This window comes from Podarcis gaigeae (assembly GCF_964106915.1).
Source record: "Podarcis gaigeae genome assembly, chromosome: 3".
NCBI classification, from domain to species: domain Eukaryota; kingdom Metazoa; phylum Chordata; class Lepidosauria; order Squamata; family Lacertidae; genus Podarcis; species Podarcis gaigeae.
The window spans coordinates 24833057-24977235 of NC_139680.1; the positions used below are offsets into that span (position 1 = coordinate 24833057).

General features: G+C 42.5%; 2 protein-coding genes and 2 long non-coding RNA genes across 7 annotated transcripts; 1 reads left to right on the forward strand and 3 right to left on the reverse strand.

Moving 5' to 3' along the window:
• The first annotated feature begins 1269 nt into the window (after positions 1 to 1269).
• Positions 1270 to 34814, forward strand: TDRP (testis development related protein). The gene is made up of 4 exons (XM_083730897.1): positions 1270 to 1461; positions 2148 to 2357; positions 29535 to 29638; positions 30425 to 34814. Exons 2-4 carry the CDS (start codon positions 2250 to 2252, stop codon positions 30768 to 30770), a joined length of 558 nt encoding a protein of 185 aa, XP_083587023.1. The 5' UTR covers positions 1270 to 1461; positions 2148 to 2249; the 3' UTR covers positions 30771 to 34814.
• Positions 33108 to 38610, reverse strand: LOC310840866. The gene is made up of 2 exons (XR_014562222.1): positions 37223 to 38610; positions 33108 to 34993 (listed from the first exon to the last, which is right to left on the reverse strand). It is a non-coding gene; the product is annotated as an uncharacterized lncRNA (long non-coding RNA).
• Positions 38611 to 42263: 3653 nt separating this feature from the next.
• On the reverse strand, positions 42264 to 65034 carry FBXO25 (F-box protein 25). Of its 4 annotated transcripts, none has more exons than XM_083730727.1 (11): positions 64902 to 65034; positions 62086 to 62228; positions 57419 to 57519; positions 56270 to 56319; positions 55652 to 55744; positions 49872 to 49965; positions 49244 to 49428; positions 47794 to 47976; positions 47133 to 47276; positions 45172 to 45198; positions 42264 to 43375 (listed from the first exon to the last, which is right to left on the reverse strand). In XM_083730727.1, the coding sequence occupies exons 2-11, from the start codon at positions 62220 to 62222 to the stop codon at positions 43286 to 43288; spliced, it is 1104 nt and encodes a 367-aa protein (XP_083586853.1). In that variant the 5' UTR covers positions 62223 to 62228; positions 64902 to 65034; the 3' UTR covers positions 42264 to 43285. The 4 variants fall into 4 exon arrangements, with proteins under 4 accessions (XP_083586853.1, XP_083586852.1, XP_083586855.1 ...); XM_083730726.1 differs by lacking the exon at positions 64902 to 65034 and adding an exon at positions 63667 to 63962; XM_083730729.1 differs by lacking the exon at positions 45172 to 45198.
• A 25252-nt stretch (positions 65035 to 90286) lies between these two features.
• On the reverse strand, positions 90287 to 110500 carry LOC310840709. Its single transcript, XR_014562025.1, has 4 exons — positions 110446 to 110500; positions 92981 to 93395; positions 92022 to 92140; positions 90287 to 91045 (listed from the first exon to the last, which is right to left on the reverse strand). It is a non-coding gene; the product is annotated as an uncharacterized lncRNA (long non-coding RNA).
• Between the last annotated feature and the right edge of the window lie 33679 nt (positions 110501 to 144179).

Below are 144179 nucleotides of genomic sequence, written 5' to 3' on the forward strand. Positions count from 1 at the left end.
CACATGCCATGGGACACCTTGTCCGTGTGCAATGTGCAGGGCCGGATTTAGGTTTCATGAGGCCCTAAGCTGCTGAAAGTAATGGGGCCCAGCTGTCCTTTGTCAACAACAAATTGCTGCTGTTTTTGGTGTTGGATATATGCTACATGGTAATTTATGGACCTAATAGGTATCTAAAGCCATTTGCCACTGTTGCTGTATGTAGGTTTTATTTTATTTGTATTTTATCTTATATTTTGGAAATGTACACACAGGCTTTTTTTTTCTTTAATTTTTTTTGGGGGACCCCAAGAAAGTGGGGTCCTAAGCTATAGCTTGTTTAGCTTATACATCAATCCGGCACTGTTCATGAACAGTGTCTACAAAATCGCAGCCTGACTCCTGCCACACCAAGTGAGTGACACCCTTTTCACATGCCACGGGACTTCTTGTTCGTGTGCAGTGTGTGTGTTACGTGCGCACGCCCCCCTTTCTCTTCGCCTAAACAGACTTGTGTCAAACCAAGTGATGTGTCCCTGCTCACACATTCGAGACACGCATCGAGCTCCACTGGAGGAGCTGGATGGAGCGGTGGGGGGAGCGTTGTGTGAACCTGTAGGTGGGAGTGTGTATCTATATATGCACAATGTTTGGGGGGGGGAGAGTGGAGAAAGAAAGGAGTGTAATTGGGAGGTGCTGCTGAATGAGCTAAGTGAGCTCTGTGCTCCTGGTTATGAGTCAGAAGGGGAGGGGGGCTCTTGCCAGAGAAACTGGTGTGTGTGTGCATAAGAGGCAACTCCTAGGGACTGAAGGGGCTAATAAAATATTTGAGGGGGCTGGTTCCCACCTCCCCCCCCCAATTTTTCTTTTGATGGGCATTCCATTGCGTGTGTGCCCTGTCATGTGATTGATTAGGGAAGGCGGCGCTGACCTGCCTACCCCCCCCCATTCCATTCAAGTTGGCACCCCTGTGTGTGTATGAGGGAGGAAAGGGGGAGGGGGTGCAGGGGTGCCAACTTGAGTAAAATATGGGGGGGCAAGGTCAACGCCACCCTACATAATGGATCACAATTACGCGCACCATTTGAACGGCAATGGCTATCAACTTTGACGAGGCCAAAAGGGACCTCGGGCCCTAGGAGTTGGCGCCTATGCCAGGGTGTGTGGGAAAAAAGATGATGCGTCGACTTTAAATATATATTTAAACACACGGGCAGGAGGAGGACCAGCTCCGGTTATCAGGCAGGCTTCACCTCCTTCCACAAGGCCCAGCGGTTGCCATGGCGACCAGGCAAGCCCGCTCGAGCGCCCTCCCTCCTTCCCCTCGCGCGCCCGCCACCCCAACGGCTCTCGCTCCCCTCGCGCCGCCCAGTCAGCCGCAGACATGGCAGCGGCCGCTCGGAGGCTCAGCGCTGCTGCTGCTGCTGCAGCTGCGGTGCTGCTGGCGGCTGGGCCGGCCACGGCCGCGAAGGAAGGTCACAGGTGAGGCGAGCGGGGCGGGGAATTGAGGTGGCAAGGCAGCCCCGGCCAGGCCTTCTCCTCCCTTCTTCTTCCTTCCCTTCCATCCTCTCCCCTCAACTCTCAAACAGCGGCGCCCTCTCAGGCTGAGGAGCTCCTACCGCCTCTCCTCCCCACCGGAGAGGAGGAAGGGGAGGCGTGGCCGTGGGGGGGGGGGTCAGGACTCAGCCCCACACTTGGTGCCTCCTCCAAACCCCTCATTCCGGCATCGGTTATCCTTCCGGACCTCACCACGTAAAACGCGTTTTGTTTCGGCTCCCCCTGAGTATGTACAGAGTGCACACTCCCCCCTGCCCACATCACAGCCACATTGGGGTGGTTGCTGCACTTCTTGCTTGAGGGGATCAAACTTGGGCCCCCAGTATTTTTAAGGTGGGGGCCGTGAACTGTGAGGCAGGGGAGGTCTGATGGTGTGGGGTTTTTTTTAGTGGGGTGCATTGCCTGCACAGGGAAGGGGTTGTTTTCCACCACTTCCTTGCACCTTGCAAGCCCGTTTGTTGCGCCTGCCCATATCTATCTCGCATTGGGATCCCCTTCACTGGGCCATGTGTCTCTGTGAAAGCTCATTTTCTCTCAAGAAGGGCTTGTTGAGCTGAAGAGCAAAGTCATCTCCTTTTTTTAAAACCCTCTTTCTTTTCTTCTACTCTCAGGAATAAATAAGACCAGAGTCGCCTGTCCGCTACACCTCTTCCTCCTCCCCTCCCCTCCCCCTCCCCACATCCCTCTCTTCTCCTCCTCGCCACCCTCTAATAATGTGGAAACTCAACAAGAGCGGCAAAGTTCTCCTGGATGATTCTCCGGAGGAAGAAGAGAGCCAGTCTCCACCTCCAGCGACACCAGCAGCTACCTTCTCAGCACAGGTAAAAGGCACCAGACTGCTGACTCTGTGCATCTTTGTATTTTTAGTACCTTTGCAGCCCTGGCGTCTGTCACCTTTCCTTCAGTTTTGTAGGAGTCTCTTTCTGTCCTCCTTCCCCCACCCCTTTTTACCCATGCCAGAATCTTGGCATTTTTATCTCTGATCTGGCATTATGAGTAATCACTTTCCATTCCCCTTGGATGCCTTAATAATGAGTCTTGTGGCAAGGAGGAACTGGTATGAACCAATGCTGTTTTGTACATACCCTCTGGGAAGCTGGTGTCAGTCTTTCCCTAAAACTTCATGCTCAGCGGTGTTAGGACTCCTGTAGTCCAATGACTTCATACTTCAGGCCACTCTCTTTTGTCCCTGTCTTCATCCTTAGGCATAGTCAGCGAAGGCACAAGCTCAGTTAAACACAGCAAAAAGAGTAGTGCGTTCTGGCATAGCTGTCAACGTTTCCCCTTTTTTAAAGGGAAATTCCCTTATTCTGAATAGGATTCCGCGCAAGAAAAGGGAAAAGTTGACAGCTATGCATTCTGGTCTGTTGAAAATTTTTATGATTCTGTTGAAAATCCTTATGATTATGATTAAAGCAAAAAGGCTTAAGATTTGAGATGGAATCTCTTTGCATTTTATGTTTTATGTTGTTTATGTTTGAAATATGTAAGTAGTTTTGTCTCAAGTTTCCTTTACGTTTAAAGTCTCTTCTTTTACCTTTTTGTACAAATGCAAGTTCCATATCAGCACTATAGTCTACTGAAAGCATTACAATTTATTGTTACAGTTTACTTTTTAAACAGGAGGGTGTGAAAGACGAATTATATCATAAATGGATGGATGGATGACTTATGTCCTGATCCAAAACATTGATTTCAAAACTTATTTAACTTAGTGAAACGTAAGTGGCGTACCTGGAGTATAAGTTTAGATCCATTAATTATAAATAGTTCATGTATTAAGATGCTACTAATTTAATTGGGGTGTATGGGTTTTTTTTAATGTAAAGTTTAAAGAATTCTGAACGGTACAAAATGTTTAAGGTAACTTGGGCAGTATCCAATGCTCCTGTTTTTCTAGCACAATGGATGTGTACTAGCAGAACTTTTCCATGCTCTTCTCTCCACCGCAGCCCTTTGTGTGCCCCTAAAATCAGATCCAGAGGGTTGGGGACCCCTTTAATGATTGTTAGTTGGAGACAACCCCTTGTATTTAAAACTTATAAAGGTTGGATTTAGGTTAATGTTTGAAAATATGAAGATTATTAAGAATTAAGAAACATTTATCCGACTCTGAATCCAACCATTTAGGTCTCAGTTCCAGCACTTCATATTTTGACCTGCTTTAAAACCAAAATCCTTGTAAAATACTCATAATCAGGAAATATCAGCACTGAAAAACAGAATAAAGACAAGTGAACAATTTGGAGACTGAATTGGTGGCCTTCACATTCTCACCCCAATTCAGATAAGAAGAGTCATCATGTGTAGGCTTCTACTACATATCACTTGTTAGATCAGGAACTGTGGGTGCAGATAGGATGTGAATCTAAATGCACATCCAAATTTAGATATTCTCTATCCAAGCTTCCACAATGCTTTACTTTTCCTCATACAGTATCTACAACTCCACCCACATTCTACATAGGACTAGAGGTGTGTCAGAATGCTTATTTGTTGCTGAGCAAATTCCTTTTACTAGAACTGCAGCCCTATGCACATTTACTTAGGAATTAGACTCACTGAACTCAGTGAGACTTATTTCTGAATAAACATGCAGAGGATCAACCTGCAGATACATTGCAAAGAGAACTGCTGTCCTGGCTCTACAAGCCTGAGATGCCACAGAAGTTGTGAAATCAAGTACGTGAGGCATCCTAATGCAGACTTAGTTCACTAACAGCTAGTACTCACTCCTTGTAATTCCAAGCTTCTTGTCTTAGATAGTTCTGACCACAATAATAATTACCTGAACGTATGTTGTATGTAATTGTTCATGAGGAATATGATTTGGATTTGTTGATAAAATATAATGAAGCAGCTTGCCTGTTTTTCTGGCTAATCCACAACTTGGTTACAGTAAAGTGCTTGGATTTAGGTTGATCAGAAGTTTATCTTAAATTGGGCTGTAGATAAACAGTAGCTTGCCTGCAGTGCGGAGGAGGTAGAAATGGGAGAGTGCATGTTGCTCCCCTTCTCTTTGGATTCAGAGATGGGCAGAGTTGAGTGGGATTGGATTCTATTACAGTTGTACTTTCAAAATTGTTTGCTTTGGTCTGCTTCGGCATTTTTGTTAAAAAGGTTTTCCATTGCTAGGTTCTATAATAAATACATTTTTGAATAGCAGATTAATGTTCAAAACATTCAGTAACTAAGCCAGTAATAAACTGCTATAATAATGCCAATAACACGGAGAGCTGTCTGCTTGGTTTTCAAAGACCAATAGAGAGCTACTACTGTGAACAGTAACAAGGACTCAACCTGCCAACCTTAATCTCCTCATTGGATAGCAGGTACAAAAGAAATGTGGCTTGAGACTCATTTGCTTCTAGAATCAATGGTTAACTGGCTACTAGATATGGTTGACTACTAATCCCAGCCAAAATATGTGGACCTTTCCGCTCTACTCAATCAGGAGATTTGTTCCTAATAGCAAACTAGCAACTAGTGAACTCAGCTTTTTCATTTTTTGATGTGTAGCAATCTTACTCCTCCAGTCCATGACATGTTTGCCGTCTTCCATCACATGACACATCCTCAAGGCTGTGTGAGACAAAGGAATGTAGTGAAACCTACTGTGCATAGTAGCTCCATAGGTCATCCTCTTTGCTGGTTGTGCATTAATGAGCTATTTCTGAAAAAACTGGGGAAATGAAACTTTACACAGTATTACTAACTTCTGTTTAATCAACTAATATTATACTCTGCTTCCCCTCGCAGATGCTTGATGTGAAATCATACATGTTGCCAAATAATTTGAGGAAACACATTTCATAAACCTATCTAATATCTGGGATCTTGGGGTAGCAAGAAGCTTTTTAATGGTCTATATCATGTTTGCACAATTTTTAATGGTCTATATCATGTTTGCACAATTTCTCCTTTATGTAGTCAGCATCTGCATGTTACTCCACAATTTTCACCTGAAGTCGTTGCCAAATCTTCTGTTACATAGAATCATAATCACTGGGGGATTTTGCCATATCATTTTAATATAACACCAACAATGAATGTTGTAGAAAAGCATTCTGATGGAATGAAAGCAACTATTTACCGTGCCAAAATGGACACATGAGGACTAGGGGCCAAACTAGTCAAGTTTCTGTCTCTTTAAATATGGTTAAGTGTGTGTGTTGTGGAGAGAAAAGTGTAGTTAAAAGGCATAGTTGATAAATTGGTGTGGATTGTATTTTGGATTTGCAGTAGATCTCCTAATGCATCATTTTATTATAAGCTGTTTCATTATAAGCTGTTTTGATTGGTATAATAAAAGAAAAAAGTGAAGGGTATACTACTGCTGGCCCTGGATGCACAAACGGTCATATGGAGACACCCCATAGAAGCTTTTAAATAGCCTTCCTGGGTTATTGCCAGGTTGATTTAACATTTCTGTTTCATTTAGCATTGTAGCCACATTGTAATCCCAAGTGAAGGTCTTTATCGCTTCTTCTGGGGCATTTTGAACTTCTTTGCTGTCCAGGCTACTCCTGGAAAAATGGGAACAGAGCCATATCTAGAGTCATGAAGAACAAGATACTGCATATTCCCAAGGGAGGTGCATGAGACTTTGTCCTGGAGTGTAGGGACTGGATGCTATATTGCATGCCCCATTATTATGGCAGCTACTGGCTTCTATGGGGAAGCTCAGCACATTCTTCTATGCATTCAGGGTCACAGGACTGCACCCTTCATCTTTTCAGCTGTTCACTTAATCAAAAAGGTTAATGTTACAGACACAGCAATAAGAGAGCCAGCAGGATTTCAGTCACTATTATGCTCAGTCTGAAATAAAACATCCCAGCTCCTTCATATTCAATCATATTAATGGAGTTCCTGTATAGATAGTGTGTGTGTGGGGTGTCTTCTAAAGCTGCTTATATATTATAGAGTGGGAGGCTGTGATTGTCCCTGCTAGTGTACTGCAGCCTGTGAAAGTTGTCAGTGATGTGTCAAACTCTAATACTTGTATTGACAGGGTGTGTTTTTTAATTTAGTTAATGTAATAAGATAAGTATTGAAAGCAGACTTTCATTTTGAACTTTGAGAATGAGCTGCCAGCTTGATTCTCCTACCCTGAAATTAAAGAAAGTGAAAAGGATAGAAAAAGAGCTGAAATTTATTGATGTTTCCCTTTGACCTGTTTTCCTTTGATCTTGTATTATGTTTTACTTAAGCAGCAGAAGTGCAGAGACATGTTTCATATTAATTGCAGCTTATGACTGCTCAGTGAATGTTTCATAAGTTGGCCATGCAATTTTATCTGTATATTAATTAATGTCTTTAAAAGTCTTTTTTATACAATTTTGACACTAGCTTTTATGTTAACTGAAGGAACTTCAAGCGAGTCCCTGAGGGTATAGGAGGAGATCAGTACCTTCCAGATGTACTTTAGAAAGATACATCAAATGAGAGTAATGAAGTCAGATTTTTATACAGTACGCAACAAAGAAATTGTTTGAATTGGGAAAGTAACATTTTGGGAAAAATCCAGATGAAATTAGCAGTAAATAAATTCTCTTGAAATCGGAGAATTCCAAATGTGAACTACATGCATTGATAAGATGTGCCTAATATTCCCTAGATTGCACAATTTGTCTTTTTACCTTCAGAAGTAGCATGTGATAGGCAACAAAAATTCCTTTGCAATGTATTTTCACTCCCCTGTAAGAATTCAGAGCTCCTGTTCCAGCCAATCAGCCACACCTTCCTCCAGGACACTAAAGATTGCCAATTCACTCTCCCTATCCCCCACATTTCTCTATTTTTCTTTTCAAAGTGACAGTCAACGTTCCTAAAGTCTGAACATGCTTAGTCCCCCCTAGACTGATTTGGGGTGATGGTAACTCAGCCCTTTTTGGTGGTTTCAAAAATCCCCCCAACATTATTATTTATTAAATTTATATGTTGTCTAACTTCCAACTAAAACAAGAGTGACACAAATACATTTAAAAAAATCAATACAATAACATTGATGCTACAATGTTGTTAATTCCTTGCTCTTGTTTCTCACTTCCTTTTTTTTTTTTACTGCAAACCTGCTAGCACAAGACTTTGTGTTTACTATTAGAAGTGATATTCTGCCAGCAGGTACTTCTAACACTTGTAAGGTGAGGGAAAGGGAGTTGAAGGAGTGCCTGCAAGCACAAGTGTAGAAGTGGGGTGCTTGCCTGGGTAGGGGGGGATGTTTTTTTGTTTGAAATCTCCCACCACCACCACCACCTTACAAGTGCTTGGTGATTATCCCTATCTCAAGGCTGTCATGTTTATCATAATCCTGAGGCTATGTTTTCTTAGGATCCAAAATTCTAACTCTTAAGTACATATCCCAAATTCTCTATCAGAATTAACTATGCAAATAAAATTCTTGACTTATGTACTGATCTTTTTGCTTCATTTAATTCCTGTCAATCAGGCATGTAACCTGAGAGTTGTTTTCATCTCTCAGACCTACACTTTTTTGTAACTCATTTTTGCTGACCTTGTTGTTTCGTGTAGCTGTGAGAGTGAGATATTGCGCCCAAGATCAAATATTTCTGAGCACTGTGCTCTAGTAGTGGCCCACTGCTAAGATCTTAGGGAAGCCTACATCTGGGAAGGAGATGCTTTATTGAGATGGATTAATTACTATCCGTCTTAACCACCCTTTTGTGAGTGGTAAAACTGCTTGTAAGAAGTGTGTGGTCTAAGGCAGAGGCTTGGCCCTTAATATAGGCAATAAAAGATTCTGTGGTCACATTTACTGACCAATGTGACCACAGATCACTTTTCAAGTTAGGGATGGTTGCTCCAAGATGCCTTTTGTTTTAAGTACTTCCAGGCTGGGCAAAGCTTTCATTGGAGACAGGAGCTCCAAAGTGTCATAAGCAAAAACTGATGCTGTATTCTTTCAGGAAATATACTTTATTCCTATATGTTTGCATGGCATAATATAAGGGCTGGAATTGCTTTACTCTTTTCCTTACAGATTCATAGAGTGACAGTACATGTTACTTCAGCAAATACATTTGCTAGTACTAGGGCTGGGGTATCCAAAAGGAAGAATCAATGGTGGGAAAGGAGTATTTGAGTCTTCATTTGCATGCATTCCCCCCCCCCCATGCAACTTCTATCTCACAGGCTTTTTCTCTCACTTATTTCCACAGACTTTCCCTCACTCTTAGAACTGGGGGGCAGGCGGGGGGGGGGGGGAATGGTCCACTGGAAGGATTGCGGGTGAGAATTGTCAGGCGGGAACATGTTAAGTAATACTCTCTTGTCCACTGATTCTCCCCCTGCTAATAGTGATGCCCCTCCCCCTTCACTGTGCATAAGCATTATGGGACAGACATGGAATTGCGAATTTTCTAAACCAAATAAAAAAAGCTATAAAATGCTTAACCAGGTTTCCATTTATGATTATCCAGACAAGGAATTCTTTATTTTTACAACCAATAAATTTGTGCAAGAGAGAAGGTGCAGGAGAGAAACATATTGGAAAGGATAAACTTTATTTAGGATGCCCCCCAATTTTCTAAATCAGCTATATCTTGATTAATGGTGCACTTTTGAATTTTAACATCCAGACTTTGTTGTATGAGGGTCCACAATTTGTTTTTCAGTGCAGACCCAACTATTAAAGTGAATGATCAAACAAGACTGGTTTATTATTTAACCACAAAAGAAGCAGAGGAAAAGTAGATCTAGAGTGTAATCTGTATACAAAAGAGATCTGTGTGCTTGTTGAATTAATCCCTCGAGCACCTTATGGTTTGCTGAATATTCAAGAAAAGAGCATTTGCACATTCCTCTGGAAGCACGCTGAATGTACTTCCACTGCCAGAAGTGGAAGGTTGTTGCCAAGGCGTTAAATCAGGATTTCTTTACTGCATAGAAAGCAGCCATTAGTTACCTGTTCATTAACAAAAGAATGTTAAAATGTTCAGTAGTAAAAACACTGTTCAAAATAAAAGTAAGAGGCAATTTGAAGCTCTCGTCATAAAAACATACTTGCATAAGGGAAACTAAATCTTAGATACACAGATAAAAAACTAATATCCTCATAATATTTGGGGAAAGAAATACAACCTGTTAAGAGATATGTGTTAACATTAGGGCACTAGCTTAAAATAGGCCATTGAAAACATAGCTGCATATCCTGAGTGTTGCCCATCACATCCATTGGTGTATGGGAGCTTTGTTGCATACTTGGGCCTTCCCTGCCTGCAATAATTTATAATGGAGGAATATACCATTTCTTTGGAAACACTGATCTGCTTCTTATGTTGGAATGATTAGAATGGCTTCCGAGCAAGAGGCCCAAAAGTGTATTTGAGAATACATGAATCTCTTGAATCGATGTACGGTAATTTGCAGAACGTTCCTGCAGGAAACATTCCATATTTAGCTGTGCTTGAAATTTCTTCATAGCCATTGCATTTGCTACAGAATCATCACCCTGGTTTTCCTTCAAGGAAAGTAATATAGATTACTACTGCTTATAGGGAAGAACTCTGAATGAGAACTTGGCTTGAATGCTGTGGACAGGATTGCTAATCGGTGGTAAGACTGTTCCCTAAACATAATGCCCCTGCCATTTTATTGTTGTCATATTCTGTGGCTTACCTCAGACAGAGATAAAGAATGCCACATATTGAATTGTTATTACTACTTCCTGCAGGGCTTTGTTTTTATTGGAAATATGCATTTAGTCTTAGAAGCAGGCACAGCCTGTTGAGCAGGCTTGACCCAGGCAACTAAATTTATGAGAGCTACATGGATTTTGCTTGAGGAAATATACCCATCAGTGTGAAAAGGCAATCTGCAAAATATGGTGCTCAAAATAGTTCCCTGTCCCCCGCCCCTGAGGTAATTTATAACTACAGTACATCTATTGTAATTTTTTGAAAATCTGTTACTGTGTTTTACTTCTCAGATAGGAGCAGGAGTGTATGTGTGTAGTCCTTCACCTTTTCCTTACCTGGTAATTTTACACTCAAAATCCCCAAGCTCCTCTTTCTACCATCCAGGGGAAAGATACCCATGACCCCAAGGAAAAGCCAGTAGCTTTGAGAGGGATTTTTGTTGAGAGGGATTGTTGTTTGCAGAAAAATAGTATTTGGGAGAAAAGGTTTAGGCAGCCTTTCTTCCCATAAAAGTGCAGTAGAGCAGTATAGGAAACTTAATATAAAAGTAAAGGTAAAGGACCCCTGACAGTTAAGTACAGTTGCAGACAACTCTGGGGTTGCGGTGCTCAATTCGCTTTACTGGCTGAGGGAGCTGACGTTTGCCCACAGACAGCTTCCGGGTCATGACTAAGCTGCTTCTGGCGAACCAGGGCAGCATATGGAAACGCCATTTACCTTCCCGCCGGAGCAGTACCTATTTATCTGTTTGCACTTGATGTGCTTTTGAACTGCTAGGTTGGCAGTTAATATAGGGATGCTTAAATATATTCTCCTAAGCGCTGTGGTCTAAACCACTGAGCCCTTGGGCTTGCCAATCAGAAGGTCAGCGGTTCTGATCCCCGCGACGGTGTGAGCTCCCATTGCTCGGTCCCAGCTGATGCCAACCTAGCAGTTTGAAAGCACACCAAAAAGTGCAAGTAGATTAAAAGGTACCGCTCCGGCGGCAAGCTAAATGGCGTTTCCGTGTGCTGCTCTGATGTTGGTGTTCCGCTGTGCCAGAAGCAGCTTAGTCATGCTGGCCACATGACCCGGAAAAACTGTCTGCGGAGTGGACAAATGCTGGCTCCTTCGGCCTGTAAAGCGAGATGAGTGCCCCAACCCCAGAGTCGTTGGCAACTGGACTTAACTGTCAGGGATCCCTTCACCTTTACCTTTAAGCAATTAAAACATGCAAGTCTCTATAGCTGCTTTACATTAAAAACAAAAACTGCCGGAAGACATGTCTCCTGTACAGCATTTAATTTTTTACCTGTGTGTATCCCAAAGTGAGGCTATAGAAAGGCACTGTAGATCAGAAGTATCCCTGAGATGTTTCTGCAAGGTTGGGAGAGTTTATCTGGATCAGTGGTAGCAATTTGCTTTGTTTATTTTTTCTTAGGCATAATGTTGCTCTTTAGTAGTTCAACTGGGTGTGTACAGTGACCTTTTTTTGTTAAATAGCAGTCCTTCCAATGTTATTCAGAGCATAAAGTTTACTGAGTGACTTTCAGCCTGTCATTTTCTCTCAGCCTAACCTGCCTTCCAGGATTGTTGTGAGCGCGAGGTAGGAAAGGGAGATATTATTAAGCTCTGTAGTGAGTATATGTTTAGCAGTATGAGGTAAGCATGAGTGAAGGTTAGCGCCTGAGATACCATCTACAACAACTGTAATTGGAGAGGAAAAGTTTGATTTAGGAAATTTCCAAATTGCAAAAGAAAATGGATTGTTATCTGATCTGAACTGGATAAAAACATTTGAGCAAGCTGCAGAAAAGTTAGCGAAATCTACCCTTTTCAGTTTTTACAAATAACCTCTTATCTAAATGAGATCAGGAAAAATTACCAGCTAGATAGAGAAAATACTTACACTGACACTATGTAATAAAAATCTATCAAATGCTCATAAAAATATCATTGGAGAACATTACAAAACATTTATCAGAAAAACCAATAAAGTGAAGTGGAAAGTGTTTTATTTTATATTCTATAACTGTCACTATATCTAAAGACTGTAGGATTATCCAGCTTGTTTTGAAGGTTCATTTAGCTGCTCATATTTAGCTAATCAGGAAAATATCAAGGTATATTTTTATAGTGATATGAAGATAGTTTTAAAAGGACTTGAAGTGCATTTCATGTTGTGCCAAGCCAGGAAAAGAATGGAAAAGTTGGTTTTATAGTGCAGTACAATTCTGAGCCTCTGGCTACATTTTCTGTGAATTACACACTTTGGTACCTGCATTAATTATAATAATGGGTTTAGCCAGAAAGGTGTGCTGTTTCATCTTTGATACTGGATATGGTAGCATAAAGTTCATATACAAGGGAGTGTCTGCATTTTGTTTAAATCAGAATACTACTCACTTTTCCAAAGCTTGGTTCGTTAGTCTATAGATGTAGGGAGAAGGTGTTAGCTGAATGCAGCCCGTTTATTACATACACACAAATTTAAAACATGGATGAGATAACGAACAAGGAACAAATAGTACTACTTAAATGCTTACCAAAGGAGGTTGTGATCTGAAGCATATATGTTTGGAAGCAACTTCCATCAATTATAATGCAATTCAAAACAGAAATGGTTAGAACTGGAATGCCAATGTGTAATATATAGTGGTGCTTTAATTTAGCAGATTAAATTTAGCAGACTCCCTTAGGTGATTCTAAGCACATTTCAGAAAAGCTATGACAGCATCTATTGCTTGCATACAAACTGTACTGACAGTAGACCTTTGTAAAACTGCTACCTGGGCATAGATCCACATATTTAGAAAACATTTTTCTTTGGCTCCTGTTCATATGCCAAATTTGGAAGAACAATTTTACAGTCGCCGTTTGCCTTGTACTCCTCAGTCACCATCTGGAGAGTATGCTGCTGTTTGAGCCTCCATCTGTGCGACTATTAAGAGGTTGTCAATGAAAGGGGAAAATTGTTACTGATAACTGCTCTTTTAATGAGAGATACTCTGTATACCATTTCAGAACCTTCTAAGTTAAAGGTTGCTCAGTTTAAGACTGAGTTGAGATATGAAAGAACTGAGATACTGTATAAGCACCCAACTCTTCCCTATATTTATTTGCTCTTACACATGTTTGAAGGTGAAGGGAATGTTTTCTAATGGATATTCTGAATTGACTGTGGTTTCAAGCCGCAGAAGAGTAGTTACATGTTAGAAATTGTGATGGCTATAAAATCATTTTTGAAGACCAAGCATCATGTGGTTAGCACAATTGCTGCATAAGCATCCAGAACTACTTATGGCTACTGGTCATTACTTCACTGACCCTTCCCCATATTCCTTAGTGACCCACCCACCCACCCATTTAAAGTGATACATCCTGGCTGTATGGATTCTTGAATCTTAAGAGGAACTTCTGCTGGGAAATCTTTTTAGCATATTAAGTGAAGGGGAATACTCATTCATCACTTAACTATGGGACACTGGTGAACACAGACTTTTGCTAGAAGCTGGTGCCCCAGATGCTAGTGAGAAAGCTTTTGAGTTCCCCACAACACTTTTAAAGTTGGATATTAAGCAAAACAGCAATAGTGGGGGGAGGAGAGAACAGCTGGACATGATGTAAATGATCCTGAGTCTGCAGTCTGTAACAGTCTTAGGACAAAATGCCGGAGATGCTACAGAGACATAATAAGACCTAGGGGCAAAACAGATTTCAGGTTGCACCAAGGACAATTTTGATGAAGAAGCAACAATGGCTGTTCTACTATCTATGTGTAAAGACGAGCAGTTAGTTGGATCTACTTCCAGCACTCAACTAGTTCTACAGTTTTTGTGTGTATTGGAGAATGCCGAAAATAGGTGACCAAAGCTACTACTGAAATATAGAATTTAGTTTTTGAGCATTTAATGGCCTCTAAAAATTAGATGGCACTACCCAATTTGGCTTGTAATGATTCTTTAGAACAGGGGTCAGCAAACTTTTTCAGCAGGGGGCCAGTCCACTGCCCCTCAGACCTTGTGGGGGGCCAGACTGTATTTTGAAAAAAACAACAACCCAGAGTGAATTCCTGTGCCCCACAAATAACCCAGAGATGCATTGTAAATAAAAGCACACATTCTGTTCATGTAAAAACACCAGGCAGGTCCCACAAATAACCCAGAGATGCATTTTAAATAAAAGGACACATTATTCTCATGTAAAAAATACGCTGATTCCCAGACCATCCGTGGGCCGGATTTAGAAGGGGATTGGGCCGGATCCGGCCCCCAGGCCTTAGTTTGCCTACCCATGCTTTAGAAAGTACACCACCTAAAATTATTATGCACTTCTGCTGCTGCTTCGGAGAATCTCTGTATGCAGAAAAGGTGCCCAGCACAGTGAAGTGTATACTTGATTTAAATTGAAGAACGGGAGTTTCTATGGAAGAAAGTAAACTATGGACATTTAATCTATGCATTTATAGAAATTCTGTGGTTCTAATTAGTGCTTAATCATTATAAAAGTTTCATGAACTCTCTGAAACTGAAAACTGATTACAGTTTCTAATTTTTCTTTTTCTTTTAAGAATAAAGATCCATGTTTTCTTAACAAAGTTACATCCTCTGTTTCACAAATTGCAACAAAGGTATAAGCTTAAAATTGAGATATGAATTCAAACTTGTTTCACGCAGTATTTCCTTTTCCTGGATATTTTACAGTGCACCAACTTTTTCTGGGTAGGCTGACAAACAACATTCCTCTATTACGTCTTCAGTGACTCGACTTAATTGTTTTGGTATTAGAGTCACAAGCATTTTGGTCTTTGGTATTTCATATGTTCATCACATGGTTTAACATTTGAAAAAAATATGAATAAATAAAGAATCCTAATAGGAGTTCATTAAAACAGTTGCAGCACTGATTTATTTTGCCCTTTGAATCTTAATTTTAATGCTTTGATTTTTAACCTTTGTACTGAAAGAGCTAAGATTGCTGTGAATAAGATTACATATGGATATGTAGTTAACAGACTGATCTTAAACTTCGTATTTCAACTTCTAGCAGATTCGCATTTAGGAAGAAACACAACAGTAGCTATGATTTTACAAAACATTCTATTATGGCAGTAATAGAGAAATATTTTGTTGGCACGACAAGCCGACCTGCAAGATTGCAGGTACAAATATTTCGAGTCCATGTGTCAGTATAATTAAATAATACACAGTGAAAGGTCAAATTACTGTATTTTTCGCTCTATAACACGCACCCAACCATAACACGCACATAGTTTTTAGAGGAGGAAAACAAGAAAAAAAATATTCTAAACGAAACAGTTGATGTATGATTTTTGTGGTTCATGCTGTGGCCACAGACATGTGATCTGACAGTGAATTTGGAGTAGCCCAATGCAAAAATCCTGAGGAGCCATGTGGATCCGTGCTTTGTAACCACATTTTAAGTGGGGAGGAAAGAAAAAGCACTCAAGGGACAAGGAGCATGCATGGGGTGTGTGGAGAAGGATGCTGCTAATAATGCAGAAGAGGGGTTTAAGGGGAGAAGGAACATGCGTGGGGTGGGTGGAGAAGGATGCTGCTAATAATGAAGAAGAGGGGTATAAGGGGAGAAGGCTCCTCTCCTCCCACTTTGCTCCTTTAAAGCAAGCAGGCTCTGCTTTTCTTCCTCCTCCCCACTCATCCCCGGCTTAGCGAGCTGAAAAACTTTGCTGCTATGTAGCGAGCTGAGTGGGGAGGAGAGAGAGAGGGACAGAGAGCCTGCTTGCTTTAAAGGAGCCAACCGGACAGGAGCCGCTTACACTCGTGTAAGCGGCTCCTCTCCTCTCCCGCTTTGCTCCTTTAAAGAAGCAGGCTCTCTGTCTCTCTCTCCTCCCCACTCAGCGGCTCTTCTCCCGCTTTGCTGTTTCAAAGCGAGCCAAGGAAGGGGAACCATGGATCCTCTGCTCACGACTGCAGCAGATCCCCCCGCCACCCGTAGGCATTCCCTCCATAACATGCACAGACATTTCCCCTTACTTTCTAGAAGGAAAAAAGTGAGTGTTATGGTGCAAAAAATACGGTAAGCGTGTGCAAGTAAAAATTTGTCGTTTTCTGACTTTCAAATGATTAATCTTACAGAATATTTATTATTATTATTTTAAGTATAATTTTTCTTCTTTTCAAAATTAGAAATGATAGAATTGCAATGCTTTCTTTCCTCTCCACTCATGAGATTCATGAATCACCAGCTGGTGTCTTTTTTACAGTCTTAATTATAACATTTACTGCCTGAAAGTACTGAAATAATTAACACTCGAGACTGGAATTACACAACAAGATTCTTATAATAATGTAACTTTTACATAATGTGGTATTATATGAGCATGGCTGCTGCCTTCCATTTCTGATTCTTCAAAGTGCTCTGGCACATCACCTGAACACCTGAATGCCCACTTTAGGCTGCAGATCATTTGCATGCCCAACAAAGTCAGACTGAGAGTGTATCTTTCCACAATACTTCCCACTTCTGAAACCTTTACTTTTAAGCTTACTCTTTTTTAAAAAAAAGTCGTTTAGCAATTCACAATAAAAGCCACAAAAGGATATGGAATGTCTCCCATTCTTCCCTACTTCCTGTCTTCCATACGCATTCCTTTGAAATGTGTTATTCTTAGGTGTTCTCAAAGTAGTACTTTTCCTTTTGTTCTGAAGTTTGCATGAGGCCTCTAGGTGTTTGTATTCTGTTATTATTCTGAAATGCTGCCATTTTCCCCTTAGATTAAAACAAGACTCAGATTTTTACCAATTCATTATTCACAGGAATGTCTTGATGACACATATTGTCATTTCCAGAGACCTTAAACCTAGCGAATTGTCAAGTCTTCTCCTTGAAGCAGTTTTCTTAGGTGCCAGACCTATGGACATGATTTTGTGAGAAGCATGATAGTTAGTGTGGAAACTGCAGTGTCACAAATAGTGGCCAAGGACCTTTAAAAAGAAAATGTAAGTTCACGTTCTGTATAAGAGGATATGGGGCACAGCTGCTATATCAGAGTTTCATTCTTACTCAGTGAAACATGGTTTGTTTCTTTAGCACATGTTATTTGCCTTTTGTAGGTAGAAGAAGCCTATTCATTGTAAGAAGTGGCACTTGTGTGACTGGGATCTGACTAGAACATTTCTTAAGAAGAAACTTTCTCAGAATCTCAAGGCAGACTTCATGAGCTAATCACTGTAAATCAAGCGTGACAATATGTTCAAACCCTGTCAAATGGTTTAATATTAATGAAGAGCTTAGGCCAATCAGTCTGATCTCGATGTCTGACACATAGGTGTTAGACCTCAGGATGCAGTCAGTGATCTAGAGTTTCCTCCTGAAGGACACCTCACTGTAAGGTGGAGTTCAAGTTGAGGTCTGAGATTCAGGCTGCGAGAATGAGTGAACAGGATATATATGGCCACATGTGACCCATTGGCTGTCTGGTGCAGATGAATTAAGGTAGGCTAGCAATGGTTTTCAGTTGGTGGGTTGGGATTCACTCACAGCCTAATCTAAGGTGGGTCACAACAGCAGTACTGCCACCATACAAATAGACGGTAAATAATAATAACAATAATAATAAAAATTACCCTTCCTATCTGACTGGGTTGCCCCAGCCACTTTGGGTGGCTTCCAACATATATGAAAACATAATAAAGCATTACATATTAAAAGTCCACAAATACATTTGGGGTCAGAAATTTGGGTCTATAAATATATATTTAGGTTAGAGGTGGGTCCCAGGTCAGGAAAGCTTGAAAGGCGTATCCTAGTAACAGCCCTTTCCTCAGCCAGGAAGGCAATACTTTCTCACCAGCAACATGTATGCAAGTCTGCCCATCCCCTTGTTTTGTATTACTTCTTTTTCCCTGTTGTTTTCTACAGAATGTTTTTGCTGGCATTTCAACATCAAATTATACTAGCTTTCTTCTTGTTTTGCAGCTTGTAACTTATGACACTGAAAAAATATGACACCTTGTTGTGGCCCAGGACTTGTAAACATTTCCTCAGACATGATCTAGATTTTAGTCTGGCATGCTCCCAGGAAACAAGATAATCCACATACCTGCTCAATAGAAGAGGGATTTTTTTGGGGGGGGGTCACAGCAGGGATTGCTATACAAGATATGCTAGACTAAAGGTAAAGAGTGTTGTAATTGAGGGGAGGAGTTTGTTAGTAACAGGTAAAAGTACCTACAATAGAAGAGTTTTGTATTCAGGAGAGAAATGAGCAGCATTGCAGTACTTAGGCGTCGGTGAATGCTGAATCCTAAGTATGCTGGTAAGAATTGATTTATTTAGGAATAGAACTTCAGTTGGAGACTAAGTATGAGTCTCTGTCTGTCTGTCTGTCTGTCTGTCTGTCTGTCTCTTTCTCTTTTTCTTACTGGAATTCTACCAAAATAATGTATGTTTTGAAGGATCCTTGGGCTACAGTTTGATACTCACTTACCTGGAGTGAGCTCCATTGAACTCAGTGAGACTTACTTCTCTCTATGTGTGATTGCATTGTTAATCTGAGGTGAAATAGTTGAAATATCTGTTTCCTTTTGTGGCACAGAAAAAACGAATTCTGTATTTATCCAGTGATGAAAGGAGGAAGGACAACTTCACTACCCAAGAGAATGGGAATCAGTTGAAAAGTAGAAGTTGCTTTTTCCATTCAGCTATTGCTAGGCTGGTCCAGGTGCATGGTTGTGTTGAAAAGAAGGATTTGATGCCAAAGCATTTTATGTTTGAGTATATCACTACTAGAATATATCTGGAAGAGCTACAACCCTAGGCAAAAAAAGGCACCCATTCTATTAAGTGATAAATCTGTGTGTTCCAGAGTCATACGAGTAACATCTAAAACAGCAGAAGCACATCACAATTATAACACTTCAGAGCCTGTCCATATTGCATTTGTAGAGTTGACAGTCTTTAACTTTACTGTTACTAAGTCTTTGTTATCTTAGTTTGGTATCAAGGGAAAGAAATGCCTCTAGTTCCAGCTCTGCATTGTTATAGCCAAACTAAGCCTTGATAAAACAGGCCTAGTTCAATAATAACAGAGTGTCTTGTCAGTTGTGGTTTTTCTTTTCTCCATAGAACAAGATTCTTACTAGTATTTCCATAATTATTTATTTAATATTTGTTTTTCAAGTCCCAGGAACAATACTGAAAACTTATGCTCGAGTTACATAAAAGAATGGAGGCACGCTCCGGTACATGCCAAATGTCTGTTGCTGAGGCAGTTCAGGATCCGTCCATTGTTTCCATTGGAGTTCTGCTAAGCTAACCAAACATTAAACATTAGGCACTCCAACATGGCTCTAGTGAGGGAGAAATTACTCTTTTTGCACCCCTGGATAACACTAGCTTTTGTGGTCTTTTTATTCATGTGGCTTCAGTGAAGCTCCAATGTGTTGGGATACTGCCAGGGAGACAAAGGCCATCATGGTACCCACGTCGATTCCGGACAATCCATTGATCTCCTGTAGACACGCAGTATCATTCAATTAGTGACACGAGCTCCAGAAATAGCTTGCCACATTCCAGAGCTGGTGCACGCTCTGTCAGCAGATAATGCACAGCGAAAGATGCACGCAGGAGAGCATTATTTACAATTTTATTCAGCATTGGTCAGAACAAAGAAAACATGACTGCCTGCTTCGGTGTCTCAGGCACAGAGAGAGAAACGAAAGCAAAGACACAACAGAAACATCCTGTGAACAGGAAATACGCAGGCTGTGACACAAACATCCTGCTCCCTTTTAAGGTGGAACGGAAATATCCTAACACAATGGACATTGCTCGGGCTTAGAGGATAATATTTTTTAGAAATAGAGAGAGAATTGATCTAGGTTTCGTATGAACAAGAACTGTGCTCAGCAGGGGCTCAAAACTGTTAAGGATTGTGAGGCCCATTGATTTCGATAGCAGTGACATAAGCATGCTTTAATTTTCTCATTAGCACCAGAGCAACTTAAAACACTTTGGTTGAATCACGCCATAGAAGTTTTTGTAATAATAAACAACAATTTCATAACATTATACTCACATTCATTAATCTGGAATAACTACCATATTATCTCTCCATGGCAGAGAGTGCCTATCAGCACTCTCTGCCTATCAGCAGCTTCAGCTAGTACATAAACTGCACCCTTTCATAGACAGGGATACCCAAGCCACTATGATACCTGCACTATTAACCTCATGTTTAGACTACTATAACATGCTCTATGTAGGGCTTCCCTAAAAGTTAGTTTGGAGGTTGCAGCTGGTTCAGAATGCCACAACCTGAGTGGTGGGTGGTATCCCTTTTGGGGAGCAGATCATACTCATAGGAAGGGATCTTCACAGGCTAATTTTAAGGTCTTGCTGCTTACATATAAATCCTTAAACAACTCTGGACTAGGTTACCTGAAAAACTAGTTCCCCTCCATTGCGCTATAGGAACATTAAGATAATCAAACAGAACCCCTTTTGTCTTGCTATGACCTGATGATAACTGACTTGTGGTGATGTGGAGGCAACCTATTCGCTGGTGGTGCCAGTGTTATGGAATGCCGTCCCCACTGAAATATAGGAGGCCCCAAATGTATTTACATTCCGCCAACTGTTAAAGATTCACCTGTTTAGACAGACCTTCCCTTGATCTCCCAACTTGAGTCTTCTGTTTTAATGACTATGTTCTTTTAATTGGATTTTTATTGTGCATTTTAATTATGAATAGTTATATTTTAATGCTTGTGTAATTAGTTTTTAAACAACTTTGAAGCCTATTTTGGCCCATGATGTACAAAATTCATCTGTAAATACTTCCAAATACTGGTTATAAAGATGTTCATTCTTAACATACAGAATCTGAAAGTGCTAGCTGGTGCATTAAGCTATACCGTCCATCTTTATAAGATAATAATTGCAGCGTCACTGGCTGCATTGTTGCCCCTGTGTTTCACAAGGTGACATCTCCCATTCTTGAAGAAAGGCGAGGCTTGGAACAGCTCTGTACTAGTTCACCTTGAAGTAAGGTAATTGTGCTAGCCTTTCGTGGCTGTCTTATTGTATGGCTGCCACAAACAAATACCGTGCATTAGCTGTGTCAAGGGCAGAAGGGTGGGGGGAGGAGCAGGATTTTCAAATCAACACAGTTAAAACTTCTCTCCTTTTGCAAACTGAGGAGGGTAGGACAGGAGCAGGTGGCTCTTCCTTAAGCTGCTTCAACGCCTAGTTCAACAGTGGCCACCAAGCTCAGAGTAGCTCTGCAAGAGATTATGAGCCCCCTGCTAGACAACCTTTGAAAGAATGTCAGTGTGAAGCAATATTCTGGGAAGGCAGTCATCTAACAGGTTCAGCCTATTGCCTGCTTTGTTTGTTTCTACCCTCTCCTGGAAGCTGTAACCCTGGAAACTAGTAATTGTGAACTGGACTAAGTATTTTTGTCATCCCTCCCCAGAGGCTATGCTCAGCCCAAGGACTGAGCAAAAACTTAATACCGCCCCTTTAAGGCGGGGCTTTGTAAAATCTAGTTGCATGAGACTTTCTAGCTCATTTAAAATTGTAGTCAAGATTTTACATAGGCCTACAACAATAATAGGGACGCAGGTGGCGCTGTGGGTTAAAGCCTCAGCGCCTAGGACTTGCTGATCGAAAGGTCGGCGGTTCGAATCCCTGCGGCGGGGTGCGCTCCCGCTGCTCGGTCCCAGCGCCTGCCAACCTAGCAGTTCGAAAGCACCTCCGGGTGCAAGTAGATAAATAGGGACCGCTTACCAGCGGGAAGGTAAACGGCGTTTCCGTGTGCAGCTCTGGCTCGCCAGAGCAGCGATGTCACGCTGGCCACGTGACCCGGAAGTGTCTCCGGACAGCGCTGGCCCCTGGCCTTTTAAGTGAGATGGGCGCACAACCCCAGAGTCTGTCAAGACTGGCCCGTATGGGCAGGGGTACCTTTACCTTTACCTTTTACAACAATAATAAATTACGTAGCTGAAATCACTGGCAGTATATAATAAATCCTTCAGAATTGTTACTTTTGTGTTGTCTGTGATTTTACTATATTTACAAAGTCAGACCTATTAATAGTATTTATAAACCATATTTCTCCCAAAGGTCCCAGGGAAGCATACACACACACATATTTATAGCCAAATAGTATGTCAGCTGAAATCAAAATAAACAAATCGCTATACAATTTCAGAGAGAGAGAGAGAGAATTAGTTGGCAGTGGGAACTAGAAACAATGTATTTACAGGGATAACCATACTTCACCTTTCATAAAGGCTGGGCAAAGAGATGTATCTTCATCTGATGCTGGAAGGAGAATACTTTTGAAGCATGACGCACCTCAGAGTGGCACATCTTAATATATGATGAGGACAATAGGGGAAAAGGTGTGAATACAGCTATTTGTGGCTTAAGATTTTAGGATATCATTAGTGCTTTGAATTGGGCCTGGATGATAATTGGCAACTTACGCACACTAGCCATTATCAAGAGATACATGCGGTGTAAGATGCAATGGAGATCTCATTGGATAATTTGCCTCTAGCCATAGGAGCTAACTCCAGTGGGCTGTGAGTGCTTGGGCACACCCACAATAATATAATTGTAGGGGTCAGGCACCCCCAAGGTCAATCAGAGAGGCAGGCAGCCAGCCTCTGCTGCACTCCCTTCGAGAGAGCAGTTCAGCGCTGCCCTCGACAGCCAGCCAGTGAGTTACCCTTTTTTGGGGGAAGGCTCAGATGTGGGGGCAGAGTCTCTCTGCCTCTGAGTCTGAGCCCTCTCCAGAGAAAAGGGTGTCTCGCTGGTTGTGGAGAGAAGGAAGAAGAGATGCCACCGGCAGCTGCAACACAGGTGTGTGACATCACATGCACAGGCCTACACGTAGCCCCCCCTCCAAAAACGCAATGCAGTGTCATGTGTCGTGCGTGTGATATCACATGCACTAGTGTGTGTGACATCAAATGTCTGTGATACAGCGGCGGGCACCCACAATCCTGAAGGTGAGATGGTGCCCCTGCCTCTAACTGCCCATTGTAGTGCAGATTTATGTTCGCTCTGTACATGCACAGTTCCATTCAAAAGAAACCTGTTTTGGTATGTGGATCTCTTTTCAGGAGCAATTTTTAGTCAAATTTCCATTCCATTGTATCTAATCAGCTAAAATGAGTATCTGTTTTCAAAAAGGCTTTGAGTCTCTAAACCATCATAAATAATTTAAAGATAGAATTCTGAGCACGTGATGTAAATGGAGATAAATGATTCTTAACAGAACTGATTTATATTTACAGTATTTTTTTAAGAAAACATATCTTAAAAAAGCTTTCTACTTTTGGAAACACATATGGCAACCTTACGAAAAATAGACTAGGATTCTATTACAGTGGTACCTTGGGTTACAAACTTGATTCGTTCAGGAGGTCCATTCTTAACCCGAAACTGTTCTTAACCTGAGGTGCACGTTCACTAATGGAGCCTGCCACTGCTGCCGCACCACCGCTGTGCAATTTTTGTAATCATCCTGGGGCAAAGTTTGCAACTCAGGGTACTACTTCCGGGCTAGCAGAGTTTGTAGCCTGAAGTGTTTGTATGCCCGAAGCGTTTGTAACCTGATGTACCACTGTATCTCTGTTTGAAACTCATAGGCTGTTATGGAGGGAGTACAGTTTTTTGTTCCATTACGATCTTCAGTTCCTTTCCCCAGTTTTTAATTAATTACTAAATAAGAAGTTTCTTAAGTCTAGGAAGCACCTTTAGATGCTTGCAGGTTGAAAATCTGTTTATTTTTCATTGTTGCTTCACATCATGAATTCAGACTGTTCTTCCTAGGATTTTCTTATGCATTTGGTGTTCAGAACATCTATAAATTATTCTGAGCTAATGATCTTGTATCAAAACAACAAAAATTGCATTCAAAGATGTCTTACCCATTAGGGTTAATGGCACCCTGCACCATGGTGCCTGCCCATCAGGGGTACCCAGCAGCGGGAGTCCAAGACTGACCGGGAACAGCTGTGAGGGCATGCTGGGCAGCGGCAGCGGCTCTTCCTACAGCCTGCTGCTCTCTCTCGCTTCCTGCCTGGGAGAGGAGGCAGCGGTGGCGCAAAGCTACCTGGTGCCCTTCTCCCTCCTCCCCCCCCCTCCGGTAGCGAGACTGCTGAGGACGCCCGCATGGCAAGCGAGCCTTTTGCTGCCCATCGCAGGGGGCAGGGAGGGGGCATGCCGAGAACGTCACCCCCACCCCTTCCGTCGAGGAAAAAGGTGGAGGAGGGATACATTCAGATTTGGGGTGGTGGGAGGGGAAACCTGAGGGGGGCACACTACCATTAGGACTCAGTTCGGAGGTAAGGATGGACTTGAGAGCGTGTTCTCCATGCAGTTAGTGATTAAAAACAAACACCAACAAAAAGTGGGCTTTAAGGTCCTATTAGATTCAGCAGGTAAGTGCAGTTAGGGCTGCAGCCTTTGTGACCCAAGTTTTGGGTCCTTTTTAGGTTCAGGATGTCACTGCTTTACACCCACTCCCACAATATTTGAAAAGGTCAGCTTTGTACTTAAACACAAATTGGCCGAGAACTTCATTCTCTGTGTCTTTATCAATTTATTTAAAGAACAAACTGGTGATTGCTTTAACTTTTTGATATGTGGTGATCTGAATCATGAGGATGAATTAGAAGAACTTATGAGTCTTGAATGAGTCTTGCTTTGGAATTGAGGACTTCATTAGATTTTCTTCTGCCTTTTCATTTTATTTTGTTCTAAGGGCTTGTTGTTAGAGATAATGTGTAAGTGTGGTGTCAGTTCCCTTAAAAAAAGGTAAACAGCTCTGGGGAACCTTTCCTTTAAAAGTCAACAACTTTGGGGTCCCCCCCTTAAAAAAGGTTGACAACTCTGGCAAACGGGGGCGGGGGGGCCACTGGAGGGATCTTTGCACCACGGCGCCGGATATCCCTGATCGCACTGCAACCCTATTTCTTTGGAGATACAACAGTTCTATTCTGAAATGTTCTTCTGTAACATTCCTAATATTAATGACCTGTATTTGATATTCTTCATTTCACAATATTCCCCAATCTTACTATTTGATTTACTGCATTGTTTGTGTGGGATCTTTTCCTTCCAAATGACAGTCACCTCTGTTTCCCTCTCCTATCTCGAACAAAATGCTTTCAGGGAAGGTTTGTCATGCACATGTTATAACTTGAGCAGCGCATTTGGATTTTTATTTTATTTTTTAGCTGATGTACCTTATGATTCAGGGCCTCTTGATTTCACTGCTGATATAAGTAGAATCAAAATTGTCATCCTCATCTGTTTTCCTTTAACAGTGACACATAGCTGTTCATATTTCTTGTTTCACAAGCTGTGCTCATTAAATTACAATTACTTGATGGCAGAAGATTATTTTGGGGAGCTGGGAAGTTGGCTACTGAAAGTGTAGAAACCTGCTCCAAGAAGCTGTGTGAAGTTGAAAAATAAGAAGACAAAATGGCCTCTCAAGAATCTTCAGTTAGACTTTCACTACACAATCAGTTCAAGCACACTTGTGAAAGATCAGTCATGAAAACAATATAATGTATTATACTTGCTCATCTACTACTTCTACTACTTCTGCTACTACTAGTAATAGTAATGATGATATTGATTCATAAGGCTGAAATTATATAGTGTAGCATTGAATTATTTGAACATTCAAGGGAAATAAGTCAATTTAAATTAAGTTTTACATTTGGATGTTAAAAGGCTCCCATAGTGTACTGTAGGGGGCACCAGAATAGCACCCGTGAGAGTGCGTGTTAATTCCTTAAATAGCACCCACATATTATTTAAGTATTCCTTTAGAAATCTACAATGCATGGGATATTATTTGCTCTTCCTACTCAGTTCCCATTTACACTGGTTTAGTAATCTCCTACACTGCATCCCTATTCCTGAAACATAGCCACATTTCATTGAATTCCAGGATTGGATGTGCACCTTTCCTTCCCCATTCTGGACAGAGGGGAGGTGCAAATAGCTTCTCGCTGTGAGCAAATGCAGTTGTTCCTTTCTCCCATTGATGGTGGTAGGGCATACAAGTAGCATTTTTGTGGCCCTGTCTCTTTCTCTGCTCTTTTAGATGTGCAGCTATTATGTGTTATGCCACAATCCCATGGCAGCAATTATGCAACTGGCATTGGCACCACTCTCAGGAAATTTCAAATGTGTCCACTAGCCCTCCAAAGGTTGGTGAACAGTGTTTGAATGGGCCATGAGCAGCAGTCTGAAGAGACTCAGAAGCTGAGAACCAGGAGCCAGAACCAAAGGGTAATCAGGATCTTAAGGCAACTAGGAGGAAGGGCTGGAGAACAAGCTTAGAGCCAGGATGAAGGAGCAAGAACAGAAATGCAAGACCAGATAGAGTTCATGAAAGCCTTGTTGCTCTAAGCAAAACCCAGCTTGGGGGGCGGCTAGCTCTTTATAAACCTTCCTAGCCTGCAGGAGACAATGGCCAACCTGAGCAGGTAGAGCCAGACCAGAACTGGAAAGTTCCTACTTGAGAGGCTGCAGTTACATGGCTCATTTCATGGGACAGTGCTCAGCAGTTCCTAAAAGTGGCCATGGATGTTGACCCTTTGGCAAGGACAGGTGTCAGGAGAGTGGAATGGGAGTATGGACGGCTGACTTGGAACAGTAGAAGGAGCACTCCACATGGCAACATGTTTAAAACAGCATAACCTATATGCTAGAGTAAGGTATCAGCAAGCATGGGAGAACCTTGAGGTTTGCGGATGTACAAAATATCTTTAGAACACGCCCCACCCCCCAGCTAAGCAGACCAATAAAGACTAAGTGTACTTAATGGACAAAGAATGCTGATAGAATGGAGCTACTTAAATCCTGCACAGCAGCATACCACACACACGGTTTGGTTGCACACCCAATTGGTTGCTTCCTGTTAATAGTTCACAGCAGAAGAACCTCTTGGTATACCCCATTTGCCTCAGTGTAGAAGGCAACCAAGCTTGAGGTGAATTTCTGTGTGCATTCAGTAACCTTAGCCGTAAAGGCAACAAATTTGATGTTTTACGTCATCAGCCAAATAGGGGTGAACAGAACCAAGTGGTTCCCCTCCAAAAAATTCATGCCACTGCATGAAATGGATTGCAGAATAGCTAGAATGGATTCTGTATTTAATTTAAGGCACGCATCAAGAGCTCTAGCTGGCCTTGTTTTATATGAAATACTCTAAGAGGCTGTGTTGCAAGGTAAGCCATGTACGGTGAAAAGATGCTTTCCTACTCCAGCCATAATCAGGGCAAGCAGGGTCTCAGTGCTCCATACAGGGTAGTAGCATTTTTGAAATGTGCTGCAATATTTCTCCAAATATCAGTGATTGCTGTGACTATTTATTGGCTATAAAGACTGAAATGTGGGAGCCAGCTGATTTCTCTCAAAACTCAACAACAGGTTAGGCCCATTTTGCTTTGCACCTTGGGTTCTACAAGGGCTAGAAACTTCCTTAAAAAAAAAGAAAGAAAGCTGGGAATCTGGAATGGCTATTCTCTCAGGCTCCTCTGTCATACTGTCTTCTAGACCAGGGGTCTGCAACCTTTAAGACAAAAAGAGCCACTTGGACCCGTTTCTGAAGAAAAAAAAACTGGGAGCCACAAAACTCGTCATTATAAAAATAACTTTTTTGTCACTTTTTATTATTTCTTTGTTTGACCCCTCAGAATTACTCCTCCTCATAGAAATAAACGTTAAATTAACAAGTAACCTTTGTGTGTGTGTGTGTTCTTCACTCCCCTTCAAAACAGTGACCAGCATACATGCCCCTTACAATGTACCGGGCGGGCGGGAAGGTGACATTGGGACGGTGCGTGACTAACGCACGCACTGCCCCCATGCGACGTCACAGCCAGTACAGCACCCGCCACAGTGGGGAGTGTCGGGGCGCACAATGCGCCTCCTCCCCTCGCTAGTATCTGCCCCAGAGCCGTGGCAAAGGTGTAAAAGAGCCACATGCGGCTCCGGAGCCGTGGGTTGCAGACCCCTGTTCTAGACCAAACAAAAAAGGAACCTATCCCACTGTAAAAGCTTTCTTATTGTAAAATAATCTGGTAATTTCCACTACCTCAAGCAAGTACTCTTATCAGCAAAGGTGATCAGCTCTAAAGACAATTGAGAATTCCTTGGTTTCATTACAGTAGACAGCAGTTTATAGCCTTCTTTTATAACAACACTTTCAACCTGATAATATCAGTGAACAGATTAGCAAATGAGTGGCAATAGGCTTTAACTCAGTAAGAAACTTTTAAACATTTGGTTAACAGGTGGGTTTTTATTTTTTTTACTTTAAAAAATGGAGGAGCAGCTGATGTAATTTCTTCATTCCAGCAGTCATAGGTGCAACCTGAAACCTACATACCAACTAGGAGAGCCTAATTTAAATGTCTCCTACCTCCCACCTTCCATTTTAAGATTGCAACTAAATGCAGCCTCCATGCTTTCAACACCAGAGGTTTTCTCCCTCCTCTTCCCTGCTTTATTTTGCCAGCTATCCCGATAAAGAGTTATCAAGAACTCACAAACTTCTATATTATTCTGTGACATTTTGGTTGGTCTGATACATGTATTAACCTAATGTGGATTTTGGAACTATGCATTTAAATATCCACTTTATGCATCAAAATGAAGGCATAATTCTTTAAGGCAAAGAAATGAATCAAAATTATTCATAGCTAACTCCTGATTAGTGTTGGAGACTTAAACACGCATATTTAACATTTCAAAGTCCCATCATTTGAGCTAGTAGCCAAGGCTCTCTTGCATTCTCCCTGGGTCACAATTGGTGGAGCAGAGAAAATAGACAAAAATCCCCTTTGAGAGCAGGAATCCTAATGATGGTTCATGTTTGGCAGTTGTTCAATGTTAATGCAAAGTTACTTTAGAGATCTAACATGCTGACATTACTGTTCTGCCAGGATTGTGGGAGGAACGAAGCAAAAACTTTTCAGCAGCACGTACTAGCATACTGTACGTATGCATTAAACCATAATTTATTTTTAACTATGGTTTAATGTGCCATTTTCTACAGCGGTGTTGTATTCTGTGCACTCTGGCTTCTGTCACGGTGTTCCACTGTGACAGAAGCAGTTTAGTCATGTTGGCCACATAACCCAGAAAGCTTTTCTGCAGACAAATGCTGGCTCCCTCAGCCTGAAGCGAGATGAGCACTGCACCCCATAGTTGTCTTTGACTGGACTTAACTGTCCTGGGGTCCTTTACCTACCACATATTTTGCATACATTAAATTTTACCTTTACCTACCTTATATTTTGCATACATGAAATTAATTTGTAAAACTATCATTTTTAGGTTCAAGGAGCAGGTTTTCGAGGTTGGAAGGAAGTAACATCCATATTTAATAAGGATGATGAAGAACAATTACTAACAGGATGTAAATCTCCAAAATCTAAAGGGTATGTATATAGGGGAGTGGGAAGTGATATAAACATGGAGTAAATAATGCAAGTACCAAGGCTGCTACAGGTGTTAAGGCTAGAATCAAGATAATCAGGTAAAAAAACAATTTTAAGTTTAGAAGGCAAGACAGTTCTTACGTCACATTTATATTATTTTTCAGCTTGCAAGATTCTGTTTTAAGTTAAGGATCCACATGGGGCAGAAAAAGCAGTTATTGTAGACAATCTACTGAAGTGCAGTGGGATTTTTTAAAGACAGTTGGGTGGAAGCAAAGTACATAATCTTCTTTGAGGGCCATCAGCACAAGTCAGTCTTTGTCTTTCAACCATCTGATGCAAATTCTGTAAGTTTCAATTGAAACAATATGCTCATTATGGTATCAAATAGAGGAGCAGATAAACCCAAAATGACAGACACATGTGCATTGCCTACCTTACCTTTCACACACAGATCATCAACACTATTCCTTGTGAGACTTATGCTGGTTGCACATAGGAATCTACAGCTTCTCTTATTAGGGGAAAAGGGTAGGATACAAGTTTAATACATAATAATGTATTCCGTTCTGATAAATTCTGTATTATTTTATTCTCTGTTTAGCCATTTTTCTAGAGTAGAAATGTAAAACGTTTAAATAGAAATACATTTCTAGTGAGACTTGATCAGTTATACAAGGATAACGACAAAATTGTTCTGGTCTTCCTCTGTCTTAAAAGTAAATATGTCAAACTTTCTTCCCTCAAAATGTGTTCCAATAAGAACAAATTTTTATTGTTCCCTAGAACAAGCTTAAAATTAAAAGAGGATGTGAAATCCGAAAAGAAAGGTGGATTTTGGGACAGTTTGGTGATAAAACAGAACATCCAGTCCAGGAAGCCAGACGAAATTGAAGGATGGGAGCCACCACAGATCCCTGCCAGTGATAACCTCAGCGACGCTGGAAGTACTCTGAGTGACTATCCATCTTGGTCAGGTTGGGAAGACGAAACCAAAGGCTCCACAAAATACACCAACCTGGCAAGCTCAGGAAATAGCTCAAGATGGAGCATCAGATCAGCTGGAAGGTTGGTTAGCATAAGGCGACAAAGCAAAGGCAACCTTACTGATAACTGGGAAGAACTAGAATGACATACAAAATGTGAAATGTTCTATAAGTGATGATAAGCGACATGGTTATGTAAATCTTCAAACCAAAATCAAAACTGCTTAATATGCACCTTTACAGAAGAGTATTCAGATTGTCCAACCATCTGCTCACCTTATCCTAAGTTTCTTAGTTCTTCCGTTTTCCATATTGAATGAAGTCGAGCACCTACTTTGTGCCTATATTTCACACATATTCTATAGCACCTTGGCTCGCTTTTTTAAAAAACTAAACAAAACCCCCACAATTTAATGAATGTATACACTGGTTGAATATTTGACTGCCTTACATAAGAACTTCTCTAGTTTGAAGTTCTCTCTTTCCTAGTTTTCAGACATCAAAGATCTATATTTTGAATGCTGACCCTGTTGTGTAAAAGTGCTGATTTCCCGTTTGACACTGCATTGTTTCAGCTTGATACATTGCTTTCATTGTCCTGAACATGAACACATGATTCTCAGGCTGGAACGTCGAAGATCCTGCATTTCCCCTAAAGTCCTGAATTGCACATGACTTGTAAGAACCCCACACGTACGTGTTTCTTCTTCCGTTACAAAATATTCGCTGATGAATTTCAGGCTTCCATGTATTATGTTGATTAATCAATAATACGGCTAAAACAGGTTTGCAATCATCCCAAACCACATAACCACAGATGAATGAGGTGACCGCTAAGATCTGATTTATGTATTCCCTAAGTGCTGTAGCAGGCAACAAAAGTAGCTTTTATATGCTTGGGCTTCACATTGCAGTAACAACATACAAAAGGGCCCATCGCCTCAATAACCTAGGTCACACAGGTACTTTCTATACTAGTACAGTCTGAAATGGGTCTCTGTGTGCATTACCAATGCAGTAGGGAGCCTACCCTTATGACTATGAGTGTTGTCAGCATCTACTATATCATTTAGGAAATGTAGGAATCAGGCCCAAATTCAGAAAACTATCTGTTTGAAGGGTTATTATTGCTTTTTTCCTTCTGTCCCCATTCCCTCAAACTATGACTCCATGTTGCTCTTTTGCAGGACGTGTTTGATGTTCTCTTGGCATTTACAGAATGACAGTAGTTAATGCTCTGTCTCTGCTATGTACAAGGGTTATTTAAGTATGTGTATTTGCTGTTGTGAGGTTTAGTCTTACTGGTTGCTGCTACTTTTTTATTAATAACAAAGAGCTATGCATTATAGTGCACATGGAAAGTTGGAAATGTACTGTAGGTAAAGTTTAGGGTATCTCACCCCCCCCCCCCGAGTACTTTTACCTATCCATTTTATTTAAAATTGTCCAATTTATAAGATTGGAGTGACATAAAGACACTATAATTCAGTGTACTCGCACCACTGTGACAGAAGAAGTCCAATACATCAATTTAACGTCTCCTTTCAATCATAACATAAGATATACACATATGTGTTACATGTGTGCCATTTTTGCATCTGTGATAGCCAAATTCTAACATTTAGCTATATGATACAAGATAATCTTTGCTACATTGAAGACAAATTGTTAATGGTGAGAATAACCGAGCACCACAACTTTCATTTCTTATGACTTGGCTCTGCGTACAACTTTTTTCAATGGCTGGAGATCTAACTGGCTCAGAATGATTTTGCCCAATTCTTCAGTTCTTGCAAAAGGAAGTCTTAACCTTGATACTACTTGGATGAAAGTAGCAAATTGTCAGTAAAAGAGGAAAAATAGTAGACAGAAGTCACCAGAGAGCCATCTGTTTGTCTAGCTGCCACTATTACTGATCTGAATATGAAAAAAACATGTTAAAAGTGCCTTGTTCTATAATACTGCACCATAAATGCTCAAACCTTTTAATTACTTCCTTGTTCCTTGTGGACACTTGTTTAATACTCTGTAAAATGAATATCAATCCAAGATGCTAGACTTAACTATTTGTCCCAAATTATGAATCTTTACTTGATACTGATGCTGAGCCTATGTACCTCAGCTTGTACCTTATTCAGCAATATGGACACCTTTAAAAAATTCAAGACTTGCTTCCAGTGAGATCAGCAATTTTTAAACAAAATGAAATGTTTTATAACTATGCAGACTATCCATTTTATGTTTTCATAATTTAATAGCCCATTCCACATAAAAAGTTGTCACCCAGTGACAACAGCTGATGGTAAAGTTTCTGTCACTGGTGGATACAACCCAAAGATTTTACAGTACTCTTGTGCAGGTTGCAGGATTCTGTGGACTCGTCTGTCACAGCTAGAGAGTGCTTGTGGAACAAGAACTGTCCTCCTGTTCTGTTCAAGTAGCCTGCAGCTTGGAATTGCACTATTAGTCCAACTCTTCTTGCTCCCCCCCCCCCCCGAAATGTATTTGAAGCCAATAGCATTTGTGCTATTTTGGCAGGAGGCCACAAAAAGCTTGTATCCTTTCCAACACCAAACTGTACCCGCTTGCTATGGCAATACAATATTGTGCTTTGTAGGGTTGGGATTTTCAGCTGTCACACAACTGAACCTGTATTGAAAAATGCAGATTTGTTTAGGCAAGTTAAAAGCAGAGGATGCAAACCAGTCAAAGCTGACGCTTGTAAGTCTCATTCGGTTGAATGGAAAAGTGAAATGCATGTTTAACTTTCACACATAGAAATAAGTAAGACTTAACACTGGTTAACTTTGGCTAGACCATGTTCTGAATTTTATGTCTTAGATATAATTGCAGAATATAGCCATTTTCTTTATGCAAAGATTTCTATAGTTTACAGTCCTTTGGAGGGCCTTCATACAGCAGGAGCTGAATTGTGGGACGTTGGCACTGAGCTCTATCTTGGGGAAAAACCCAGGAACGATGGGGCAAAGGTGGTTAGAAGCTCAGTGTTCACCACCTGTGGAAGCTTCCTTAAACTGTGATAGGTAGGGGTTATGCCTTGCACATTATACTGTCAAGTGCCTGTACTTTACCTTGATGACATGCTTGTGATGCTACGGCTTGATTCCACGTGAAAGAAATGTTCACACATTTGTGCTGCATTTAGATACCAATGAAGACAAAGAAACATCCATCACTCCAGATCCTGTGTGTTGGCTTAAGCTGTTAAATAGTCTCATTTGTGCTGACGCAGTGCGAGCTTATGCACAGATTCTGACCCACTTCTCAGAAAACAGTTCCCGTTGCTCCTCTCAGTCACATGACAGGCAAGCCTTTGCTTTAGCTTCTACAAGGCCAGCACACTACAAGGTGTGCCTAGCCCTGCTTTTCTACCTTCCCACCACAACCGATGCTGCCATGAACAGCAGGAGCTCTGAAGGAAGCACTAGCAGCCTGCTGCTGAGCTTGATCCTGTCCCAAGCACTGATGTGAGGGGAGATGTTTCCTTCTTGGTCTGTGTGCTCTGGAGTGGGTGGCAGGCCCACAGGATTAAGCTAGGGGAGATATTTGTAAAAATGGGACACAATCCAACAAAAGTTCTGCACTTTCATACCTCATTGATTTCCATGCTATTTAATGTGTTTTTCTCTCATTGAAATCAGTGAGATGCAAGTGTCCTTCAGTTTGGCTGGATCATGCTCATATTTTCCTAAAGCATCATTCTTTAATTTTAAGGGCAGTGGTTAAATTTTAATGTAATTTATGGTTGTGCTTTTGTAGGATTATTTGTTTGAAATGAGATTACTCTTTTGTGGTATTTTATGTGTTGGGCAAATTTTTATTCTTTCAATTCTTTTAAAATATCCACGATGTAGATGTTTGTGGACATTCCCTTTTTTAAAAAAGGCATATATCCTTCTTTGCTTTGTAAACATTTGATTTTATGTCCACTGGTTTTAAAGACACCATTACGATTGTATTCCAAGATTGCACATATGTAATGATTTAACTGTTTATATTGCCTTTTCGCTGCACATAAGCATAAATCTTGGCTTGAACTCCATGAAGGTGAAAATGCTTTATGTGGCTGTAACAAGTCACAATGCTCACAGTTTCTCTGGTATTTTATTAGTTTCACTTCAAATATAGTATTTTCACAGATGAATTAAAAAAAAAATAGTTGAAACCAAGCCGTTGAATTATTTCAATTAAATCTATTTCTCTTAAGACAGGAAAACCTGTCTGTATTAGTCACTGAGATCCTGCCCGCCCATCTGACTGCCATACTTCTCAAAGTGCCATTGGTCAATTTGTTTGATTTCACAATAGAGCTATAGAAGTCAGTTTCATGGTCCTAGAGTTTCCACATCTGCAAAAAGAACAAAGGTCCAGGGTATTACTTCCCCTGTGGTTACCATAGGTTTAGGTACTCCAATGTCAAATACTCAGCTGCAACAATGCATAAGTGTTTGAGCAAGCAATGGACTTTTAAATCACCTCTGGCAAATGTGGATTAGTTTAACAGAGCATTTTGGAAGAAAACTACAGATCACTTGCTACTTATTTTCTATGTTTATTCTTTGCCTTCAGCCTTTCACTTACATGAAAAAAATGATACACATAACAAACACAATAAACCACACTAATTTGAAAATAGCTGTAAGACATGGTAGATAAAGGCACAATACAAGATTAAAAAGATTGGGGGGAAAGGTATTTGTCCGATGTTGAAATCACATCAAGAAAAGCACCGAACATCAAGAAAAGTCTCCCTAGCAAAAGCACTGCAGAAGGTGCCACCCTGAAAAATACTCTCTCCCCATTCACATTGGCACAAATAAGAGAATAGCCTCTGATGATGTGAACAGGAAGAGGTTCAGTACAAGAAGTCCAACAGATACTGAGGTCCATAGCTGTACACTGCTTACAGCGCAGGGTACTTAAAAAAGTCACATAGCTCACAGCTTTAAAAAACATGATTAAAAGCATTTATCATTTCTGAAAGATCACCTGCATAACTTTCTGTGGTATCTGTCTCTGTTCAAGAAGGGCGGAAAACCTTGCTGGTGGTATTTATTTCTTGTTTGGCTTTGATGGGAATCTTTATGTAAATACTGGTCAAGGCGCAGTGTGGTTATGCCTCCCCTTTGCACATAGCAGCAAGTGGCCATTTATCTCAGCCAGCCGTATTGTGAAGAGTTTTGCTTCCGTTAGCATTATAAGTCAGAAATCCCCCACCAGGGAGCTGCAATGTTATCCCTGGCTACTTGGTTCTTTTGTACAATGCAATAGCTACTGGGCAGCTTGTCTGAAACCTGTTCTGGAGTCACCACTATGGGGGTTTGCATAAATATCGAAAATAAACCAGAGACTGATGGTTGCTTCATGACTATGTATGCAAATAGAGATCTGTGGCACCTTAAAGGCTGACAGATCCATTATGTCAAGGCAAGCATCTCCCAAACTTCCAGAGCAAATGTTTGGGGTGCACGTGGGATTGCAGATGAAGGAGAGAAAGGAAAAGTCCCATTGCCTCGAACTCAAACATGGGCAGCACTGAAATCCACCCAAAATGTTGACTCCCTGCCCATTCCAATATTTAATTAAAAGCTTAATGTTGCAGTTCCTGCCTGTTTTACTGCTTCCTTTTTGAGAAAGAGAGATTTTCCACAACAGACAAGCTGGTGCTACAATTGTTTGCAAAAGTATAATGTCCCACCCGCCAAAAGAGTCAACATGAACAGGCCTGGCCTGGAAAAAAACCTAGGATGACAAATAAAAACACAGGACTGCAACAATTTGACAATTTCTTCATCGCCTGGACTCTATAAAAAATAAGAAAATCAAAGATAGAGAGCACTTACTAATAATGAAATTATTTGCCTTAAAATAAGCAATGCTGGCTACTGTACCCATGTGCACAAAACTACAAACCAGAGCTGCATACACAAATTCAAAGTACATTCTTTCCCTCAAAGAGTTCTGGGCACTGTAGTTAACCCCTCAGAATTCCAATTCCAAGCAACCCTTAACAACCTACAATACACAGATAATTATTTGAGGTGGGAAATGTCCTCTAGCATACTTTAAAGGTATATCATGCACACAGCCTTTTGCCACCGGGTTTCTTTGCAGGAACATTTCCTTGGCACTGCAGGAAGATGCCAATCACAAAGGTGCTACACTTGTTTCTGCTTGGGGTGTTGCTAAACCGAACTGCTCTTTGACCAACCGTTATGGATTAAACTGCAGCCCTCGGCTATTTGGTGTATTTCAAAAGACACCAGAATGCCCTAAAATGCTTCTTGAGAAAGAAACCCTCTTTAAATGATCTCCAGAAAGATTTCACAATGGTATTTTGTACTGTGTATTTTATAACCAACCCTATTTTCCCCTCCTTTGCATGCAAACTCCCTTTTGAAACATGTTTAAACAATCGGACCAGCACTTTTTAGAGCTGTCTGATTTCCCCCCACAAAAAACCACAGCAGAATATAGCTTGGTGAGATGTGGGGGAATTCACTACATGATCGTGTACCCAGGGGCAGTTTGCAGAGGGAAGGGAAATGACCATACAAACCCAGAGAGAAAACATTACCTTGTGACCCATTTTCTGTGAACAACAACAAGAAAAGTTAAACAAAGGCCTTCTACTGATCTCAGATTTTCTTTATCCGCCCCCTGCTGCTCAAGGACCTCGACCCTCCTCACTTTCGCCTGCTGTACACTCTGTTTAAGGTAAACAACAGACTCATGATAATGACTTGGCAGTACAGCATATGGCAGCTGTAAACAAGAAGGAAAACAAATCAGTCTTCACTTCCCATTAGGAAGCAAGCTATTGTTTGATAAAGATCTATGGGTTGATTCCCTTCAGCTCGAAACAGCCCTATGGAAGATTTATTTTTTTCCATTTCCCCACCTCAACAGCAGAGTAATTAACATTCCTAATGTAAATAGATTTCATATAAAATAAATCAGCTGCCACTCCTAAGAAATGTAAAAACTATTCAGATCCGCGGGACAAGGTTGTGGCATTGTCAAACATGCCTTGTTACTATTTTATTCTTACTGTTCCCAGCTGTGTATTGGGACTTGAGCCAGGGTCAATTCTAGGTGAGCATAAAAGCCTTTCCATTTGCTGGTGGGGTTTTTTTATGAGTTTGTCCTTGAGAACTTTGATTGGCTTCACAGAGGAGAGAGAAGAAATGCCAGGCTAGAGGGGGGCGGCAGTCAACTGAGCTCAGCCTTCTGTTTCAGACTGAAGTCACCTCATTCAGATGCCCACATTTCACCCAACTAAGGCCATCCTGTTTAACTAACCCCAGTCGTTTGACTCCTGCAGCACGGGGGTTTTCAGGAAAAGACTCTGAAGCCTAGTTCCCAGGACCAAAATGAGACAGTGGGTTGGCTCCAAGGAAGTCATTGTGTTAGTGGAACGACTTCTGTTTGTGCAGTGGGACTTCCTCTCCTATGCCACCACACATATGTGCCTACACACAGAGAGAGCAAATATGCTCCAGAGTTTCCTTCACCGCCAAGAGCAAATTTGGGGGGGCAGAATGTTCGGGAGAAGTCATTCCACTCACATAATGACTTAAAGAGTCAACCCTGTTAACTGAACTTAAGTCCAATTGATGTGAATGGCTCCCACTGATTTCAAATATATGATATATTGGGACCCACTGAAATCAGTGGAACACATTTCAGCTAGGTTAATCTGGAGCCATTGGCTCATACATCAGAATCTGGTCTGCCAGAGAATATAAAGGAGATGGCGTAGGCTTGGACTGCTATTTAAAGAGTGTTAGGCGCTGATAGGAAGGTGCTCAAATCTCCCTCCTCACCCAAACTGCTATTTTAAAGTAGTTTACACCACCTTGTACACCATGTATGCCATCTTGAGATCCTTGGACTATAAAGGTAGTATACAAATGTAGTAAAAAATAAATGTATTAATTAATAAAAAATGATGTAATAAATATTGTCTCCTGTGGGTGGTCCCAAGACTGGAATTAATCCCCATGTGAATAAGAGGGGCTTTAAAAGAAAAGAAAAACAGGCTGGAAGAGAGGTTTCAGCATCTTCCCTTCTCAGTGTAGGGAAATCCCATTGGAAATGATGGAAATTCTCCAACATTAACTGACTGTGATCTGAGCAACTACAACATCCTACCAGAGCAGTTCAAGCCCAACTTTTAAGTGTTAATTACCCCCACACAGTCCTCTGGTTATTCCAAGGCCACTGGAAGAGCATCTCTTTGCTTCTTTCTCTTCTTACCAAACATGGTAGGAAATGGACATTATTGCTGCAGGAACTTTGGCACAATTGCTGGAAGTCATGTGCACATGAGTCATTCAACTCTGTTCACTCATGCCTTCATTGTACCAGGTCCAGAGGGCACACCTCTGAAGACCTTTAAAAGAAGAAAAAAACAACCTAAGAAGGGTGCATTAATATCTTTACTGTGGAAAAAAATTGCTCCAGTTTCTACCCTTCTCCACCCCAGTCTTTCAACCGCTGCTTCTACAGATGGTACAGACTAGCTGACTTCATTTGCTAGAAAAATGAGTATCATCCCTGCTATTGGAAGGCCCACAGCTTTGTGATAGACCTAGCAGAGTTTGCATGCATATTATGTATACTGTAAGGTTCAAAACCGTCTGCCATATAGAAACCACAGCCAGTCTCAAGAAACAATACTGCACCAGATGCACCAGAGGTTAGATTTATATAGACTCAGAGACACAACATGACCACATTCATACATCATGATAAACCATAGTTCTTAGCTTGCACATTACTTTTTGAGTGATACATGCTACCTGATCACTCCTACTATGCTCCTGCCCTGGAACAATCAAGAGAAACAAACCAGGAAGGCGCAGTTAAGCTTTGCTTCTGGTTACAACCAAACTAGGGATCATGGTTCCTTGCTTCCCAATAAGCCATACTCCATAAGCCAACCATGGTTTAAAAAGGTGGCTAGCATTTGTGGCTCATTTCAGAGGAAAACCTATGATCCCAGGTCCGGATGTAACAGGAAGCCAGGCTTCTGATTGTGACTTGTAAATGTGGCCAGCAACTCAACAGCAGAAACACAGATGCAATGATGTAGGCTTTTGTTCCCATGTCTTCAACATTCCACATAAAGGAGGGAATGTGCCATAAATAAATGAGTATCAAGAGGCTGCAAACAGTCAAGTGTACACTTTGTTGTCCAGGCTTGCCTTCTCTCCAGTCATCTCAAGCCATGCCAAAACTTTGCCCCAGTGTCCTTTTATTTTGTAAAGAGTACCTACACTCTAGGCTACCAAAGTAGTTTCTCCTAGACATATGAGAAACTATTGGTCCTCAGAGCCATTATTAGACACATCTCAACTTGGAGTTGATCAAAATCCATTTTACAGGACCTTGCCAAAACAAACAAGACTTTGCTGTGATTAAGAGCATGCTAAAGCTTGCTTCTTCACTTGAGCATTCTCCAGATCTTGTTGGACAACCATTCCCACCACCCATAGATACTGATTATGGAGATGCTGTCAAACCATGCTGGGGGTCGTGTGCACAGGCTTCCTATCCTAGCTCTATCTCAGGAGTAGCAAGCCTGTTGGCTTCTGGATGTTGTTGGGACTCCAGCTCCCATCATCCCTCACCATGGACAGTGCTGGCTAGGACAGATGAGAGTTGGAGTTCAACAAAATCTAGACAGCACCACATAGACTACCTTTGATTTAACTTCCACCTCCTTCCACTGCCCTTGACTGCTCCAGTTTGCAATCAGTTTGCACCTTGGATTATTCATATTTTAAGCCTGAAAACAAGACCTGCATTTTATGCTTTAAGGTATATAGCACCTTGTTGATCTGAGGCAGGGGTAGGCAACCTAAGGCCCATGGGCCGGATGCAGCCCAATCACCTTCTCAATCTGGTCCGCAGACGGTCCAGGAATCAGCGTGTTTTTACATGAGTAGAATGTGTCCTTTTATTTAAAATGCATCTCTGGGTTATTTGTGGGGCATAGGAATTCGTTCATCCCCCCGCCAACTTAGTCCGGCCCCTCACATGGTCTGAGAGATGGTGGCCTGGCCCACAGCTGAAAAAGGTTGCTGGCCCCTGATCTAAGGGCAATGTGGGTTGTGGGGAAACATATTTTATTTCTGATCAGGCTGCAACGTAAGACACTTCTTATAAGGGAAAGTTAAATCCACACATGGTAAAATTGCTTAGGCAATTGCTGTCATCACTTTTCTGTCACACGGGAAACTCAAGCTGTGCTTCGTTTCTTTATTGTCTCTGCTTCAAGCACTTCCCAGCATTCCCTACAGGCTTTCGTTTGCAGTTCACAAGATGGAGACATACATATAACTGTGGCCAGAACATTAGAAACTGATTGCTCCAAAATACAATCTAATTGAACTCAAACACAATCCAAGTCAGCAGCACCCTTTGTGGCCTCCAGGGATAAGAAGACCATTAGCACGGAGGACAGATGACAACATTTCAGAAGATAAGCCCTAACACCACCTTCCAGGCATAACTGAAGGTTGCTATTTTTACTCTCAGCAGAACCTCAACTTTGGTATGTTTTCCCTCCTGAGGGCAAACAAAGCCTGAATCCAGGTATCTTGCAGGAATAATAAAATAACTCATAAATCAGGCAAGCAGCATTTATGTTGGAGATAAGCAACAGGTTCACAGTATAAGTAGTTCCCTCTCATCTTTAGACACTGGTAGGTCACACAACAGAATGCTAGATGCCCAAAAGCCTGGGTTAATATATACTTGTTTCCACCATCTTTTCCCTCAACCATACAGTCCTGCTTCCACGTTGCTATAGCCAAGTATGACTGTATTTGCTGGGAAACGGGAGTGAGCCAGTCAGAGGGGGCTAATGGGCACTCAGTCCCCTTCTTTCGTCCTTTGAGAGATTGTCAGCATTCATCAAGAAAAATTGTTGTATTAGCTATATTTTTGAGCTCTGGAGCTTTTAAAGACATTTTTGGCATGATTTAACCCCTGTTGTCAGTTTTCCAGGACATTTGCCCCACTTCTGAAAAATAATCCAGGACGCCATTTTCAGAGGCAAATTCCAGGACATGTCCTGGGAAATCAAGACGTATGTCAGCCCTAGTTGTACGCTAGTATTAGTGAGAAGAGGGGGCACTCATAGGGTCTAACTACACAAATGCATATAGCAAGCATCCAAATATTTTAAGAAAAGACTGTTGTGAAAAAATGGGGAATCTAACTAGAGAATCAGCCAGGATTTTGGTATTGGAGAAATAGGTTAAATCTTCCCCTGCCTGCTGCTTCTCCATTCTAAAACCACTTCTCTTTTGGCTATTAAAAAGCCAAAGACTTGTTTGAGCTCTTAGGGAAGCCCCTCTCCTTCCACTCCTCATATGGGGATAATAGCGACATCTCACAAGTGAATGTGACATGCAATTATCAAGATGCAGAGGATTGTTATCGCATGGCCAACTCAGCCACTTTCCTGTGGATCCAATAGCCACAATAAGCCAATATGATGATATGAGCATTTTAAAGCATTCATGCTTGAAGGGAATCACATTGATCTCAATCAAATCAAATCTCAAGAAGCACTGGGTGCCAAGACAAGGAATTCCAGACAAGAATTAATAGGCAAAAAACATGATTTATTTGCGTACAAAACTAGATTCAAAACACACTGTGGTATGCAATGTAAGGCCTGTACTCACATGTATACTACATTAAATTGGAATGATTGTTTCAAGATTTTCAGAACACGCTGCAAGTTGTTTTTAAATTTGCCCTTTCTGAACTACACTATTACATATCGAGGTGGGGTGGGGGAGTAGCATCCAAGAGAGTGCTAGCCATTATTAGGCTATTTTCAGTTCCTCTGGAGTTAGCCAAGTTTCCACAGCAGTACCATGTAGCATTGCTGTACTTGTTACGAGAAACCACCACCATATAAAAGGATGGGACTACCATCAGAAAACTTCATCGCACTGCAGGAGCCAGCAATCAGCAGCTCCCATTATTTAGGACACAATTAGGTTTGACATAATTAATAAAATATATTTTAAGAAAAATAAATATTCTGCATAATGTATTTACAAAATGGAGTTGGCTTCTTTCACAAGAGGATGCACAAGAGCTACACAAAACTATGTTTTTTACTGGTGTGCAGAACTCAATAGCTGACATGGTATGTACAAAGAAGCCTGCAGAGAATCTTCTAACATTTATAGGATGTGCAAATTGTGCACAACTGAAATAGGATGTGAAGGGGATGAAGACAAAGATCAAATAAGCAGGTTGTTTTTGGTCACCAAAAAGGAAACTGCCTACAGTTATCAACTAAAAATCACTATAGCCCTAACAAAAATGTTGTAAATCATCAATGTATTAACAGTTCCAAAATTTGCCTAAAACTCCAATGATTCCACGGTACATCTTCCCTTGCAAAATGAAATATTCCTTCGGTTTGCCTGCTGCAAACTGAACATCTTACATGAGGCTCTGGTCAGTATTCTCTCCTTTTGACCCTATGACATCCCTTTATAACTACAAAGCACATTCTGGGAAATATTGCACAAAAAGCATTATACATATACTGCATGAATGTACAAAAATATGTATGAAGAAATCACCAAGAATTAATGGATTGCAGTTAAAATTTGAAGAGGTCTATGAAGTGCTGAGGAGAAACTGGCATGAAGCAACTGTTGGGATCATTGGCTGTGCAGGGATGTCCTGTATCCTAAAAAAAATGAAGGGCACTGTTATTCTCTCTTTGCATAGGCAGGCAGACTATTACTGGTTGCGAAGCAGTATCCAAAGCCAACAGTTTATACATAGTAGTAGCTGCTACTATTTATAGATATCAAAATATTGCAACAGCAGTGCTGTTTTGAGAGAAAGACGCGTATCTTGTCCAAGGTCTCCTGCTTCTATCTTTAAATCACGTAAATCACGCCTCTTGGGAGCTCCAGTTGTACCCAGTGACCAATCCCATAGTTGCTCATGAAGGAAGTGCATTTGTGACTGTAAGAACATAGTAAGCTGCCTCTTACAGAGTCAGACCCTTTAGGTCTGTCTAGTTTTGTATTGACTACATTGACCAGCAGATCTGCAGGGTCTTGAACCTTTGGGACATTTACATGCAAAGCACGAGCTCTTCCACTGAACTGTGGGCATCCTAAAGTGTACTTGTGCATGGTCTTCCTAAAGTGCACTTGTGCATTATACAGTACACATTTTTCTTTAGGTAGGCAGTATAAAGAATCATGCATCCTTACTTACTGACGTATCATGATGAGGAAAAGGGTGCAAGTATAGGCAATGTATTTGCTCTACAGCTTGCTTGCTGGAATGCAATACACCCTGTTCTTCATCTGAAACACACAGTGGCTTTGACAGTGTAGGGTGAGGTGCAGGAGACCTGTGGTGGCGATGGTGGTCATCAAGATTAGCCCTTTTGTGCAGCAATCTGTTTTAAGACAGATGCAGAGCAAATGAAAGGGATTCCAGTAAAAGTTTGATAAGGTGTTACAGTGTAATGCTTATACGTCCTTTTACTACTTATGCCAAACATTTCTTCTTCATGTACTGTTTGCACATTCCCTTTCTATTATATAGTACAGTGGTACCTCTACTTACGTTCACCTCCGGTTATGTATCCTTCAGGATACATGGCACGGCAAACCTGGAAGTATTCTTCCAGGTTTTGCTGTGCGTGCATGCGCAAAAGTGCTCTATGCGCCGCACACATGTGCAGAAGTGGCACCTCTGGATACGCACACCTTGGAATCTGACCAGAGCTCCGGAACAGATCCCGTGCGAAACCGGAGGTACCATTGTAAATGCGCATGGATATAAACCTTGTAAATAAAAATGAAACCATGCAAATTTTTCCATGCCTACTTCAATGTAAGCCAGAATGAGTTCAATGGGACTTTCTTTCTCCTGGATAAGTGAAATATATAGGATTGCAGCCTAAATAAATGAAGTTACAGATAGGTAGCCGTGTTGGTCTGCCATAGTCAAAACAAAAAAAATTCCTTCCAGTAGCACCTTAAAGACCAACTAAGTTAGTTCTTGGTATGAGCTTTTGTGTGCATGCACACTCTGTGTATCAGAAGAAGTGTGCATGCACACGAAAGCTCATACCAAGAACTAACTTAGTTGGTCTTTAAGGTGCTACTGGAAGGAATTTTTTTGTTTTAAATAAATGAAAGCATTCCTAGTCATTAGCAACCTAAAAAACACAGCCTTTAAACATAATACAACTTCTCAGGAGAATTAGCTACATTCCTGTGACAAAGTTTAAGAGAGGAGTTCATTGGAAACTTCATTTGATTACATCAGACACTGAATCTTTTTTATGTAAGGTTTAAAAAGCAGCATTTTATAGCCAAGAAAAGAATTCTAGAATTCTCAATTAAGTGAGAGAACAACATGTTCAGGGCTGTGACATTACATTAACAAGAATCTTATTTGCTTCAGCTATGTAACATGGATACAGAAGAAAGGCAGGATGAAATGCACATAAAGTACCTTGAGTAACAAAGCAAGGTGGTAGTCCTTTTGAGGAAGTCATGAAGGAAGAAACAGGTAGAGGGGCAGAGACGCAAAAGAGAGGAAGATTTTATTGGATAGAATGACAAGCAGCAGAGTTCAGTACATGATATACAACAGCTTTCTGCAGGGCATTCCTATCTAGATAATTTTACTGGTTAGAAAAGTTATCCTGCTTATAAGAAATGAAAAATGAAAAAAATAAAAGGTCAGGAATTGGAATCAATCATGTGAAAGAATTTTTTTGCACTATGTCTGTGTCCTTGATCAGGAAACAAAAAGGGAAAATTTACTTTGCCACTCTGACCCCAGCAGATATTTAAAGAATTCGGCCACCTTCATGATCTCAAACACCAAAGATTTTCTCATAAGATGCCCATAGGCGGACATCATATCCTCAAAGCAGTACCTGGAAGCATGTTCTGCTAAAGCAACAGAGCTTGAGTCCAAGAAAGCAGACATGAGATCTCATTGCAAGTACCTTAGAACAGTGTTTCCCAACCTTGTGCCTCCAGATGTTTTTGGCCTACAACTCCCATCATCCCTGACCACTGGTCTTGCTAGCTAGGGATGATGGGAGTTGTAGGCCAAAAACATCTGGAGGCACAAGGTTGGGAAACACTGCCTTAGAACACTATGAGAGTTAAACATCAGCCACTGCGAATGAATTATATTGAATACTTCGCCTCTCATATCTTTACCCTTTTCAGAGTTTCTTTATTACCACATTTCCACATGAGGTTCTTCAACTACCTCTGAGCTTGTATTGTATTATTTGTGTTAAAAGTCCAATAAGTGTCCATGCAGATAGACATAAGATTCTAGCACATGCTCTTACTGCAAACATGATTCAAGCAAGAGCTGCTATATGCCACATGTAAATACATTCTTTGGAGCAACTTCAGTTGCTGCTAGATGTGCTAGTAAGTGGGATACTGGAGTACCTTGAACATACAGCTTTTGTGAGTTTCTAATGTAATGATTAAAGGGAAACTCACACTGGAGAAACCTACATGGTCCTGAAGCTTGTACAACTAAGAGTTTGTAAAATTGCTATTTTGCTATTTGATACCTCTGAATAAGGAAAGGCAAATGTCATTTTTTGTTTCTCGTTTTTCCAGTCTTACGTTCTTCATATCAGGTTGTGATTTTTCTCTTTAAAAACTTCTCTTGACAATCCACCTGCATTTTAGTGCTATTTTCTCCTAATATACATTTTTTTTGCAAAGAAATTTTCCCTGTTCTACTGTATTTTTTGTCTGTTATCTTCACTAATATATGCATTTCTATGCACTTTTTGTATGAATTACTTGGCTGGAGAACTGCATTGCAAAATTCAGAAAAGTATGAATTTGGAAAATAGCTACATTTTTGTTTGCGTATTGTTTCATAACATTAAATAGATTTCCCTTCAAACTGAATTAAAATCTCTCCCCCCATCTCTATATCTGACAAGAAAGAATCACAACCAGGCAACTTGGAAAGGAACCTTTTTGCAGATGCCCATTTGTCTTTTTAGACCACAAATCATTAAAAAGGAAAACACAGGAGCAGGCAGCATAACAAGAGCTAAGGAATGACTAACTTTTTCAGACCTATCTATAAGTCAAGTTCCCCCACTGTAATCCTCCTCTTGGCTATTACGCACAGGCTCAGGAAGTGGAAGCTTCCATTTGCAAATATTTAAGTTGCTTTCAGTGTTGTGTTTGGCAAGCCCCCGATGTGCTCTAAAAATAAATTCCCCAAATATTTAATTGTTAAACATAGTACAAAGCTGAACTTTTACATTCTGAATTTGTTTTGAAAGCTATTCATATTTCAGACCAGCAGACTATTCTAGTTTGTGAAACGGAAACTCTATATATAAGACTACTCCTCCCTCTGTTTCCTCAGTTACTGAACAGTTTCCAACCTAATATTCTAGGTATTTCATTTCTTACCTTCCAGAAGAGAATACTGCAATGGCGACAGAAATGCAAGGTATCTCCATATTGTTCCTTTATAGGGTAACATTTCTGAAGTGCAAAGAACATCAGCTTCCAGTCAATATGACCTTTTTCTGACAGAATAGGGTGCCTATAGAACTGAACAGAAAGGTAAAATTTGAAGGCTATTGTGCTGTTTTAACCAGCATCTGACTCAGATTTTTTTAAAAAACTATTTAGGTATGAAAAGTAATGGAAAGTCAGATGTGAAATATTTTAAGAGACTGTGCAGATGTTGACCCCTATTTCCCATCATTTTTGACCATTGCCCATTCTGGAGGGCTGGAGGGTATAGTCCCTGTCTTAAAAAAAAATTAGGTTATTATTTACAAATGGTTATACTCTACATACTTGATGTGATCAAAGCTAGTTGTAGGACTATGCATGCTTATTACAGAGCAGGTCCAAATTCAGGAAGATTTACTGAGCAGTAAACATCAGACTGTGCCATGCATTTACACTCATATGCACTCTTAATTGGAAGCAGTTCCACTGAAACCAATGGCATTGATTTCCAAATACATTTATTTATAATGAACACATGAGAACACTCCCATGTGTTTTCTGTTGGTATACACAGCCTCTCTCAATCCTAAAATAACAAAGTTCCTCTAACCTGTTTTTCAGCGAAATGGTACAGGCAAAGCTTTTTCCATAACTGCCTGTCTTCACTGAGCATATACAATGTGGGAGACACTTGGCCCAAAGTGATAATGTCCCAGCAGTCTGAGAATCTATACAAGATGTTGTTCAGCATATGTAAAGGGAGATCGCAGAGTGTAAGTCCATTGGTGACTTGCTGAAAAAACAAGTTAACAACAGTTAGTTATAAGTTCAAAAGTAAACTCACTATTTCAGTTTGAGCAGCCTTAGTTGTGTTTGTTTTCTCCCCCCAAACACTCAAATCTAAACAGCTAAATTCATCTGAAGGTTGCAATCCTAATGCCACATAAAGGTAAGGTAAGGTAAACGACCCCTGGATGGTTAAGTCCAGTCAAAGGCAACTATGGTGTCCAGCGCTCATCTCGCTTTCAGGCCAAGGGAGCAGGCGCTTGCCCACAGCTTTCCAGGTCATGTGGCCAGCATGACTAAACCACTTCTGGTGCAATGGGACACCGTGACGAGTGCCAGAGTGCACGGAAACGTCATTTGTCTTCCCGTCTCAGGAAATACCTATTTATCTACTTGCACTGGTATGCTTTCAAACTGCTAGGCTGGCAGAAGCTGGAACAGAGCAACAGGTGCTCACCGTGTCATGCGGATTCAAACTGCTGACCTTCTGATCAGCAAGCCCAAGAGGCTCTGCACCACCCGAGACCCCTAATGCCACATACCTGGAAACAAGCCCCATCAAACTCAATGGGACTTGCTTCTCAATAGATATGGCTAGGATTGCACTGTAATTCATCATAAAACTTGAGTATACGCTTTATTGTGAAAAGAAAAAGGCAACAGTTGTTAAAGTGGTCCCCAATTTTGGACCCATTTGCCTGGATCCAAAGTGGTGTGGCTTGTCCTGCAACATCTGCTGCATCCAGATGTTGTGGAGGATGCAGTCCTGTCTCTGTCTGCCAGTCTGTATGCAGAATGGGGAAGGGGCACCATCTTGCGCTTTGCTTCAGGTAGTTAAGTGTCTTTGGGGCTGGTCCTAAATGTCAACTATTAATGCATTTTTAATAGTTCTGACTAAACCTATAAAATATACCGTTAGAGGACCAAATAAATATTTTCATACAGCCACAGTACATTTTTGAAGGCTTAAATAGCAGATACCCAGTACTTTTTGGGAAGCAACTTGGTACAGGATGTTGTCTTGAAATCAAGCACTGAAAACAAAACATTGCCTATTTCACCATCACAGTTTAATTATCTTGGTGTCCGCTCTACTCAACAAATGTTGATTATTTTTTTAAAAAAACCTGCTTTATGCCTGTTTATAATTCTGTATCAGAGAGGAGGGGGAGGACAGAGAGAGGCAGACAGATGACACCCTGGTAACACCCACAGATAAAAGGATTTCACAGCTCAAACGTCACATTTAACAGAGCCATAAAAGCTGGGTATACCTTGGGTATTTGAAGATTATTGAGCTGCTGCTGCCACAGAAGGATGGTTTCCAACCGGCAAATCCAAATATTGATGTTTCCTACTAGCACCGATTTCCCCACGCCCCGTATTAATATGCACAGCGCAGAACTCAGCTCCTGAAGAAGGTCTTTGATCAGACGTGGGTTGTACTGGTCCTCCAGAACTTCAAGTGGGAATTTAGAAACACACGTGAGAATTCTTGCTTTCCTACTACACTTTACATTTATTTTAAACAGCTGAAAAGCTGATCCATTGTCGTTTTATAATCTTAAAGGTAACAGCCAAGAATTGCTGCCCGAGCAAATAAATGCATATGGCAGGACAAGGATCTGGGGTTTCCAGCATGATGGCCTTGTTCACACAACATGGCAAGCTGAACTATAGCTTAGCTGGACCAACTAGATGTGGGAGCTCTTGGAGAGGAGCATGCAAATGTGGTGATCTGCCGCTAAGCCAGTGCATTCCTCCTCCAATAACCCCACTCACTGACCTGCATGCAGTTTCTTGTTATCCATGGCTACTAGGCAAGTGCTTTCTTAAAACCTAAACAGCAATTGATCAAAATGCCAAAGTGTCATTTGCAGCTATGGAAATTTGTGTCCTTACCTTTGCGAACAATTTTGTCCAAGATATTGAAATAGTTCTTTTGAGCTGCACCGCTCAATGAAGTTAACTGGGATTTTGCTATTAATTGCAAAAGCTAAAAGATAATAATTGTGTATTAGAAGATGTGTAACAAATAAGCCACAATTAGTTATGTTCTTTAGATTCCTCAACATACAGCATAGGTGGGGGAGGAAGGGGTAGAGTCCCTTCCCTTACTCCATTTCTCCCATGTCAAGTTTTAGTTTGTTAGCTCCTTGGGGCAGGGAAATAGCAATCAGGTGGGCAGGCAGATGAGCTGCCCTCATGATATTTGTGTCACTGTGGCTTACCTGCATGGGGCAGGGTGGCAGCAAGATCAGTGCTGTGCAGATGTGACAGCATGTTTACTCATAAGTGAAGTATCACTGTGTTCAGTGGGGCTTTTTATTACTCTTTCTTGGCTTCTCATAGTATATGTTTAAGATAAACACACATAAACACACTTTCTCAGGCAACGTTCACATTTAAGCATGAAGTTCAGAGTTGTCGTGCCAATGTCTTCTTAGCCCTAACTGTGATTACTGCCGCCGCCAATATAATAGTTGGCTTGTGGTCAAGCTCTAGAAGGGAGCTGGTTGAGTGGAGGAATGTACAACCTCTCTATTTGGCTTAGCTATGGTTGAGCAAATTATTATTATTAAATTTGTATACCACCCTTCATTCCAGGATCAGAGGGTGGTTCACAATATAGTATAGTTGAGCCTTAGCAGCAGTATGTCTGCATTAGCCTACAAATGTGAGCTACATTCAAAACAAAACTGCTCCCAGGAGTCACCTTTGACAGAGAAATCTGACCACCACCATCCCCGTGTCTTTGGGAACATGAATAGACACTAAACAAAAAAATAAGATCACATTTGGTCAATTGATCAAATTCTGCCATTTTGTTTGTTGGCAGAAAGTGGCAGATAAATTATAGTAAAACAGCATGAACTAAAATGCAGACTCCTAACCAAAGCTGTTTAATACATCAGTTTACAGAATGGAAATGAGTAAACTAAAGTCCAGTATCCAAAGAGATGCTTTAGGTAAAGGTAAAGGTACCCCTGCCCGTACGGGCCAGTCTTGCCAGACTCTGGGGTTGTGCGCCCATCTCACTTAAGAGGCCAGGGGCCAGCGCTGTCCGGAGACATTTCCGGGTCACGTGGCCAGCGTGACATCGCTGCTCTGGTGAGCCAGAGCTGCACACGGAAACGCCATTTACCTTCCCGCTAGTAAGCGGTCCCTATTTCTCTACTTGTACCCGGGGGTGCTTTCGAACTGCTAGGTTGGCAGGCACTGGGACCGAGCAACGGGAGCGCACCCCGCCGCGGGGATTCGAACCGCCGACCTTTCGATCGGGAAGCCCTAGGCGCTGGATCCATTCCAGTCCGGCTTCCGCGCTGGTCATGGGACCGAGACGGCTCTGGTCGCCCTAACAGATGATCTCCGCAGGCAGCTGGATCGAGGCGGGTCGGGGCTGCTGATTCTTCTAGACCTGTCAGCAGCCTTCGACATGGTCGATCACGAACTCTTGGACCACCGCCTTGCCGACGTGGGGATCCAGGGCACAGTCCTTCAATGGCTGCGCTCGTTTCTCTCTGGTCGGGGACAGAGGGTGGCGCTTGGGGGGGAATTGTCATCCCGCCACTCCTTGGTGTGTGGAGTGCCCCAGGGTGCAATACTCTCCCCGATGCTTTTTAACATCTTTATGCGCCCCCTCGCCCAGCTTGTCCGGAGTTTTGGGCTGGGCTGCCATCAGTATGCTGATGACACCCAACTCTATCTGTTGATGGACGGCCACCCTGACTCGGCCCCAGACACCCTGATCAGATGCTTGGAGGCTGTGGCTGGATGGTTACGTGGGAGCCGGTTGAAGTTAAATCCTTCGAAGACAGAGGTCCTCTGGCTGGGACGGGACGACATGGGACTGAGGGGGCAACTCCCATCTCTTGCGGGGGTGCAATTAGTGCCAGCACCGTCCGTTAAGAGTTTGGGTGTAATCTTCGATACCTCCCTCTCCATGGAGGCGCAGATTGCAGCTATAACAAAGGCGGCATTTTTTCATCTCCGCAAAGCTAAGCAGTTGGCTCCTTACCTCTCTCGCCCTGACCTAGCCACTGTGATCCACGCGACGGTCACCTCCAGACTGGATTATTGTAACTCGCTCTACGTGGGGCTGCCCTTGCGACTGACCCAGAAACTCCAGCGGGTGCAGAATGCCGCAGCGAGACTCCTTACGGGGTCTTCGCTTAGAGATCACATTCATCCGGTGCTATACCAGCTGCACTGGCTCCCGGTGGAGTACAGGATCAGGTTTAAGGTGCTGGTTTTAACCTTCAAAGCCCTATACAGCCTAGGACCCTCGTACCTACGGGACCGCCTCTCCTGGTATGCCCCACAGAGGAACTTACGGTCTTCAAATAAAAACACCTTGAAGGTCCCAGGCCACAGAGAGGTTAGGCTGGCCTCAACTAGAGCCAGGGCTTTTTCGGCTGCGACTCCAACCTGGTGGAACGCTCTGTCACAAGAGACAAGGGCCCTGCAGGACTTGACATCTTTCCGCAGGGCCTGCAAGACAGAGCTGTTCCACCTGGCCTTTGGTCAGGGCGCAGCCTGACTCCCTCCTTTGGCAATCTTTACAAAACTTTAGTTTATGGTTGCCATCAATTTTGATTTTAATTACTTTTTATAATGTTTTTATAATGTTGCACTGTTTTAGTGTTGTTAGCCGCCCTGAGCCCGGCTTCGGCTGGGGAGGGCGGGATATAAATAAATTTTATTATTATTATTATTATTATTATTATTATTATTATTATGAGGCTTTTACCCACAGCGCCACCCGCGTCCCTTAAGAGATGCTTTAGGCAGGTTCAAAGGTTTGTGTACAACCGATTCTGACAAATTTTCATTTTCTAGATGTAGCTTGCCAGGTGACACATGGGGGATGCCACTAGAGAAACAAGTCTAAAGCCCTTTGGTACTGGTCTATAATAGTTCAGAACCACAAAAAGCATCATGGTTAGACTGAGAGTTATCACACAAAGCACCCCCGGAGAACTCTTTTCTGATTGCCTGAGACATTGTCACTTTACAATAAAGCCCAATGTCAATTTTTAATCTGAGAAATGGAGGCAATTCCTTGGCTCTAGTTTAAGGTGAACTCTTTTAACGTTAGCAACCTTCTGAATATACAGATTATATATATATATATGTGTGTATATATATATATATGTATGTGTATATATATATATATATATATATATGATGCTTTCGTAGATTTTCACGGGTACAGGAATGCAGGTTTTGGTGTCCTCGGGTGTCTTCCCGTGTAAAAGTTGGGGTGTCTAGGCGACGTTTCGACGAGGTCTCACTCGTCATCTTCAGGCTGGTGCTTTCGGCTTCTTGTTACTGGAACAGAGCGGGATCTCAATGTTTGAGTTCCTATAAATACTGTAGAGGGGGTGTGGTGTCTAGCCTCCAATGTTCTGGGCAGAGAGGAAGTTCCCAGGCTAGTGTGCCTTTTCTTCTTTTGTTCCTTAATTACTTGAGAGATACCTTGAGTGATTTCTTGAGTGATATCCTGAGTACCACTTAGGTGGGTCATTAGGTGTGGATTAGTTGCTAAAGTCTTTGTGTCTTGACCTCTTGAACTTTGTGAAGAGTTTTCCTGAGAAGATGGCTGTATTGCACTTAGTTGTGCTTTGGCTTGGCTTCGTGTATAGGGGCGAGCTGTGGTTTTGTGGCTTGTGTCAGCCAGATCTGTGTAGGGATTGCAGGGGGGTGCAGCATCCGGAGGTGCCACCATGGATTGGCTACTGGATGGTGTCAGTAATTCATCTGTGGAGAGGGTCTGGGTTTGGGTCTGGTGTGGTTGATTGGTGTTGGCGTTCTGTGTGCCTCTGGATCTGGTGTCAGTTTTTGTGGGGAGGGCTAATTTCCAGATGTCTGGCAAGCGGGATGTGTCGTCACGCTTGTTCATGTTGTGAGGGTGTTTCTCTATCTCGATGGCTTCCATGATTATTCTCTTGTGGTGATGTTCCGTGTTAAAGAGCAATTTGGAATCTGCAAAATTAATTTCGTGTCCTGTTTCTTTCATGTGTTGGAAAAGAGAGGAAGTTTTTTCTTCTTTTTTGACGGCATTCTTGTGTTCTGCGATACGTGCATTTATTCGTCTGTTTGTTTGTCCAATGTACGTGGCTGGGCAGACTTTGCAGGGTATTTCATAGATCCCTTGGTTTTCCAACTGGATTTTATCCTTGGGGTTTCTGAGGATATTGGCTATTTTTTGGTTGGTGCAAAAGGCTGTTTTGATATTGTGTTTATGGAGGATTTTGCTAATTTTATCTGTAGTGCCCTTGATATAAGGAAGGAGGGCCATGCCATTGTTTTCTTCTGTGTCTTGGTTTTTGGGGGGTGTTTACACCCCCCAAAAACCAAGACACAGAAGAAAACAATGGCATGGCCCTCCTTCCTTATATCAAGGGCACTACAGATAAAATTAGCAAAATCCTCCATAAACACAATATCAAAACAGCCTTTTGCACCAACCAAAAAATAGCCAATATCCTCAGAAACCCCAAGGATAAAATCCAGTTGGAAAACCAAGGGATCTATGAAATACCCTGCAAAGTCTGCCCAGCCACGTACATTGGACAAACAAACAGACGAATAAATGCACGTATCGCAGAACACATGATATATATATATGCAGGTTTTGGTGTCCTCGGGTGTCTTCCCGTGTAAAAGTTGGGGTGTCTAGGCGACGTTTCGACGAGGTCTCACTCGTCATCTTCAGGCTGGTGCTTTCGGCTTCTTGTTACTGGAACAGAGCGGGATCTCAATGTTTGAGTTCCTATAAATACTGTAGAGGGGGTGTGGTGTCTAGCCTCCAATGTTCTGGGCAGAGAGGAAGTTCCCAGGCTAGTGTGCCTTTTCTTCTTTTGTTCCTTAATTACTTGAGAGATACCTTGAGTGATTTCTTGAGTGATATCGTTTCTGATTAGGGATAGTTCAGTTCCTTTCGGTGGCTGGGGTTTTAGAATGGAATTTAAGTTGGAAGCATGTGGGAATTAATTTGTTGTCTCGGCAGTTGCGTAGGAACAAGAGATCACATAAGATGGTGGCTCTTCGGACTTCTAGTTTCTCGTAGGTTCTTGTCAGCTGGAAGGTTTCCTCCCCGTAGAGGTAAGATATTTGCTTTCGTAGATTTTCACGGGTACAGGAATGCAGGTTTTGGTGTCCTCGGGTGTCTTCCCGTGTAAAAGTTGGGGTGTCTAGGCGACGTTTCGACGAGGTCTCACTCGTCATCTTCAGGCTGGTGCTTTCGGCTTCTTGTTACTGGAACAGAGCGGGATCTCAATGTTTGAGTTCCTATAAATACTGTAGAGGGGGTGTGGTGTCTAGCCTCCAATGTTCTGGGCAGAGAGGAAGTTCCCAGGCTAGTGTGCCTTTTCTTCTTTTGTTCCTTAATTACTTGAGCACCAGCCTGAAGATGACGAGTGAGACCTCGTCGAAACGTCGCCTAGACACCCCAACTTTTACACGGGAAGACACCCGAGGACACCAAAACCTGCATTCCTGTACCCGTGAAAATCTACGAAAGCAGATATATATATATATATATATATATTTATATATATATATATATATATATATATATATATATATATGATATATATATATATATATATATATGTATGTTAAATATATATAGTACGTTAAATTCAATCACAAAACTACATAGTACAAAAGCATCTTACTTTTACCACGTAATTGAACCTTCTGATGTCCTGAATTGCACTTGAAAAATCTAAGCGATTAAAAGCTTCTCCCAGCGTGCAATAGCCATGTCTCTTGGAAAGAAAAATGGGGGAGGGGGAGAAACATGTTAGAGTCACAAAAGAAGCCTTCCTGGAGAGGATAAATGTGCAAGCCTGGAATGTACCACCCACACAAATCACATAGCTGCTAATGTCCCACAGTCACCTAGCTACCCATTTCCCCAATACTCATGACATATGGGTTGGGAAGTAGAAGGAAAGAAATAAGTTGCTGCTTTGGGAGCCGTTGTTCATGCTGCCTCCTACATTCACCAGTGGCCATTCTCTCCATCTGTCTACATATGGAAAGTATTATGCAGTAGTATTGTGCTTTAGTATGTTCAAGCTAGCATATGCAAGGTATGAGGGAAAACCCACAACACTGAAGCCTTGAAATCTGAATTCCTCTTCCCTATGCAACTGCTATCTGATGCTGACTCTCCCCCCATCCAATTAGCTAAATAAATAAGAGTGCAGCTAGCTAATAAATACATTAGCGTGTGTGGATTAATTAAATGGATAATTACCAAAAGCACATAAATCATGCCCACCACTTACTTCTTTAGTACTTTCTTTATGAACATATATCCATTTTTCACGATAGAAGCCTGGAAGCAAGATAAGGAACGCCTTTTTTAATATTCTGCTGCAGATGTACTGATTTACGAGTAAGGAAGACAAAGATTCCCCATCAAAAACTAGTAGGCAATCATATGCAAATTCTTTTGCAAAAAGGTTCTAACAATCTTTAATAATATGAGAGGGAAAGGTTTTCCACCATTTTTTTTTTAAAAAAACTAAACTACTGTTCTGTCCACCTGTGGCACTATGCATTTGAAAGCAGATTTCTCTGTATGTATCCCTGCCTAAAGCCGTGGTATAGAGTTACAAAGACAAGTCAGTGATCTTTCTACCTCCTCTTCCAGTGCAGCTACAGAGGAGTTTGGAACTTCCACTTCTGACTACTTGCAGTTTGTCATGTAATGACAAACCCTAGTTAGCAGAAACAAGTCCATTTCAAACCAAATTTTTGATGCTAGTTCATTTTCTCTAAGTGTAGTTAAGATTAGCCACAATTTAGGGCTCAGACACAACACTGAACTATAGTTAATCAAGAATGGAAGTAAAAACATCAAATCTCAGCAATTTTGTGGGATAAGGATGGCCAACACATTAATTAACAATCCCATCAGACACAGTTATGCGAATGATTGCTTGGAAGAATCATGAAAGCCACTGTGATGCAAAGAATCATGCAAGAAATAAACCAAAATCTATCTGATTTAAGGGAAGCACACTTTCAAGTAAATTTCTGTAAGTCCTGGGTACATTTTAGAAATATTTGAAATGAGCTCTTGATTTTACCTCCCACCAGCAGGCTACATACACCCACAATCAAAATTGCACAGATGCTAGTTTACTAAAGTTCACTGTTGGTAAAAGTAAGCCTCCCTAATATTATGTTAAGAAGAAAACCCTCAACAAAGATTCTTTTTTCATTACCTTCCCTTACCATTTTTACATGGAGTGTGTGCAAATGATTAGCATGTTACACATGTCATTTGTTTCCACTCAAATAATTCTTAGCTACTCTAGCATACTCAAATACATAAGTATTTGCATTATGTATAGGTTCTGCTGAAATACACTGGAAAGCAAACTTACACTGTCAACTATTATCAGAACTAAAAAATAGTTTAGTCTTACACTGAGATTTTGCATTGTTCCTAAAATGATCCTTTTTCCTTTTCTTGCTTGCAAATTCACAATCATCAGCACAGTATATTTCTTCATCATTATCTAAGATGCTGAAAGAAAAAAAAATCCATTTAAAGAACCAATCCCTCAGATACAATTGAACAAACCACAGTATGTGAAGGTAGGAATGAGTCATTTGCATTTCAGAGTTTCATGTTGTTTTGATGGCTGTTGGTTTTACCAGTGCAACAACTCAATCCTATGCATGTACCGGTATGCTTGAAGGTAAATCCCACCATATTGAGTTGTGCTTATTCTGAAGTAAGTGTTTGTGATTTCAGCCTAAGGGTTCATGTACACTTATCTGAGCATAAGCCCCACTGAACATAATAGGCCTTTATTTTCAAACAAACATGTAAAATCACACTGTTGCTTCAAACACCTAGACTAACAGGCTGTTTTCACCATGGCCAAAATGACGTCTATGGGAAGCCTGCAAACGAGACATGAGCGAAATAACCTTGCCTCATTTCTGTTCTCAAGGAACTGGAGCAGAGAATCATGCTGCCTCTGCAGGTACCATTCAGAGCCTTATTCTCCACTGAAATCTGCCATCCTGAATAATTACATGTCATCTGAAAACTGGACCACCTCACACCAACTCCAGAAAAATAAAAATGAACACATTAGGGAGTATAATATTAGTAGAGATTAAAACAGAGGAAGAAAGATGGGTAATCGTAGGGAAAATGTCCCAAATGAACAACAATTGTCTTTCTACACAAAAAATAAATAAATTAGAAGAGTGTCTTTGAAGGCCCACACCATGTCTAGTCTATTGGAACTATTTTAATATCTTGAACGCAAAGTACAGTCACGTTCTGTTAGGTGTTTAAATCTCCATAGATCTATTAACTCCATATGCATTCCCTTCATTGGACCTTATCAAATAACCCCTCTTCTAACAAATTGGATGATTAAAAAGAGGTGGATCACGTGGAGTAGTACAAAAGCAAAAGGAACCAGGAAAAGTATGGAAGGACAGTCATATGGTATATGTATATATGCTGTATTTGTTATGGTTGTAAGTGGGACAGGGAGAGGGGAGGGAGGGGGGTTAAATATGCTCCCTGTTCCTGTTTTGCAAATGCAAATAATAATTATTTTTTTAAATGAATAAGTTAGAAAGCACTCATCTCAATACAGATCCTGGAGAACCCTACCTATTTACATGCTGCAATTGTGAAATCTGCCTGTAGGTTCCTACTCTGCTTCCTTTTCTTTAACCCAGTAGTCTTCAACCTTTTCAGACTCAGGGCCCACTTTTAATCCAAACATGCACTGTGAGACCCTTTTCCTAACCTTTTACCTTATATTTGCATGGTGGTAGTGCTCCTGTTGCGACCCACCTTGGATCAGGCCATGAAGACCAGTGCTTTAATCAATTACTATTCCAAACGAGGACCCACCCTCTTATCCCATAATAGGATACTATCATGGAGTCTTGGGTGAGGGACTTGGTTTAAAAACATTGAAAGTCTAAGTACAGAAGGTCTCCTAGATCACCCCTGTCCACATGCTTGTTGACTCACAAACAAATGCATCTGTTTATTTACAAACTGCTTTTATGTAGCCTTGTGAATCAATTACCAAGAAAGCAATTTCATTTATCATTCACATACACAAAACACAGAAAATATCTGTGGTAAATAATGCTAAAATAATTCATATTTTTCTTTTGTGAATTGTTTTGAATTATTTTAATAGTGTTATATTATAAATCCTCTAGATATTTTTATAAATTCTACACTACTCAGACTGATCCAGTTCCAGTGATCACTACTTTAAAAATCACCCACCACCCAAAAAACCCTCATATGCAATATGTTAGTTTTTTTGCAAGCTACGAAAGGGTTCTGTCCAGATGATCAGTATTTTGCAGGAGGGGTTCAAGGACATACCCATACCATGCTAAGCCTCTTCAGCACTCAAAATCAGGGGTTAGCATTACACCACCTGCAATATGTCAAGTCCTCTGAAAGAGATGGCAACCCCGTCATAATGTCCTAGAGGCTCAGTTTATTGACAATCCTTTTGCAAGTTTAAAAAGAATCTAGGATATAGAAAATAAAATTGCTAAAAATGAGTTTGATGTGGAAAGCTATTTAGAAGGTTTACAACAACTTGTAAATTAAAGCTTTTTATTTTCGCACAGAAAATTGAAAGGTGCACTAGTTATATCAACACAAGACAAAGCACTCAGTTTTCCAAAACACTGATAACCTGAGATTGTTTCCTTTGCAAAGAAGTTAGCCTCACACAGATAAGCAAAACTGCTGAAGCTTTACAGTACAAAGTGTACAAAAGGAAAGTAAAATTACTTTATCTTCCCATCTTTATTCTGACAGGAAAATTGTATACATGCATTTCCCCCCCACTCACCAGTGTTCACTTTTATTAAAACAGCTGAGTTTGTCAAATGAAGGTATTTATCACTGTCAATTCAGAGTTTTAAAAAGCACTCACAGTATAGCCTGGATGTTGTAAATCACCAAGGCAAGAAAAATAAAGATGGGAGGGGAGAGAAGGAGGAAAATCACACACTAATCTGGAGGATTAAACAGCAAAATATTAAAATGGTATTGCACATCAAGAATTTAACAAAGCATCTCACCAACTTTCCAAATGAATCAGAGAGATCTAGCATAATAATGAATGACTTTTGAAGTCTCTTCTAGTTGGGCATGGGTCTTTCTTTACAGTGGACTAGCCACTATTTGATGAGCTGTCAGAGAACAGAGCTCATTTTAAAGGAGACCTCTGTTTGAAAGACTGAATCATCAGAAGGGAGATTATGGTCCTTGAAGTTGGCTACGAATAGTCAGCGGTAGGGCAGCAGACAGAGAAGGCACATAGGCCACCTGGTTCCCACAGACTTTCCAGTGATGGTGAGATGCAACTCCACTTAAATTACAGAAAATATTTCAAAATTTGTATTTTCAATTTTTTCCAGCTAGAAGTGGCCACCCTTGTCCAATAGAAACCTGAATTAAGCAACAGCCTACAATCCACATTTGAACAAGTTTAACACAGCCTTGCACTGGCAAAAACTTGTATCAAAGTCAAATTTCCCTGATTTTCTAAGACAACTGAGGCAGAGCAATTCAATTCTACCCTGCTTGCCTTACACAAGTCATGCCGCCACAGCTGGAAGCTGTGAGCAGTATGCCTGTTCAAAAGTTATTTGACTGCAAAAGTTATTTCATTGCAAGTCACCCAGGCAAGAAACTCAGTGTAGGAGCACAATCCCTTCTATAGGTCTAGGTCTGAGCAACACCTGGCGCACTGCTAACACCAAACAGATATAAGGGCTTATCTTTTGCCAGTTTGGGGAAATAACAACAAAAACTAAGGGGCAAGTCAAAATATCATTTTATTATGAATACCACTTTACCATTAGAATTGTCTGTGACTGTTAACTATGTGGTTTATGTGAATGCATGACGTGCTTATTTAGATCACTGAATGTCTGCATGCCACACAATATAAAAGCCATCCTAATATGCACACTTCCTAATTTTTTCCCTGAAAGAAGGCTTGATTGGCCTGTTTGTTGCCACCAGCAAAACAGGTGCTTAGGTTTTCAAACATACGCATCCTTCATGCCCTTTGTAGTGAAGATCACATAGCAAGTCCCTCCAAGCCTGTAATTTCAAGCTTTTCACAACAATGACCTAGTTTTACCAAAATGGATCTAATAGCCCACCTTATATTTAAAACAGGCAAGTCTCCATGACAACACTGCATCAAATAATTAGGTTGTTACATTTCTTCTGAAAGCTATATTATTTTAAATAACTAAAAAGCAGCTTTTAGTTACCCTGCTCTTAAATAAAAGGTGGCGTCCCTTCTCCACAGAATAATCAGTGCATGTACCACCACACACTATCCCTACTGTATAGGGAAAAGAACAGGATATTATTTTGCAATATTCACAGCACTGTTACTTGTGTCATCCCACAAAATCCCACATAACCCAATGCAAAATCCAATAGCAAATTATTTTAAGTCAGTAACAGTAAGACACCTAACACTCTTTGTAGCTAGTTGAAAAGTGATTTAACAATGCTGACAAATGTTTTACCTGGGGAAAAAATATACTGCCTACAGTCCTAAGGTTTGAAGTCCTACTTCTAAAATGATTTTCATCCCAAATCCTTAAAACTATGCTTAGTTTCTAATTCCACAAACTACTGCATTTCAACTTTCTGGACTTTAAGTGGACAGAATAAATTGTCTCTACACTCTTCTCTTACCTCCCGTTCCTTGAACAAAAGTTTTCAATGCTATTTGTTTTGTATCCTGGTGGCAGTAATGGTCATGTGTTGTTGTTTTTAAATCTAAGTGCCAGCTATGCAACACTTTACATAAAGAGGGCATCAGAAACTGCCCCTATATGGCTCCTCTTCCTGACTGTACCTGTAGCTTGAGCATCAAATCACTACATGAATTTGAGGGAAAGGTTCCTGCCATGATTAAGATTAGCAAATAAACAGACGGTTTCCTCTGTGTGTTAAATACAGCCCTGAGATACATGCCCACCTAGAGAAAAATAGGCATTGCTTTATAGCAGTATTAAGCTAATGAGAAGGGGCCCCTTCTTTTTCTTCTCTTACACATTATGACTGATGTTGTTAAGCTGATTGTTTTCATCCTCAAGTTCTGAGCTGCAGGGCTCACATCGCTTCCAACCATCTTCTGTCTTCATCCATCTCCACCCTGGAGATCGCCAATCCTGGCCCAGAAAAGGCATGGTTTCCTTAAAGGCAACAAATGATCAATGCAACTTTTAACAATGTTGTTGTTATGTCAGCAGGATGATATTTATAAATTAACATCAAGAGAAACATTGTGGCAAAAGATGGCAACAAAATAAAAGACATAGCCATGAAGATGAGAATATAAATGGCTATTAACCAATTTGGTCAGAGCATGCCTCCTTGCAACATGAAAGGAACAAAGGCCATGCCATTAGTATCCTGAACTAGTGCACACTTTTACCAGCACTGATCTAAATGGCACAATATGCTGAACACACAATATTGTTATGTCAAAGTAGTTTGTTTCACTTAACATTTTATTTATAGTCACCTTGTAATAAGGTTTTGCTAAACAAAACAGAATATAAATTTCATTAAATAAAATAAAACAAACAAATAATAGGCTGTTTCAGGAATGGCTGCATATGGGTAAAGTGGATTCATCAATCCTAAGAATGCTATCTACTATATGTTGTAACCCCCCATGTCCATCACTCTGACATTCCTCTTCCACCACCTCACTTTTCTTTGAACATCAAAACTCCTGCATATAGTCATAATAACTAGTAGCCATGGAGAGTCTTATCCCCCATGAAATCTCCTAAATAGCTTTTATAGCATTCTAAGTCAGTGGATTAATGATCAGAATATTCTGTAATACTTACCAACAAAATAAGTGTTGCAAAATATTTATTCTGACTAACCCCATACACATATATAACGTCTTTCTTCCATCATGCTAAGTAATTTAGTGATATTAATACATAGATTCAATGGCACTGAACAGCAGAATATTCAGGCCGGTGCTATTTTACACAACACACATTTCATAAGATATAGAAATAAAATTCAACAATGTTTTAGTTACACAAGCAACCACCTTGCCCTTAGTTTTGCCAACCACAACTGTGTTTTCCACACTTCTATAACCTCAGTGGATGCCAAAATAGATTCTTAGACTCACACCACTTCATTCCATCTCATATTCTTTATAGCTACTCCCTTCTCCTGGCAACAAGCAAAGATGCAAACACAATTCTGACAGTCCACACTCCTATCACCTGCTATCCAACTCTGGCCACAACTCTTGACCAAGAACAGCAGTCTCTGTGGCCCAATTCCAGGCTTGTGTCTTTGACACAGTCAATAAAAAATAATATATATATATAGAACAGACAGAGTTTGCTGATATTTGGCAAAAGCGTTATTTCTATGCCTTTAACACGTAGTATTTGAAATGAGTTTAACTTATTTAAGATACGATGGGTTGTTTTTGTCTGTCTTCTAAAACTGAAGTACATGAAAATGGCACTTTGGTTAAAGAAGGGACCTTAACACAGAACTCCATTAGAATCTCCTACATTTAGTTATTAACATTTGTGACTAGTAGGCCCTGGACTCCCAGCACTGGAACTTACTTTCTCCCCTCTTACTCACCTTCATGAAAGAAGGGTGATCAACATCACTTGTTCCCAAACACCTGCTCCAGGCTTTTAATGTACATATTTATTTCCCCAGGCCTTTTATGAACCATAATACTGGATATCATTATTTCTATGAATGCTCTGAATATGTTTCACTTGATTTTATATTGTTCTTAGGTTATATTTCTGTTTTAATTGATATTTTTATACTTAGCACAATGCACGTTGCTTGGAGGATTTTAAAAAACATAAATCTCTTTAGAAATGTTCTTAAATAAATAAAGTTTCAATGACCTCAACTCCTGGCTACACACACACACATACATTACACACACACATACACAAACACACACACGGGACGCGGGTGGGGCTGTGGGTTAAACCACAGAGCCTAGGACTTGCCAATCAGAAGGTTGGCGGTTCGAATCCCCGTGACGGGGTGAGCTCCCGTTGCTCAGTCCCAGCTCCTGCCAACCTAGCAGTTCGAAAGCATGTCAAAGTGCAAGTAGATAAATAGGTACCGCTCTGGCGTGAAGGTAAATGGCGTTTCCGTGAGCTGCTCTGGTTCACCAGAAGCGGCTTAGTCATGCTAGCCACATGACCTGGAAGCTGTATGCCGGCTCCCTCGGCCAATAAAGCGAGATGAGTGCCGCAACCCCAGAGTCTGTCACGACTGGACCGAATGGTCAGGGGTCCCTTTACCTTTACTTTATACACACACACGTATATAATGTAAAATATTCTGTGTATAATATATACATATACACAGGGTAGAAAACCACACCTAAGGACAGAACTGTAGGGGGGGAAACCAACACCCCCCTCACTGCTATGGGATATGTACCCTTCCCAATAACTTTTGAGGGGGCACCACATTCATTTTGGGGGAGGGGGCTATACTACAGGCCAGGGGCTTTGGGGGCCACTTAGAGGCAGGGATGTTTTTTTATATAAGAGACCAGAGGATTTGTGTAAAACCTGGGGGGGGGGGAGAGGAACAAACTGAAGCCCCCCCCCCACCCATTGGAAGGGCTCTTGTCCAAAATAATGAAGACGCTAAAAGCAACACACACTCTCTCTTGGCAGCCCCTGCCAGACACAGCCTCCCCCCCTGCCTGCCCCTTTCTCCCCTGAGGGGACCCTCCTCTGAGCGTTGGCCTTCCAACGGCCGCCTCCCCTCCCCCTCCAACGGCTCCCCCACAACCTCCCCCCCGCCCCACCCCCCACTCGCCTTCTGGGCCTCCTCACCACAATCGCTCCCAGCCAAGGCTGATACTGTCTCTATTGACCGAGACGTCGACGACAACAAGGAACTTCGGTTTCTCCGCCCCGCCCCCTTCTTCGCTTTTCCCCCATTGGCCCTCCTGAGCGACGCTTGTTGCCACCCGGCATCCCGGCCGCCGGTTGGCTGCTCGGGGCGTTGTGACGTCCCAGGTTCCACCTCCCACACACGTCACGTGACGAGGAGGGACCGGAGCACGTGTCAATGTTTTGGTCAGGAGGCGGCGGCTGGGAGAAGGAGGCGGGTTGGGGGCGGTGCCACGCTCCTCCCACCGCCCCCTGGGCGGTGCTAGGAGAACGTTCTGCGGAGAGAGCGCGAGTCGTGCTGAACCGGCTCGGAGCGGCGTCGCTGCTTTGCATCGGATTGCAATTCATACAACCCGCTTTAGGAACAACGTCCCGTGGAAGTAGCGCGTAGTAGGATGGAGCTCCGCAGAACATTTGCAGCAGCAAGTTCCAGAGGGTTGTGTGTGTGCTAAATTTCTCAACCTTACGGGTGTTTCTCTGTAACCTTTCAATTTGCATCGTCTTCTTCTTATTATTGTATATTTACTTATATGCCTACTTTCCCCCGGACAGGGACTGAAGGCGGCTTGCGGATAAAACATAGAGACAGAGAGAAAACAATCATTAAAAAGCAATTAAACATTACTAGAATATATGTATATATAAAACAAAAAAAATTCCTTCCAGTAGCACCTTAAAGAGCAACTAAGTTAGTTCTTGGTATGAGCTTTCGTGTGCATGCACACTTCTTCAGATACACTGAAACAGAAGTTTCCAGACCGTTCTATATAGTGAGAAGGTGGGGAGGGGTATTAGAAGGGTGGTGGGAATGGGTGATTGGCAGATAGCTGTGATGAGCCTGTTGACGACTCTTAACGACTGCAGTAGGTCTTACAGGAAAAAGCAAGGAGTGAGAAGGTGAAAAATGGTCCTTAAACTTTTCCCAGTCCTCCTCAGTTGTTTCTTCTCCCACGTCTCGGATTCTGCCGGTCGTTTCAGCCAGTTCCATATAGGGTTAGACTATTTGAAAAAACACTATAAGCTGTATGAATGTTAAAAAAAAATGCACCTTTCAGGAAATTCTAGCTTCAGCAAATGTAAGTTAATGAAATGAAAATTAAGACACAAGAAATTCAGAGGTAAAATAATGAAATAACTTTATTGTGTTTAATATAAAACATATAAGAATTGAGCGATAGTAAAATTGAAAATAGGGAACATGATAAAATGGAAGCTACAATAAGTTTTGAAATAAGTTAACAAATTGCTGATGCTTTACAAGACAGAGAACGCAGGGTTCGGAGGATGTGGGGAAGTCCTATAGGTTAGATGGAAAAAGAATATGGAAATTTGCTATTTATATCTTTTTATTTTTATAACCACTCTTTATTCTTTTTTCTGTATCTTTAAAAAAGCAATAAAAAATGTTAAAAAAAAAAAAGAGAAGGTGAAAAATGGCTTTGTCATGTATAATGAGATAAGATTCCAATGTCTTTGTTCAGACCAGGTCTCTCCGTGGTTTTAATAAATGGTATATATAAATATATGATAATATATATATAAATATATAATAAATGGTATATATAAATATATATATATGTATACACCCACACACTAGTTTTAATGAACATATCAGAGTGCTCTGTAAATGATAGTTAAAGCCTTTATATATTAACCCTTTGTGCTCTTCCACACCCACCCAGTGTTCCTGGCCCTTCTTTGGGATTCTTTAAGGTAAAGGGACCCCTGACCATTAGGTCCAGTCGTGACCGACTCTGGGGTTGTGGCGCTCATCTCGCTTTAATGGCTGAGGGAGCCGGCATACAGCTTCTGGGTCATGTGGCCAGCATGACTAAGCCGCTTCTGGCGAACCAGAGCAGTGCACAGAAACGCCGTTTACCTTCCCGCTGGAGCAGTACTTATTTATTTACTTGCACTTTGACATGCTTTCGAACTGCTAGGTTGGCAGGAGCTGGGACTGAGCAACGGGAGCTCACCCCGTCATGGGGATTCGAACCGCCGACCTTCTGATCAGCAAGCCCTAGGCTCAGTGGTTTCGACCACAGTGCTACCCGTGTCCCATTTTGGATTCTTTTAGCTTCTTTTAAATTCTTACAGACTTTTATATTCACCTTGTCTTTTAATACCTTTTAGCTTTCTAAAGCACTTTTTAGATTTTAAATGCTGGTCTATGACTGTAATAAAGATTTGTATTGTAGAGGGGGCAGAACCAAGTTTTAGTTAAGTATTTTAAAATTATTTTTATACTTGATAGGGGGTGCAGCTCTGTGTGTTTGTGTGTGTGTGTGTGTGTGTATCTATGTGAGAGTTTTTGTTTGTTTGTAAGTCACTTTGGGTTGCCCTTGCCAAGACAAGGCAACTCACAAATTTAATAAATAAATAAATAAATAAAATAAATTTATTAAAAACATACAATCACAAGAAAAACAGCACAGCACCAACCCCTCTCATTAAAAGCTACATAGCAGGCAGGGATTCAGGAGCTATAGCATTTCTCATATTGAGGTGTGACAATAGGAAAGTGAGCCTCGTTGGCAGTCATGCTGCAATTAAGAGTACAGGGCCTCTAGGGAGGTAAAAACATTGGCAACGCTGATATCCTGGCAAAGCGTAGTCAGATCCAGTTTGTATTTGGTCAGCAGTTTATTAGGATATAGCCCTAATTTTGCAGCATCATATATCGCCATGGCTGCCCACCTGTAGAAACGCAAAAAGCAATGTGAGAAGAGGGCACTATCTTGATTCCGATAAACACATATTACACATATGCTTGGATTGGAATTCAAGGGAACTTTCAAGCTGTCTCTTGGTTAAGGCTGCAGTTCTTCATCCCTAACCATTGGTGGTGCTGGCTGGGGTTGATGGTACTTGGAGTCCAACAACTTCTGAAGGGACTCAGGTTCCTCATCCTTACCATATACACTTACATGGGAGTAATTTAATTCAATAGGACTTCTGTGTACACATGGCTAGGATTATGCTGTTAGGCAATAATTTAACTCACAATTCTAAACTCATTTTACTTGGAAGTATATGATTTCCTTGGAAGATTCAGGGAAGCTTACTTCCAAATAGGTGTGATATCAGGATTTGCTTCCTGTTAATCCCCATGCATTCCATCCTGTCCCAGAGAACCTTTGTTTTGGCAGAGAAATTTGCCCAGAAGACAACATGATTTATAAATGAACTTGAATGTCTTCTTTCTGTCGTGTATTTAAATCTCCAACTTTATAAAATGTATTCACTGACACTAGGCATTAATTATCACTGTTAACCTCTCCCATCAGATTAATTCTTTGGCTTTAGAAGGATGCTCCAATTACATATTGATCGAAAGATTCATCATGTCAATGAACGTCCACTCCAGGGATCAGTTTAAACAATAGACAAGGCCAAGGATATTAAGCAAGGCAGCCAGATAGGTAACCCCTTTATTTACTGCTGCTGCAGCAGGAAGAAGAAGAAGAAGAAGAAGAGTTTGGATTTGATATCCTGCCTTTCACTCCCTTTAAGGAGTCTCAAAGCGGCTAACATTCTCCTTTCCCTTCCTCTCCCACAACAAACACTCTGCGAGGTGAGTGGGGCTGAGAGACTTCAAAGAAGTGTGACTGGCCCAAGGTCACCCAGCAGCTGCATGTGGAGGAGCGGAGACGCGAACCCGGGTCCCCAGATTGGGAGTCTACCGCTCTTAACCACTACACCACACTGGCTCTGACAGCACCCTAGAGTAAGGCTGAAGAAAACTGTCTCCAGAAGAGCGTCCTTACAGCTTTTATACATTTCCATAAATGGCAAAATAAATCAGAGCAAGGCACACGCACACATCAGTTCCCTTTGCATTTGTTGTATGACATCTCTTTCCTGATGTTTGAGTTTCTCAACCTTTGCCATACGTCATCCTCAAGGCCTTCAGCTGGTACGTGGCACAAGGTACTTGACTGTGTACTCAACAAGCAATAAACCTTTAGTCAGAGACATTAAACAGAAAGTTAAAAATTAAACAGACAATCGCACAGGAAATTTTCTATTCTTCTCTTCACAATCACTTCTTTTTGATTTGCACCTTGGAAAGATGTCATATGAATGAGCAGAAATGGGACAGAATAGCTAATGCCAAATTAGAAACCAATGGCTGCTTTCTTGAATTAATCTGAATTAATTCAAACAGCAGTGAAATATGCATCAGACCTCTTTAGTGTTTGGTGTGTATTGTATGTATCTAATGCAGCTTTGCACCCCCACCAGCAACTGGCAGGACATTCGACCCTACTTACAGCAGCCCTGCCCCCATGCCTCCCCAAAAACTGCTCCTGTGGGTTTGAGGATCTTGTGGAATAGTCAGGGATATGACACAGAGAATTGAAGAAGAAGGTAGAGAGGATTTGGAAAAAACCAGGTGCCTTCCTTGTTGTAGTAGAAGCAGCTATAGAAAGGGAAGAAAAAGGAAAATGTACCCTTGACCATTAGGTCCAGTCGCGGACGACTCTGGGGTTGCGGCGCTCATCTTGCTTTAATGGCTGAGGGGGACAGCGTACAGCTTCCGGGTCATGTGGCGAACCAGAGCAGTGCACAGAAAAGCTGTTTACCTTCCCGCCGGAGCAGTACTTATTTATCTACTTGCACTTTGACATGCTTTCGAACTGCTAGGTTGGCAGGAGCTGGGACTGAGCAACGGGAGCTCACCCCGTCATGGGGATTCAAACCGCTGACCTTCTGATCAGCAAGCCCTAGGCTCTGTGGTTTACACCACAGCACCACCCGCATCCCATACAGAAAGGGAATAGTACCTGCTTAAGCATTGCACATGATACTATACGTTAGTTTTTATATGCTTGACTGGATTGGTTTGTCTGTTTCCTTGTTTTATAGTCATTAGGGGAGGGGTAGTATATTGGTTGGGGACACATTGTACTCCTTCCGGGGTAGTTTGCCCACCTTTGGTCCCCACCTTGCACTCAGCTCTCAACTGTGACTCCTAGAAGCTGTCAGCATGTGACAGCAGCCACACCCCAGGAATAATGGCTTCAACTGACTGGCTAAACCAGGTGTGGGTAGCCAATGGGTCTCAAACCCTCAGCAAGTTATGGACTTCCCCTGCATGTGAAGACAGGCTCTGGTGGATTGAGTGGGTGAGACTAATAGTGGGTCCAATGGTCAAGAAGGCGGTTTCTGCACGTGCTGTAGAGAGAAGTGAGGGACAGATGGGGCTCGTCAACCTGGGAGGTAGCCCATCTAAGAGAAGAAAAACTCTGGTCCTAAACCTCTGCTGCCTTGTGGGATATCTTTGGGAGAAGAAAAGACTAAGAAGTCAAGCCTACAGGCAACCAGAGTGGAGTCCCTAAGATGGTTGGATGGTGTCTTGTATGCCTCCTTCCAGTAACTCGTGCACCCAAACTGGTGCCAAGCATATTGTTCTGCTTTCCTTTAGACCACACCAACAAAACCATGAGCAGGGGATTGTCGCTTGGACAACCTAGAACCTCATACACTGCCCAGCCTTGCGCACCATGGAAAGTCACTTGATGTTGCTAAAGCAGCCCTTGATACTGGTCACTGACTGTAATAAAATGATGGGACCACCTCTCTTGGTATGCCCCACAGAGGACCTTAAGGTCCATGAATCATCATAGTTTAGAGGTACCGAGCCCTAAGGAAGTTAGATTATCCTCCACCAGGGTCATCACTTCTCAGTGATGGCTCTGACCTGGTGGAATGCTCTGTCCCATGAGACTAGGGCCCTGCAGATTTTAACTTCCTTCCGCAGGGCCTGTAAGACAGAGCTATTCCTCCTGCCTTTCAATTTGAACTTAGCCTGATCTTTTATTCCCCTTCCTTCCCTCCCTCTCCCTTCTTTATGAAGATTACCCACTCTGGGATCCCACAGTTTATTCTCCCCTGGTCTCCTCGCTGGCCCATATAGGACTAATTTAGCCAGCTAGCCCTGGTGATCATCTAATGTTTATTGGATGGATTTCCCCCCTAAATTGGTTTTTTAATTCTGAATTTATTGTTATTCATGTTTTATACTGTTTTTTATGCTGTTTTTTGTTGCATCAATTAAGTGTTTTAAATTTGTTGTTAGCCATCCTGAGCCCGGTTTTCTGAACCAGGAAGGGCGGGGTATAAATAAAAATTGATTATTATTTATTATTAAAGCAGCAGTTTGACTTCACTCCACTGTCTCTCAAGAAAGATGGATACCAAGCAACATGTCCTGACCCTCAATAAAATTATCAGAGCAGCCTACAGAGCACAAGAAAAAGAAACTAATATGCAACTCCCCCCAGCAAAATCAGTAGGAGCTGTATAAAACATTTGAATCCCAACCAAGATCCCATGACTGGCTCAAGTGTGGTTTCCGTGTTTTGCATCTGTGTCCACTTAGCAGATCTTGGAGTTCTTAATAAAACACAAAGCGGATCTCACATGCTTGATGTCAGCCCAACTGTGTCAAGGTTTTATCATGGGATGACAAGAACTACCATGTTTGTTACAGCTGCAATGATAAGGAAATCCTCTTTCACTACAGGCAAAAAAGCATTTTCATCCAAAGTAGTTGATAGGGGAAAATGTTTTCAAGTATAGGACAGATTACTTCAAACTATAAAGCAGCAGAAACCAGACCAAGCTTGCATTGAACTGCACAAGGCATCGTTTTTTACATAACAGTATCAACTGAGATCTTTCTTTGGTGTATTTAATGATGCATAATTTCAGCCAAACAAGTGTTCCACCAAGTGATTTACATTAATGCAGTATTCAGAAGCATGCTGCTGGAGAGGGGGGGAGGGGGGAACCCGCAGAATCATATCGTACAACAATTGGAGAACGGTTGTGAATTCTTCTGGCAGAAATGGGAAGCAGAGGTGGCAGCAATTTTGTGGTTATAAATCTCTGAGACGGGAGGATGGATGAAAAGCATTACAAAAGTGGAACATGCAGTCATTCATTCATCCGTCAATGGAGAATTTGGCATGGTACTTCTTTTCCTTTGACAAAAGACACTTTGCAAAACCATCAGTGTGGATTCTCTGGAAACAAGAGACTGAGATCAAGGTAGCAGTGTCCCATTTACAAATTGCATCAGTGAGAAGTGGACCTTCTCATTTGCTTTCTCAGCCAACAGGATTTTTTAATTTTTTTTTTAAAAAAAGGCTTAATCATAGCAAGTAGGCACAACCGTTTTGCCATTGGGAAGCACATGGGATAATCATAAAGAAATTAATTGTGACCACTTTTGAGGAGTTCCGTAAAGCACACATAGCTGAAGAAAGTTTGGTTGATGTTCATAATAGTGGGAGTATTAATGGAAGTGGGAGAAAGATCTTTCTCTTCCGTTCATGACGGCCTGTCTTTGGACACCAGTTGTGCCAGAGGTTGTCAAGTGAGCAGCCAGCACATCTTTCAGGTGCCTCTTACCAGTTGCTGGAAACTGCAGGAGGGGAGAATGTTATTGTAATTGAATCATGTTTACATGTTTCCCACTGGTTGGTCACTGTGAGAACAGGATGCTAGACTAGACTGGCCATTGGTCTGATTCAACAGGCTATTCTTATGTTCTAAGCCAGGACAGGAGTGCTTTCTGGAAATCCAAGCCAACATTTGCAAAGAGAAGCAGGGTTGGCATCTAGCTTGCTTGTCCCTCTGCAGAGGCCAAGGGAACTTGCTTTTCTCAGTCTTAATACTGTCATGTAATTCTACTCAATAGTTATCCAGAGTAGATTTAAACGTATAGTTAGCAGAAACTTAAACACATTGCAGGATTCCCAAAAATTAGACCAGAGGCAATTGTACGGTGGTACCTCAGGTTAGGGACGCAGGTGGCGCTGTGGGTTAAAGCCTCAGCGCCTAGGACTTGCCGATCGAAAGGTCGGCGGTTCGAATCCCTGCGGCGGGGTGCGCTCCCGCTGCTCGGTCCCAGCGCCTGCCAACCTAGCAGTTCGAAAGCACCTCCGGGTGCAAGTAGATAAATAGGGACCGCTTACCAGCGGGAAGGTAAACGGCGTTTCCGTGTGCGGCTCTGGCTCGCCAGATGCAGCGATGTCACGCTGGCCACGTGACCCGGAAGTGTCTCCGGACAGCGCTGGCCCCTGGCCTCTTAAGTGAGATGGGCGCACAACCCCAGAGTCTGTCAAGACTGGCCCGTACGGGCAGGGGTACCTTTACCTTTACCTTTTACCTCAGGTTAAATACTTAATTTGTTCTGGAGGTCTGTTCTTAACCTGAAACTGTTCTTAACCTGAAGCACCACTTTAGCTAATGGGGCTTCCTGTTGCTGCCATGCCGCCAGAACATGATTTCTGTTCTCATCCTGAAGCAAAGTTGTTAACCTGAAGCACTATTTCTGGGTTAGCGGAGTCTGTAACCTGAAGCATATGTAACCCGAGGTACTACTGTATTTCATCCAGCAGAGCTTTACTGCTACTGAAGTACCAAATCCAATACATTCAGGTTTGGCACTGTTCATAAGAAATCCAGATGCAGCAGACTTAACTTAAACTTACAATAACTTATAATAAGTCTAAACCTTAATACTAAGCATACATGTACAGAACACCACACCAGAAGAGAAAGAGAAAGAGAAACCCAGTCTCCTCCTGGCCCTACTTTTATAGTCAGCATGACCTTGACAGAAGAGATAAAAGAACCAGGTTAAACCAGCTGTACTCAGCTTCTATGAAGGAATAACCCAAACATCATGAACCTTCTGCTTATTTCTTTCACACAGAGAAGCTTCCAGAACCCTCTTGAATTAATTAGAAAAGGAAAGATCTCTGCATATCACACCAATACTTTCTGCACTAAGAAATGCAAACTGACAAATACACAACACTCAAACCACTACTGTGCTGTAGCCGTGAGGGACCTTTCTAGCTCCACCAGCCAGATCCTTATCAGATCCTATTCTTGTGGGCCAAATTTGACAGGTGGGTGGACTTGCCCACATGTCAATTGCATGATGTCACATATGCCTTACTGGCTCAGAAGTCTCTTCAGAATCCTCACAGGTATCCTGCCTCGGTGTTCTGGACACACACACAACAGGAACCTCAGCTGAACTCCTTTAACTGATGCTGCAGTAACAAAGCACACTGCACAGATAAGGGGAGGGGAACCACGAGCCAAGTACGAAAAAGTAAATGACCAATGAGGAGCCGGCTGCAGTCATTGGCATTACACTTTGCATGAACAAAAAGGTTTATTACTGGACTCTTCTGTTATACTAGCAGAAGAATGCAGCTAATACATTAGAAGAATGTGACGATATAAACATACCGTATAGAAATCCTCTAACATGCTAAGCACTGTACAGAAAATTGTGAGCAGGTGCACAATCTGTTACCCATGTCCCTGTGTCATAGAATCATAGAATCATAGAGTTGGAAGAGACCACAAGGGCCATCGAGTCCAACCCCCTGCCAAGCAAGAAACACCATCAGAGCACTCCTGACATATGGTTGTCAAGCCTCTGCTTAAAGACCTCCAAAGAAGGAGACTCCACCACACTCCTTGGCAGCAAATTCCACTGTCAAACAGCTCTTACTGTCAGGAAGTCCTTCCTAATGTTTAGGTGGAATCTTCTTTCTTGTAGTTTGGATCCATTGCTCCGTGTCCGCTTCTCTGGAGCAGCAGAAAACAACCTTTCTCCTTCCTCCCTCCTCTATGTGACATCCTTTTATACATTTGAACATGGCTATCATATCACCCCTTAACCTCCTCTTCTCCAGGCTAAACATGCCCAGCTCCCTTAGCCGTTCCTCATAAGGCATTGTTTCCAGGCCTTTGACCATTTTGGTTGCCCTCCTCTGGACACGTTCCAGTTTGTCAGTGTCCTTCTTGAACTGTGGTGCCCAGAACTGGACACAGTACTCCAGGTGAGGTCTGACCAGAGCAGAATACAGTGGCACTATTACTTCCCTTGATCTAGATGCTATACTCCTATTGATGCAGCCCAGAATTGCATTGGCTTTTTTAGCTGCCGCGTCACACTGTTGGCTCATGTCAAGTTTGTGGTCAACCAAGACTCCTAGATCCTTTTCATTAATGACGCTCTTGTTGTCATCTGGCTGAACTCATTTGATGATAACCGTTGTGGGTGACCATGGCTGTGCAGCTGCAGTTTTCTGTTACTAACTTGTCTTTCTTGAGCGATGGTGTGTTGGCACGGCCAGTAGTGAGATCAGATTGCTGGTTGCGTAGTCTGAATTCAACTGCATCAAAACAATGGCTTTAAAAGGAGCGGTATGTACATATAAGCAAGCAGAGTTAATGGAAGAAATGGAGGGTGTTAGCAAAGGTTTACAACCTCTCCTGACATAAGAAAGAAAGGCAGAAAACGAGAAAGAAAGAACTGTTTCCAAGGCATACAAATTGTTCAACAGGCAGGTTTTCCACCCAAGTGAGATTGTATGTAGGCTTCAGTCAACAGTGCAAGCCCTTGAAAGAATTACTGTATTCAAAGTCATTTCGCGTCCCCTCAATTGTTTGTTGCAAAACAGAACTGTTCTGCATCTTCAATCATATTGTAAAAACTAGACAGACTCCTTGAAATATTGGAAGGCTTCAATCCTGAACATGCATAAGTGCTTGTTCTGACAGAGGTTTTAGCACAGGTCACAGAAATACACTTTCCATCAGGGAAGGTAATAACTGTTAAGTTATTTTAAATTTGCAGTGTTACAGACGCATCAGGTTACAGATGCTTCAGGTTACAGACTCTGCTAACCCAGAAATAGTACCTCGGGTTAAGAACTTTGCTTCAGGATGAGAACAGAAATTGTGCGGCGGCGGTGCAGTGGCAGCAGGAGACCCCATTAGCTAAAGTAATACCTCAGGTTAAGAACAGTTTCAGGTTAAGAACGGCCCTCCAGAACGAATTAGTTCTTAACCCGTGGTACCACTGTATCACCAAATAGTGGTCATTGTTGCACCATACAGAAAACAGAACTTTAAGCAAATTGCATATACTTAACACTAGATGGCAACAGCACGCATTGAAAATAAGGGGTTATTTCCTTTGTTTGTTTGTTTTTAAGTATGCAAAAGATAGGAGATAAATCTTTTTATAGCTGGTTTGTGTTTGTTTTTATTCATGAATATGAAATCAAATCAAAGCCAAAGAAAATACATTTCTGCACTGCTCTTGTTGGGATTTTCAGTCAAACTTGTTAGACCATATTTCTCAGCTATACTTATATTTCCCCTTGCTTCGATGCAACATCATCTAACCTCCCCACAAACAATTCAGAATGAATGCTAATAAAATATCCAGTGCCATCTGATCTCCCTTCAAACAAATCACAATGTTCAATAAACCAGTCATCTCGAAGCTACCCATGAAAGATTGAAAGAGGGCGGGGGGGGGCAGGCGGGGGCACAGGAACAAGAGTAGATTTGTCTGTGAGTTCCAGTTCTGGTATGGAAAATAAATTCCTGGGCTAAGCATGCATGCCTTCTTATGCAGTTTTATCCCTACCTTCCTGAGATATTATTTTGCACCTTGCTCCAGATAGACTCCAGGTTTCTAGCGCAAAACGAAGTAGCAAGTATAAATCTGTCCACTCCTGTGGTAACAAGGCCTTGAGGGCTACCTTTCATTTTATCATTTCTTGTTTTCTCTCATTGTCATCATCAGCATCACATAACCCTTAAGATATCATATCCTAAGATCTTAATTCAACATTTAATTCCCTATCCAGGGCTGGCCTGCCCTGGAGTCAAGGTGGGGTGGTCACCCCTATATGGCTGCTCACACCCACCTCCTCCGCACCCAGCCATACCCTTTGCCACCACTGCCTCTTGCCTCCACTTGCCAGTGTGGTGTAGTGGTTAGGAGCAGTAGACTCATAATCTGGTGAACCGAGTTCGCGTCTCCGCTCCTCCACATGCAGCTGTTGGGTGACCTTGGGCCAGTCACACTTCTCTGAAGTCTCTCAGCCCCACTCACCTCACAGAGTGTTTGTTGTGGGGGAGGAAGGGAAAAGAGAATGTCAGCCACTTTGAGACTCCGTAGGGTAGTGATAAAGCACAAATCCAAACTCTTCTTCTTCTTCTTCTTCCTCCTCCTCCTCTGCAGTGCTCAGTGATAGAGGAGGAGGCGGGCACACAAGGAGGATGAGGAGATGGCAAAGGGGGCAGCATTTTCAGCTTTGCCTAAAGTGGCAAGACATCCTGGGTCAGCCCTGTCCCCATTCCAAATACTTCTTTGTCTTGTCACAATGCCACCACATGTGAAGGAAATCTCCTTATTCTTTTTGGCACTTCCAACATATATTTGGATAATTTTTCTTCTTCTTCTTTTTTGTATCTGGGCTGGAGACCACTTGCCTGTCATCTTAAACCAATTCCCTTTTATTCCTGTATTGAAGGAAAACTTGTGAGCATCACCTCAAATATCTAAAGGCCTGTTTCCCCCAATAATTTAACCCCATTTTATCATGTAATTGCTAGCTCTCTCCAGTTCTTTATCATATTTGCTGAGCAACTGATATTGCTAGCACCTGTCTCTTGGTCTTTGCTATAAGATACCATTTTAAAAATAAAGAAAGAAAGAAAGAATCACAGGTTCCTACACAGCTAAAATATGCTAGTACCCAGTGGAAAGAAGAGTCAACGAGAAAAGAAAAGTAACAATAATATTTAGCACCCATTTTGTAAGTCCTTAAAAACCAAGTCTGATCAATCTAGGATCCCTTAGTTTCACCTCCAAGGGCTGCTAATGCATTAGATTCAGAAATGTATTATTGAACAAAAGAATAGATTCCTGTAACTCTTAAAAAAAAAAAAATGTGATTGTAGGCCTGTCAGTTGTGGAGTTCTTCATCTCACACACAGAATAAAAATGTATTAGCAACATTCTCTTTATGCATCTTAGCAGGAGGCCCAAGGAAGTGCTACCTACAAATCACTATTGCAGATTCCTCCCCAACTCCCTGTTCATGCTTTCTTCTCAATCTGTCAGAGAGATGATAGCAGCTTTGCTCTGATGCTCCTCAGATGTGCACAATGCGATAGTCCCTGAACGGCACGTAACCAAAACGTACACATTCTCCACTCGCTTTCCTCTTGATTAAGAACCATAGTAGAAGATTCTGGGTGTGACTTGAGAGATGGTACGTTTCTCTGCACCAAGGGAGGCAAAGAATAATCAGGCTAGCATATAGAGAACCCAGTGATTACCCAGAGCTGTGCACAGCAAGCTCCCTTTCTGTGCCACACCAAAATCAAAGGGAGGAGGGAAGCAGGGAGAAGGAAAGGCTGATTTCTAGCAAGGATCAACAGCTGCTTTCAGCTTTCTGATGGGGATTCAGCAAAACATCCAGAATGCACTAGGGAAACATTTAGGGAATGTGTCAGGGATGTGGTCCGTTGATTCAGCCGCACAATTATCTGCATCTGATTGCACTGTCGGTTACTTGATAACCCATGAGAGGCCACATGTAACTAAACAAGCTGTACAATCATAGAATCATAGAACTGTAGAAATGGAAAGGGACCCCAAGGGCCATCTAATCAAAACCCCTGCAATGCAGGAATAACGATGGGGAGCCCAACGAAACCTGCATCAAAGCCTGCACCAAATCTTTGATAAAGACATAGAACATTATTGGAATGTTGTTGCTGAAACTGAACCGGTATAAACAGACTATGTGTCCTACTTTAAAGAGGATTTGCAGGAATACTTACATCATGTGGTATGGCTTTAATAAGAGGTATGGAGTCAATCTTGTCCGAAATCCTACTTGGGCCATCCTACATGGAAGCTCTTTTCCTGTCCATGGATGTGCACGAAATGATTGATTTTTTTTTTTTTTAAAAGAGAGGAGACAAAGGCACCCTGCACATGTTTCCTAAGTAAGTGCTGTACAAGTCCTATTTGTGAGGAAAACAGGAAGGCTAGAAATTGCAGCCCTACCAAGTCAATATGTTACCAGCTGCCATTGCAGGTGGGAAAGGGACAGGCAGGCCTCCTAACTTTTGATGTGTTGATAAGGGGAGATAAGAAAGCAGCTCAGCCTATGAGAGGGGAGAAAAGGAAAGAGGAATAAAAAAAAAAAATTAAACGGTCAAAGATTCCAAGTCATATCTGTCAGACCAGATTTTTTGGTGCGTGTTCTCGTGATGTGCAGCAGGTGTGACCTCTGATTAACGCTGGTTGTTTTGTGTATCTTGTACTGCAGAAAGCACTGAGGGCATAAAAAAAGATGGCCTATTGTGCTAAATATTTTAATATGCCTGGAGATTACATCAGCTGCTATTTTAAAAATTAATTTTAAGCATGCAGTTTAGTTCATACCACATATCTTTCTAGTTTGGGAGATGCCATAGCAGATCTGAAGAGTTTCTTTGGATATTCATTATCTATAATGGGCAGCTCTGGATTGCAACAAAAAATGTGTACTAGAAAGAGCTGCAATCCCAGACATTGATTGGGGTGGACCTAAGTGTGCATGCCTGGGGTTATCTTGGACTGCGGCCAGGGTGTTGCAAAAACAAGGAAGAGAATTTCTGGCTGGGATGTAACTTGCCTTTCAGGCTTGAACTGATGCAAACTTGTAGCCATAACATATATAAAAACATGTTTGCTCGAAGACGGAACTGCTTAGATGGCATTATAAATGCACTTGATTTGAACAAAAATGCCAACTCAGATTTTAACGAGTTTTGCAAATTGTTGGGCACAATATATCCCCCTTTGGTAAAATTGGCAAACATAATTTAAACAGCTCACAGCACAATCCTGTATGTCTGCTTAGAGAAAAGTCATCGTGCATTCAAGAGGATACATGTATCCACATAACGGCACGTCATGTTTGTAAAATCTCCATACCGTTAGGCAGGATGATACAGGCGGACGGTTTGCAAATAGCAACATCCTATGCATTCCATGATTAGTTAATTAATTGACAGTGACTGTATCAGTCTTTTGAGAACAGGTATGCTACTTGGCAGTTTCTGCAGAAAAATGAAAGTTGTGGCTGGAGTCTACTGGATACAGAATGCAAAGAGGCTAACTTTGGGATAGATAGATAATACAGTGATACCTCGGGTTACATATGCTTCAGGTTACATACGCTTCAGGTTACAGACTCTGCTAACCCAAAAGTAGTGCTTCAGGTTAAGAACTTTGCTTCAGGATGAGAACAGAAATCGTGCTCTGGTGGCGCGGCAGCAGCAGGAGGCCCCATTAGCTAAAGTGGTGCTTCAGGTTAAGAACAGTTTCAGGTTAAGTACGGACCTCCGGAACGAATTAAGTACTTAACCCAAGGTACCACTGTAGACAGCAAGTTTCCTGTACTTATAGTTACATATGGGGAGGAGGGGATGCCCTCAAATATGTTTGTAGTGCTCTTGCCATTGGATTTCTCAAACACAGCCACTAAGAGAGATTTTCAGCCCCAGAACATCTGTTAGCAAGCAAGCACAACCTGTTATAAGCCTATAAGAGAGCCAATGGGGCCTAAAGTGTAGACTTGTCATCTTTTCGAAAAGGAAGAAAAGATGAGCCAATGCTTATTTGTGTAAATCGGTTCATTTCACCGCTGATTGTAAATTGTCCATTGACTCGCAGTGAGCCCAGTCTTTGGGGCTTTTTTCTTTTCTTTTTTTAGACATCCAGGAGATAACACTCCCTCCCGAGGCTGCCAAAATAAAACTGATCGGGTGGTGACCTATGTAAAAAGAGGCCAGAATTTGTTTAAGCTAATGCTGGGAGGAGGGTAGTTGCCTGAAGCAAATGTCAATGCGTCCCTCAGTCCATTGCAGGAAAGACCAGAGGATGGAGGAGCATAAGGCTATGTCACAATGGTGAAAGGGTGACCGTGAGGTTATGAAAAGTGTTAAAAGTAACAGGGATATGATGCATGATAATATTGCGATACAGGAGGTTTGCAATGAGAAAAGATGGAGACTTTATTGAAAGATTCTGCAGAAAAATAGCAAGACATTTGCTAGGGCATTTCACGGCATGTGATAATGTATGGGAAATTTACAACATTGTGTGATGCTGGCATTCTAACAGTACACAATGCTTTGCTCCTTAAGTAGCTCAGGGCTTCTATTGGGTGTGGGTGAGGAGAATAATAATAAGAAAAATTAGCTGCATCGCATACTATGTGAGCACAGCAATCTGTAGCATAATTGACTGTGTGTGTGTATCTTCTCTGAGAATATGATTGATCTTGGTGCCATCTCAGCATTAGAACTTGAGTGAGCAGACAGGGGGCTGAGTACAGAAAAAAGAGCTATTTAAAATTAAGCCATTTCAGAGATGGAACAGCCAGAGGTGGCTGCTCTGTACATTTCAGTGGAGTAATGAACTTTCTGTCCTAGCTGCGCATAGGACGTTGATTAGTCAATGTAGGCTTCTTTCAGTTTCTCAGTTTTCCAAAAATAAATTCAGTTTGCCACATTTCCACAGGAATTTGTGCTTTTAAAAAAAACCAAAATCTTGTGGAAATTAGGATTTGAGTGTGAATTCCTCCTAATATACACATTCTGCATGCAGTTTTGATTAATATGCACATTTTTGAAAGCAATTTCTCCCAGTACAATGCACCTAGTTTTTATTTAGTTTTTATGCATGCTTTGCCCTAACATGCATTTTTGCACACAGTGGCTGGCTGAATAACAACAACAACAACAACAACAATACTAATAATACTATTACTAATAATTTATTATTTATACCCTGCCTATCTGGCTGGGTTTCCCCAGCCGTACTGGGCAGCTTCCAACTGAATATCAAAAACAATACAGCATCAGACATTAAAAACTTCCCTAAACTGGGCTGCCTTCAGTTGTCTTTTAAAAGTAAAATAGTTGTTTATTTCCTTCACATCTGAAGGGAGGGCGTTCCACAAGGCAGGCACCACTATCGAGAAGGCCCTCTGCCTGGTTCCCTGTAACCTCCCTTCTTGCAGCGAGGGAACCACCAGAAGGCCCTCGGAGCTGGACCTCAGTGTCTGGGCTGAACAATGGGGGTGGAGACACTCCTTCAGGTATACAGGACCAAGGCCATTTAGAGCTTTAAAGGTCAGCACCAACACTTTGAATTGTGCTCGGAAACATACTGGTTGAAGAACAGCACTGCAAAATTCAGAGGAGTGAGATTTTCAAAGAACCATTGTGTTTTGGTTCACATATTGCTTCAAGCAGTGCAAATCAGGTCAGTTTCTCCCCCATCTCTAACTACACAAGGCTGCTTTGGAAGGGTGTCCTAGTGCTGTGCATAAATTCAAGCTGGTTTACTAGATTGTCCTCACATATTCTCTCCTCAGTATTTTCTGGGCATAGATTCCTTATACCAAGAAAAGCTTGGGCCACCATTCAGTTGGAGACATCGACTGGCCTGGGGCAGTCAATCCATTTTGAATCCTTGCTCCTCTGCTGGTGTGTGGTAGGTGGACTGATGTATGGTGGTTGTTTGCTGTTAAATAGCTCACACATTGGTTTTCACTAGAAGATGGCAGATGGCTCACAGAAACAATTTGACTCGCCTCTTGCAAGATGAAAAGGTTCTGTCTAGTCCAAGAGACATTTATTATGATAGCTTGATGCTGAATGGGATGGAGAAACAGAGCTGAGATTGCGGTGATGAGACAAAATAAAGACCCATTGAGATGTGGCATCTCCCCTGTGATTACATTGTCTCTGAAGCACCATACACCAGGTGTTTCAGCCTGAGATGCCATCAAATACTTAATACAAATTGGAGTTTTCATACACCTCACAGAAGACACCCTGTATTTTTGGTTTAATACACCTATAATATTGTAAATTATCCAGGGCACTTCAGATACGCTGTAATCACAATCCGCTTCAAACGCTCCTAATGGCACACTGTCATGTCATCTTTTTTATTACAGGCACAATTTCATGGAATCAGAAAGACTAGGTGGCATGTCTGGAGATGTGGAATCCGTTTCAAGAAGCCTTTATGTTGGGGTTGCAACATGTAGATTGGGGGTGCAGATCTGCACTGCAAAATTAAGAGAAATGTGGATTTCAAAGGATGTCTATGTCTTGGTTCGCATATTGTTTCAGAAAGCATGAGTTAATTATGCCCCCCTTTAAATGCAAACTGAATCAACTTTCTTCCCCATCCCTATTCTCCACCTTGCAAATAAGCACTCGCCTGGTAGGCACAGAAAATGGGAAATTACCTGCTGGTAAGAGGGCAAGTGAAGGGATGCGGGTGGCGCTGTGGGTTAAACCACAGAGCCTGGGACTTGCCAATCAGAAGGTCGGCGGTTCAAATCCCCGTGACAGGGTGAGCTCCCGTTGCTCGGTCCCTGCTCCTGCCAACCTAGCAGTTCGAAAGCACGTCATGTGCAAGTAGATAAATAGGGACCAGTCCAGCGGGAAGGTAAACGGCGTTTCCGTGTGCTGCTCTTGTTCACCAGAAGTGGCTTAGTCATGCTGGCCACATGACCCGGAAGCTGTCTGCGGACAAACGCCGGTTCCCTCGGCCAATAAAGCGAGATGAGCGCGCAACCCCAGAGTTGGTGACGACTGGACCTAATGGTCAGGGTTCCCTTTACCTTTACCTTAAGAGGGCAAGTGGGCACTCCATCCCTCCTCAGCAGCCAGTATAAAAACCAAGGGAACAGCTAGCAGAAGGAAGCCTCTTCTTCCAGGCCAAGCACAGAAGGGCAGTAAGCAGGTTGCTGCTGCTGCTGCCGGAGGAGGACTTGAGCTTTCAGTTCCTTTTCTGGTTAACTCCAGACTGTTGATATTTTGCGGGAGGGACATGATTGCAGGCTGGTTGGTTAGTGCAGTTGGTTCAGTTCAGTTGGTTAGTGCAACTGAAGTGGATCACAGTTAGGAAAGTGATGAGGGGAGGGACTAAAAATTTGGGATAAACAATTGACAGGAAGGTGTATGGCCACCTCTTAACAACAACAACAACAATTTATTATTTATACCCTGTCTATCTGGCTGGGTTTCCCCAGCCACTCTGGGTGGCTTCCAACAAAATATTAAAATGCAATAGTCTATTAAACATTAAAAGCTTCCCTAAACAATAAAGATAAATAAAGATGCATGTTTGCCTCCCTGCAAACAGATCAAAGCAAACAGATCAGTAAAGAATGAGCATCATTTAACCTCAGTGAAAACTTAGTGCAAGCAAATTGGGATGAAAGCTCAATAGACAAAGGTCAGCCTCCAGCATTCTACTTTTTTTGTGGGGGGGGGGGCAAGCTAGTGTGTTTTGCAAGCTTATTTGCTAAGCTGTGCAATCTTACCAAAATATAGACAGGCACAGTACTCCAAAACCCACGGCATAAAAATATCAAGAATAAAACAGTATGCTACAACACAGAACCAATTTCAGAAAAGATATTCAGAACATACATTGTGAAAGGTCGTTAGAATATCCAAGTCCTCACTGACTATGGAAAACAAGCAGTGATGGAGCCAAGGGGCTCCCTGTGGTTCCAGATTTTTCACGATCCATGCATATTCTCCATTTGTTGGGTAATATTAAATAGACGAGTAAGCTCTGGGCTGAATGATTAGGTTGCAAGTGCAATCCTGTATGCCTTTTCTCAGAAGTAAATACTGTTGTGTTCTGTGAGGCTTCCTTCCACAGAACTGTGGTTTTTCTAATCCTGATAGTCCCCTCAATCAGCTTTAACTTCAGCAGTGCAAGCAATCCATGGCAAAGTTAATATTCCATGAAGGGGAAACAACATTTTAATGTGGGTTTGGGGGACATATGGTTGTGATGCTTGTGATTCCTTTAAAGCTCAAGAATCAAGTCCATCACAGGTAAATTGAGACAGGTCTTATTTTCGTTACTGCTCTCACCTGCCAACTACCCTGCTGTTCTGAAGTCAGCAAAGGTAAGATTTGCCGACTAGACGCCGAATCTGATGCGTATAGTGTGGCATTGCGAGTGCTCTGGAGACATTTGCCAGCTGTTGCTGAATTGACCCCTGCAGGTAAATCCCGTACCAGGCACACACAATGAAAGCTATAAATTCAGAGAAGTATTTCATTCCGAAAAATGAGGAACACAGCATTACTGACTAGCTGAACAGCCCTGAGAATACAATGGATCCTGGAATTAGCCAAATGCAAATAGGTTCAGGCTCCCCATACCTTTGAAGTGCTGAGCAGTGGAATGAATATTGGCACATGCAGGGATGGGAGAGGAGCTAGACTTGCTGTTCTCCTTCATTTGAACAAGCACAGAATGAACAATCAGCACTGCAGTAGCACGACTAGCTGGGCAAATCATCACATTTCCCCAAGTGAGAGAATATTGCAGACCGAACGCTTGGAAAATGCAATCTCTCTGCAATGCAAGCACCAAGTGTTGCCAATTAACAGCTCTCAGGTGGTGCCTGGTATGAAGGCCATGCTAATTCAGGCTCAAGGGTATATTAAGTTGATTTTGCAGGCTTTGAAAGGTCCTGTTTTCACAGCTCTCTCCATCTGGATGCTGCAGGGCCGGCTCTACCATTAGGCAGAGTCTGGTGGCTGAATTTGGGTGTCATTAAAGGGTTGCAAATGGAGAGCCAGTGTGGTGTAGTGGTTAAGAGCGGTAGTCTCGTAATCTGGGGAACCGGGTTCGCGTCTCCGCTCCTCCACATGCAGCTGCTGGGTGACCTTGGGCCAGTCACACTTCTTTGAAGTCTCTCAGCCCCACTCACCTCACAGAGTGTTTGTTGTGGGGGAGGAAGGGAAAGGAGAATGTTAGCAGCTTTGAGACTCCTTAAAGGGAGTGAAAGGCGGGATATCAAATCCAAACTACTACTACTACTACTACTACTACTACTCTTCTTCTTCTTCTTCTTCTTCTTCTTCTTCTTCTTCTAATATTTTAATGTATTATCCTTGTATTTTTACTGGTGGGGAAAGGGAGAGCTGTTTGTAGGATTTTCTGTTGCAATATACAGTGGTGCCTCGCAAGACGAAATTAATTCGTTCTTGCAAAGCACCGATTCCCATAGGAATGCATTGAAAAGAAAAAGGAAACAAACTTGCAAGACGTTTTCATCTTGCGAAGCAAGTCCATAGGGAAATTCGTCTTGTGAAGCAACTCAAAAAACAAAAAACTCTTTCGTCTTGCGAGTTTTTCGTCTTACGAGGCATTCGTCTTGCGAGGTACCACTGTACAGTTACTGACATTCACTTGTGTGCATGAAAGAGTTTACCTGAGCACCAAGCTCAGGTTGCAAGTGGATATGGCTTTTTAGGCTCTCAGCAGCCTATGTTCTCCTCTCCCCATTTCTTCATACTTCCTGGAACAATTGAAGAAAGAGCCATGTGGTTTGGCTCCCAACTCAGCAAATGCAAGTGAACTGAATTTCCCCAAAAGGGAAATTTCAAAGCCTGCATCTTTGCTAACCCAAAGATTATATGTAGGTACAGAAACAAGTACTTTTCTTTTTAAGTTGTTTGGAACCTTTTAAATTTTTGTTTTGGTACCAGTGGATGGAGACCTATTTGCTGTAACTTCTGGAAATTCTGTGAGTAAAACCATTTGTTTGCAAAGCTAAGTGTCTGTGATTTATTCTAGCCTAAGTATTTTGGTGGGGAACATTTGTTTAAAGGTGGGTGATAGCAGATGTAAATCTAACCAACTTTTAATGTGCTTGGAGCAATTGCCAGTGTGCTTGACTCCGCTATGAGAGAGTAGGAATCTATTTTCCAAACTCTTCTCTCTTACAGTTTCTGCCTCCGATAGTAACATGGCTCACCTTGGGCACCACACACCACGCACCTCAACTGTGTATCTGTGTGAGTGTGCCTGTGCGCACAAGCTTGGCCCAATGCATTTTGGCACTTGAGGCAAACCACAAAATGGCATCCTCTTCCCTTCCAGGGAAGAAGGGGGGGAGTGAAGATCAACACCAGGAACAAAGAGGGAATAAAGATATACATCAGGATCCACTTCCCTGTGAATTTTGCCACCTGAAGTGGTAATCTCACCATGCCTCATGGGTGAGAAGCAGTGGCATAGCGTGGGGGGTGCAGGGGGGCCCGGCCGCACCAGGCGCAACATCTGGGGGTTAGGGTTAGGGGGCGCAAATCCACGGGTTAGGGGGCGCAAATTACTTGCCTTGCCCCGGGTGCTGACAACCCACACTGCGCCACTGGTGAGAAGGCCCAGTGTCCGTGCACAATTTGCTGTTCATGTATCTGGAGGATGTGACACTTTATCAAAAATGGGGTAGGGGACAAGTTTGATACCCAACAAATTTTGGACCACTCAGGTTGTATAACATGGAGAAGTTTAATATTTTGTTATCCTATCTGCTTGTAAGAGAAAGTACCCCATTGCTTCCCAGTTTGCCTAGGGTTTCCTGCTTTTTGCTGCACTTTATCAAGAGTGGACTGTTTCTTGGGTGTTTGGTATTATCCACTCCTTTCTCATCACAACAGCAACCTACCAGCAGGACTTTGAATAGAGAGGATCAGCCTGAGGAAATGCATGAAAAGGTGGATGACTCACCAAGTGTTGCATGGTAGGCTAAACAGAAGCATGACATTTTATCAGGTTTGGTGACTAGACACCGATAGGCAGGCTGTGTTCTTCAATGACGTGAAATTATAGGCCTTGTCTAGTAAAAATAGAAACTGAATGAATCAGTGACAGCTTTGGAGGGGAATTTCCTGTTCCAAATGTCAGTTAATAATACTTGATATGAAGTGTTTGATGCCAGCAGATCAAACCATTTCCAGAGTAATCTGTCGTTAGAAACCAGAAGGAGAAGGCCAAGACTGAAATTGAGAACGTAGAGGTAAAGAGTGATTTCTCTTAAAATGTATTCCTTCCCTGACACTGGAAATAAGCAGCTATAAATAAGTAAATAAGTAGTTAGGGCAGAAATGCAATTCATCTCACATCTGAAGGTAGATTTACTGAAATTGAAGCAATATGAGAACCCGAAACACAGCCGTCTTTAGAAATTTGTTGTTCTCTAAATTTCAAAATGCAATTTTCCGGCTGAGTAATATGTGCGGAAGTACATCTTTAGAGGAAAATGCAGAAAATGCACACATTAATAAAAGCAACGCACAAAAATGTGCCACATTATGGAAAACTGCTTTGCAAAAAATAGGAGAAATTTGCACTAATATGGTAGATTTTCATATGGACTTTGTAAAAATAAATAATTCATACAAACTAATGTGGAAACATGGAAAACTGAACTTGAGACTGGAGAGAAACCCAAATCGTAGAGCTTCCCCTTCTGCCAGTGGCAGCTGATGTTTGGAAAAGCAGACCCTAGTCCCTTATGTGGTGAGCTTTGTGTGTAGTTTTGGAAAGAGAGACATCTATGAAATGAATGTGTAATATGAGAATGTTTCATTTCTGTATGAATTATGAAAAACAATTATGTAATGAAAGCAAATAAGCAAGACTTGGGGGTTCTGCCTATAGATTATGGCAGCCTTTGCCTGCTTTTGCAGTAAAGAGACCAAAATAAATAAATGAAATGTGCTTTGGCTCCATTTGTGGCTTCTCAGCTCTATAATAATAACATAGGTGTGATTAGGGCCTGAGTTCTATGTTTACTTCTAGCAGGTTTACAGTAGGAAAGAGATGATTACGCCTCTTCAGTTTAATGTGGAAAATATTTACTTATGAATGTCCCCCCATGTAGGGATAGCTGGCACTTGCCCTAGAATAATAACACTTAGCGCTTTTTGAGTGCTCTGAACATGGTGTGTGCATTATCTCAGTAACCCTGAGACTGGCATTACTATTATTACACCCATATTGCAAATGGGGAGCTGACTGGAAGCTTCCCTAAGACTACTCAAGTGAGTTCATGCTGGAAGTGAAACCTGCATATCAAGGGCTCTGGCAATTCTCAAGTCTTTCCCCTGATGTGGTAAATGCTAGTTGAATTTCACCTCTTTCCCCCTGCCATTACCTTGCAAAAGATAGGAAAATGTGACAAGGTTATGTTGTGAAGTAAATGTGAAGATTGGAGTTGAGTCTTGATGCCTATGGCCCTAGTCATGTCCCCTTGCAGTGCTTCAAATTGCTCTGCTTCTGTGTCTTGGCTTGTTACATGTAACATTTTATTGCTCTTTCACTATGGTATATGGCGTATATATAGTGTATGAGGTGTTAGAGGACCGGATTGGTTTGTCTGCTTCCTTGTTAATTTTATGGGAGTTGGGGGGGTAGTGCCTCTGGTGGGGACAATAGTGTAGCATGGGGGCACAGGGACAGTTGCCCTGGGTGCAAAATTGTTAGGGGGCACAAAATTTCAACACCTGGTGCTGCCTCAATAATGCTGGGCGCTCCCATTGTTGGGTTCTGTTGAAAATGACTTCTCCATACGAACCAGGAAGTGACCTCTCCAGAGAACAGAGCAACTCTTCTTTTCTTATCTCTGTGGCTCTGATCTCCTGAATGACATGGACACCATTAGGCAGTTGAATGTGCATGCTTACACCGTCCATTTCCCTCTTTTCTACCTCCCTTCCGTGTAGCCCTGGGCACTGGCAACCCATGCTACGTCACTGGCTGGAGAAAATGCAGTGTTCCTTCTGGGGTAGTTTATCTGTCTTTGGTCCCCACCTTGCACTCAGCTCTCACCTGTGGCTTCTAGAAGCTGCCAGCATATGACAGCAGCCACACCTTGGGAATGGCCTTGATGGGTTGACTAAACCAGGTGAGGGTAGCTGATGGGTCTCAAACCATCAGTGAGTTAGGGACTTCTCCTGCATGTGAAGACAGGCTCTGGCAGATTGAGCAGATGTGACCAGTCGTGGGTCCAACAGTCAAGAAGGCGGTTTTTGCACATGCTGAAGTGGCATGTCAATAATTCATTTAGGAATGCTTCATTGTTCTCATGCTTGTCATGCATAGTCCAAGGGAACCCCACTTTTAAGTCTGAAATGGGCAATGGTAGTGCATGCCAACTGAGAAGAGGAGGATCAAATGAGCCTCAAGCTTCCAGGCTTCTCAGAGCTTTTGAAAAACTCCATTACATCAGGAAGCATGAATATGTATTCCTAATTGCAGAGTCAAGGTGGGTCTAGTGGCTGCCCAGATTTCAAGCTTGGTTCTCCACAGCATAGTCTTGGGACTCTGCCTACTGAATTAAACAAAAGATTGCTCAGGACTGGATTTTGACTGAAACTCAGGGTGTTAAAGGCAGCTTTAGGAAGGGATAATTTAAAATCATGTTGTGGCACCTTTCCCAGAGCTATCTTGTAAGTACAACAGTGAGGGACATTGAAAATGTTCATTTCAAGAGAACAGCTTGTGTGTTTTGAGAGCTTCGCTGGATGAAATAGCCATCAGCGCTTTCTGATCATGCAAATATGAGTACCGGTCACTGGAGGCAAAGTTCTTAAATGATGACTTTATTGTTCAATAATTCCCATCCCAGTTTTCTTAGCTACAGAGGCCCAAAGCATGAGAGTCATTGCAAACCAGCAGCGTTGCAGACTTGTGTTTTCCATGTTTCATGACTCCTTGAGATACGGTAATTCATTTGGGATTTAGACAGCAGGCAGGAGAATAATAGCTTTAGCTTTTCATTTAATGGGCTTCTTTTCCTTTTCATCATATCCAATGTCAGTAAAATTACATTCGTAGGAGCACATTTACATCAAACATGACTCACTATTTTTAATTAGAAATACTGGCAGAAAATGATTGGGAACATGTCTTCTGGTAACGTTCATTTCACAAAGTACATTTCAATTGCTGCCTTTTTCTTTCTTTCTTTTAGGTCACCCCAGTCAACTGCAAAGTCTCCTGTTGGAAATAGCCCTTTTGGTTTCCCACATGTTCAGGACCAGAGAGAAGGGCAAGACAGCAATACCTCATCCGTTAGCCTGTCTAGGACCATCTGCCATTCTGCTCCTCCCTCCCAAGAACAGTCATCACTGGCAGCCTTTACGCCTGGCTTCCTCAGAGGCCCCCTTCAGTTGGCATCAGAAGATCAGGCAACACATCAAGGAATCCTCCACTGGTCTGTCTACGGCCAATGGCCATTTGGCTCTTTGTTGGTGGTTGAAGAAAGCAGTGCAGATCTGAGTTGGATGTGACTTTTATCAGCCACCTGTAGGGCCTTGGAGGTAGTGTGGCCATGTATATAATACTGAAAAAGAGGAAACGATTCACACACCCAGAAAGGACACAGATTTCCATAAAATGTGCACACACTAATTTGTATGTATAGATGCAAATTCAGGAAGGATGACACTCAGTTGGTTAGAACATGGTGCTTATAACACAAATGTTGCAGGTTTGATCCCCATATGGGACAGCTGCATATCCCTGCATTACGGGGGGTTGGACATAGGTGATCCTCAAGGTCCCTTCCAACTCTATGATATGTATTGTATTTCTATTTGAATTAAGTGTATACTCAATTCAAATAGAAATACAATACATATCACCATACTGGAGAAGACAATGATGATCTGTATGCCTGCTCAGTCTGCAATCTAGGCGTTGTTCACCATTCATGGGCAACTTTAAGGCCACTCTTGTTGTCTCCCTTATCTTTAGGTAGACTTGGATGGGACAGACCTTCAAACAGAGGGGTCTCCTCCATAAAGTTGGTCATAGTAAAGGTAAAGGTAGCCCTGACTGTTGGGTTCAGTCGCGGAAGACTCTGGGGTTGCGGCGCTCATCTCACTCTATAGGCCGAAGGAGCCGGCGTTTGTCCGCAGACAGCTTCCAGGTCATGTGGCCAGCATGACTAAGCCACTTCTGGCGAATCAGAGCAGCACACGGAAACACCGTTTACCTTCCCGCCAGAGCGGTACCTATTTATTTACTTGCATTTTGACGTGCTTTTGAACTGCTAGGTTGGCAGGAGCAGGGACCGAGCAACAGGAGCTCACCCCGCCGCGGGGATTTGAACCACCGACCTTCTGATCAGCAAGCCCTAGGCTCAGTGGTTTACACCACAGCACCACCCGCGTCCCTAAAGTTGGTCATATGGCCACTTTATTTTAAAGTCAAAAAGTGGGGTAAATATTCTAAAAATAAATAATGTATGCATGCATCCCTTTTGGGGCTTATGATCTTTCCAGTTGTATGATTCCATGAATCTTAACTATTGTCACCTGGTAAATGCAGGCTTTCGTAGATGTAAAGGACAGGGCAAAATGACAAATGGATTGAACCAGGAAGATGAATGCTTTGGCTGCAATATATTTGATGTGGAGTGGCACGGTACACAGGCCTGCAAAGGGAGAAAGCAATATGCTACATTAGTCAAAGCAGGATATAATGAAGACTATCAGCCTACAGCCTGGTAAGTAAAGGACAGGTATTGAACATGATGAAGGGTAAAAGACAGCAGAATTGGGCTACATCCTAGATGCGTGAGTTATGGGCATGGGAAATGTCAAAATAACCTTGAGTCTGTGAGAATGATTGCCGCAGAGGATGTCAATGGCATCAACAGATTTGTCAGAGGAAATTATGGAAATAAATTAAGATTGATGCAGGTATCAAATAAGCCATCAAGCCCCACTGTATTTAGTGTAAGAAATGACAGGAGCTAAATGAACGTTGTAGAAAGGTTTCTGAGGAGCTAGTGGCTCCAACAAATTCCAAGAAACTCTGCAAAAATCGGGAAAAATATTACAGCAATTAAAATTGCACAAGTCAATTTTTTTCATTATAACCTTAGAATAAATGAGGCTTATATTCCTAAATGTAGTGACAAAGAGCTATATATAGGCGAGGAGTATTAATTATACATCTCTTGGTTGGGGAGTAATAAATCTCAGTTGAGTCAATGTCATTAATTAACACAATTTGATAGGGGACGATATTGAGTTGTGCTGAAACCCTAGGAAAGGCCTTTAAATATTCTTTGCGATTCTGCGTTTGCCTCTTTCAGTGCTCGCTTTTCCTTCAAATTGGGAAGCTTGTTGATTCATTCTAGTGTGGGGAAACTTTCAGAATCACAAGCAGCTGAGAGCATTTACCAGAGGAATAGACTTTATTTAACATTCTGCTATTGCGTACTGTATTCTATCATACTAGGGAGTGCCTCCCTGTTTGTTCCACTTACCAACTCCATGGAGAAAGAAAAGGAAGAGAAGTCCCTGGCGGGTCATGGTGGCACCTCTTCCTTCTCTTGAGGTGACCCATAGAGAAAAAGTCAATGAGTGACCATTAGTCATGATAGCCATTTGCAGGCTCCAGTTGCTGGAGAAAAATAATAGGAGAGGACTATTGCCTCCATGCCTTGCTTTTGGGCTTCTAAGAGGCAAGTGGTCAGATACCGTGGGAAACAGAATGTTGGACTTGGGACCCTTTGTCTGATCCGAGACAGCTCTTCCGGTGGTCTCACTTTCTAGGAAAACTAATTTAATGTAGATGAAATATTTCCTAGCTTGCCCAGGTGTCATAGATAGTTCTGTTCAGTGGTGGCTGGTGCCCATTGGCATACCCTCCAACATTTCTCCAATGGAAATGGGGACATCCTATTCAATAATAATAATAATAATTTTATTATTTATATTCCATCTGGGCAGCTTCCAACTTATATAAAAACATAATAAAACATTATTTTTTATTTTATTTTTTTTAAAAACTTCATTTTGTAGGACTGCCTGTCTTCTGAAAGTTGTATAGTTACTTATCTCCTTGGCTTGGGGTTGCTCCTGCCAACCTAGCAGTTTGAAAGCACGTCAAAGTGCAAGTAGATATATAGGTACCATTCCGGCGGGAAGGTAAACGGTGTTTCTGTGCGCTGCTCTGGTTCACCAGAAGCGGCTTCGTCATGTTGGCCACATGACCTGGAAGCTGTACGCTGGCTCCCTCGGCCAATAAAGCGAGATGAGCGCCACAACCCCAGAGTCGACCACGACTGGACCTAATGGTCAGGGGTCCCTTTACCTTTTAAAAGTAGTTTTAGAGATACTGATTAACTCTTCTTCTGCTATGAGATGAGAGGAGATGAGCGTGCTCCTCTCAGGAGGGAGGGATCTCTTATCACCGGTCTCTCTGGACTGAGGAAGATTCACAGTCAGAGGTTGGCCACCGGAAAGATGTCTTGGGGGGGAAGGTGGTGGCCTTCCCGGGTATTTTTCCAACAACTTGGAGGGTGTGCATTGGGATTGGTAGGGCAGAATTCAGTGAGATCAACAGTAGGTAATGACAGAACCAATGGCAGGCACTTCCTGCACCCTTCACCCCCTGACTTACTATATGTAAGAAGGCTGGCAAGTAGGGCACTAGCTGAGGGCAGGCTGAGGTTGGTGGGTCAGTGAACCAGCCGCCACTGGTTCTGTTCAGGAGGGTGCCTAAAGTGCAGCGATACGAATTCCCCTCCCTCCCTCTCCTCAGTTGTTCAGCACAGCTTCCATTACTGATTCTGAGATACTGCTCTGAAGTTTGGAGAAAAGGCCACAGGGCGTTTAAAGATACTGACACTCTTCGGATTTTATGATCCAATCTATTATTATATAAAAAGATAGTTTGTTCAGCTTTGTCTCCAATACTTGGCTGTGTCCTGGAGCAGGATATAATTCAGTTGTGGGAAATGTCCTTATGATTCACTGACTGTTACTTTGCTCTGCACATATCTCGATAATTGCCATCTTCTGACCACACAGCTTTAGACAGAAAATATATCCTGTGCATTCATATTTCATCCACTGGAAGGCTGCAAGGTTTTCCCAGGCCTCGTTCCCCCCCTTTTGTGAAGAAAAAGAATACATGTCCTGATTAATTTTAATCTATCTGAAGCCTTTTGGTTAGTAATTCTAATATCAATCAGAGTGCAATTACCATCAGTTGAGAGTGCTAATATTGATCAAGCCATAACTTGTATCATCAAAAGTTTTCTTTATTTCAAACGGCAAGCATGAAAAGCCACTGCCTTATAGTCGATGTAAGCCATGTCGCTCCACTGTGGTTCGGAGATCAACGCTTTGTGCTCTTTGAACACATTTTAGACCATTGACTGAAAAGCCAATCTAGACAAATTCTCCTTCAGATCAACAATCACCACCAACATTGCAATTCCTATTATACCCAGCCAGATGGGAAGGGTATAAATATTATTATTATTACAGTGGATGCTCGGGTTGCGAACATAATCTGTGCGGGATGCAGGTTGCAACCCACAGCGTTCGCAACCTGCAGCGGCGTGTCTGCACATGCATGGGTTGCAATTCGGTGCTTCTGCGCATGTGCAAAGCGTAAGTAACCCGTTCCGGTACTTCCGGGTTTCGGCAGGTAGGTAACTCAACAAAACACAACCTGAAGCGTCTGTAACCCGAGGTATGACTGTATTATTATTATTATTATTTAGAAAATTACCTCTCAATTCTCCACCCACCAGTGCTAGGCATGGTTCTACACTAAATGCCAGTGTTTCCTAATTATAGCTCTGATCTGACTGGTATGGTCTTTGGCTGATTGACACCCGATGCCCTTTTAAAATGTCTTGCGGAAGCAGGGAATGTTGCGGTTGTTTTTGTTTTTCTTATGTATTTTCTGTTTTCTTATTTATTGTGTTTTTATGTTGTGAATCACCCTGAGATCTATGGGTATAGAGCAGTGTACAAATTTAATTAACAAACAAACAAATAAATATGAAAAGTAAAGGGGAGCCACCATTTTACTGTTTTTTCTTTTCATTTTGTATTTGCTGGTATTGTAATTATTTGTGTGTTTTAAACAGATTTTATATGTGTATGTAGTTCTAATTCTATTGATGTTTCATTATTTTTTAAATGATGCTTTTTTCTATGTTTTTAGTGATTCTTGTTTTTAATCTGTAAGCCGGCTTGAGTCAGGTCAGAGAAAAAGGTAGGGTATAAAATCATCATCATCAACAACAACAACAACTTGTGTGCGCTATATCAGGTTTAGATGGTTGATATTTTGTCAGTATACACTGTGTTTGTATTCTTTTGGTTTGGATATAAGTAAATATATATTGCTTGTTTTCCATTGTTACTAGATTCCATCAAAAAATTATATACCATCATGCCAAGAAGGGTTGCATGCAAACGTCTGTGGACTTTGGACAGAGAAAGGTTCCCCAGTGAAATTCATAGATTTTCTGGTGTGTGAATTTGAGTTCTCAGAATAAATTTGCTCCAACCTGCTTAAGGCACAATACTGTCTACTTAGATGGGAGAGACATGACATGTAAAGGTAACTGAGCAACACAGTCATGGTGTTCTTTAATGCTGACTCCTGCCCAAAGTAACACATTGCTCTGTTAGCTTCCTTCCACCTTGGCTCTTGCCCCAAACAGCTTTCAAGCCAAGGTCAGAGCAGTAGTTCAGCATCACATTCCCAGCGGCACCACGCCATAGGAGAGAGCCTAGTTATCTGAGCTTCATGATTAATGAGCATTGTAAAGGCTGACAGGAGGGATGGTAGGAGGTTGGATGTGGCTTAATTAACTCTGACATTACCTGTAGAAATGCATACAGATGGAAGCAATGCTTGAAAATTACCACTTGGATTATGGGTTTCGATTGGGCCTGTGTGCTGGTTAGGATAACTGATCGCCAAGGCTGGGACAGTGGCGTAGCGTGGGGGGTGCAGGGGGGGGCGGCCACACCGGGCGCAACATCTGGGGGGTAGGGTTAGGGGGCGCAAATCCACGGGTTAGGGGGTCAAATTACTTGCCTTGTCCCGGGTGCTGACAACCCATGCTACGCCACTGGGCTGGGATGTGGGTAGAAGTTTGAGATGTCCTTAGAGACCAAGACACAGGAGGATGAATTGAGGAACAAACCAGATTTTATGACTTAAAAACCAGGACAGAAGGAGCAAACTGTAAGGCAGGATTGTTATGTACTGAAGTTCTCACCCTGGGCCAGCAGGGGGATACTGTAGATAGTTCAGGTCCACTTATGCAAATAAGGGATCGAAAATGACGTTCAGTGATTGGATAGTTACAGAAAATGGTTACTGTTGCGTTCTAGTGGAGCTCTATATAAGCAGGCTGGCTGAACCCTTCAGCTCATTTCTGTTCTGGCCTGTGAATAAACAAGTGCTGTTTGAAGAATCACTGTGTCGTCTGATATGTTCACCCACAACTTAACAAGGATCATGAAGCAAGCTGGAAATCAGGACCAAAGAACAAAGGCTACACCAGGGTGAAGATTACCTCCAGTCCATGGGCCTAATTTGGACCATCAGGCAATTTTGGCCAAATCATGCCGGCATGCTGTATATGACATGTAAAAAAAGTACAACGGTGGCTGGGCCGGGCCAAAAAGAGTCTTCTGAAGCACTGCTGGTTGGCTGGTTGTCAGCATTTCACATGCAGTGCTTCTGAAGCCCCTTAGATCAGTTGATTGGTGGTGTTTCAGAACCGATGGGCTTCCAAAGCGCCGACGATCAGCTGACTAGCAGGACTTCAAAGCACTCTGCAAAGAACCTTGTGCTGTGCTCTGAAGTCCCACTCACCAGCTGATTGCCAGCACTCCACCTGATGGTGAAATCAGGTGACTGGTAAGTGGTCAGATCCACTTCCCCACCCCTGGGCTATTCAGTAAAGGAAGACCTTGTTGTTCAAGCAAGACGTAGCTGAAATAGGAAGCCCTCTTTTACTCTGTCCTGTCCAAGTGGCTCCAAAGATCAGCATGGGTGGGTGGTGTCTGGCTGGGCATTGCAGATACTCCGGCCAATTAGTCCCAAAATGATTTGGATATAACAAAAAGAGGGCAACAGAAGAAGTGTAGAACCATTAAAACTATTAAGAGTGTGGAGCCATTAAGTGTAGAGTCAGACCAATTAACCATGTCACAATGAGTCTCCATGCCTACTGCCAGAAGATCCTGTAGGTGGGTGGCACTTTCCATGCTACAACCTCCACAAGGAGCAATTGCCACATTAGGCAGCCAAATAGTGGCTGCCAACTTTAGAATATGTGCTGCAAGGGTTAGATTGCTTGTGACCTGATTGTTTCTGGATCCTCTCCCATTTACCTTACCAAAAGAATACAAACACAGTGTATACTGACAAAATATCAACCATCTAAACCTGATATAGCGCACACAAGTTGTTGTTGTTGTTGTTGATGATGATTTCCGCCATCTGCCATTACAATATAAGAAAATCACTTTTTCTTGCATTAAGTTCAAGACTGGTTATATCATCCGTTACTTCTCCTAAACCACTGGAGAATGCCCTGCAAGACTCAGCTGTCAGAGGGAATCAGGCCCTAAAATGATAATCAGTTAATTACTGCCAAAATGAAACCATTCCTATTCCCTTTGGGTGCTTTTTGATCGATTCACCAGTCACTTTTCAAAACATATGCAAAAAAAGAGAGAAAAGCGCCAGGAGAAAATAGAAACAATTCCCTTATGCCTTCTGATAAACTTGCCTCTGCCACCCCCAAAATCCATGCCAAATTCGCTTGGAAGGCTAAGGGGAAATGGGAATAGGCTGCTGATTTTTGTTTGTGTGCACAGCTACTGCAGTTGCTTAATAAAGTCAGGCGGTGGAAGGCAAAGTTCAACTTTGTTCTTTTCTCTTTTCCTATTCCAGACTTTTTCTGGGATATGTTGCGTTTTTATTTAGGATGCCGTTGGGGAAAGCTGTTGCACAGCCATAACGATACCGAGTGTAATGAAAGGCAGAGTGACCCTTCTTTGTTATAGCCATGAAGATTTTGAAAACCATTCTGGCAATATTAAATTACTGCATTTGCAGCCAGCGTATCTTCTGTGAGGGAACTCAAGGTGGTCGGCAAGCAGCCTTCCACCCAGACACTGAAGAGACCCAGACCTCCTTGACCACAGCAAGGTTGACACATCAAGCACCTTCTGGGAAGTCCTGGGAATAACCAATCTTCACCTTGAAGTTCTTGAGCACAGGATGTTGAAGGTCAACATATATCAAGCTGTGGAGTTGCAACAGCACTTGTTTATGTGCAGAGCAGGACTGCAACCCAAGCCCTTTTTTCCTGTCAGTGGGGCTGCACAAAGTGATGTTCCTGTTAGGAGCTCATCCTACACTCAAATAGGACCCTGATAGAGACACATGCCCGACTGGCATGTTCCCTCCCTCCTGGTCGATCGTTCGGGAGCTTCAAAACCTTTCTTCTGCCCGAACATCACAGCAACTGATACCAACAGACATTGGCACACTTAGGGATCTACAGAGTCTTCGCAGCTTGTGTGGCAGACCTTAGCAACTCAGCATTTTGGCTAATCTACTTTATTTACATATAAACACACACGGAGCACTGCAACATGCCTCCCTCTCTCTCTAGCATCAGACGGCAAAGAGAAAGAACAAAGGACATAGTCCCACTTCACGGAACACAGTAACACAAACATCCTGTCTCCGTCACTTCCCACACTTTGTGGAGTCATAACATACATCGTCATGTGATAGACAAAAATCCCATGACTCCAATCGTGGAGCAGGAATTCTAACAGTGCCCACTTCCACATGTACAGCCCTGCCACATCCAGCAGCCTGGAGCTGGCGCAGCAATTGGGCCCAGATCAAGCCCCATGCCATAACATGACAGTAGTGAAAGTGCTGTGGAATCTGATAGATTCCAGGCTAGCTCAGCCAATCACTGCCCTCAGAGCGCCCCATTTCAGAGTCTTCCACTGGCTGCTGTGGAGATCCCTCAACATGCACATGCCAGCTTAGCCACGGAAGAGCTGGGTGGAGGGAAGCTTCTGCTTAATGTAACACACCCACCCAGCCTGGTTTAGGAGGTTTCGATTGCTCCTGTTACCTATTTAGTAGATGAAGTTGAATAGCGGTACATAGAAGACCAAACCCTCCAAGTGTCCCTATTTTCCAGGGACAGTCCCGGATTTACAGAAACTGTCCCAGTTTTTGATTTGGTCCCAGAATATCCTGCTTTTCTTAGAACAGCCCTATTTTCATCTGAGAAATGTTGGAGGGTATGGAGTTATGCAACCCCTGAGCCAAAGAGAGAAGTATACAAACTTTAGAAGACATCTGAAGGCAGCCCTGTATAGGGAAGGTTTTTAATGTTTAATATTTTATTATGTTTTTATATATGTTGGAAGCTGCCCAGAGTGGCTGGGGCAACCCAGACAGATGGACAGGGTAGTAGTAGTAGTAATAATAATAATAATAATAATAATAGAATAGGGTGCCCCTATTTTCAAGGGAGAATTGTTGGAAGCTATGGAGCACTGCTTCAGTGGCTTCAAAATTTCAAAATTTCATGGCTTCAAAATTTCTGGAATTTTTACATCTCTAGGCATATGTGAAGTGGTTCTCAAGCACTAGAATGATTTTTGCTTTGTGTTTTGGTACTCAAAGTTCCTTTCCATATAACCTTCATAAAATAAAAGTTTTGGTCACGTTCATTTTTTCAGCTGTGCTCAGGGTGGACGGAAACGGTATTTCTACGTTCTGTATTAAATTTCACCCTCAAGATAATGGCTGGGCTACAGTACAACTGCCAATTCATTCACCACAGTGCTGATAAGGGCTGCAAGCTTTGCTGCTATTGACTGGCTTTCCAAGTTCACTCATTTGCGGAATATCTTGAGATGGCAAAGACGTTCGGTAGAGATCTAAGGATCCTTGCAGTAACAGGGCTCTTCATTAAGAGAATGTGTCACAAGAGTTCCCTTTCTGTGTGAGCGGAATAAAAAACAGGTTATCCCTTTGTTACCAGACAGAAAATAATGGTTTGGCATTTGCTTTAGATGTCCCCAGCAAGCTTCTATCTACCATATCTATCATCTATCTATCTATCTATCTATCTATCTATCTATCTATCTATGATCTATCTATCTATCTATCTATCTATCTAATCTATCATCTATCTATCATCTATCATCTATCTATCTATCTATATCTATCTATCTATCATCTATCTATCTATCTATCTATCTATCTATCTATCTATCTATTATCTATCTATCATCTATCTATCTATCTATCTATCTATCTATCTATCTATCTATCTATCATCTATCTATCTATATCATCTATCATCTATCATCTATCTATCTATCTATCATCTATCTATCTATCTATCTATCTATCTATCTATCTATCTCTATCTATCATCTATCTATATCTATCATCTATCATCTATCATCTATCATCTATCATCTATCTATCATCTAGCTCTTCATAAACAGATATAAAACAACTGCAGGAATGGCCTTTGATGGTTTTTAGGTGGATTTCACTTTCTCATTTGAAGTCTAGGAAGCTACTCTTGCTTTCTTAATTTTAAAGCAGTGTGTTTTGAAATGAACATATATTGATTGTTCCATTTTCTAATTCTTATTTCTTGAGGGGTCTGGAATTTCCAGGGGCCTCTCGGCTTCCCTTTGCGAGTGCCAGTTCTCCCATTGAGATGGGATGCTGGTTTCATTGATCCTCTCATTTTTCATAACAAGCCACTATTAAACACATTCTGGGAGGCTGCCCTTAACTGTTTGTAGCTGAGAAATGGAACAGGGCAAATACAGTGGTACCTCGGGTTAAGTACTTAATTCGTTCCGGAGGTCCGTACTTAACCTGAAAGTGTTCTTAACCTGAAGCACCACTTTAGCTAACGGGGCCTCCTGCTGCCGCCGCACCGCGGGAGCACGATTTCTGTTCTCATCCTGAAGCAAAGTTCTTAACCTGAAGCACTATTTCTGGCTTAGCGGAGTCTGTAACCTGAAGCATATGTAACCTGAAGTGTATGTAACCCGAGGTACCACTGTACTAGGAATTTGCTTTTATCATGGAACTAATGAAAACAATGAACACAAAGATGGGAGAGGAGGGGCCTTGGAGCAGAGGGACCACAGCAGACCCAATCCGGCACCCAGGTCACCTGCACACTATGAGAGATGCATTGCATTACTACTGATAGACTTGGGGGGGGGGGATGTCCTTGGATGTATGGTTATTACCAGGTATTTTGAATTCTGCTCCGTCACTCTCGTCTGTATGATATCCTGTGGTCAGCAGTCAAAATGAAGCAGGTATCTGAAGTTAGTGAAACTCAGGAACTGATATGATCATAGCATTAAATGGCTGTAGGCTGAATAGCAGAAGCAAAGGATGTAGGCTTTGATCTTCTGGAACACTCGGGGGTTGCCTTCTTCCCCTTTTCCAATGTGATGAAAGCTCAACTTCTGCTAAGAGGTCCAGTCCAATTTACTGAGCGCTAAGATGATAAATGGCTTCACTGAAAACCAGTTTGACTAGGTGAGTTTTGAAACTGTTTTTTCATGGTTTTAAAAAAGTTGATAAAAGCTTATTATCTTTCAGAAGTAACGGAGGAAGAAGAAAATCTCCCAAAGTGAAAATTGTGATGCACAGTTCCTCTAAAGAAAAATAAAATATAAAATCATCAAGTGTTAGTCAAACTGATCCATTTATTAACATTTATCAGTTTCTGAACACTCTAAAAATAACAAAGCGAAATGATTTACGATATGTATACTGCTCGGCCATTACCTTGATCCAGAGACAGTTATGCACGAACAGATCTAACAATTTTTTCCGCATGGGGTGAGATCACTGGGAGAGGAACGGGAGTGCGGAGGGAGTGGACCGCCTCCAGCACCACTATTCAGGTAGGAGGAAATGCGCTGCACACCCCGCGCACGCCAGGCGCCATACCCCCACAGGCAGCGCGCCACGGCCCCAGAACACGCACCACACCATGGGATGCACACCATGCCCCCCCGGAATGTGCACCACAGCCACGGGGGCCACCAGCCACACCTCTGCCTGCTCTCCGCCCCTGGTAGTGGAGCATGCAGCTTCACCACTGGGTGAGATCCTGCATTCTCACATAACCTGGTCATGATGCACAACCATATGTGTTAAGGCTTCTCCACATGACAACATGTTTAGTTAGCACTCATCCTGAGTTACTTGTGCAAAGCTTAAATGCTAGTTGCCCAGTCTTTAGTGAGCTTTCGTTCTGATTTGTTTGCTAGGCAGTTATAAGGCAATGAGCACTCATCCAGATTTGCTACTGGAGTGTTTAAACGTCTTCCCATGAATCATTTCTCCATTCCATGCTTTTGGGTGCTTTTCACTGTCAGTTTCTTAACTACACAAAGTCCATTTTGTTTTTGTTCTTAAAGCAGATTTGCTATGTTAGGACAACTGAGAATACGTTCACATGGCAGTTTATTTTCTTTTCACAGCTTTCCTCTGAGGCTGGATCTAGACACATAAAAAGTGTTTCAGGAAAACACACTGTAAACTTCATTATGGGAAATCACGTTGGTGAAAGACAGGACTCCACAGTGCCATCTGTTGCCGTGGTGTTATAATGCATATAAAACACTTTTTCTTTGCTAATGTAGCCAAGTCCTAAATGTTCTGCATTATATTTGAGCTTTTGCACAGCTTAAAATACACTTATGGAACTATAGTGGAATATAGTGCAAGCTGTGTGCTCATTTCCATGTTTTTTGCTTCCAGGGCAAGGTAGGTGGGTAAAGGTAAAGGGACCCCTGACCATTAGGTCCAGTCGTGACAGACTCTGGGGTTGTGGCACTCATCTCGCTTTATTGGCCAAGGGAGCTGGCGTACAGCTTCTGGGTCATGTGGCCAGCATGGCTAAGCTGCTTCTGGCGAACCAGAGCATCACACAGAAACACCGTTTACCTTCCTGCCAGAGTGGTACCTATTTATCTTTGCAAATAATATGAAAATGAGAGCAGGGGTATAGCATGGGAGGGGACAGGAGCAGTTGCCCCTGACGGAAAATTGATGGGGGCGCAAAATTTCGACACTCAGTGTTGCCTCAATACAGCTGTTCCCTTCCGTCACTGGGCTCCATTAAAAATCGATTCTCCATACGAACCAGGAAGCGACCTCTCCAGACAATGGAACGACTCTTCTTTTCTTATCTCTGCGACTGCAATCTTCTGGGTGATGTGGACACCATTACGCAGTTGAATGTATGTATACTCCATCCATTTCTCTCCCTCCCAACCCCTCCATGCAGACCTGGGTGCTGGCAACCCCTGGTATGCCACTGAATGAGAGCTGAACTTGTGCTATATTCCACTATCATTCCAGAAGTGAATCAAATATAATGTAGGAGGTAACATCATGAAAATGGAATAAACTGTTAAGTGAATGCAGCCAGTGTGTTTTAACCCACTTCAACCGTACAAACCAAAAGTTCTGGTGTGTGTCTGAATCCCTCCTGAGAACTAGTGACAGTCTTAGCATCATAGAATGGCCTTTGTAAAGTGCCCTGGTCTTTTGTTGGCATTGGCACACCTCCTTTTCCATTTTAGAGCAGTGATGAAGCTGGGACAGCGCCTACAAATGGAGGAAAAGCATTTGCACAACATTGCCCAAATGGTTGGGAGTGTTCCTTTCCTCCGAGGGTGGCTGTGCCTCTGATTTTACATGGAGAAGTCCTCTATTTGCAGCTGTGCTTTCTTCGTTTCTTGTTCTTAAATTCCATCCTTCCACATGCTGGAACCCAGAGCAGCTAACAGCCATAGCCACAAAGCACAAGACCAGGATCACAAGACTTTAATTCAAGTTATCCACAGATCAGAAGCAACCTTTAAAAGCACAATTCAGCAGGCAATAAGCTCTCTTGTTTAAAATGTGCAGCAAAGTTCCAAGAGCCTGGTATTTGAAAGGCTGCCCAGCTGAGGTGCTGAGGCTTAAAGATAAAGAGCCACATGGAGAGAGAGCAGAGACCTCGCACTACACTGTGCGCACCTGGGAAACAAACAGAGAGGGCATCAAGGTCTCTGGGTCATAGCCTTTCCCACTATGGCGAGAGACACACTGTGTTTCTATTTAAAATTATAGAAATTATTTTTTTTATTTGCTCACACACATATAAATCAGCAAGGGCAGATTTTATTTTTAATTTTTTAAAATAAATTTATTTATTTGGTTTTTCAAATTAAAGTTTTACAATCACATATCCAATATACATCATAAAAACAAGATGCCAGAGAATCTCCTAGACTTCCCTCCTCCCCTTTGTGGCTCCTATCGTTAGTCATTTCCTCCTGCATCTTTTATAATAATCCAAATCTTTTACAACTCCATTATATCCAAAATTCACCATTAAACTGCAAGTGTTATTCCAATCCTACTAACAGTTTTAACTGTTTGCAATGATTTTTAAGATCAATTATAAATTTTCCCCATTTCTTATTAAGATTTTGGTCTTCCTGATTTCTTTTGCCATTTCGGCATAATCCATCAACTTAATCTGCCATTCTTCTCTGGCTGGGACTTCATCTTCTTTCCATCTCTGGGCCAATGACATCCACACAGCTGTGGTCGCATGCATAAATAATCTTTTCTGCTCCATTGGGATTTTGTCACAGCATATGCCGATTTTAAGCAAACCTGTGCCTTCTTTAATCCTCTCTCTTTCTTGTGAGGGTGACCATTCTTTCAGCATGAGATCTACTCCTAAAATAGATGCACCTTATGTAAGAGAATGCAGGGACGCGGGTGGCAGTGTGGTCTAAACCACAGAACCTAGGGCTTGCCGATGAGAAGGTTGGTGGTTCGAATCCCCGCAACGGGGCGTAGCGTGGGTTGTCAGCAGTGGCAAGGCAAGTAATTTGCGCCCCCTAACCCGTGGATTTTAGTAGGGGCAGAGAGCTGTGAGTGTGAGCGCCCCCCAGATGTTGCACCCGGTGCGGCCAGCCCCCCTGCACCCCCACACTACGCCACTGTTGCTCAGTCCCTGCTCCTGCCAACCTAGCAGTTTGAAAGCACATCAAAGTGCAAGTAGATAAATAGGTACCACTCCGGCAGGAAGGTAAATGGCATTTCTGTGCGCTGCTCTGGTTCGCCAGAAGCGGTTTAGTCATGCTGGCCACATGACCCGGAAGCTGTACGCCAGCTCCCTCGGCCAATAAAGCGAGATGAGAACCACAACCCCAGAGTCGGTCACGACTGGACCTAATGGTCAGGGGTCCCTTTACCTTTTATGTAAGAGGACAGAATCGAGGCTTTGCTTCAAATTAAATTCGGCCTAGAATCCATTCCCTCCTCCCCAAGAATATGTATGTAAATTTGTTTCTGTTCCTTTCTTTTTCCCCTCCTTCAGCAATTTTTTTCTCCCCTTTTTTCCTCATTTTTTTTCTCTCTTCACCTGTTCACACAGTGGCTGGCCAGATGTCTCGCACTCTCCTTCCTGTTGTTTTCAGCAACTGGCGTTCAAAAGCATATTACCTCTGTCAGTGGACGTAAGACATAGCCATCACTGTTAGCAGCCATTGATAGCCTCCAGATACCCTCTCCATTCAGCAGTTATGGGAGGGAGATGCAGGATTCCTTTAACAAACCATGCTGGCACCCCCAGCACTGATGTACCACAGGGCTATATACCTTGGCAGCCCTGTGTTTGGCAGCCATGTGAAAGGGATCCTGTATGTTTAACAACAGGCTCCTCCTACAAAGTAGGAGCCTTGGCCAGTCAGGCACGGGAGACTGAACACAGAAGTGGGGCTTGTTCAAAGAGGGATGGCATCCATTAGTGTACCTAACTAAGGCAGGGAGTGGAGCTCTTGATGCACCACCCAAGTTTTAACTGGCATTAGCCAATAGGGAAGCGTGGTATGTAGGAAGAGGTTCGGTATGGCGCAGTGGTCAGAATTGGGTATGAACTGAGGAGATTGGGATTAAAATCCCCACGTAGCTGCGAGACCCTTAAATGCCTCAATTTCCTGGCATTTTGGAGATTTGAGTACACATGGTAACTGCTTAACAGCACAGATTAAATCGACTTTCCCCCCTCCTAACTGGATCAGACTGGTGAACATTTGGAGAAAGCCTGGCTGTATATTTGTTTTATTAATCATTCTAGTTTAGAATGAGGTCTCTTCAGAGGTATCTGAAGAAGTGTGCATGCACACGAAAGCTCATACCAAGAACAAACTTAGTTGGTCTCTAAGGTGGTACTTGACATTTTTTTAATTTTTAAAAATATATATTTCTACTGCATCAGACCAACACGGCTACCTACCTCATTCTAGTTTAGTTCAAGAGGAAGGGGATATGTTTGGTTCTAGAAAAATAGCAAGTGTGTCACATTGATTTCCATACTACATCCTGGTTTCACCAAGCAACTTGCTTTCGTACTTAAATGACAAAAATGGTTTATTCTCTTCTTAGAGAGAGAGAATAAATGGAGACACTGTTTGTCCTGGGTGACACAGTGACAAAAGCCCAGAAAACAAGGTGTCAAAGGTACAAAAAAAGTGTATCGTTAGATGCTTTTCTTATTTGAAGTGTTGTTAAGTCTAGGATTGGCATCGACCTTTGTTTACAGTTTCATACATCTCTTTGTCTTCCACTCAGATCCAAGGTGGTATTTTTTGATCAGAGAGAGGGGAAAGGTGTCCTTGGTTTTTGATTTATTCTCTGTATGCTATAATCTGTATTTGGCCTTAAATTAAAACTTCACAACTCCCTGTTGTTTTCAAACCCCACCCGAAAGAACTTGGCACTATAAATGGAGCTGAAATTTCACTAGACTGTGTTCTTTCCCAAAATTATGTAGGTTGGAAAGAGGGTTTGCAAATTCACTCTTACTGATTCTGTTCCTGATTCTGTTCTGAATGTCCTTCCTTAGACAATGTACAAAGAGGGCCTCTCAGAGATGTCAAACTGTGAGTCCTTTGGAAAACATGGCTATGACAGAGCTGTGTTAAGAGTCGGCAAACGCTGCCAGCTCAAAGTGTGAGAGTGTTACTTTTTGTGGCCTTCCACAGAGGTGTGGTATTCCACCTCCCAACAGAGGAGCAGAAGCCGTGACCTTCCAGATGTTACTGGACTGCAAATCCAGGACTTGCAATACGGCCATTAGAGACTTGCTCTGATTTCTGACATTGTCTGATACTAGGCTGTCCATTTGCATGGCACCAGCCTTCTTATGGATCTCTCCTCCCAAGGATGTTTGATGGGCCCCCTTCTGTCCCCCTTTTAAAGAAAACTGGTAAACATCATTTTATTCCACCCTCCTCTGGGGCATCCTTAGTTTTTCTTACTGTATCAAGAATATACAAAATCGGTTTGGTTATTTCATTGGCTTTCTTATTGGTTTTTAGCATTGCCATGTTCACCTCCCCCTGCCTTGTTTACCTTGGTTAATGTTATTACTTTTTAATGGGTTTTATTATTGCTCTATGGCATGTTGTTGGCCACCCTAAGGGATCCCTTGGAGCCATATGGAGTGCCATAAATGTCAACAAGCAAGCAAGCCAGCCAATTAATGCTGAAATGGAATGCTCTCTTTCAGCTAATACCAACTCAAGTCCCTGATGTGGGGAGGGCAGTTGCTTATGGAGCAACTGTTTGTATGTTGCAAATAGACACTGGGAATTTCAAGGTGTGTGTGTGTGGCGGCATCCTAGTGTATCTTTGTGTTCCTTGTGTAATGAGGTGCATTACACATCTCACCGCGTCAGCTGAGGGTCGTTCCATTTGCAGGGCAGCTTTTGTATTGCTGCAAAAGTGTCTCCAAGTACAGAGATACTTTTCCCTGGAGGTAATAATGACAACCATTCAGATATATGAGAGAAAGTGAAGAGATGCATACAGCAACGCCAATGATTTGGAGACCACATTGGTTATAGAATGGTTTGTGCTGGCTTTCATATAGTATATGTGGGGCTACCTTTGAATGTGACCCGGAAACTGCAACTAATCCAGAATGCGGCAGCTAGATTGGTGACTGGGAGTGGCTGCTGAGATCATACTATAACACTGGTCCTGAAAGACCTACATTGGCCCCCAGTACATTTCCGAGCACAATTCAAAGTGTTGGTACAGACCTTTAAAGCCCTAAATGGCCTTGGCCCAGTATACCTGAAGGAGCGTCTCCACTCCCATCGTTCAGCCAGGGGTGAGGTCCAGTGCAGAGGGCCTTCTTGGTAGCGGCAACTGCCCTGTGGAACGCCCTCCCACCAGATTTCAAGGAAATAAACAGCTACTGACTTTTAGAAGACATCTAAAGGTAGCCCTGTTTAGGGAAGTTTTTAATGTTTTATCGTGTTTTTAATATTCTGTTGGGAGCTGCCTGGAATGGCTGGGGAAACCCATTCAGCTGGGCAGGGTATAAATAATATATTATTATTATTATTATCACTTATTCATTATACACTTTGCATCTAGAAGACACCAAACACTAATCTCTAATTGGAATGGGTGTAGATGGGTGTTAGAGGGATCTTTGCTGAGACCCTGGCTGTTGGCTAAGGCCTTTGGTACTGAGTTAAACTAAATATCAATCTAATATGATTCAAAGCTTTGCTTTACTGTTTTAATTGTGTGCGAGAAATCCAGCTATAGTGTTCAACAAGCACCTGACCTTTATAGCTTCAGATTGATTTAATGCCAGATGATCTGATACTGTAAAAATATTAATTTACACCATCTGCACTTTGTGTTCGCTATGATTGCCTAATTTTGGAAAAAAATGAGTTTCGGTCATGCATAGGAAAGAACCGAATTACTAATCTAAATGCTTTGAATAATCTGAATGAAAAGATGTTTAAAGGGTATGTTGTTGCTGATGTTAATAAAAATAAATGGCCCTAATACAGAGATGTTCATTCACTGCCATGAGTTCCGGATCGTGTTACATGGGAACATCACTTAACCTCTCTCCCAGTCTGCTCCATTTGGTGTGTGTTTAGGAAATGCATGGATTCGAATTCCCTCTGAAGAGAAAACAGAAAGCACTGTAGGCTGCAGTCCTATGTATATGCAAATCTGAACTACTTCTGAGTTAACTTAACTAGGATTTTGTGATGAGAGTAGCAATTGCCCACTTGGACCTTGCATTTATCAGGTGCAGGTCCAAAGCAGGGATTTGCCCAGAGAAAGTCAAACCTGTTTCTGCCCAACTTGCCCTTATAAGATCAGGATTTTTGCCCACCAACCTGATAAAAATCGGAATTAGTGCCCAGATGACTGGAAAGAACCTTTATATGTGGGGAATTGTTATTTAAACGACATCTATTTTTCAGTAAGGAAGCTACGATTGCATCAACAAAAACCTGAACTTGCATCTATATGGATCTTTATTTTGAAAAGGAATTGCAGTTGTGGGGGGAGTGTGAGCAGAGGATCAAATCTGTTGGGAAAGCGCAACTCTGCATTCGAAGCAGGCTGCGGTTTCTTGGTAGAGAAAGGGAAGTTTGCACATGCTCTCCTCTTCAATGACCCTGCAACATTTGTAGTAATAAATGAATGATGTATAAGATGGCAATCCTATACGTACTGAATAGAATGGGACACTTCTGAGTAGACATGCTTAGGATTGCTCTGTAAGGCTATTGGGTGTGTGTGTGTGTGTGTGTGTGTGTGTGTGTGTGTGTGTGGAGAACCTCTGTCTCTGGTGCCAAATATCTGGCCCTTGGGACTCTACTTGGCCCCCAATCCCAGACCACATCATTTGTTGACCCTGACCCTCATCCTCCTCAGATGTTTCAAGACATGAGTCTTCAATGCATTCAGTGTAATCACCAAAGTTTGGGGTTTCCCCCCTAAACAATGGAACTTACCTTCCCCCCGAACAATGGAACTTACCTTCAGTTCATGAGGCCAGTCTCATTAGACCTCTGAGAGGAGCATCAGCAAGTTTTGCAATTCTCTATGCCTTCACTGCAGGGCATGCAGGGAATACTAAGCAGGGGAAAAGTCTAAACTTAGAAAGTGACTGGTTTCCTCTCCATGGAGATATGGATCACACATCTAAGTAGGAGGAAGAATGCCATGTTAGGAGATTTAAGCACCAGGTCCTAGAAAGGCTGCTACTGCACTCTGCTGGTCTGTTTCATGTCAGCCAGTAACTCTGCCAGAACAACACTGCCATAGGGACTTTGCTTTTTAATCACAATGAAAGCGCAGTAAATATGGGGCCTCTACACAAAGTTGTCCAAAAAGCATCCACACAATGTGCATATGGTTTGCCTCAGCATGTTAAACCAGGAGCAGCAAGCCTGAGGCCCTCTAGAGGTTCCTACATCACAGCTCCCATAATCCATGCTGAGTTGGCTGAGGATTCAACAGCATACAGATTCCTCACCTCTGTGCCCTTCCCTCAGGCAGGAAGTTCGGGGCAACTTTCCTGTTTGAGGGGAAAGGTTCCCCGCTTCAGATCTCAAGTCGAAAATTCACTTAGCTGCTCTTTGTGTTAATCACATTTGTGTTTCCTACCTCCTTCTGTGTTTCCTGAGGCAGCACGCATGGGATGCACCCACATTCTAGCCTCGCTCTGTGAGATGGGGTGGATTGAAAGATCATGGGAGGCCAAGGAATACCTGGTACATGTGCCAGGCCTTCACGGCATATCCCACTGACAAGGATATCAGCAGCCTGTGGACTTGGACCAGGGATAGCCAAGAGGCCTATCTGCCAAGAGGCCACTGCCAGGGGCACAGGCTGCTAGGGGCACAGGCTGCAAGCCTTTTGGGGTGGCTCTATGTTTTTGGGTAGGGGGCACCCCCAATGTCCCAAAAGTGTTGAGCCTCCAGTGGCTGGTTCCTTGTCCTCCTCCTCCTCCAGTCCTGGAGAGGAAGGAGGATTGAAGCAGCCTCCTGCCAGTCATTGAGTTGCACGGTTGCCCTGTTTGGCTCCACCCCCAGCTCTTCGCCACATCCTAATATCACACGCGTGGCATCAGGGCATCACATGTGCTATGTCGGCCCCCCTAAACTAGGCAGCTGCCCTTAGGTTCACTGGACGGTACTACCCTGTTGCCACTGCTAAAGGGAAGAATCAACAGCAGAGGCGGTTTTAGGGTAGCGGAACTGGTTTTGGTCACATTGGACCCTGCACTGTAGGGGGCGCCACAACAATGCTGTAGAATGGAGTGTGAGAGGCAAAGGGGCGCCAAATTTTGGCATTGCACAGGGCGCCACTGAGATTTGAGTGCCCGAAGTTTGCCATTGTCAACAGACTGTTCGGTCTACTTCTGTATATGGAATGAGGGACACCATCTTGTCCTTTGCCCAGGACACTAAATGTATTGGGTTGGCCGTGCCTCACAACCACTCTCTTACACACACAACCTTCTCCACTCCTGCCCTCCATCTCTCTTGAATATACACACAACATTCTTCCATCTCTCTCAGACACACACACACACACACACACACACACACTTCTTCCTCCCAGTGCAACCACATTTCCTATCCTCACACAGCCAATAGCAGTGCAGGGACAGCTATCAGAAGTGCTGGAGGAGTTAACTGGGCTCCCACAGCGATCACAGTGTACAAAGGATTGCTGTCTCTGTGCCATTAGCAGTGCAATCTTTGCTGCATTAGAATTGCTGGGTGGGACAGGTTAAAGCCACCACTCTCTAGCAATCTCTTCTCGGGGCAGCAGAGAAGAGGTGGGCTGGGCTGCCTGGCACATGGTGGACCTCACTCAGAGTGATCAAGGGTTTCCCGTGGCCCACTGGCTGCCCATGCGTGCATTTCAGGACATTAAGAGGAAAAGCCTGCCAAATTGTTGCACATTTAACCACAACGATAATTGCACTTCCAGCTGATTATGGAAGATCAATGTTTCAGCAATGCTAAATTCCCCAAGCATGGAGCTTCCTCATAACCTCAGAAATTATCTCTCACTTTCAGACTAGTCCCCCCTGCTTGCTCCGCTTGGTTTTCAAAACCACCAGATTGTCAGAGCCAATTTAGTGGAAGCCGAGATACAAAACGAAGAAGACTAAGCTAATGAGAAGTGCAGGTGTCTGGGGGGGGGGGGTGAGTGGGAGGCATAAAACATTTCTTCTTCAAATAAAGCTCTAATCCAGTGCATATAATATATGTTTGTAATTCAGGAAGCCAATGTTTTCTGCAGAAGAAAAGAAAGAAAAGGCAAGAAAATCATCTGGTTAAGGGTGGAACTTTTAAAAAGCGCAATGTAAAAAATGTACTCTTTAACAAACTATTAAGCCTGTATTTATTCTAAAACATGGCACTGGATTTGAGCTCCCAAAGCAGCTCCCCCTCCCCTTTCCTGCCCTCACTCTACAGGAATTTTTCTAATCTCCCTACAGCACATGAGGTAATTACATCTAACCAGAATATATCAGCACAGACAGTTTTGATTTCAGGCTAATCTCTCATTGCAACCAAGTAGAAGTCATTGCATATCTCTTTTTTATGCTCTCACTTTATGAAGTGAAATGCCTTGGACATTTGCAAAACAGCATTATTTCAAGACCAGAAGAATATGGCAAGCACAATTCCCCTGGTATCTCATTTGCTCTTATCTGCAGGGAATTCTTGACAATGAGAACGTGTCTGTAGTAGGCATTGAAATTAGCATAGCATAGCACAGCTTCCCATCTCTGCTCCAAGGCTTTCAATTCCAGGAGGCAATCTAGGACTACAGTGCAACCATGTGGTCAAAGATATCTAAATCCTAGAATAAAACAGGCTTCAAAAAGCTGCTAAGCCACTTGTTTTGTGAGCGAAGCTGCCCTTCAAAATGAAAAGAAGCATTTCTGGAAAAACCTGTTGCTTAACTTCTGACAAGTTGGGCTCACTTTTGCCCTTTCCACAGACGCCATACACTCTTGGCATGTTTACTGGGAAAAGGAAGATTTCCCTCAGCACGTAAAACCAGGCATATACAAAATGATTAGCCACAGTGGAAATCTGACAAAATAGATGGCGCTCTGGAAGCAGATTTCTGTTTGTGCATCCAGGTGGTCGTCTGAATTGCAATGTTCATCTGGACCTGGCTGGAAGATGCAGGCATGTATGGACATTCCTACAAGAGCCACTGGTTGTTTGCTCTAGATCAGAGTTTCCCCAACTTGGGTCTCCAGCTGTTTTCGAACCACAATTCCCATTATCCCTGACCACTGCTCCCGATAGCTAATGATGATGGGAGTTGTAGTCCAAAAACAGTTGAAGACCCAAGTCTGGGAAAGCCTGCTGTAGGTGAATATTGCTGAAGGTGGACTGAGAGAAAAACCTGAGCAGTAAGTGATGAATTGAATGAAAGTTCAGGAAAGCTGCTCGAGTGTGGATATGACTGTTACAGCAGGGAGGAATTCTTCTTCCTGCTTCCCTACACTTTTGTAGAGCACACCTTCCTACGTAACTGGGTGCAGGCTGCCCAAGGGCGGGAGGTACCAACTTTCAGGAAATGTGGGGGTGCCAGGGCCCCACAGAGTTGGCGCCTATGTAAATATACATGGCATATATAGGCAATTACTCCAGAACGGTATTCACCAATTACTTTTACTTGCCCCTTCTCCTATTATTCCATATAATAGGAACACCATAGGATCCTGCTCTTTTGTTCTGTAAATATACGACTGGAGAAGTGTGTGTGTGTGTGTGTGTGTGTGTGTGTGTGTTATTGGGTTATTGTGCTTATTTTGATTTTATATATTGTGATCATTTATGTGAACCACCCTGAATAAAATATAAAATAAAATATACTGTAGGTACCTATGATTAATGGCAACTCTTTTGTTGTTCATGTTGGAGTCAGTTGTTTCTGCACATTAAAGGTAAAGGGACCCCTGACCATTAGGTCCAGTCGTGACCGACTCTGGGGTTGCGGCGCTCATCTTGCTTTACTGGCCGAGGGAGGCTGCATACAGCTTCCAGGTCATGTGGCCAGCATGACTAAGCCGCTTCTGGCGAACCAGAGCAGCACACGTAAACACTGTTTACCTTCCCGCCGGAGTGGTACCTATTTATCTACTTGCACTTTGACATGCTTTCAAACTGCTAGGTTGGCAGGAGCAGGGACTGAGCAATGGGAGCTCACCCCATCGCGGGGATTCGAACCGCCAACCTTCTGATCGGCAAGTCCTAGGCTCTGTGGTTTAACCCACAGCGCCACCCGCGTCCCTCTTCTGCACATTACTTCTTAACTTTGGGAAATGGTGTGGTTATAAATATGCTAAAGACACTATGAAGAGCTGCCTTAAAATCTGGAGTAAAAGAATCACACAGATAAACATGTGTGGTGGCTTTTATCCACAAGCAAGCATGATGAAGAGCAACAGGCAAACTCAACATTTCTAAAAAAGAGTCTGCCTGTTCACAGAGTGGAGTTAAGTCATTCATGGATTGATGCAATGAAGCTGGACTGCACTGGCCTCTGTGCACAGCTATCATGCTGACTGGGGATGATGGGAATTGTAGTCCCAAACTGGAGGGTTCTTGGTTGCCAAAAGTTGCCTAGAAAATAACCTGTAAAGGATAGCATGTGGCACTGAATGCAACCACAAATTCAAACAAGCAACATGGGTTTGCATAGCCTCAGACCTAAGACATAGACTTAGATTTAGCTGAGATTTAGCGTAGATGACCCTATGATTATGTGATATAACACTTGCAGAATATGATTATTGGGCAGCATAGGGATTTTAAAAAAAACGTGATAAAAAATAGCGATCGGAAGAGCAGCCTTCTTGTCACAGCAGCTGGTGAAATTAAATAATGTTACATTACATACCATATTGTGAGCTTTTAGGTCCGACTGTGCTTAATGGTTATGCTGCCAATGTTAGCAGCAGGACCAGAACAGATTATGAGCAGCTGAAGAAATTGGCGAACTTGCGAGATAATCTGAAAACAGTGATCCCAGAGGAGAGGACTTGGGAAATCAGGAGTGCTGTTATTACATGAAGGAATGTTGTATCACATATGACATTTTTTAAAAAATGAAATGCATACAGTGGTACCTCAGGTTACAGACGCTTCAGGTTACAGACGCTTCAGGTTACAGACTCCACTAACCCAGAAATAGTACCTCGGGTTAAGAACTTTGCTTCAGAATGAGAACAGAAATTGTGCGGTGGCGGCGGGAGGCCCCATTAGCTAAAGTGGTACCTGAGGTTAAGAACAGTTTCAGGTTAAGAACAGACCTCCAGAATGAATCAAGTTCTTAACTTGAGGTACCACTGTATACTGAATTTTGTGGTTGCTGTTTCAACAACAAGAAAGAGAGGAAGACTTCACGACATCAATCTAACAGCACGGTCTTAAACCATGCCGAAGTTTGGCAATGCTATCTGGAGAGGTGCCTGAACTTATAGAGAACAAACACAGAGAAAGATAAACTGTCCCCACCCCAAAAAAAAAATATAATAGAGGAACAATGTGTGCCATTGCGTCCCCACTCTTCGTGTCATTGGCTGGGTGGGGCAACAAAAGGCCCTGCATGATGTTGACATAGAATCATAGAGTCAGAAGAGCTCCACCCTCTGCAATGGAAGCCAGTGTAGTTCTTTCGGGGAAGGCATTCTATGCTGGCAGTAGGCCACTCTGGTTGTTGGGATTTCATTCTCTCCACTGCTGATGTGTGATTGCTTTCATCACATGTCTGTGTTGACATTCCATACTATTGGAGTCATGAGAATGGAAGTTCAGTTACACTGTTCCGTTATGTTGTACTTTTGCTTTTTTTCTGTTCTCTCTCTCACAGAAGAAGGAGACAGGAGCCAGGATTCCTTTGTTCTGTAACACTTGATCTTGTACATAATAAATTAGCTTCCACACCTCTATGCCTAGTTTCTGCTTGGACTCTGCTACAGTATTGTGTGCACATATCTGGCGTGCTCTGGTCCATGGGGTCACAAAGAGTCGGACATGACTAAACAACAACAACAATCATCTTTGGATATGTGTCGCAGAAGCGCATTGGGACGGAGAAGTGGTGGGACACTTGAGGGGAAAGAACGCAGCTGCCTGGCGTTTTCCCAAGTGGGTCACGAAGCCCAGCGCGGTACACCAACACTGGTTAGCAGCTTAGCTGCTAGATTCTGGACCTGCTACAGCTTCCAGATCAGCCTTAAGGGCAGTCCCACATAGAGTGCATTGCAGTGATCTACCCTCATGGTTACCTGTGCCTAAACCACTGTGGCTGAACTGTTTATCACATGAATCAATGTATGAAAGCAACTAAGCATTTGCCAAAAAATCAAAGTGTCGGCATTTGCCACAGACTTAGACATTCTGTAAATCCATGGATTTCAATGTGATATGCAGATCTAATTTTGTGTTGTATTGTGACCATAAAGCCCAGTGATCATGTGCCAAACAAAGCACGTGCATAAATACTTCTGTGGATACAAATTTTTAAAAAAGTAAAATTTGAAAAGCATGAAGAACAGAAGGGCATGTTGAGTAAGCAGAATGTGAATTTGGGTAGTGGGTTTTCCAAAGGATCTCCTGTTGTGGCGTGCACAATAACAATAGATGTTCTCCAACAGGAACATTTATACTACAAGCATACTTCCAAAAATGTCATGCAGACACCATTTAATTAGTGACAGAACTGTTAGAGGCTGAGAAATATCTCCCATTTATTATGCAAACACCATTTTAGACCATGGAAACAATTTTTCTTCATTTATTACCATTTGTCACGGTGAAGAATAAAGTGACACATTGGAAGATGGTAACTATAGTAGAAAAATGATGAAAACTATAGAGCCATTGTATGAATAATGCATTCATTCAAAATATTGCTCTTCATTAGAAAGGCAAGCTATTTCAGTGAATGACATCACCGGTGCATAAACATAGCTATCCGAGATATCTGCTTACTAAAAAACAACAATAATGCTCAATTTAACTTCAGTGTTTATTGTACACAATGTTATGAGCTACAGTATGTGCATTATAATGAAAGGGAGAGGAGGTTTCTTCCCCCTGCCCCATTTTCATAGATTCCCTTCATCAAGTTTGCCCCCGCGTGTGTATATTGGCCTTGTAAATAAGCCCACAAACGTTTCTAGTCTGGAAACACTTTTATTAGTCCTGAACAAAATTGAAAATGTCTTGTGAAGAAGTTAGTCTCACTATATTCACAAGCACTGATCCTATGCATGGTTTACTTAGAAGTATGTCTCACTTTATTGACTAGGGGTGCAGTCGGAATATTTTGTGGGGAATACTTTGTTAAGTTTTCCTGATTATAACGCTAACACTTCTGCCTCGGTCTCCAGTGTTCCTTTCACACTACAGTACCTGATGCATTTGGAAACTGTGGTTTTTTGACTAATATAGTGGCATGCCATGCTCAGTTCCATTCACTCCAGTGGGTGTGGTGTGATACAAATATGAATGTCATGGGACAACATTGCTACTCCGTCACCCTTTCCGTACATCTGCACTTTTCTTTCCCTGTGAAAATGGCGGGAAAGAATCGTATGCAAGTATGCCAGCCCAATCCTGCCAACCTAGCAGTTTGAAAGCACGTCAAAGTGCAAGTAGATAAATAAATAGGTACCGCTCCGGTGGGAAGGTAAACGGCGTTTCCGTGCGCTGCTCTGGTTCGCCAGAAGCGGCTTAGTCATGCTGGCCACATGACCCGGAAGCTGTATGCCAGCTCCCTTGGCCAATAAAGCAAGATGAGCTCTGCAACCCCAGAGTCGGTCACGACTGGACCTAATGGTCAGGGATCACCTTTACCTTACCTTTATGCCAGCCCAAACTTCATCACTTTACTACCTCAATTTTCCAGAGCAGTTTGTTTCGTTTCCCTAACTGTTAATTTCCACATTATATTTGAGCTTTCCTGTCACATAAGAGCCACTTCCAGAAAACTAATGGCATAAAGAGCACACTTAGCATTCTGTGTTAGTTCATTCCAGAAAAATAATAATCCATTGACAGCTCCCTTAAACTGGAAAACTGAGAAAGCTGGCTTCTGGAAATATGAATGTATGTGACACTGGAGGAGGAAGAGGAGGCTGTGCAGCGTTCCGCTACGCCACGCTGGTCCCCATGGCAACTCCTGACACTCCTCCAAGGCTGCGGAGGAGGATGATAGTGGACAAAGGGAGGGGAGAGTGGACAGGTGAGTGGCAGGGGTTAGTGCAGTGCTGGATTTACGTATAAGCTAACAAGCTATAGCTAAGGGCCCCACTCTCTTGGGGGCCCCAAAAAAGTTGAAAGGGGGGAAAAACTGGGTGTACATTTCCAAAATATAAGATAAAAAATAAAATAAAACCTACATACAGTAACAGTGTTTTGTGTTGTGTAGGCTCCTATGATGTAAGTAATGGGCCCCAGCTGCTAGCCTGCTCCCTAAAATATCACTGGTTTGCTCATTATGAGTCTTTGTAAATTGTCTTTCTAAAGGAACTTTTTTATTGCCAAATGCCAATGTGTTTGCATTATTAAATTTGTTATGAATAAAAATCATTTTAAGTTAGAGCTTAATAATTATTTCACTATTAATATACTTCTTCTTAATTGTATTTTACTGTTAATATACTTCATCTTAATTGTATTTCAGTTCAACAATTACTTTGATAAAATACATATTTTGTTATGTGCAAATGGCTTTAGATACCTATTAGGTCCATAAATTACCATACAGCATATATTCAACACAAAAAACAGCAAAATTTGTTGTTCACAGCTGGACATATAAAAGACAAAGGACAAAGGACATATAAAGGGCCCCATTACCTTCAGTAGCTTAGGGCCCCATCAAATCTAAATCCGACCCTAGGTCAGTGGGACGGTGCAGGAGGTGGTGCCCTGAATTGCCCTCCCAAAATGTTGAGAGGTATGACATTTTCCTCATAGGCTTCAGCCTATGGCCTCAGCAAGGTTTCATTCTGGACTACCACTGCTAAGGCTAACCATGGGTCTATCCTCTACATAGTTATGCATTTGAATTAAATTGCTATTGATGAAAGCAGGAATTATCTCCTTGTCCTAATCTCCTTTCCATCATGTGTGGTAAACATCTATATCTACTGCTACCAACCTCTACTATATTTCTCTGGTGCAACATTTGCTGAACAGAGGTAGGAACCGGAAAATATATACTCCTTGCATGTTAAGACTGAGACTGCCATCTCCTAAGAAAGTCTTCTGATTTGCAACAATAAATTGCTTTGCAGCAAATGCAGCAAATAATTGTTTTCAAATCAGAAACAAAAAACAAAACAAAACACTTGCACCTTCTAGAATGGATGGATTAATGCCAAACCCTTTGATATTTACTAAAGTAATTTTCTTCCTGCTTTGGTAGCTCACAGTGAGGAGTGTTGCTCAGCTAATGAAGTGCTTTCAACGAATCCAAGTCTTAGCTAAAGGCTGCTCACGAAATGCTTAAATAATGTAGAGCCCTTGATGGGAGAATATAAAGCAGAGCAGAAAAAGCCTTTGGTTTGGTTTCGCTTGATGTAAACAAGGAAACTGACCCTTGCAGCTGATACTTAAAGTAAAATTAGTGGGGCAGAAGGTTTCGGTTTACATCCTTCCTCCCAAATCACAGAGCTGGAAGGGAACTTGTTAGTCCGACTCCTGGCTCTATGCAGGCAACTCAGAACTAGAGAATCCCTAACCGATGCACCACAAATCTAGGTACATAGGTTCTATTATTGAACTGCCGCTACTATGTGGGTGGCACTGTGGTCTAAATCACTGAGTCTCTTAGGCTTGCCGATCAGAAGGTCGGCGGTTCAAATCCCCATGAGGGGGTGAGCTCCTGTTGCTCAGTCCCAGCTCCTGCCAACCTAGCAGTTTGAAAGCACACCAGTGCAAGTAGATAAACAGGTACCGCTGCAGTGGGAAGGTAAACGGCATTTTCGTGTTCCCGTTGCACCAGAAGTGGTTTAGTCATGCTGGCCACATGATCCAGAAAGCTGTCTGCGGACAAACACTGGCTCCCTCGGTCTGAAAGTGAGTTGAACACCACAATCCCATCGTTGCCTTTGACTGGACTTAACCGTCCAGGGGTCCTTTACCTTTACCTTTACTATCAGGAAGGTTCTCCTAATGTTCAGCCCAGATCTACACTTGTGGTGTAGTGGTTAAGAGCGGTAGTCACGTAATCTGGGGAACCGGGTTTGCGTCTCCGCTCCTCCACATGCAGCTGCTGGGTGACCTTGGGCCAGTCACACTTCTCTGAAGTCTCTCAGCCCCACTCACCTCACAGAGTGTTTGTTGTGGGGGAGGAAGGGAAAGGAGATTGTTAGCTGCTTTGAGACTCCTGAAGGGGAGTGAAAGGCGGGATATCAAATCCAAACTCTTCTTCTTCTTTTACCCTGGGCTCCTTCAAGAGGAAGGGTAGGATACCATGTCAACAATCTTCTTCTTCTTCTTATAGCAATCTCTGCCTGCCCACTACCAAGTGCTGCTGAACACAGCTGACCAAACAAAAGAAGGTAGCCCAGCTTTAATGAAGAATTTGATTGTTATCTCTGGGATTTTTAAACTTTGGGCTTTTTAGCTTTCCAATGGAATCTAGATAAGGCTTGCATGCCACTTTACATTATTATTTTATTTTATTTTTTAATTTGAATCATTTTTATATTTATTTTTTAAAGAAATCTCTAGGCGGTTCTTCTGTAACCTATCTTAAAACATCAAATTGAACAATGCAAAGTATCCAAATAAAACAGTGAAAAAGAGAGGAAGAGAGAGAGGGAGATACGGAAGGAAGAGAATCAGCGATTGTATGTGACTGCGTCTGAGTATGTTTGTCTGCTTCTGCGGAAACAGATTATATATATCTATCAATCATCTATCATCTATCTATCTATCTATCTATCTATATCTATCTATCTATCTATCTATCTATCTATCTATCTATCTATCTATATCATCTATCTATCTCATCTATCTATCTATATCATCTATCTATCTATCTATCTATCTATCTATCTATCTATCTATCTAATCTATCTATCTAATCTATCTATCTATCTATCATCTATCTATATCTATCATCTATCTATCTATCTATCTATCTATCTATCTATCTATCTATCTATCTATCATCTATCTATCTATCTATCTATCTATCTATCTATCTATCTATCATCTATCTATCTCTATCTATCTATCATCTATCTATCTATCATCATCATCTATTAAATATCTATCATCTATCTATCTATCATCTATCTATCTCCAATTACACCACTCTGGCTCTGATTTATCGCTATATATTAATGATCCAGTTACCTGTGACAAATACAAAGCTCTCTAAAGTGGAACAATGAAAAAGGCATGGACATCTAGGATTTTTTTTAAAAAACAACAACAACACACACACACACATTTGTCTCAACTTATTTCTGAGTTGTGAATCATCCAGAGAGGGGTGACAACTGATGGCAGATACAAATGCTATGTAAAACAATCCCGATGCATATTCCGCAGCCACATTGCGAGCCCAGAGGAACTGTCAGAGCATCTTTCAAGACGCTGGAATCTGAAAGAAGTGGGGATAGTTAACTTTTCCCTGCCAGAGGAGTATTGGAGTCATTTTTAGCAAGCAAGAGTGTGTGCAGGGAGCAGCCAAAGCAACAGCCCAGCAGTTCTGTTTCGAAGACAATATTGCACTCTGGCTTGCTATTACATTTATCTCCCACTTTTTCTCCAAAGAGCTTGAGGTGGTATACATGGTTCACCCCCCCCTTTTATCCTTACAACAAACCCCCACCCCCAAGAGACTATTTGTTTATTTCACACTGTGTACCCTATGCAGCCTTGTGTCTACAGGGAGGTCAACACAAGGTAGAGACTGTCGCCTGGGCGAGAATTCTTCTATGTTGGTTAAACATCTGCTTTACATCAGATAAAGATCCTCTCCTCAGTGAAGTTTTGTTAGACCCTTTTCTTTCCCCAGGGCTACAACAGTTTAACAAGAAGGTACAGCAACTCAGGCTGTCAGTAGAACTTTTGCGATCGATGTCCCTACCATTTGCTAAGGTTATTTGTTCGAGGCTCAAAGTTATCCCATGAGCTTCATGGCTGAGTAGGGATTTGAACCCAGGCCTATGAGGGCCTAGTCCAACATGCTAACTATGCTGGCTCATACTGAATTGCACACTATGCACACACCCTCAAACATTTCTCTGATGAAAATAGGCACCTTCTGTTCAATAATAATAATAATAATAATAATAATAATTTTATTATTTATACCCCCCTCATTTGACTGCTTTGCCCCAGCCACTCTGAGCAGCTTCCAACAGATATAAAAACATAAGGAAACATTAAACATTTAAAAACTTCCCCCAAAAGGGCTGCCTTCACATGTCTTCTAAAGGTTCTATAGTTACAGTGGTGCCTCGCAAGACAAAATTAATCTGTTCCTCGAGTCTCTTCGTCTTGCGTTTTTTCGTCTTGTGAAGCACGGCTATTAGTGGCTTAGTGGCTATTAGCGGCTTAGCGGCTATTAACGGCTTAGTGGCTTAGCGGCTATTAACGGCTTAGCGGCTTTAAGAAAAAGGAAACAAACTCGCAAGAACTCGCAAGACATTTCATCTTGCGAAGCAAGCCCATAGGGAAATTCGTCTTGCGGAACGACTCAAAAAACGGAAAACTCTTTCGTCTTGTGCGTTTTTCGTCTTGTGAGGCATTCGTCTTGCGAGGTACCACTGTACTTATCTCCTTGGCTCAAGGGTCGCATCACTCCATGCCCTTTTCTTTGATGAAAATAGGGACATCTTAAGGAAAAGCAAGGCATTCTGGGATCAAATCAGAAACCGGATGGCTTCTGTAAATCTGGGACTGTCCCTGGAAACTTTGAGGGACACTTGGATGTCTGTAATGCATCCTTTTCATGTTATGACAGCTATTGATAACTGAGAGTAAATCTTCAGTACAGTTCCTTTACCAACCTCAGTATTCTTATGCAAATCCTTCCTTTAACTTTGAAAAAGACTCATTTTCCTTTACCTCACAGGGCTATCTCTCTACTCCCTCGTTTTCCTTCTTGCTTTGCCTGCTCTCGAGGCATTCATCACTTATTGGATACCCAATAGCAGGAGCTGCAGGGAATATGGTGGATAGTGTTTACTTTGGGACTTTGGGTGGGGAGCCTTCGCTGGCATTGAATGGCATCATTACTTCCACTGCAAATAGTAGTGAGTTACCCAGTCTGGGTCAGGAGTGCTGCAGGAACTGAAACTGCACTGCACTACCCTGATCAAGATCAGTCCCCTTTGTGCTCGCAGCTCACTTAAAAAAAAAAAAGCCATTTACGCAACTGCTAATCGTGTGGATGGTGTCTTACCTAGTTTGGCCTTCAGTTTTAAAACAGCTGGTTTTGCTCTCTTCTCACACCCCAGGCACTGAAAGAGATTGCCACTGGCACATCAGAGAACTCCTTGTACATATTCCCCCCTTTAAAATATTAGAAGAATTTCATTTATAAAAAGATAGAGTGAAGGGGAAAAAGAAAGAAAGAAAGAAAGAAAGAGAATGAAAAAAATATATACTGTTACATTACCATACATTAATATACAGATGTGTATATTATTTTTATCCTAATAAACATGTAACTGTCAATAATCTAATATATTCTGTGTAAACTCATTCCAAATATATTTGTATTTATCCAAAGAAAGTCTGTGTCTATAAGCTGTCCATTCATATGTTGCCAATGTTGTCATTTGATTAAGGGGAATTGTATCTCTATTCTTCCAATACATCAGTATCAGTCTCTTGGCCACTCCTTGTACATCTTTACGACCACAGAATAAAAGATGCAGCCACTTCCTTACAGCTGATCTAGCTTCTTTTTGTAGATGGGACTCAGATAAGAATTGTCACACTGTTGACATTAACAAGTGTGGGGATTCATACAGGTGCAAACCTTATCTGGAATCTTCATGTCCCAACAATCCAGGTAAAAAGCTCCAGAAACAAACCAGAAGTTATTAGAAGAGTCATGTTTATCCCCTGCCTCCTCATACCCATTAGGAGATCTTCCTCTCATTAGTTGACATAAAAAAATAAAAATATTCAAGAACAGCTCCATTCAACACCATCCATGGGAGTTCTGTTTCTGCTTACGCAACTCTGAACCACAAGGCCAGACTGATGGGTGGTGACAGTAAACATTAGCCTAGCCCTTAATTTCTTAACTGATATGATTGAAACTCCATTTTGGTATTGCTTCAGTAATGTTGCCAAGATTGCTTTTAAAATATGTAATCGCTAATTCATCCATTCCTGGTGTTCCTTTTTTAAAAATTAAATTAAATTAAAAGCTTCCTTCAAAACCCAGAAACCATACCATCAAGTTTGCTTCTATTTCTGACCCTTATTGCGCACTTGAAATTCATTTGCTCAGACATCCTTGTGGAAGAATCACTTACCTTGCTTCCAGTGCTGAAAGGAGATATTTAATTAAACATCAACTCAGTCAAAATAAAGCCTGGAGCAGTATTCATCTCTGTAAGACATCTCTGCCTACGTTCTAGCAGCTAAATCGTGCCTCCTCCTATTCAAAGGCAGCTTTTAAGAAATTCAAGTGCTGCTTATTTTAGAAAATCCAAGCGCTGTTTTCTGGGAAACTATCTGAAACCCTTTCCTGATATTATGAAATGCCTTAGCTCTAATGCTGCATGCGGTTTCAGGAAAAGCATCATCAACACCCCTAGATACCACTGGAACTACTGGGGTGCACCAGAGCTCTAAATCCCGTGAAACTACTGCAGGAGATATCTAGGACTTTTGTTCTTGATCAAGGCAGAAAGAGCAAGAAAGGAGACAATAAGGTATTTGTCGGTGCTCAGATATGATCAGAGATCTTTAGAGCTGAGCGCACAAATCAATTTTGCTAAAGCTCTAAGATTCCAGATTCTGATCTTGTATTTTAAGTTTAGGACACCCACTCTGTGCCAGGGACTCACAAATGAACAAATGAGCATCTTGCACTCTAATGGCGGATTAGAAGTCCGTCCGTAAAGGGGAAGCAAACTGGGAAGATTCTTCACTGTAGAAAAATGTCCATGTCTGCAGAAAATTGGACAAGGGAAAAAGAGGAAACGCCTCACCACAAAGAGGATGCAGAATTGCACAAAATCTGCATGTGTTAATTTATAACTATAGAAGCAAAGTTAGAAATTATGACCGTGGTTCAAATAGAAATGTGGTACATCTCACTGCAGTGAGGAAGACGGTCGTCACGTGACCTGCTCAGCCTGCGATTGAGGCACCAACTGGTGCTGGGCAATGCCAAAGCTCCACTGCCCCTTCTTGCAGTGGTCTCAAACTGAACATGGACTGGACAGGCTTCAAACAGAGGACTGTCCCCTGTAAAATGGGATACATGCAACACCAAGCAGGAGCTAATGGGACTGCCATAATTGGTGTTGTTGCTTGAATGAGGCAAGGTGGCAGGAGTGTTATCACACCATGGGTGCCCTGGACCATGGGTGTCATGCAGTGTGCATGGCCCTGGCACCAAAATTTGTGGGTGCCCGGCCCCTTCATGGGGAATTTTGTGGGTGCTTGGGCACCCAGGGCCCCAGGGAGTTGGCACCTATGTAAGGTGGTCTCAGGGATAATAGGATCATGCCTGGCCATACCAAACTCCATCTGAGTTGCTTTTTTGAACATAGGTCTCTCCAATGCAAGTCTGTATTGCTCCCAAAATGGCAAAATGGTATGTCATGCATATTCTCTTGGATGTAGTAGCTCTCCAATTGCATGTCTGAGATCAGCCAAACTGCAGGCTGAGGAGGAGGTATCCATTGCTTGATCCTCAAATGAAGGAGGTAGCAACCCTCTCCCTTCCTAGTCTGAGGTACAACACAGGGGGAATATTCTTTGCTCCCTCCCAGATCAGGCTGGAAGATATCTTTGAGCCCCCACTCCATGCTAATGTGGTAAAACATCCTACTCTGTGGTTGTCTCTGGTCACAATTGATGGTAAAGTGATGACAAAAATATTAGATTACTCATTGGTTTCATCCAACAAAGTCATTCTTGTGCTCCTCTGTCCTTATGAAATAAACCAGAGGTCAAGTTGCACCAGTGCTAATTTTTCTAGAGAAAGAGGTGCCTTGTTCACTTATTATGGCAATGGCACCCACCGGAGAGGTGCTGGAACTGAGTTCCTATGAGTTCCAGTTGAGAAAAGCCCTGAGTTGTAGCTTGGTGTATGTTTAACCCAAGTGTAGTGGGGGCCACCCTCCTGACACCAGCTTTATTGCTGCTCATATGGTAAAGGGTAATAGAGCCCTGGACGGTTAAGTCCAGTCAAAGGCCACTATGGGGCTGCGGTGCTCATCTCGCTTTCAGGCTGAGGGAGCCGGCATTTGGGTCATGTAGGCCAACATGTGGCCAGCATGACTAAACTGCTTCTGGCACAACGGAACACCGTGACGGAAACCAGATTGTATGGAAACGCTATTTACTCATATGAACAAGGATGGGCTTGTTGCAAAGTTGGGGCCTTGTAGTTGCTGTATCAGCACTCTAGCAATGGCAACCTCATTGGTGCAACCATAACAATAATAATAATTTATAATAATTTATTATTTGTACCCCGCCCATCTGGCTGGGTCTCCCCAGCCACTCTGGGCAGCTTCCAACAAAGATTAAAAATACATTAAAATGTCACACATTAAAAACTTCCCTGAACAGGGCTGCCTTCCAAAGTCTTCTAAATGACAGGTAGTTGTTTATTTCCTTGACATCTGATGGGAGGGTGTTCCACAGGGCGGGTGCCACTACCAAGAAGGCCCTCTGCCTGGTTCCCTGTAGCCTTACTTCTCACAGTGAGGGAACTGCCAGAAGGCCCTCGGCGCTGGACCTCAGTGTCTGGGCAGAATGATGGAGGTGGAGATGCTCCTTCAGGTAAACTGGGCTGAGGCTGTTTAGGGCTTGCTACTGCTCCAACCTTGCTACTGCCCTGCTTCAGCCTGTTGAAGATGCGGCAGTGACCCCAGAAAGAGGCAGCCAGATCCACCCCAGCTCCACATATCCTGCTGCTGGAGACATGCCTTAGATATCAGGTTACCAGCTCAGCATCCTTAGATGGAGTGATCTTTGCACCAACCACCCTTCCATTTTCTGTATTTACCAGGCACTTAAACAAAAGGAGCTCCCGAGGTAATGCAATGACTCACAAGGAAGTCAGTTTAGCTAGGGTGAATTAAAGCCTCATAGTAAGTCCATTGAACTGTGATGACAGCTGCAGCTGGAAAGTGTTATAACATATGTGCCCAGAGAGCCTCTGCAAAACAGGGCAGGAGGAGAAAGGAATGAAAACACAAGTCTTAGGGAGTCAAGGCAGGTTAAAGTTTCAATGGCAAGAAAGAGAAGCAATGTGGAATAAAGGGAATGAGAGAATATGTGAGGCAGAGTGAGTGGTTTGTTTAGACCAGTGTTTCCCAAACTTGGGTCTCCAGCTGGGTCTCCAGTTCCCATCCCCCCTCACCACTGGTCTTCCTAGCTAGGGGTGGTGGGAGTTGTAGTCCTGAAACAGCTGGAGACCCAAAGTTTAGGAAAAACTGGTTTAGGCCAATAATAGGGGATCTGTCCTCTCCCCTCTTTTGCTAGTGATTCAGATCTTGAGGTGATGAGCTAAAAGCGTAAGAATCGCATTGCTGCATCAGATGAAAGGCCAATCAAATCTAGGATTCTGTTCTCCCAGTGGCCAATCAGATGTCCACAGGAAGCAAACAGGCAGGACATGGTTGCAACAGCCCTCTCCCAACTGGTGAGCCCTAGCAACTGGTATTTAGAGACATACTGTATCCAACAGTGCAGGGTTTCCCAAACATAGGTCTCCAGATGTTGTTGGACTACTAGCATCCCTAGCTTGCAGGACCAGTGTCAGGGATGAAGGGCCAAAAACAGCTGGAGACCAAAGTTTGGGAAACCTTGCAATGGTGGAAGTGGAACAATAGCCATCATGGCTAGTAGCCACTCTTCCTCTATGAATTTGTCTCTAACCTTCTTTTAATTCCATCGGAGTTGGCGGCCATGACTACCTATTGTCAGAGCAAGTTGCGTAGTTTAACTACATGCTGCATGAAGGGAGCCCTTTCTTTCACCTGACCTGAATCTTCGAACGTTCAGCTTCCTTGGATGTCTGTCCCTGGGTTCTAGAATCACAAGAGAGGAAGGGAAAGGAAAAAAAATTCTCTTTCTGTTTCCTCTGCTTTTAAATCGGTGGCTGACAGAAGTCAGAGAAAGGGTTTCCCACTTGAAAGATTCAGCTGCAACTCTACTCAGCCCTGATAGCTCAGTTGGTTTGAGTGTGGTGCTGATAATGTCAAGGTTGCGGGTTCGATTCCTGTATGAGATAGCATTGCAGGGGGTTGGACTAGATGGCTCTCAAGGTCCCTTCCAACTCTATGATTCTACTAGCTATGATGGCTTATGTACACTGCCTCCAATATCAGAGGCGGTATGCTCTTATATTCTTCTGCATGAGTCCATTCAGACATAAGCCTGAGTCCCTTTGGGTTCAAAGGGACTTGTTCCTAGGTAAGCGAGTTTTGGATCAAAGCCTTAGGCAGTATATTAACCTGCCAATTTATTTCCTTCTCTTGGAGACGCCCCTGAATTTTGTAACACCTTCACGGGAGGTGTGGAGTTGCGGTGATAGGAGAAGCTCCCTCTGCTGAAATGCATCTTTCCTCCCAAAAAATTATCCTGAGAAGCCAGGAGCTCTTTTCCATGCCAAAACCGGCAGCGACGTTTAGCAGAAAGAAACGCTGAGCCTTCAAAGCAGCCGGGAAACCTTCTGACAAATTGTTAGCATACTCCTCTACTAGGGGAAAAAAGTTCATCTTGTGCCCCTTAACCCGCTATCCTTTTAAAAAAAATCCTTACATCAGTAAGGCAATGACTCAGTGACAATGAAGAGTACATGCTGCTTAATTTGAGGCCAGCTGACCTTTGCAAGTGAATACCTCGTCCGCTAGGAAAGTGGGAAAATGTAGCTTTAAAGAGGCCAGCAGCGCCATTATGTTGGAGGCATATCAGCAGCGCAACAGGAAGACAAGCCTATTGAACTGATACCCTTATCTCATTTAGAAAAGCCCTTCTCTTAAAAGAGGAATTCTAGCAAGAGGGAGAGAGTTCCCTGCCCACCCCCATAGGACTATCTGCTGAATTAATTGCCCTGTTTGTTGGACTTCAGCAAAATGCAGCTCCCCACTCAGGCTGCAGCAAGGGCTAAGTGGTTCTGATAACAAGCTGTTTCTCCCTCACTTCCTATCACCCCGGTGCTTGCATGAAGAAAGCCAGAAATAGCATTACATCTGGAAATTCCTGAACGAATCATTGGATTAATTCCCTAGAGGAGCCTGGTACGACACCTCCAGTCTGTCTGCTAGCACTTGGTGAATCAATATATCCTGCTATTGCCATCAGCAAAATTTCTGTTATTCACATAATTAGCTTTTACACTGCAAACAAGTTTTAAAAAAGATTCCTTTGAAAGTGAGATGCTTAAAATAGCTGGATTTGCACTCCCATCATCTGGCCAAATTGAGTATCTCTGTACAGTTGAAAAGTAGACGGTTAACAGGTAAATCAGATTGGTTATAATCAATGACATTATTTCCAAGGGTTGCTGTGCAGAGAATTGCAAAGATGTAAAAATATTTTCTTCAACATTTGGTTTTTTGTTGTTGTTGTTTTTTTGCTAACCCAAACCACAGTCAGTTGTGACACCAACAAAACCCCTTCCCAGTTTCCAGTAAGTTAACATCACTTTCCTAGTTCAGGGGGTGTTGATTTCAGTCAGGTAAGCCACTGTTTCCTGTGATGACCTCTACACACAGTCACACACACACATTCAAATGTCCTTGCTGCCAAGCCTTGACTACCCTTCAGAAGGCTGAAAATCAGGAAGATGTTAAGCTGCAATGCTGTATCCACTTGGAGAAATGCCCTTGAACCATTGTATCATATTGTGTTGTTCACAAATCAGAGGAATATAACAATTAACTGTTGTGTTAAGCTGCTGAGTCCTCTTTCTCCTTCCTAGTTGGCTACCATGGTGCAGTTTTCTTGTTTTTCTCTGTGTCAAGAGCACTAGTTTTGAGCTACCAGATGGAGCAATATAAATAGTCTAACAGGGGAGCCTGTTGAAAATACCCAGGCCCATAATTAACCTCTTTAGCGGAGGGGGGAAGCATTGTCCCCTTCCATTCCTTATAAAAACATCCACTATCCCATTGCCAAGTAGGAACAATGCTTAATTGTTTGATTTTGCCTTTCACAGTATATATTTGCCTCGATCCAAAGCACACCTGTGCTGACGGAGATGAATCGACTTTGGTGGGTCATGCCAGCACAAGCTGCTAGGACTGCCATTTGTGTGTGTGCTTATAAAGCAGTTACAGCATCTGGTTATTCTTTTTCCAAGAGCAAAGCCTAAGTGAATGGCAAAAGGGCGGCAGTTGAGTCAAGCAATTGAAATTAGTCAACTGTAGCTTTGTGATTATGTTAAATTAAAGGGAAGCCAAAACCCAATATGTCTTTTATTACAGCCTGGAGCTAGTTTACTTCAGATTATGAAGGCGTGCAAAGGAGGCAGCCTGTCATTTTGGAACTTGCTAGAACTCTTTGCCACATAGGCCTCCCCTGAGGTGGCAAACCAGCATCTGGGCAATACAACTCTAGACTGCAGGTAAATTCTCCTACATACGAAAACAAAAGAAAAGCAAAAACAAACCTTACTAAGGCACCCATGAGACAAAATGAGGCAATCACCTCAGGCAGCAGGTTCCTCAGGAGCTGCAGATCAGAGTGGAGATCTTTATTCCCCATTTGTTCCTGGTGTCGCTCTTCGCTCCCCACTTCTTCCCTGGAGGGGAAGGGGGCGCCTTTTGTGGTTCGCCTCAGGTGCCAAAATGTCTTTGGCCCAGCCCTGAACCTTACATATAAAACAAACTAACAGATTGCAAGCAGGAGGCGGGGGGCAGGGAGAACTCAGTAGCCTTTCCCCTCAAACACTAGTTTCCTCTTACAATGTGATAAAGGGACCCCTGACCATTAGATCCAGTTGTGGCTGACTCTGGGGTTGCAGCGCTCATCTCACTTTATTGGCTGAGGGAGCCGGCATACAGCTTCCGGGTCATGTGGCCAGCATGACTAAGCAGCTTCTGGCGAACCAGAGCAGCGCACAGAAATGCCATTTACCATCCCGCTGGAGCAGTACCTACTGTATTTTTTGTTCCATAAGACGCACCTTTTCCCTCTTAAAATCTAAGCGGAAATGTCTGTGCGTCTCATGGAGCGAATATGTGGTCCCTGGGGCTGGGTGGGGGGAACCCGGGCTTCCCTAGCCAGCCACGACAAGCTCTGGGAGCAGTGGGAAGGCTGCGGTGAGGGAAGCTCAGCTGAAGCCTGGAGAGCAAGAGGGGTCGGTGCGCACCGACCCCTCTCGCTCTCCAGGCTTCAAAGATAGCTGCCTGAAGCCTCCGGAGCTCAGCGTTCCTTTCGCAGAAGGGTAGGTGCCCCTTCAGCTAAGGCACAGTGCCCCTTCAGCTAAGCGGGAGGAGAGATGGAAGGGGCTCTGTTTCTCCTGCCGCTTCGATGAAAGGGCGCTGCGCAGAGAGGTACTATTTTTTTGTTCTCCCCCTCTAAAATAAGGTGCGTCCTATGTTCGGGTGCATCCTATAGAGCGAAAAATACGGTATTTATCTACTTGCACTTTGCCGCCTTTGACCAATCTGTCTTCCTGCCATCTATAGTAAGCCGGAGTGTATTTTTGCTCCAACAGCAAGGAGGAGAGGAGTCGGGTGAAGGAACCAAAAGGAATGTGTTAGAAAGAGAACAGAAGCAATTTTAAGCAGTCACTTGTACCCCTTTCAGTGCCGTCCTGAAGTCTGCTCCAGGGGGGTTGGAGGATGCCCTGGAACAGATTTAGAAGGAGAGCTGTGTACTGTACAAGAGAAGTGGACTGCAAATAATTGCCTTCCTTCCAGTTCCATTGACTAATTCTCTTCCATCCTCCAACAGCCACCACTGGATATCACATCAGGCATTATTTAATAAATCTACTAAGAACAACTGCACAAGGTTGTGTCGGACAAATCCACTTCATTAAGTGGACTGCGCTCATGGCTGCAATCTGCAGCCCATTTACAACAGAGAAGGCTTGTTAATGGTAAAAGCAGTAAAAGCAGTCTACAGTGGTACCTTGGGTTAAGAACTTAATTTGTTCCAGAGGTTCGTTCTTAACCTGAAACTGTTCTTAACCTGAGGTACCACTTTAGCTAATGGGGCCTCCTGCCATGCAATTTCTGTTCTCATCCTGAAGCAAAGTTCTTAACCTGAGGTACTATTTCTGGGTTAGCAGAAGTGTATGTAACCTGAAGCGTATGTAACCCAAGGTACCACTGTACTGCGTATTCTTTTGTTGACACAGAGGCTTTTGAAAAACCCATTCATGTTTTAAGAACCGGTGAGCTTTCATGCATAGACTTAAACAACTGGCTGCTTGCAACCTGACTGAAGGAAAGTCTTATCCCAAAGTCAATGATGTCCACAACTCTGGTCCTTATGGACACATCCTGGCATTGATTTTCAGTCAAGGCTTATGCCTGGCAGTTACAAATGGATCAAGTGAGAAAGGGAAGGTCGGAGGTTTCTGTAACTGTTTCCACTGGTGATTTGTTGCAGTTTCTTGGTCTGAGTTGCAGACAACAGTGCCTGACAAAATCAGAAAACCATTACCAAACTATAAAAATGGGATGCATTGCTCCTTGGAGAACTAATGGATGTCCATAGAGCAGTGAGCAATTGCCCTTGATATGGGCCGTGTTCTGTGATTAGAGACACTGTACAGAACTGGCAACGCGGGTGAAAGAAACTGGCTACCTAGTCTGTCTCCACTAATGCCAGTGCTACACAGCACAAAAATCCATGTTTGGAGGTCCTGCTTGTGTGCTTTCCACAGGCATCTGGTTGACTGTTGGGAAAATAGGATGCTGCATTCTTACACGCCTAGAACTGGTAATTCAAAAGTTTTAGCATTTGGGGCTTAATACCATGAGCTCTGTCCAAGGTGGATTTCACCAGTGGAAGCTAAGGCCTGAAAAAGACTCAGTACGGAGGCCAATTGGCCAAAGTATTGGGAAATACTAGAAAAAGATGGAGATAATTGGAAACTGCAGAGTATGGAGAAAATGAAAGATAAAGTGCGAGATTGGTTACACTATGCTCAGATCAAGGAAGTTTTTAAACTTGACAAAAAGTTAGGGTTTCAGGTGGAAAAATCGAAGCTGGAAATGGAATTGTTAGAGCCTAAGACTAAGGTACTTTCAAGAATGTATAACTTGCTGTTAAAATGGAACACACAAGATGAAACGGTAAAATCGGTTATGATAAAGTGGGCACAGGACATTGGGTATAATATCATATTTGAGGACTGGGAAAGGTTGTGGACCACTGGGCTGAACTTCACTGCATGTAATGCTTTGAAAGAAAATGTTATGAAAATGATATACAGATGGTACATGACCCCAGTCAAACTTGTAAAAATATACCATTTGTCCGATAACAAATGTTGGAAATGTAAAGTAAGCGAAGGAACGTTCTTTCACCTCTGGTGTTTGACCAAACTGCGGGAGGCAGTGGAAGACAGGAGTGCCTGGCGTGCTCTGGTCCATGGGATCACGAAGAGTCGGACACGACTAAACAACAACAACAAAACAACCCTGAGCTCCTTGAATTCATAAAGACCTTGAGCCATTGTATACAGCACTGTGCACGGCACATAATCTGAAACCCCCCAAACAACCTAAACAGCAGTGTGTGTGGTTCCAGTGAAGCCTCTCACAGGCTAACAATAATTTTGCAATATCTATTTGTTTGCAGGTATACAGTTGAGCAGGAGGGAAACAGACACATGCTCAGACCAAACACTAATTTCCCCAAAGCAACAGAACATTGGGGCCCTCCATGCATGGCTCCTTCTTGCCAGCCACCTGTGATCTGACTGGCTATGTTCAGCCAAATCTGTCATCCCTTCAAGTATTGTGTTGTTTTGCATCACAAACACTGCATTTTATGCCACCACCCACAAACGTTTACTGATGCATCAAATCAAGGTTAGCTCCCCGCTCCCTCTGTCCAACTCTCCCAACTTTATTTTACCCCTCCAAACCTGTGCCAAAGTTTTGTGTGAGTCCTGTGCCACAAACTCAAGGGTGTGCAAGAGAAATATACAGTGGCTGGCCCTAGCAAGCTCCCAGAATCCAACATTATCATATCACTTCCAAATTTACACACAAAAAGAGTATGCTAGTTTTGTGCAGTTTCGTGTCAGAAACACTGTTTTTTTGATGCCGTCCCCATTTCTGCATGGTGAGTTATCAAGCCAGAATCCCTCTGAGGGAAGGATCCTCTGCAACTACTTCTAACATATTGTCTGCCTTCACTGAGCCAAACAATTGCAGCAACTGCAATTCTGTTTCACACTTAGCAAGGGATAAGTATACAGTATTGCACAGAGCCAGAATCCATTTTGTGTTGCTGCCTTCGCATGCCCATTTGCAGGCAGGAGAGGGAGTGTAACCTGTAATTGTGGGAGATCCCAGAATACCCGTCAGATTCTTTAATTAGTCACTGTTTACCCTGGATCACCTTTCATTTTAATTTTGGTAGCAGGAGAATGCAAGGTGTGAGTTCCCATGTGAATGAAATAAATAAGGCACTTATTGTTGGAGATAAGCAGTGTCCAGTGCACAGCGGAATGATGAAAAGTACGTGCCAACATGCTCTACATTACTTTATTTACACTTCAAAGCTGGTAATTTACAGAAAAACATTTTCCCTCTGCCGGAGCAGAGAAAGGCATCCTCTCTCCTCTAAAGCACGGAGAGAATCAACACTGAACTGCAAAGAACAGTGAAAAACAGGAAACCAGTGTACGTCACATCCAGTCTCCCTTCCCGTGAGAAAACCCAACAGCACTTGACTGCGGAATGTAAACATTGTCTTGTGACAAGCACTTCGCTGCTCAGTGAAGGAAGCAGAAACCAACATCCTCCCCCTTTCTGTGAACATCACTGGGCAGCGTGTTCGTACAATATCAGTACAAACCCAACTTCTGCACATAGGTACAGTGTTGATCCCTTGATACAATCTTGGACAATACATCAGCAGGAATTTCATTACCTGGCATATAGGACACCGTTACGAGTCCCTTTTGAATACGTTCCCTAGCATGTTGCAACTTTAATTGCAAGTGCTTCGTGCTTTGCTTACAACCTTCAGAATTCAGCAAAGCCAAACATGCTTTGTTGTCCTGGTAAACCTGGATTGGACATTTGACAGGAATTTTCATGTCTTTGCACAATTGTAACAACCATTCACAATCCTTAAGTGAATAAGACAGTGCATTCAGTTCAGCTTCACAAGTACTTAAGCTAACTGTTGTTTGCTTCTTGCATGACCAATCAAATAGACCCTGATTGTACTTATAGCAAACTCCAGACGTACTTTTCCTGTCTGTAGTGTCACTTCCAAAACTTGCATCTGCAAATATCTCAAGACCACCAGACTTCTGATTGTTAAATCTCAGTCTGTAATGCATAGTGCCTTTCAAATACCGCGCTATGCGTTTCAGAGCTTTCCAATCCTTAACAGTAGGATTGTTGACTTGTCTGTTTAGCAAATTACAGCTAACAGCAATGTCTGGTCTTGAACATCTGGCAATGAAGTTTAGCTTGCCTAGCACACTTCTGTACAGTGTAGTATCAGAAAATGCTTCTCCAGTGTCATCTACCTGATAACCTGTTGTCATTGGTGTGTCTACAGGGTTAGCATCCATCAGGTTTAGTTTGCTTAACACATCAGCAATTTTACGTGACTGGTGTATTAGAATGTTACCATCTTGATCTCTCTCTATTTCCAGAGATAGGTAGTTGTTTACCTCACCAAGATCTTTCATGTCAAAGTGCTCTTTCAATTGAGCTAGGGCATTATTGTACATTGTGACATCCTTCCAAAAGAATAAAAGATCATCAACATAAAACAAACAATACAGTTTCTTTTGCCCCTCCTCTTTGACAAATACACATGGATCAGCTTTCCCTTGCTTAAAACCTAGAGAAAACAATACTTCAGTGAGTTTTGTGTGCCAACACCGTGCACTTTGTTTGAGACCATAAAGGGACTTCTTCAGAGCACAAACAAATCCCTGTTTTACCTGTACGCCATCAGGTGGAAGCATATAAAGTGACTCATCTAGAGATCCGTACAGAAAAGCTGTATTCACATCATGGTGACTAATGTGTAGATTCTCCTCTGCAGCTAGCTTGAGCATAAGCCTAATGCTCTCATACCTCACTGTGGGTGAGTAGGTCTCGTGATAGTCTTCACCTGGTACCTGTGCAAAACCTCTGGCTACCAATCTGGCTTTGTGTCTGACTATCTTGCCATTTTGATCTGTCTTCGCTTTGAAGACCCATTTGCTTCCAAGCAGTTTCATTCCTGGAACTACTGGAACAAGGTCCCATGTTTTGTTCCTTTCCAAGAAATCAAGCTCAGCCTTCATGGCATTTAACCATGGCTCAGCTTCCTTTGAATCCAAATCCTGGATTTCTTGGAAACTTGAAGGTTCAAATACCTTCTTGGAGCTTTTAACAGCTGTTACTGCTATCTTAGCAAACTCATCAGCAAATCTCTTTGGAGGTCTGCCTTTTGTCGCTCTCTGTGACCTACGAATTAGCCTTAAGTCCTCAACACTTTCCTCTTCCTTCTTAGGAGAAAAGTGACCTATTGTGAACAATGGTTCCTCCAATTCTTGATCAGAGCTTTCAGAGGGTCGCATAGAGGCTTTCGCACTCTTGAAATCCTCTGAATCACCCGATTCAGTTTCAGACTCAGAATCAGAACCTTCATCAGTGGGTGTGGGTTGTTGTGGTTGCTTTTGACTATCCTCAGTCTCATCACTGTCATCAGGATAACATTGGAAAATTCCCACATTCTCCCCCCACTTGGCATTGTACTCAACACTTCTTGTGAGCTTAATTGTCTTAGAGTCAGTCATCATTATTCTGTAAGACCCTTTCTGATAACCTAGAAAGATACCATGCAATCCACGCTTGTCTAACTTGGAGTTTTGTGGTGAGTGAACCCACATGTCAGAACCAAAAATTTTCATGTGTTTGATGTATGGCTTCTTGCCAAACATCTTCTCATAGGGGGTACAACCAATCGCTGAAGATAACCTGCGATTATAACTGTAAGTGAAACATGAGAGAGCTTCGGCCCAATAACTCTCTGGAAGATTGGCATCATGCAGCAAGGTTTTTAACCCTTGAAGCAATGTCTGATTTGCTCGTTCCGCAAGTCCATTCTGCCATGGCGAGCGAGGACTAGACAAATCGTGTTGAATTCCTTTCTCAGTCAGAAAAGCTTCAAACTGCTGAGAAGTGAATTCTCCCCCGCGATCACTGAAAAGAGTCTTTACCTTCTTACCATGCACATTTCCCAACCAAGCACAGAATTCCTTGAACCTTGGAAAAGCCTCTGATTTCTGCTTGAGATTGTACACATAAATATACCTGGAAAATGCATCAATGAGAACCATGAAGTACCTGTTTCCACCCAAAGAGGGCGCTAGTGGTCCAACCAAATCAGCATGAACAACCTGGTATGGTTCTGTAGCTTGCCTACTAGACACCTTACCTTTCGCAGCCATTTTTACCTTGTTTGCTGCGCATGCCTTGCACTTCATGTGGTACCTGCAGGGTTTAATAGTCATACCTTCAACCAAGGCAGGCATTTTAGATACTGCCTCAAAATGCAAATGACCAAATTTTCGATGAAAATCGTGAATACATTCTGCATGCAAACTTTTGTTAGAACCTGCAATGCAACAAGTGTCATCCTGCACAACATCATCAAAATACAAAACATACAAACGATCAACATATTCAGCATGCAATACATAATCATTTTTCTTTGTGATGATGCACCTTTTGTTCTTAAAGGAAACGTCAATTTTCCGCTCATTCAGCTGTCCAACGCTGAGCAGATTATGCTTGGCATCTGGCACATAAAGCACATCCTGTATCAATAAGTCCAAACTGTGAAGAACAACAGTTCCGTAGCCTTTACTGGGAATTGTGTGGTCATCCGCCTGGTGAATCGCACCTTCCTGCGGTGTAAAAGACACGAACAGTCGCTTATCGTTGCACATGTGGTGCGTTGCAGCCGAATCAACAACGAAGAAAGATCTAGACGTCTTCTGGACCTCTGCAACCTTTGGAGTGAAGCGTGAGACCATTGCCTTGTGCTGCGTTGTCCTGGACACTGGACCTTTGCCTTTGCCTCGGCCTTTTCCACGCGATGAGCTTTCGCTGCGCTGCTCTGTCTTGGCCCTGGGATATTTGCATTCCCTCTTCATATGGCCTAGACGTCCACACGTGTAGCATTTCACTGCCTTCAAAGCTTTGGCGCCATCTGGTGGTTCCACTGCACTCTGGGATGACGTCTGTGAAGACTCCCCCTTGCCCATGCAGCTATCACCCTGGCGGTCTGCTTCATTCTGAATCATGGCAGTATCACTGGCTACTGTGAGTTGAGCATTTGGCTGATTGGCATCAAATTCCCCACTTGCATCAGCCAGCCTTCTGCAGCTAGCCATCATGACTTTGGCATTAGCCTTTAGCGTCATCTTTGCTGCTTTAAATCAGGCTGCTTTATACTAGCTGTGTCTGTGTACAGCTGCTTCAATCCAAAAGCAAATTCAAAAGTACTTTCGATTTCCAGCCTCTGCCTGTGAGCCTGTGCCTTTCTGCTTAACTGCTTTGCTTATCTGCAGCTGCTTCAAACCGCATTCCAAAGGCAAGTTCAAAAGTGAAAGTTCTCTCTGCTGTCTTAAATTCATGCTGCGTCACTGCTGCAGCTGCTTTACTTTCGATTTCCCCCAGCATAGGAAAAATTTTTCCTTCTAGCCTTTTGCCTGTGCCACGGCAAAACCGGCTATAAAAGTTCAAAGTCCAGCCACAAAGCCATTAATTAGAAGCTGGCAGGCTGCCCGGAGCTGTAGCACATACCTCATCAATCATCTTGACGCGCAGAGCAGATTCCGTTCCGATCTGTCCCTCTGCATTCCGATCCTTTGCCGGCACTCCGATTCGACTTCTGGAGTCCATTCTCAAAACACTGCGTTTTTCTGGGCCCATAACCAAATGTTGGAGATAAGCAGTGTCCAGTGCACAGCGGAATGATGAAAAGTACGTGCCAACATGCTCTACATTACTTTATTTACACTTCAAAGCTGGTAATTTACAGAAAAACATTTTCCCTCTGCCGGAGCAGAGAAAGGCATCCTCTCTCCTCTAAAGCACGGAGAGAATCAACACTGAACTGCAAAGAACAGTGAAAAACAGGAAACCAGTGTACGTCACATCCAGTCTCCCTTCCCGTGAGAAAACCCAACAGCACTTGACTGCGGAATGTAAACATTGTCTTGTGACAAGCACTTCGCTGCTCAGTGAAGGAAGCAGAAACCAACACTTATCACATTGCCAGCCTGGGGCTGCAACCACTTATATATGTGGAGTGTGGGGCCTCTTTAGGCTTTGAAGCCTGGAAACCCAATTACGACTTCAGGGGAGCTGTGTGCCCATGCTAGATTTATAAAAGCGGCATTTGAAAAAGCTAAACCTTCAATACCTATCTACATCTAAAAGTAGCTTCTGAATAGCAGGGTGCAAAGTTCACCTTCTTCTTCTTCCTCTTCTTCTTCTTCTTCTTCTTCTTCTTCTTCTTCTTCTTCTTCTTCTTCTTTTCTACATATTGCTCTGCCAGGGCATTTTCACCACACCTCACCACCGCCTCCCCTTTTTACCTCCTAGTAAGAAGCAGCAACATGGTCAGGTGAGTGTTGCCCCTCCACCCTGCTGACTGCTAATGCTTAGAACTCAATTTAGAGTTCTTTGTTAGATCCCCGCCAAAGCTGTGTCAAAGTTTTGTGTGGCAAACCTCGAGGTTTGCAATTACAGTAACGGAGCTTTGCCTTAGCTCTCCACATTCAAGAGAAGGGACATTTGTTTAGAGAGCTCCTGCTCCTGATTAGGATTATAAGTATTAGATATTTATATGTTTGCAGAGTTCTCTAAGCAAATAAAGGCAGGTCCTCTCTGATCTGAGGAATTTGCAACCTAAATCCAGCATGTCAGTTTGTGCATTCTTATTTTAAAGGTACGGTCCATAAGAGTCTATCCCAGCATGTCTTTAAACCATTTGTTTCATGATTGTAACAGGGGTTCAATGCTTAACTTGTCAAGAAAGGTACTTTAAGCGTGACCTGAGTCTAGGCTGCCGGTGGATAAAATGCAATTATTAATAAAATATCTGTCATTGTATAGTTTGGGTGCAGCAGTTAAAAGCAAAGTCATGGCAGCCTCTCATACTCAAGATGCAATGCCACACAAGTTGTTTTTGGCCAAATTCTTCCTCTTCAAGACATCTTGTTTGAGAGGTGTGTATCATGTTTCATTTTGCTGCAACATGGTGGCTATTTTGCGTTTGTTTCCCTTGCTTGTTTTAGAATTACAGAAGCTGGAGTTAAAAGTGTAACCTCTTTGAGATCCCACAGTATGGTGGGACATGGCAAGAAAAGGACCTCTGTGATCCTTTACATCCCAATCCTCTCCCTCCCTGTCTTTGTGGGGAGTGATAACTTGCTTCTTGCCGGCTTGCACTTTTGTTTTCTCAGCCTGTCATTTGCTTTAATTCCACTCGCACCACTGAAATGTAGTCTCTCCATCTAACTGATGCACAAAAGGGATTACTATCAGACACATGTTCTTAATTTCAGTTTAGGGCTGTGGGAGGGGTTCAGTGGATGAGACCCATCAGCAGAAGCCCTGAGCGAGGACTTCCACTTGGGCAATGGGGCTTTACCCCCTCCCCACAACCGGCTGTTGTGGGGCAGTTAAGAGAGAACCCACAAACAGCACACAGGGGGAGGAAATGGTAGGTACCTGTAATTCCATGTGGCAAGCTGCAATGCTTGTGCAGATGGAACCTTTGCCATAGCAAGACATTGAATGTCATCCTCTCTCTCTCTCTCTCTCTTTCTCTCTGTCTGTGTCTGTGTGTGTGTGTGTGTGTGAGAGAGATTCTCTTAGATTAAAGGCTTCACCAGGGTCCCCAAGGGCCCCACGTAAGATGACGACTACAAGATGCACTTCCTCAGATACCATTGTGACTGCTGCACTGGGATATGACAAATAGATACCGCTGTGGCAGCAAGGTAAACGGCATTTCCGTGCACCCTGACACTCGTCACTGTGTTCTGTTGTGCCAGAAGTGGCTTAGTCATGCTGGCCACATGACCCAGAAAGCTGTCTGTGGACAAACGCTGGCTCCCTCGGCCTGAAAGCGAGGTGAGCGCCGCACCCTATAGTTACCTTTGACTGGACTTAACCGTCCAGGGGTCCTTTACCTTACATTTTACCTATATGGAGTGGGGGGAATAAGGCAATTCTCAGGTACTCTTGCCCTGAGTTTTTAAGAGATTTATAGACCTTTACTAAAACCTTAAGCATGACTGCCCGGCAGCCAGTGTTCTATTTAACTAGTCTAAAACAATAGATCCATTTAATTGTTTAGAACAGTAGTGACTCACATTGTTGGCCAGTAATGCAAATACTCCTCAGGAATAAGCAGGTAGTTTGAAACATGGTGTTAGGCTGGTAAATGGCTTTTTCGCCCTCCCTAAATGGCACTAATTCCTGCAACTACCCAAGATGCGCTGTTTATCAGTGAACTGTGGGGAGCTGAATTAAGTAGCTGTGTAATAAGTATGCATGGCACATTGCCATTCCCTTTTAGGAAACTTTGCATTGGGGTTTGCCACCCATTAACCAAACAGGAGATGCTGTTGACTTTTGTACCATTGAATATTTCTACTCTGGGACATTGCCTATTATTGACAGAGCTAGCCCTCCTTCTGCCTAGATAAGAACCCCTTACTATTGCAACCTCACAGTCCGTTTCCTGCAGCCCCATTGCACAGGACCAGCCTACAAGCGCGTGGCACTTATCTTGAGGCTGACAGCGTGGATTAAAATATGTCTGGAACAAAAGTGGTTAAGCCAGGCTATGTTCCCAGTTCCCAGTTTGGAAGCCTGCACACATGACCTTCATTTAAGCAGAGAGAGAGAGAGAGAGAGAGAGAGAGAGAGAGAGAGAGAGAAGGGAATAACTTTTCTCCACCATATAATACCCTTATAAGGCTGTATCATTTCTTGTGAAATGAAATCACGCTGCAGGAATTCAGCACTGTACAAATGCACCGGTGGAGACAACCCAATGCATCTGCCAGTGTGTTTGTACCTTCCCAATAGTGGTAGTAGTAATAATAATAATAATAATAATAATAATAATAATAATAATAATTTATACCCCGCCCTCCCCGGCCAAAACTGGGCTCAGAGAGGCTAACATCAAATGTATAACACATTAACATAAAATCAGGCAATTAGTTAAAATACATCCTAAAATCAGATCAGGATCAGAATAAAATCTAATCGGATGGCAACCCGCATATTAGGGCTGGGGACCTTAAATGCTCACCAAGCCCAACTGTTTGTGCTGAACTTAAATGAGCCTGCGATAAAAATTGGGAGGCCACTTTCATGCAAGATCTTATGAAAGGGGAGAGGGGGTCAGACTGAACCCCAACCAAAGGCCTGGCGGAACAGGTCCGTCTTGCAGGCCCTGCGGAAAGATGTCAGATTCCACAGGGCCCTGGTCTCTTGTGAGACAGTGCTCCACCAGGCTGGGGCCATGGCCGAAGAGGCCTCGGCCCTGGTCGAGGCCAGTCTAATCTCCTTGAGGCTCAGGACCTCCAAAATGTTATTATTTGTGGACCGTAAGGTCCTCTGTGGGGCATATCAGGAGAGGCGTTCCGTAGGTATGAGGGTCCTAGGCATATATTCTGTTTTATATATTACAAACTATTGTGTCTTTTTTTTTAAAAAAAAGGACAGATGGGGCGGAAGGGTTAAATGGACAGATTTGGGGCATTTTATGGGAGATTATATACACTCATACACACAGTGGGGGACGTGACACATATTTGTCTAGTAGGCAGTTCCAAGTCAAGGTGTGTAGTACCCAAAGTCAGTGAAGTTCTTCTGGCACCTGAGAAAGGAAATGCTATACCTCCCTGGCAGTGATACCACCACAACCACAATAATTAAGAATTTGCTGCACTTTTATGACACCCCTAATTATTTGCCTGGATATTCACTCGATGGACTGAGTCAAAATGAAGGGAATGAGAGCAATCTGTATGAAAGTTGAAGATAATCAGAAGAGGACATAGAACAGGGGTGAGCAAACCTTTTCAGCAGGGGGCCGGTCCACTGTCCCTCAGACCTTGTGGGGGGCCGGACTATATTTTGAAAAATATATATGAACCAATTCCTTTGCCCCACAAATAACCCAGAGATGCATGTTAAATAAAAGGACATATTCTACTCATGTAAAAACACGCTGATTCCTGGACCATCCAAGGGCCAGATTGAGAAGGCGATTGGGCCGGATCCGGGCCCTGGGCCTTAGTTTGCCTACCCA

Bases quoted from the DNA above. Each gene is read 5' to 3' on its own strand.
- TDRP (XM_083730897.1), top strand. From the start codon at position 2,250: ATGTGGAAACTCAACAAGAGCGGCAAAGTTCTCCTGGATGATTCTCCG. The intron at 2,358-29,534 runs GTAAAAGGCACC...TATCATTTTTAG, and splicing joins CAGCTACCTTCTCAGCACAG to GTTCAAGGAGCAGGTTTTCG. The intron at 29,639-30,424 runs GTATGTATATAG...ATTGTTCCCTAG, and splicing joins AAATCTCCAAAATCTAAAGG to AACAAGCTTAAAATTAAAAG.
- FBXO25 (XM_083730726.1), bottom strand. The intron at 55,745-56,269 runs GTAAGTGGTGGG...TTTCTTTCCAAG, and splicing joins ATAAAGAAAGTACTAAAGAA to AGACATGGCTATTGCACGCT. The intron at 47,277-47,793 runs GTTAGAGGAACT...CTTTCTGTTCAG, and splicing joins ACCATTTCGCTGAAAAACAG to TTCTATAGGCACCCTATTCT.